This window comes from Talpa europaea (assembly GCF_964194135.1).
Source record: "Talpa europaea genome assembly, chromosome: 12".
Classification (NCBI taxonomy): Eukaryota; Metazoa; Chordata; class Mammalia; order Eulipotyphla; family Talpidae; genus Talpa; species Talpa europaea.
The window spans coordinates 6282020-6420252 of NC_140079.1; the positions used below are offsets into that span (position 1 = coordinate 6282020).

Below are 138233 nucleotides of genomic sequence, written 5' to 3' on the forward strand. Positions count from 1 at the left end.
CGCCGCCCCGCCCCAGTTCCGATGGCAGGAAGCCGGGAACGACTAGGAGCTAGTGTGTGTGTGTCGGGAGGGGGGTGTTAGGCGGGGCTGGGGGGTATTTCTCCAATCCAGTAGGTGCCGAACAAGATTTTTGCAGGGAATGAATGAAAACTAGCGTCACGTCCGCGCCTGCGCGCGGCGGGGGCGGGGGCGGGGCGGGGGCGGGGCCGGGCGGGAGCCGGCGGCGGCGCGCGCAGGCGTTACTGGTCGCTCCGGGTCACGTGGGCGCGCATGCGCAGCGCCTCGGAGCTCGCTCGCTCACACAAAGCCCAGACGCGGAGAAAATGGCGGCAGGGGTCGAAGCGGCGGCCGAGGTGGCGGCGACGGAGCCCAAAATGGAGGAGGAGAGCGGCGCGCCCGGCGTGCCGAGCGGCAACGGGGCTCCGGGGCCCAAGGGGTGAGTCCTTCACGGCGTCCCGTCCCCAGCGGGCGCATTCGCTGCGGCCGGCGGCGCCCCGTTAGGTCCGCGGGGCCTTCCCCCGGCGCGGCCTCGGCCGGGCCTTCCCGCGGGGCCTGCGCGGCGCGGGTGGCCCGGCCGTGCCGGGGGTCGCCGTCGGCCCCGGGGGCGCCCCAGCGGTCGCGCGCTTCTCCGAGGCCGCGGGCCTCAGCCTCCCTGGCCCCCAGGGCTGGGGCCGACCCCGACGAAGAGGCCGCAGGCCCGGCCTCCGCGCGAGGCGACGGCGCGGGCCCCGGAGCCGCCGAGCCGAGCCCCGCTCGCCGGGCGGGTGACCTTGGGCGCGTGGTTTCGCTTCCTCCTGCCCCCGCCCGGGGTCCCCGTTTCCCGAGCCGGGCGGGCGGGGGAGGGGAGCCAGTGCGCGCGCAGGCTCCGGCGCGCGGCCGGCGGGGCAAACTGTAGCCAGGGCGGGTAGGAGCCGGCGAGGGCGCGAGGCGGCCCGGGAAGGGGGGGGCCCGCGGCGCGCCCCCCCGCCCCCGCCCCCGCCCCCGCCCCCGCCCTGCGGGGAGCGCCGCGGTCGGAACCGCCTCTCGCCCCACGCTCGGGCCCGGGCGCCAGTCCCAGGCCACCTCCCCAGGTGCGCAGTAGGTATTTGTGGAGAGATCGGATCTGCTGCTTAGTGCTCACCCGCGGAGACAGAGTAGGGGGGTTAAAATAAAAAAAGAAACATCTCTTCCGTGTTCCAAAGGAACGATTTTACTCAGTAAGGCGGGCTCACCCGCTTCCAAACTCCGTCACCTTTTCTAGCCCGGCCTTCAGGCCTTGGTGTTGAGTTTCCAAGCATTGTCTCCTGACCCTCGTGGAACCCACTCACCCTCATTACAGTCAACCTGCAAGAAAGATGCGGCTAGGGGAGGAGGAGGGGAAGGTTGGGCGCACAAATGATTACCCACAAATTATTAAAAATTGTGGCATGAAATTTACAATTGTAGCCATATTTCCGCATGTGGTTCAGTGCCATTAAGTGCATTCGCAGCGTTGTGCAACCCGTACCACTGTCCATATGCGGAATCACTCGTCCCGAACAAACTATTGCCTTTATTTTTTTTTTAAACTTTTTTTATGCTTTTTTTTTATAGAGGCATGTTTTATTTATTTATTTTATTTGTTAGTTTGTTTTGTTTATACATGCACTGGGTACAGTCAGAAGCATGGGAGGGTGAGAGAATTCACCAGAGCCAGAGCAGGGAGCAGAGCAGGCAGAAGGACTGAAGTACACTGCTGAGGGGAGCAGCGGGCGGCAGGAGAGGTCTGCGCGCCTTGTGGGACCCTCCTCCGGTGGCCGGGGAGCAGCCGGGGATCGAACCAGCGCCGCAGAGGCCGCGGGCAGCTTCGCAACCTAGCGCTCAACCACTGTGCCACCGGGGAGGCCACAAACTATTGCCTTTAAACAGTAACTCCCTATTCCGGTGTCCACCCACCGCCCCGCCCCCAGCCCCCTTGGTTACCTTTGTTATACGTTCTCTCTTATGAATTGGCTTTATTACAATTTTTTAATATGAATAATCAGAGTTTATGGGGATTAAAAGTGAAGGTAGTTAAGGCATTTTATGTTAATGAGCATTCCCTGAGTTACTAGCGATGTAAATTAGCTTAGGTGATTGCTGGTCCTCAGATGGAGAGAAAGGTACCCTGGAAATATTCCCAGCATTTGTCTATTGACCACTCTAGAAAGGAATGGCTATAGGATTACTGAGGCCTTTAAGATACATTTATTTCCTACATATTTTTTTCTTTCAAAGCAGTTATAGGATGGAGTGCAGCTAGAACCGTGTTGGGTGAGAAGTTGCATTACAGATTATATAGCATCTGGGGTATATGTTGCAAGTTTCACCTTTCCATCCCTGTCCATCTTCAAGTAACTTTGTGATTGATTTGAGAAGCTTTAAATGTGAACTGTTATTAGAAAGAACCTTAAGATTTTAAAAACAGCCAGTGTTGGAAAGAACCTCAGTGTCTAGGATTGCTTACTAGAGATGAGAGGAAGCTAACAACACTTATGTCTAGGTAGGACAGGTAGAAAACTTTGTTTTTGCATTATAAAGTTCTTGAAGTAAGCCTTTCAGAATAAAGCGGGAGTCCAGAAAGGCGGCCAACTACATTTTGTTACAATTATGCTGTGCTAGAAGAGAAGTTACAGATTTCCTTCCTTACCCAAAAGTAGTTTCCTATGACGTGGCTTGTAAGCCCAAATGGTGTAAAGAGAAGAAGCAATTGCTATTTTTTTTTTAAAGATTTATTTTTATTTATTTATACAAGCACTGGGTACAGTCAGAAGCGCGGGAGGGTGAGAGAGCGGGGGTCAGAGCAGGCAGAAGGACCGAAGTCCACTGCTGAGGGGAGCAGCGGGCGGCAGGAGAGATCTGTGCGCCATGTGGGACCCTCCTCTGGTGGCCGGGGAGCAGCCGGGGATTGAACCGGCGCTGCAGAGGCTGCAGGCAGCTTCGCAACCCAGCGCTCAACCGCTGCGCCACCGGGGAGGCCTGCAATTGCTATTTCTATGGAAATTTTTTTGAGCTTCACCTTATTCCTCCCAAAAATAGCCTTCCAAATATCATATAAAACCTAAAATAATATTTAACGTGGCAAAAGCAGGAATGATATGATAAATACACAGCCTGTATGAAGTAGTTCCTGGGAAAGGAGCTTGGCGGTGCTGCTTGCCCTGTTCCAGGTATAAGTTCGAGTCGCCTCTGTAAGGCTCACTGCGAAACAAACACTGAGTATTATTTTCACTTTTCACCTTTTGTAGTAAGAATGAAAATCCTCTTGGCGTTTCTTGCCATTAAAGAAAATAAGTACTAACAGGTCTTTTGTAAGTTGCCTAATGCATAATCTTGGGGGGTACATGTACCCAGTAGGGACAAGGAAGGATTCTCCCCCACCTAACTTGCTGGAGGCAAGGCAAGGTGGTGGGAGGCCGTTCTGGAGGAGATGGAGATGATTGGAGACAGGCAGAGAGGAAGATGTCTTAAAGACTGGGTTTTGATGTCTGTATGAAGAACTGAAGCGGCTTTATACTGGGGATCAGCTGGTGGGCAGTGAATTCCAGGCAGGGGAATTTGGATTTTTATCTTGAGCCTTTGAGGGATATAAGTGAAGCTGCTTCTGACCTTTGTCTCCACCAGGAGTGGAGTGTGCTGCAAACCACAAGCAGTGAACCAGCAAGCTTGGATGAGGACACAGATAAGAAAGTTTGTTTTGTAGTGCCTTTTCTCCTGGGTGTTTGAGGAGGATCTTTATTTTTTATTTTTATTTTTTTTTTTGAGGATCTTTATTTTGATGAGAAATTGATTCCCTCTAAATTCAGTCTTAACTCAGTGTATATTTAGTTGGGGGGGGGGAGAGGATTTTTTTTTTTTAATGTTGCACTATATATTTAAAGTCAGTGACTTAGCTTACTTTTTCCTCCAGGTTAATTTTATGAGCAAATCAGAAGGTGGAAAATTTGTATTTATCATAGAGGTAATGCAAAGTGTTGACTCTAGCTTTAAAACCAGAAATTTTTTTTTTAAAGGTTTATTTGTTTATTTATACAAGCACTGGGTACAGTCAGAAGAGTGGGAGGGTGAGAGAATTCACCAGAACAGGCAGAAGGACCAAAAACACTGCTGAGGGGAGAAGTGGGCGCAGCAGGAGAGGTCTGCGCGCCATGTGGGACTCTCGCCAGTGGCCTGGGATCGAACTGGCGCTGCAGAGGCTGCGGGCAGCCCAGCGCTCAACCGCTGCGCCACCGGGGAGGCCCCACGAAAAGATTTTTCTAAAAACAACTGGTAAAACTCAGGTTAAGGAATCTTGACTCCAAGGTCCTTGATGCTGCCACAGTAGTGTCTTGATAATCAACCTCATGAAAAAGTTATAAGAATTGTTTTATTTAAGCCAGATTTTCTGCTTTGCAATTGTTTGTGGTACTTGATTATATTTTTATTTTTTTTTTATAGAGGCATGTTTTATTTATTTATTTATTTGTTTGTTCGTTTGTTTTGTTTATACATGCTCTGGGTACAGTCAGAAGCGCGGGAGGGTGAGAGAATTCACCAGAGCCAGAGCAGGGAGCAGAGCAGGCAGAAGGACCGAAGCACACTGCTGAGGGGAGCAGCGGGCGGCAGGAGAGGTCTGCGCACCATGTGGGACCCTCCTCCGGTGGCCGGGGAGCAGCCGGGAATCGAACCGGCGCCACAGAGGCAGCGGGCAGCCTCGCAACCCAGAGCTCAACCGCTGCGCCACCGGGGAGGCCCCCTTGATTATATTTTTAAAAGATATTTACGCATACAAGAACTGGGGTACCGGCCACAGGTGCGGGGGGTGGGGTGTGTGTGTGTGATAGGATTCATCACAGACAGAGCGGGGAACAGAACAGGCAGACTGACTAAAATACACTGCTGAGGAGAACTGCAGGCGAGACAGGAGAGATCTGCTGCGCCATGTGGGCAGCTCCCTGGTGTAGTCCAGGGATTCAACTTGTGTTGCTGAGGCTGCCGATAGCTTTATAGTGCTGTGTCTAACCCCTTGTGCCACCACGGAGGCCCTGTTTGCTGTACTTTAATACGTGATTGTATACTTCGTAAAAAGAATTTTTGAGACATGTCAGAATGCATTAAGAATTAGAAAGGGGAGGGGCTCTGGATTATTTGAATGAATTCTGCCAGCTCTTTTGATTTTACTTTGCTCTTTGCTTATATTTAGGCAGAGAGATACTAGTCCACAAATAGATTGCTTGTTTTTTTTCTCAGATGGACTCTCTCAGTATCATGTTTTATGGTCAAGAGTTAAAGACTTAGTCTTGGTGGGTTTGGCTTTAAGCTCTAATCACTAGGAGTGAAATCAAGTAAATTCCTTTCCCTCAAGAAAATATTGGTACAAAAATATATCATTGCCACAGTTATTGTGTGCCAAGACTTCCCTTTAACTTTCTAAGTGTGGATAGAAACTTTTATTTATTTTTAAAAATTTTTTTCTACTTTTTAAAAAAAAAAAAAGATCTATTTATTTATTTATTTATTTATTTAAACAAGCACTGGGTACAGTCAGAAGCGCGGGAGGGTGAGAGAATTCACCAGAGCCAGAGCGGAGAAGAGAACAGGCAGACTGACGATGTACACTGCTGAGGGGAGCAGCCGGGCGGCAGGAGAGGTCTGTGCGCCATGTGGGACCCTGGCCAGCAGCCGGGGATCAAACCGGCGCTCCAAAGGCTGCGGGCAGCTTCACAGCCCAGCGCTCAACCTCTGCACCACCGGGGAGGCCCTGGATAGAAACTTATTGATGAAGGAACTGAGGCCTAGCAAAGGGGTGGTAATATTGGGGTTCAGACCTAGATGAGTAACACTACTTCTTAGCCACTGAGGTATGGTGCTTTACATTTACCAAGCAGCTTTTAGGCTGTTGAGTCTATACAGTATCACTGAGCTGCAGTACACAGCTGGTTTTGCTGGTAAAGAATCAGAGATAGTGCTCTCCACAGCTTACGTGCCTTAGAGCAGCTCAGACTTGAAAGGGTTTCCTGAAGATTCCCTTTACTTAAGGATGGTTCTCAAGGTTTTTGGGTTTGCCATTTCAAATTTGTGTGGCACGAGCATGGAGGCATATGAGGATAGGGATTCATCATCACACAATGAAGGTAGCAGTCCTTTGTGCAGTAAGCACGCAGTCTTTTTGTTATGTGTGATCTTTACAGTGTAATTCCAGAGTGGTGGAGCAGTGACACCATAAAATTATCAGAACACAGACATAAACCCAAAGCGATATTAAAAATAATCTTAGTTTAATGATGTGGAAGATATTTAACATCCCATTCCGGGTCATTTCATCGTAACACAGAGGGAGAGCAGAGGGAGGGAGGATACTCCTGGCCAGGGCCACTCTGAAATTTGAACGTTCTCCCCTTGTCTCTCTGGGTTTTCAGAAAAGGTGGATTTATTGAAATAGACTGCTAAAAGAAGCAGCCGGCAAGACAGGAAAGTTCTGCTGCCTATCTGGGTTTTCTCTAGGTACTCTCTGGTTTCCTCTCATATCCCAGAGATGTGCACACACTTCAGTGTATGGATATGCCACCGTTTTATTACCTGTTAGTAGACTTTTATTTTTTTAAGATTTGTTTTATTATACAACAGCTGGGGTGCAGGCCAGAGGTGTGGGGGGGGGGGCGGGGACACGGTGAGAGGATTCACCAGAGACAGAGTGGGGAGCAGAACAGGCAGATTGAAATACACTGCTCAGGGGAACAGTGGACAGACAGGAGAGATGCTGCGCTATGTGGGTCAGCTCCCTGGCCGGGGATTCGAACACTGCATTGGCTGCCGATAGCTTCATAGCAGTGCTGAGACTTAATCCCTTGCTCCACCAGGGAGGCCCTTGTTACAAATATTTTAGAGCTAGAGAAAAATAGTCTTCTAATTTTATCTTGAAGATAAATGAGAAAATTGCACTCGACATTTTAAAAATGAACTTTTTAAAAGACTACTCTTGAACTATGACATCGTCTATACTTTGTGTTTTAGTGGCTTTGAGAGTTCTTTATAATTCTGTTATAGGATTGACTGTAGTCACTAGATTTATGAAATGGTCAAATTTTTAAAAAGATTGGAAGTGATGTGGTAGCTCTAATTCCTTATACTTTGAGGACACTTCTCAGAGAGAGGAATTTGGGTACAGTGGTGCTTTGCCCACACTTTGGGCATAATCCTTGAGTTGCTTTCTTGATGGTGAGACCCGTGATGGTCATTAAACCCAGCCAAATACCGCAGGCTCTCTGATTATATTGGGTATCTTATTCTTACCTGTAATAATAATGGGGGGGCTGTGTGTGGACTAGACACTTTATTGTCAGCTTTGGCTGTAATTAATTATTTATACATTTTGTAACCAGTAGGTGAGCTAAGCGGTTTGAAAACACAGACTGGAACCATTACTATGTCGTGGACCCTGTGTCACTGGTTTTTAGTGTAAATAAAAATATTTGAGTTTCGAAAGAAAGTACCTGTAGAGCTCAGAAACGAATGTTAACACATGGAGGCACCTAATATGTAGGAAAAGAGTATTAGGAAAGAGCATGCCAGGAAGCATTTGCCTGCCTTTGCCAAAAACGGGATTTTTATTTTGGGTGCTCTTTTGCCTCCCACGCTAGCTCAGACTTGGATTTACGTGGCTTTAAAGAAGTAGGGTTGTGTAGAGAATTTTTTTTTTCCTTTCAAAATAGATCTTTTGTTGTGGTAAATATAAAATTTGCCACTTTAACCACTCTAAGTATACAATTTAGTGGCATTAGTTAAGTGTTGTGCATTATACCACTGTCCATTTCCAGACATTTTTTTTTTTAATCCCAAACAAAAACGTCCTCATTAAACAAAACTCTCCATTCCCACCTCACCCCAGCCCCTGTAACCTTTTAACTCCTCTGTCTGGAATGTTTCACTTACCGTAAGATTTTCAAAATTCATCTGTGTTGCAGTGTGTGTCAGTGCTGCTTTCCTTTTTATGATGCAATACTGTTCCGTGGATGCACACTGTATTTTGTCCCTGTCACCTGGTGGTGACCTCTTGCAGGTTGTTGCCACCTTTTGGCTCTTGGGTGTGATGCTGCTGTTGGTGTTCAAGTTCCTGGGTCCTTGTATTTAGTGTTTTTTGTGTATATGCCTTGGTCACGTATAATTAGTATATGTTTTAACATTTTTAGTAACTTCCAAACTGTTTTCTGTAGAGGCCGTACCATTTTATATTCCCACTTTAAAAAAGACATTTTCCCCCCCCATAATAAAAAACACTTTCATTTGTGAAGCCAAAATTGGTTGGACCTATGTGCACCACCTCATATCTCTCCCATAAAATCTTGTAAATCTTCCCTTTTTTCTTGTTTTGGCTTGGATGGAATAAAAACACCTTGGTGCAGGGAATTGGCATCTCCCAGCTCTATTACAGACCCAGAGGAATATGCAGAGATCTAGGAGAGCTTACTTTGGGGATAGTTTCTTGGATATGTGGGTCTTAAGGTGTCACTTATTCAACTTTTTCAGCCCTGTGAAGCACTTAAGTGTGAATGTCCTAATGAAATAGTGTTAGTTTGTGTGGTATGTAATTGTGTGTGGAATTAATCTGGCATAATAAACCTGGTTAATCAAATATTTTTCACATTGTGCTAACATGGGGACCTTTTTTCTCCCTCCTTTTTTTGTATTCAGCGAAGGAGAGCGGCCTACTCAGAATGAGAAGAGGAAGGAGAAAAACATAAAAAGAGGAGGCAATCGCTTTGAGCCATATGCCAATCCAACTAAAAGATACAGAGCCTTCATTACAAATATACCTTTTGATGTGAAGTGGCAGTCACTTAAAGACCTGGTTAAAGAAAAAGGTAATGGTACTGGTGTTTGAGTAGGGTAAGAAGGTTGCTGTGTCATCTTTCTGTGGCTAATTCCTTGGTTATTTTTTTGTCAGTGGAAGCTGTTCTGGGTAGAGCATGTGTTCTGTCCAGGCTTGAGAGTTAAGTCCCTCTACCCAGCCCAATTTTTTTTTTTTTTTTGTGGTCATGCACCTGTGTGTCAGACAGGGTGGTTTGTACGGTCCCTTGCCCTCCGAATGATTTTACTGGCTTAATATGGTTTATAGGGCTTTGCTTAAGCTTGAGGGGAGCCTCTTTGTGTCAAGGAAATTTTTTGAATTCTTCATTTTAGGTGGGAGAGGTTTTTTTTTTAGGTTTTTTTTTTTTTTTTTTTTTTTTTAAACTGGTGGGAAGGTTGTTTGTTTAAATTTTGTGGATGTCTTCTGGGACCAAATTTGGTAGGTAGAACTTGTGTTGCTCAGATTATAAATTAGAAAACATCAAACTGTTAGACTTTTCCACCCCTGGGAAAAAAGAGTAGATTGGCAATTGAGCTCAAAAGAAACCATCTGCTGTGTAATGCAGTGCCTCAGGAGCACGTCAGTCACAGCTCTGGTGTCTAAATTGTGGCTAGGGGAAGCAACTGAAGCTCTGCTGCCACCAGGAGGTCTAAGGAGGTTGGTTGCCCCCCGGTCCTGTGCCTGTCCCCTCCTCATACACTGCCCCTTTCCCCACCACCCCATGTGCATCTTCTTTCTCCACACTCTTCTGCTGCTTTTGTCTTTTCCTGATTCTTGGCCCTGCTGGTGGCACTCAGGGCTAAAGAGATTGATTGCTCTGCCCTGTTTAAACTATCGACAGAGAACAATTTGTCTTAATGCCTTGAGGTCTCCCATCACCCCACACCCACAGGAAACCTAGAATCAAATTACCCTTAAATGGAATCTTTTTGAAGGACTGAGAGGTATTGGTTTTCTGGAGCATTCATAATGAAAAGAGATTTGAGCTTGATTTGTCAAATGATTAACACTTCAGTGACAGATGCCACTTGGATAGGCCATTCTGGTATGTGTACTGGTGCTCCCAGCATTGGGTTTTGAAATTTTGAATGGCCCACTGCCATCATTGTCCCATCACTTAATCCAACCATGACGTGCCAGATGACTGGGCACCTTGAACCTCTCTGTGCAGTTATGTATGCTGCTCCCATGTAGTATTTCCAAACGTTTGGTGTGAGATTTGTCTTCTGCCTTGATCAGCCAAATCATTCCTACCAATGTTCCTAGGGCAAAAGTGAAGTTTCTTTTTGTCTGAAGGGCGTGTCATGTGGCATCCCAGATGCAGTGTTCTTGGTTTTTGGGACTGCTGCTTCAATACAAGCTTAGCATTTCTGTACAGTCCAGTTGGGTCTCATTTGAATTAGCTTTTGGGATAACCCCCAAATTTGTGTTCTCGTGATTTGGTTGAACCGCTGAATTGATACTTACATTGCCAATAAGGTATAGTAGTTCCAAGAACCAGGAATGTGGCTTTGAAAATGCAATTGTTAGAATTTTGTAAGAGATTGCTGGCCAAATTATTTTTTCATTTTTAGGAGTGTGTGAACCAGTTTTGGGACATGATGGATAAAGTAGGTGACATTTTTACTGCTTTACCATTCAGTACTTCAGTTTTGGAAGCCTTAAAGCTGGTAGCAACAGCCGCCGCCGCCATGACGTTTCTGGATGTAGAAGCAGTTCACCTCAATTTCCTATTTTGCGCTGCATTAAGTGTGGCGCCAGCCTGTTGGTTTACTTAGATACTTCCAAACTGGTTCTCATATTCCCCTGGCATACTGCTATGAATGCCCTGGCTCAGCCCTCTCCGTGTATTTTTGGTGGTGTAATTTAGAATTACAGGTGTGCAGTAAATCACTTATTTTTAAGAAATTCTAAAATGTTCTTGTTTAGAGCTCCCCTGTACAGGTTAAATTAATACTCTGCTCAATTAAATTACTTGCCATATTGGACTGTGGGTAAAGAGAATTTGTAAGAGAATGGTAATCTTTTTTTTATGGTAATGTTTATCTCAGTATGTGAAATCTAAAAAAAAAAATTACTGCGTTTACATATGATTCCTTAAGAAATGTCTTTTTCATGTTGAGGTTTTAAAAATATGTTTTATTCTTGTCTTGGTACACCCAAATTATGCTTAAATGGTTATTTGGAATCTGGAATATTTATTTGAAATCTGTTGCAAATTAAGTTGTACATTTCTGAAGACTTGTTATTGCATAGAAAAAAACTGTAGATAAGAGACAGTTACACCCTAAGAGTGTTTGTTTCAAAATATCTCAGGACCAGACAAAGCACAGAGTTTTGGGTTGTCCTGATCCAGCCACTCTTCAGTTGGTCCACATTTCAAGAGTATCCTGAGTAGTCGTGGTGTTTCAGGAAAATAGTAGAATAAGAGCAGAATTAGTTTTCCTCAACTTAAAATTCTGAAAAAATGTTCTGTTACTGCAGCATTGTCTAATCACCACATCTCAGAATTGGAGTAGCTTTTACCAGTGCTTTCCTAAGGATGGTCATGTCTGAGCTTGTCTTGTGTCCTGCATCCCACCCCACCCATTAATTTCTGGTCTCCTTTCCCCGCAAGCCCCCTTTGGGCAGCAACATGCATATTTTTCCATCATTAATTTTGGCACCTTACTGAATTTTTGGAAATCCTATTAATGCATGTATTTTGTGAATCTGGTTACTTAAACCTTTTCCCCGGATTTGCTTGGTGCCCAGCTCTTTGGCACTATTGTGAAATCAGCATTGTTGATATTAAAGAGGTAATATATTGAGAACTTTATTTTGTTCTAAGCCAGGCAGTTTTTTGCTTATACTCTACTCCCCCACATCCTGTCAGTTTCTGGGCTTTAACAACAGGTTTCCCACGTCCTTCCTTTTGACCGTGCTTATTTTTTAAATGGAGATACTACATGGTTGCTGGGAACTCTGAAGAGTTCAAATGAAAAAGAAATTGAGAGCCAGATTTGAAAGTGATTTAACAGTCCTCACAACTTCCTAATTGTCATCACTTGACACATAATTGGTATACAAATCTTAAAAGTGTTTGACCATAAGGGTTGGGTGGGAAAATTAAGATTTTGAGAACAAAGGGTGGTCTGGGGGATTTTAAACTTTTAAATAGTGTTGCACTAAATTACTGGCAAGTCCTGTGTGGATGAAGAAAGTGTGGCATTGGCCAGCTGCTGCTCCTGGCCTAACCAGGGCGCTGGCTGTTTTGTGGCAGGACTGTGCTGCACCAGCAGTGAGCAAACACTGGAGCACAGTTTGAGGAAGAAAGGAAGGTCAGTGATGTAGTTTACTCTCAATCAATCCCAGTTTAGCAGCAGTCAGTTTAACTTGTGTGAGCAAAGATTTCTTTAATCATTTAATCCTTCTGTTTTTATTTAATGCATCACTTTAAGTAACTTTCAGATTCCAGCTGACAGAAAACCAAGGCCCAGAGGGCAAGTGTAGTCCTATAGAAAATCTCCCTTGGCTCTTAGACATAATCTACATGTGGGTCTGAGGAGCAGAACTTCATTTTCTGTTTAAGTAAAAACCCCTACCCAGTCTATTTGTCTGCCCCTTTTTTTCTTGTAGATTTCAAACCTGCATTTTAGAAAAGGTTGTTATTTGAAAATGGTGGGTACTTAAGTTGAAACACCCCAAGAATGCAGCCTAACCTGGCTTTTATTTGGTGAATTTGGTCTAGTTGAGAGAGGTAGTACTCTCCTGGTTCCTGCCATGGAAATGGAGCAAGAATGAGATAATTTTTTAACTTGTCTGCAAGTCAAGCAGTCACTATTATAGACTGATTATTTTGCCTTATTACAAGTAGTCTATATATTGAAGAAAAACTTTCCAAATTAAAAGATGCATTTTTTTCATGTGCCCCTCCATTAAAGTGGAAATTTACTACTAAGAGGTAAAAAATGTTTGATGATATGCCTTGCTTTTGAGCCCCCTCCACTCCCAAACCCATTTTTAAGTATTTAGGTCTTTTCACATATGAAGCTCTCTCCACCTAAGCTTTAGCCCTTCCTACCCGGCCCCCCCCCCCTTCAGATTTCGGCATTAAATAAGAACACACAAAGAAGCAGATGCTCTTGGTAGGATTAAAAATGTGTGCAGGAGTGTTAAAAATACCTCCAAGGGACTGCCTCCATTCTTTTTGGTTGCTCATCTACTTATCCTGGTGATGTGCTTTATTCTTGAGGCAGTTTTTAAAATAATTCACCTAAATGTTAGTCAAAAATGATTTCTTGGAGCATTTTAAAATACAGGTAGGTGATAACATTTAGTGTTAGATTTTTCAGTCTTGGCTTTCATTTAGCTGTTTTGATGTTTGAAAGCTGCTGGATAATTTGTCTGGGCCTCAGCTTGGGATTCCATGGATTCACTCCACCTTCAGGAAGGGAGAGGAGGGGCAGTATTTTTGAATACCTATGAGTTCCATTTCTGTGAGGCTCTTGCTAATGCCAATTTATCTCTGCCTCCAGTCCTGTGTGATAGGCTCTAGTTGATTTGGCCTTTTAAACCACATCATTGAATGTGACCAGATTATGCATAGTTAGCAAGGTTTGCCTTCAAATTCTGGATATTTGCACTGACTATACTAAACAGGTCTCTGCTGTAATATTGTAGAATTAAAGGAAAGGCGGTCTTTGAAGCCTTCATTATTGTCTTCCTGTAGGGAAATATGAGTTAGCAACCATTGTAGTTCCTGTAACAGTGATTTGTACTGCAAGTCATAATGTCCATGCTGTCTCTCCTAAGGTAGAGACTGGAATTTTAAGAATTCACTGGAATTTTAAGAATTTGTGAGGTGCCATGGGTATTATTGATGATGCTTGGGAACAGCACTTATTCAAGCTAGAGCCACAGTGAGTGCGTACCTATGGCTTACCTCATAGGATGGAGGGGTTTTTTATTGTAATTTTTTATTCTTGCTAAATAACCATACCATTTAGGGGGGAACAAAGGAAATGTTTTAAGCAAACTTATGGTACAAAGGATTGAAGTTGGATGTGTGTGCCATCACTAGAATGTTAAGTGGGAAAAGTCCTAATTTCTAAACCTGGCTTTTTGTTAAAATGGTTATGACCATGGAAAAAAATTTGGTTTGGACTTGCTTGGTTTCTGAGTTGCAACAATACCTTGGAAAAGGGTCTTTATGGACATTCATTAGAAACTTAAAATTTGCAACAGTATTTGAATTCTGATAACATGGTTATATCTGTCTTGAGTTAGATATTGTGATTTTATTTTTTAAGGTCTGTTAGGCGGTAGTCATAGCTGGTAGGAAATAAATGTGGGCTTCTTTTCACTGTCTTGACATTACTTGACATTTTCATCAAAGTGGAGACACGGGCTATTGGTCCTCAAATGGCTGCTGCTGTTGAAACAAATGGCTTTTAATATGGCTTCAGGAATGTCCGTAACTTTTTTCAACTTGATTTATTTCTGTAAGGGGAAAATAAAGCCAACGTGGACATGGTCCCGTGAATCATTTATCAGTTTGCCCCTGAGAAGTACATACTCTAAAAGTTAACTATACCAGTCACTACTCTTCTTCTTTCATTTCTTTGCACGAATTCTCTGTCCTGCCTCTTGTGCAAAATGTTGGTTTCGTTCTGTAACATTTGAGGGGAGGACAGTGGAGGTGAGGCGATACTTACGCTGTGAACACTTGCCTTCTTGCTTTCAGCTGCTGTGCATAAAAATATATAGGTCTAACAAATAGACCTTTAAAATGTTATTTTTATTTGAATTTTATTTTACATTTCAGTCTTATACTAATTTTTAAATTCCCTAAATAATTTTAATATTCTTTGAATAAAGGAGTAGAGTAGGTAGGACTTGTTGAGGCATTAAGAGGGTTATTTTCACCCTTGTGCTGCAAACCAGACTTGAAAATTGCATTGGAGAAGGCTTTACCATCTTGAAAACATCTTTCAATAAGAAAAAATTCCTGAGAACAAAAGTCCTTTCTTGACTTTGGAGCCGCTGCTTAGAGATCGTTTTCTCCAAGTTAACATGTTAAACTTCTCTGTTTTCTGTGTGCCATCTTCAAGTTCAGCAGCCATTTTGGTGGTGGTTTTCTGGATGGGCTCCAATATCTGGTCATGGTGGTCATGAGTTGGCAATCCAAACCTTGAGGAAAAGCTGCAGAATCCTTTGAAATTTTGTTTTTATCCCCTTTGTCTGGTTAGAATTAAGTGAATTTAACTGTTTAGCCAAAAACTGAGCTCTAAATTTGTGTTTATCTGTTTTTTTAATGGGGAAGTTGAGAAAGCAGCAAGAATATGGATTTATAATTCACTGAAGAGAATCCAGGTGCTGCTCTGGATTTGTGATGTCTACTCAAAGATTCTACTTCTAACACTTGAGGCACCTAGTGCTGTGCGCAAGACCACCTAGAGAATTTGTGGGACCCAAATTGCAAAATGAAAACTCGGGGGCCCCTTGTTAAAATCATTATTCAGCATTTCAAGACAGTTGGAGTGGAAGCGTAAACGGAGTGTTGGGGCCTCCGGGCTGCAGTACAGCATGCATACCCAGATAAGTCGGTCCTACTGTGTGTGCACTTTGAGTATATGTACACATCCTTGTATTTAGCTTCTGAGCCAAGGTCAGTGACTTTGCCATTTGTGTGCTGTTAACCTGCTTTCATCAGGAAGAGTGTATGTGTAAAACTGTTTTCCTCCCTTCCCCCAAAAGTGAACCACGCAGACTCCTTTCCTATAGATTTGGATTGCCTCTAGTCATGAGTGAGTATTCCAGGCAGGGAAACTGATACGGAAATCTGTGGAAATAGCTTTTGTTTGTGGTGGGAGGAAAATCAAGGACATATTGTTAACAAGTTTCACCTTCTTTTACTGCACACCTGTAATGCCTAGTCTGGTGGTTTAGAGAACATGGAGTGTTTCTGGGCTTTCTTATAAGGCAGAGGCTCCATACAAGGTTGCTGATGATTGTTCTAAATTCCCATTGTTTTCTTGGCTTTTCTCCCTTGGTTTATGTGTCGTCTGGAAACTGATTTGTAGTTGGTGAGGTAACATACGTGGAGCTCTTAATGGACGCTGAAGGAAAGTCAAGGGTAAGTGTCTGAGAGAATTTCTTCTGTGGATTTACTACATGAAAAATGTAACTGTATGGTGGCGTGGAATCGAATGAAATCAGGAAGGCAGTGAGTGCTCACGTTACAGTAGCTATGTTTGATTTTGCCAAACATTTGAGTGGGGTGGGAGGGGATCTGCAAACGGGAGTCCCGCTTTTCCAAATGGCTGGCCAAAGAGCTTTTTGGTATTCTGTTTGGATGCCCATTTTGGGTAACTGGGGACCAATAGCAGCATTGTCTCTTTGTTAACAGAGGAATTGGCTGTGTGTGAATTATGCATGGAATTTCAGTGGTGGTATATTAATGTAAAACGTGTGTTTTTGTCTAGAAAATGTTACTCTTGGTTGTTTGCTGAATTTGAAAGTTGTGTGAACCAAAGATTCTGAAAAGTTGCCTTTGTGCCAGTAAATTGTAAAACAAATATTTAAAACCTGAATGTTTAAAATTGGCCTAGTTTAAAGAGAAAATTAACTACTTTCTGTCGTGCAATAGAATGGCTGAGAATAATCAAAAGGATGAGCTTAACTACGGAAGGGATGGATTTAGGAGACTAGTATGATAAGGAATTGATTGATTATAGAGGAAAGCAGATCTAAAGTTTGTGTGATTTCTTGGAGAACCTGAATTTAGGTCTGCTTATTATAACTTAGCAACTTTAGTGCAGTGGTAATGTGTGGGCATAGGGAAATACTAAGGAGCCCAGCTCTTTATAAAGGAGGGCTAGGAAAGATACTTCTGTCAGCCTCCCCTTAGACAAGGGTTGATTAAAAAAAAATTAACTTTGTTACATAAATCATTTTTAATTTTTAGTTGTCATTGATATTTACTATTTTTTTTTTCTTTTTCCTCCCCTTTTCCTTGCTCTTCTGACTGGTCTGTGACGACTTCCAAAGGGATGTGCGTAAGTATTGTTTAGTGACTTATTGGCATTTGGGTCGTCTAAGTTTTAGGACTGGTTTCATACATTTCCTTTTGCCTCTTCATAGTGTCGTTGAATTCAAGATGGAAGAAAGCATGAAAAAAGCTGCAGAAGTTCTAAACAAGCATAGTCTGAGTGGAAGACCACTGAAAGTCAAAGAAGTAAGCTCTTAAAACACTGGATGCCAATTATAATTGTTGAATTGTCCCTGCTTGGAGTTAGGGAAAGACGGCAGTAGTCCCGGGCTGCATTTTACGGAGCTGGCTAACCTGGTTTTCGTGAAGAGGGACATTTGCAGGCTTCAGCAGTCACTCTTGGGAACTCAGGTGTAGTGGTGGAGCATATCCTGATGAGTGGTGGCTGCCTCCCTGACACCTTCCGTCTGCCTTTCCTCAGAGATGAAGTCATGGTAGGGTCTAAGGTCCCTGTGTTGAAGGTGATGCACGAAAGGGCAAAGAGGCAGTAATAGTCTCAACACCAGTGCTTCACATACCTGTCCAGACTTTACATGCCTGAGCCTCACATGCCTGAATAACTAAAAGGGTGGTGGTCTATGGCTGTTGTTTGTTTTTGTTTTTAACTTTTGGAGAAATCATCCGAGGGGTTTACAGAAATTAAAAAATTAGTAAGATTAACTATACCAAGCCCATGAAGGTCTTATTTCAGCCTGGAAATTATACATATTAAGTGTTGTGCGCGGGGCGCGCCCCCCTCCCCCTTGCTATTTTTCAGTTGAGAGCTAATTTTTACACTCGTCCTCTTTCGTTTGGCTCAAATCTTCCCAGACTGGTGTTTAGCTCGTTGGATTTTGTTACAGATTTCAAGACATGTTTTCCAAACAATCGCTCAGTCTCTGAATTTTGGGGAATATTTCTTAGCGAGGAGGCAAGGTTTTAGTCATGGTTGGGGCAGTTAAATGCAATGCTTCTGTGCTTGTTTTAGGATCCTGATGGTGAACATGCCAGGAGAGCGATGCAAAAGGTGATGGCTACGACTGGTGGGATGGGTATGGGACCAGGTGGCCCAGGAATGATTAATATCCCACCCAGTATCCTAAATAATCCTAACATCCCAAATGAGATTATCCATGCATTACAGGCTGGAAGACTTGGAAGCACAGTATTTGTAGCAAATGTAAGTAAATGGAAACATTTTGATTTTGTCAATACATGTCAATATAGTTTTTACAATTTGGAAAGAAAAACTGAAAGAGGGTTATTCTTGACCTGTTTTTTCAAACCAACCTTGGAATTGGGCTTTGTCCCCTAATAACTATTTGGGTCATAAGTTACAAGTTTGATAGAGATCTCAAGGCCATGTTTGCTGAGTTTTGCTGATGTTTACAAAAGTGGCACCTAAGTCTGTACTCTGCGGGGAGTTTTTAGGTTAAGGTGAGAAAGTATGTGAACTGAGGTTTATCTCCAACACTCTCCTCGTGTGCTTAGGATGACTAGAAACACTTTGTCTTTTTGCTGCAAAGGTAGATGTATTTAAAAGAAGGTGGGTTGGGAAGGATGGCAGTACACCTTAGCTTGGGAAACAAATTATTTAATTGCTTTCTTTGTACAACCTTTTTTTTTTTTAATGTTAAAATAAACATTGGTTTGAAAGATAAGAGGTCACCGATTTTTGAGACACTTTCTGATGCTGTTTCCAACTGAAGCATGTCATGTTCATGTAAAAAAAAAAGTTTTTCTAAAGATAATTACATTGAGATTTTCCTCCCCTTTCTCTAGCTGGATTATAAAGTTGGCTGGAAGAAACTGAAGGAAGTTTTTAGTATGGCTGGTGTGGTGGTCCGTGCAGACATTCTTGAGGATAAAGATGGAAAAAGTCGTGGAATAGGCACTGTTACTTTTGAGCAGTCTATTGAAGCTGTGCAAGCTATATGTATCCTTTCACTGGAAGCCCATTCTTGATGACCACTTTGGCCTCAATGTTGTATTAGTAGTGTGTGTGGGGAAGAGTAAATCTTGTGATTAGTGTTTCTTCATTGACCAAAGGGAACACATTCTAAGGGATTTGAAAGTTCACCTGTGCCCATGGGTGGTCTTCGCCAGTGTTCTCTTCTTGGAGGAATTTGGTGTAAAGAGGGAAGTGCAAGGAAGTTACCATTGCAGAGAAGCACAGTTGTTACTTCACATAATTCCATAAAGGGCTGTCTCTCCGTGAGTAGACATCATTTTGGAAGAAGCACCTTTCTCTGATCCTAGGTTGCCTGCCCTAGAGTTACATCTTGTGGTTGCACCGGAGAGTGCTGCACATGACCATACTGAGTAAATGCAGACAGAACTGTCACTGCCTTCACCAGAAATTTTTTTACTTCAGAAGGTGGTAGGACACCTGGCTCCCTGGGCATGCACAGAAAGCTGTTGTCAATGCTAAGGGATGGTTTGTGAGAAGGGTTACATGAATGAAGCTCTGCACCTAAGGAGTGAGCTGAATTACCTTTTTCCCTGAGTTTGATTTTATTGTTTCTTTTATACTTTAGAAACATATGACTTGAAAGTACAAGGAATACATTAAAATTGCTTATAAATTCACCTAAAGGAACTGTTGCAGTTTGAATTGTTTTTCCCGCTTGTGCATGTTTTTAGAAATGCAAGAAATAGCCTTAATTGTAATATCAGCTATGTTTAATGGCCAACTGCTATTTGATAGACCAATGCATGTGAAAATGGTAAGTTGATGGGATCTTTCTCCACAGCGTACTCAAGTAAGTAGTAAAAACATGAGATTAAGAGTGTACACACACAAACCACTCTAAGTTAGGTGAGGTACAGTGTGTTGAGCAAATTTATGAGAGAATAATACTTTGCTCATGCAACTCTTCACATATTTTTTCTTTTGTACAGTTGGCTGTTGTTGGCATTGTACTAGAGTATCCTCCTTGAGCAAGTGGATACTTGTACCATATGGCCCAGAAGTTTCACTTTCAAAGAATGTTATATTCATGTATGGATTTCAAACTATTGTAGTATGTTTAGTTAGCATCGTATCTTTTGTGAATATAATTTTTTGATTCAGACAGCCTTTAAAGTTCTGTTCAGGCACTTCAGTCAGTGTAAAACATGAGTCTTACTGTAACTGTCAGGTTAATAGTCAACACAGGTGTGACTGAAGGTAGCCTAGTTAGGATTCAGATGGGGGCGGGGGGCACTATTAAGCATTTTTCTTTAAACATTTAATTTTTTTAAAATGGTGGTGTCATAAGACTCAGAGTTTAAAGGCGTGTAAAAACCATTCTTGCCGAGGTCCCTTCTGAGAATATGCATGAATGTATGTTTTTATCTTTACCCCTTTACACAAAGGCAGCAGGCACTCTTCTATGTAGCCTTTTCTGTTATTCCATGGCCCTGATGTTTCATAATTTATTTAACTAGTCCTTGGCTCATGGGCATTGCTTCCATTTTTGCTGTTGTAAGAAGTGCTGCAGCAAATACTGAGACTGTTCACTTTCCTTTGCAGGATGAGAGGGCCTTACCTAAGGGAGATTTTTTCCCTCCTGAGCGTCCACAACAACTTCCCCGTAAGTATTTCAACAGAAAGCAACAAAACTACAATTACACTTGAGCTTTGGGCCACGTTTTTCTGCAGTTCTCTTGACTGTTTTTGAGGAAAGGGTTCAAAAAGATTTGTGGCCCCCCCCCTTTTTTGGGGGGGTGGACAAAATGGCAAAATGGGTAGAGAGACTTACAACTTAGTAGGAATTATTAGGTTTACTTTCTGGTAAGGCAGGCTGCTGAGGATAAGGTTTGCTTATTCCTGGGGAAGGAAGAACCAGAAGTTGCAAAGGAAATTAAAGTACCATGTGGCCCCTAAATTTCACTCCTAGGTATACTTCAAGGGAACTTAAAAAACTTAGTTTTACACAGAAATGTGTACACAGGTGTCGGAGTGGCATGATTTAATTGATGAATTGATGAGTAGAATGGGGTAATTCATATGGTGGAATATGCAGCCATGAAAAAAATGAAGTGTTGATATATACTTTAGCCACGAATAAAGCTTGATTTATTTATTGGAAAGGTCCAGAGTAGCAAATAAATAAATAAATGAGTGGTTGCCAGGGACTGGGCAGAGGGGTAAATGAAGGTGACCCCTGCTGGGGATGGCGATTCTTTTGGGGGTGATGAAAATGTTCTGGGATTGAATAATGGTGATGGTTGCATAAGTGAACATACTAAAAATCACTGAACCATACACATTAAATGGGTGAATTTTGTGGTATGTGAAGTACAACCACCAAAAATTTTGAGGCAATGGTTATTTGCAATATCGAAATAGGGAACACTAGTTGTTTGGCTGCCATGTTGGTGCAAATTACACATGCTAGTGAAATCTTAAAGCCCTTCATCTGATGTCAGCCCTTAAGTAGGAGTGTTGCCATCATGTTGGCATGCAGGTGGGGCCAGTAGGTAGTAGAGTGACTGTGCTAAGCTGTGGGTGGGGACTGGGGGCTGCTTGTGCTGTGCTAGGGAGGATTCCTCACCCCAGAGGCATTCCTGGGGGATGGCTGGAGGGAGGTACCTGCTTAGAGGAGGGCCAGGGAGTCTGTAGTTTGGAGGAGTGCCAAGCTCAGAATTCTTAACTCTTGAGCACCCTTGAAATTATGGATTATAGAAACATAGTGCATGTTTTGAGGAGAGGTTGATGGCTTTATGAATAGGAGATAACTTTTCTGTTGAAAGTTAACATTAGAGGACTACAATTTCCTTTCATAATTATTGTCATCACTGGACAGTGATCACCCAGAATCCAGGCTGTGTAGTAGCTCTTGTTTTCTGTGCTTAGAGGAGTTGAGGGAGGGCTCCTTGGCAGCCTTGGCCAACACACACTGGGCCCCAGGGATCCCATTATTGAGGCACAGTTTGTAGGTTGCCTTTGAAGTCCTCTTCAGTGCCTTGGGGAGTTAGTAACCTTGGCGATCTTTTGATGCTGTTTTTTTAATGCAATTTAAAAACAGGGTGTTAATCAGATTAAATAACCTGGGAATTTGTGTTGTAAGTTTTTTAAAAATCTAAGCTGGTTTTGCTTTAAGTCTCAGATCATTATCACCCCGAACACTGCAAGTATCTTACACTGCCAGGCCTTGTTGGCTATTTTAAGAGCTGTCCGTATTTTTGCCTCCTTGTTTGTGTTTGTGGAGCGTGGGATTGAGAGTGGATTCATGGCTTAGGAGGCATTTTAGGTAGAAGATAGGTTCTTTCTTTTTAAGATTTATTTATTTATGCATACAAGAGCTGGGGTACAGGCCAGAGGTATGGGGTGTGTGTGAGAGGATTCACCAGAGACAGAGTGGGGAACAGAACAGGCAGATTGACGGAAGTACACTGCTGAGGGGAGCAGCGGGTGAGCCAGGAGAGGTCTGCTGTGTCATGTGGGTAGCTCCCTGGCTGTTCCGGGATTGAACTCGTGCTGCAGAGGCTGCAGGCAGCTTTATAGGTTGCGTCTTAACCCCTTGCACTGCCAGGGAGGCCCGAAGATAAGTTCTTTACACAAGCTTCATTGCTATTAAAATCACCTGCATCAGAGTCAGAATAATGTATGCCTAGTTAATTGGATGGTTTGTGGGGGCGCCCCCCCCCCCCCCCCCGAGAAAGGTCTTTTAGGTAACTAGATTGGGAAGTGGGAGCTGGGCATGTTTATGTTGCTTGCCACCTCATGTCTTGAGTTGCCTTTTCTGATAAGAAATTTCAGTTTCTGATTAAGGTGGTAAGTCCACAGATCTTAATATGTGGATTCATAGTTCTTCTCTACAACTTCCCACTGGACTGATTTTTAATTGCCCTTGTTTTATACATACCACAAACTCCAATCTGTATTTGCATATGAAAGGCTACACCTTAAAAGAGGAAACCCTAGAATGTGTCAATGTCGAATTATAAGTTAGACCTTAGGTTTGCTAGTAGGGTGGTTGGGTGGCATGGAGTTACAGCAACCACACAGTAAACAAAAACTCTTTTTGCCTTTGAGGAACAATTTTTTAAGTGGAATAAATCTATACTTTTGATTTTTCTCCTTTGTTTCTAGATGGACTTGGTGGTATTGGGATGGGGTTAGGACCAGGAGGACAACCTATTGATGCCAATCATCTGAATAAAGGCATTGGCATGGGAAACTTGGGACCTGCAGGTGAGAATTATCGTGTACCTTAATTGGGGGTTTCTGAGGAAATTAAAGTTACTTATTACTAAAGTTTATTGCTGGGATAATGGACATTGAATAGTTAAAATGGAATAAGAATTTACCTGAGACTAAAACTCCTCCTTACTCAATTCAGATTCATTTTTATAAAGGGAGTCTTGTATTTACTGAGTTGAATCCATTTTTCTTAAACCTTTGCATTTTATCCTGGCATGACCTTCTGAGCTGAGATAGTTAAGCTATTTGATAAAAGGAGGCAAGCCAGAGAGTTGGTCTTGCTCAAGGTCACATCAGTTAGTGACAGAAACTATAGGTCTCCTGACTCTGGGACCACGGCACTCTCACAGCCTGCTATCCAGGGTCTCTGCGTCCCACACCTAGGGTGACGCTGCTTCTAGAGGTGGGTGGTGTTGGATGCAAAAAAAGGCATGAGGGCCTCATTGCGTGACCACATAGCTGTCAGAGGTCACAAGGACAGTGATGAAGTGTTGTCCTTGTTTAAGAAGACAAAAAATAGCTAATGAATAAAATCTTTGACATGTAAAACAATCTTGAAACTTAACTGTCCAGCATTCTCATTCCTGTGCAATGAGAATTTTACATACTATTAAAAAATACTTAAGTTTTATGACCTCAGACCTGGGTCTTTATTTCTAGAAGTCCTTTGAATTACAACATAGATTCCTGTCTAGCCTACAGCTATCAGTTGTGCATATCCCTTGTCTCCCTCCCAGAATAATTTCTGGTACTGACAATGTCCTGGGTCGTTAGATCAAATGACTCTACCAGTCTGACCACCACACCCCTGACACTGAAGAGGGGAGGCTGTGGTTAGGGGCTGGGGGCCTCAGTGTTTTTAGGAATTGCTTTTTCTTTGGAGAATTTTACCTTTAAGAGGACTTTTAAGTCTACTTCTGTTCCCCAAAATAGTTTACAAAGTGTATGTTCTCAGTCTGACCCTGATGATTATATTTCTCATTTTTAAAAATGACTTGATCGTTTAATACAACTGTGACCCTACAGAATTTTGAGTCACATGTTGATTTTGTTAAAGGCTTAAATAAGTTTTCTTGGAATGTGATCATTTGATAGTAGAAATGCATAGTCCCCCCACTTTTTTTTTCCTCGACAATTAAAACTATTTGTATTTAGGAGTATTTTGTCATTCATTTGCTGGTTTAGAATTTTGTGTGCTTTTTAAGTTCTAATGTTATTTATTGCTTTGACATAATTTTAGTTTGCATTGACTTTTTCTTTTTAAGGAATGGGAATGGAAGGCATAGGATTTGGAATAAATAAAATGGGAGGTAAGAACTTTAAAATGAAGTACAAATAAAGTCACTTTTAGGTGTGGTTTTCTTTTTTCTTCTTTCTTTTCTCTTAAGCCCTGCATGGATTCTCACTTTGGTTTCTAGAAAGTTTGAGTGTAGTAATTACTTTTACTTTTCAGTTCTTCCAGTGAGTGTCTTGGCTTTTGGTTCTGGCTTTCTCACTAACTAACTCTGTGACCTTGGGCAATTCACTCCATCTCTCTGGGCCTCTCTTTTGCTTGTATATTCATTGAGGGGGGTTGGCTCAGATCACCTTTTTGATGATGGTGATAGTTAAGCAGGGGAACTAGCATTTTTTTCCAAAAGCCCTTATACTTACTCAGTTTCTGGGGGAAAATTCCCAATGTGAAATGTGAAAATACTTCTTTCCCTCGTCAACCCAAGCATTCTTACTGGGTGGGATGGTGCCAGTAAAACTACAATTAGAACGTCTCTCTTTCAGGCATGGAGGGGCCTTTTGGTGGTGGCATGGAAAATATGGGTCGATTTGGATCTGGGATGAACATGGGCAGAATAAATGGTAAGGTTCCTGTTTCCTTTCTGCTTCACCTACCTTTTGCAGGCCGTTGACTCTTGCTTGACCTTTAGGCAGCAGACCAATTTTACTAAAAGATTCCCCCTTCCGCTTTTCTGCTGAATCAGATTGTCTTTGAATTGTATTTCAGAAGTTAGATTTATAGTCATTGTGTATTCTCTTTGTCACTAAGTTCTTGGGATGTCCTATAGTTGAATCTCCCCAATATTTGTCCTGTAAAAATCAACATATAGATACCTGTGTTGTGTTTTTCACACTCAAATATAGTATCCAACTTTAAAGGATTAAAGTTTCTTGGGAGTTTTTGATCAAGTTCATGTCTGCCCAGTGCTGGATTGGATGAAGTCTTGATCTGCTCTGTGAGCAGAGGCATTACTTCAGCCTTTACATAAATGCAATTTTTTTCTGTCCTCTCATTCATTTCCTGCAGCCCTCTCAATCTCTTAAATTGAATAGTACAATAAAAATATGTAATTTCATTTAGTCCTTTTAAGACCCACGTAACATGTAGGTGCTGTTGTCCCCATTTCATGGAAATGGAGGCACAGAGAGTGCCTTGCCTAAGGTCACATGGCTAGTACTAGTGATATATGGAGCCAGTCTCGCTCACTCCAGAGCCTGGCTCTTAATCATGCTGCATCCCACCTTTTAGAACTGCCTCCATCATGGGCTTTAGCCCACCCTCACCCTACCCTCTAGCAGGGCTGTCGAGTTTGCCAGGGAGAAACCTGCACTTTTTGTGAAATCCTGTGTGTATTGGTTGACTACTTTGAACTTCACCCATGGGACTGCTGCTGCTTTTGTACACCTAATTCCTGAAATGGGTTTGGGTTTAAGTCATTTCTTTTGCTGGTCCATGGTGGTGTATTATGTCAAGATAGTATAGAACAGATAAGCTCCTTAACTATCGGGTTGTTGGAAAAGTCACGACACATTTTTTTTCTATGTTTTTCAAAGAAAAAATACATCATGACTTTTCTGACAGTCCAAGCAAGAGAAGAGACACAAACTGTCAAACTGGAAGATGCTGTTAACAAGTAAACCGCTCTTCCCCAGGTGTAGGAATGCGAGGGCGCAGTTGCCTGTTTCACCTTCTTCATGGGGTGCCCTATTCTAGCTGTGGCAAAAATATGTATGGGTCCTCAACATTTGTAACAGCACATGCCTGTTTCCAGTGTGCTTTCAGACCGACCTATACCACTAGCTTGTGTATGAGGTAGTTAAAAAGTGAGAGTTGGAGACTTCTGGTTTGATACATGTTTGCACAGATTAGTCACTAGAAAGGTAATTTGGGTAGTGGTTCTGAGGAGTGGAGTGATGTGATTTGGAAGTTGATGGAAGTGGGTGGGGCTGTACTGAGTCACATGACAGAGTCTTTAGTAACCTGACAAAGTGCTACAGTTAGGAATCTGCAAAGATTCACATTGCTGCTCCCTGTGAAGGCCACAGTGGAGGATGTGTTCTGACACTGTGTTCTTAGATGTTCTCAAAACTCAGATACTCAGTCTTCCCGCTGAATCCTCTGTGGTAAGAGAACAGGGACTTCCTATCCTTGATCTCGGTTGTGAGAGCCCTTGGATGCTGGGTCCAAGGAAGGGCCCTGAGGTGGCCTCATCGTCTACTGCTGTGCTGGTCCGCGGCAATATATACGCATACAACTTACGTATTTTTTTATCATGGTAGTTAGTGGTTTACATCATTGTATTTTGTAAGTATAGGGAAACATCCCCCCGCCTCCCTCTTAGGTGTTGTTGCCTTAATGTACGCACCACCAAAGCACCATAGGCTACCACCACAGTCCAGGGAAGGTTTAAATCAATGGGGGAGGGGGGGTTAATAAAGATGTTTCAAATTTGGTCGATAATGATAACATCCAATATGGATGCAGGTCCTGACAATATTATATTGATTAGAAATAAGTCAAATTCAGGGCCAGTCTTAACCAATATGGACAAATCTTGATGAAGTAGATACTTTTTTTTTTTTTTTTGGTGGGACCCTCGCCGGCGGCCGGGGAATGAACCGGCGCTGTAGAGGCTGCGGGCAGCCTCGCAGCCCAGCGCTCAACCGCTGTGCCACCAGGGGAGGCCCACTTTTTCTTTTTCCCCCAAAGGAAAAGATCATGAAATGTGGAACAATTATTTGGACTGTTTTGACAATGAAAGTGTCCCACTGCCTCCCCCTGAGTTTATACGGGATCTCCTGAATTTAGGACCTGCTGACAGCAGTTGGGAAGATGAGTTCTGAGGCCTTTGCCAACACATTTAATCTACGCATATGACTTCTCATCTAAAGGGGTGATGCTGCCACCTTCATGGTCTATGATACAGAGGAAGAGACTGCCTCAGAGCTTCATCGTTGTCTACTTAGAAGAACCAGATATGCACACATTAGGCATGTTTTTGGTAGATAACATGCCACCAACCTTTGGGATTCATTTGAGTTGATTCAAACTATATAAAATGTAGAATATAAAACCTACCATTTCCAAAATCTGTTGCATTTCTTTATTTGTGCCAGCCTGCTTGCACGTCTAGTAAAACTTACAACTTTAGTGAAAGTATAGGGACTTGAGCTGCATATAACCGTCTGAGTTTGTGTAATAAAGTTAGCACTTGTTTAGCTGATATTTCTTTTTTTATTTTAAGTCAAAGTTTAGATTCTTAGCAAAGCAGCTTACTTTTTACAAGGTTGAATAGCAGAACTTCCTTGATTTTTTTTTTTTTTTTTTTTGCTTATAATTCCCCCCTTCAGTCTTGGCTGCCAAATCAGACAGAAAGCACAAGCACACCTTTACTTGCATCTTAAGTGGGAAGCTTGGCAGCAGACAGTAAATTGTACCTGATTTTTCTAAGGAGTGAGAGAAAAACTGGATTCTTCAAGGCTCTGTCAGTGTAGGATATAAAGGGCTGCGCATTTTAAGTTTTGTGTGAGTTGAACATATAGGGACGGGAGGGGCCTGTGAGAGGTCGTGGACAGCTTTCTCACTCAGGTGCCAGGGCCGGTGGGACTTGTCCCCAAAGTTGCTAAGACTTTATATTTAAAAGACATGATAGGGTCTCCCCGGTGGCGCAGCAGTGTATTTCATCGGTCTGCCTGTTCTGTTCCCCGCTCTGGCTCTGGTGAATTCTCTCACCCTCCTGCGCTTCTGACTGTACCCACCGCTTGTATAAATAAATAAAAAATAAATCTTTAAAAAAAAAAAAAGACATGATAAAAAATAACACATATTCCTGCTGTCAGCATAGAAATGAAGACGGTAAAATCCCATTGTGTAGAGGAAACCCACTCCAGTTGTCAGAAGAGAAGCCCCATTGCAGCTACTTCCTGTGTGTGAGAGTCTGGGCTTTTGCATTGGATTTAGGTTCTGACCTTGGCCTCACCCTGTTATAGGCATGTGACCTTGGTCAAGTTACTGAGTCATTTGAGCCTCAGTTTCTCTGTGAAAGGCAGTTGTGGTGGTGGGTATCACAGGTGTGTGTGGGCTGGTCGTGAGGGTTCCATGAAATTATAGCACATGTAAGCCCTCAGCATGGTGGGTCTTTGGGAAGTGCCTCATAGATGGAACCTGCTGCTGCATCTACATAAGCAGATTTTCCTGCTGTGGCTCAGCATGCGCTGCTGCCCTCTCCATGCAGGTTGCTGCAGTAGCAGTGGTCGTGCCCATTGCGTGGTTGTCATGTCAGTTGTGAATTAGTCCTTCTCACTGGACTAAAGGGAGGATGTTTTCAGGGATTCACTAGAGGTGGCCATCTTTTTTAAGGAGTAAGGATGAATGTTGGTTTCTAAACATGCTGACTTGGTGGTGGCTGTTGTGTGTCTGTAGTTTTTGTTTTGTTTTTAATGTCTAAAACATAATGGTATTCCTGGAAAGGCCTAGGGTAATATTTTTTTCCACAGAGATGGAGCGTGGCATGGGTGGAGGATTTGAGAGAGACTTTGCCAGAAACGAGATGGGAATGTCTCGAAGCTTTGGAGAGCCCCTTGGCAGAGGAATGGGTAAGAAGGCCCCATGGGCCCCATATGTGCAGGTTCACCCCCCAGGAGTGTAGGGTCATCCTGATATGGAGGCTCTTTCTTAGACAGAGTTGGCTGTTTTTCCTTACGCTTTTAAAAAGTTGTACGTTTTCTCAACCTAGATAAGACCTTTGGTCCTTGAATTTTTTTATTGGTGTTAATAGCACTATTTTTCTTCTCGTTTTTTCAGGTGGCTTCTCTTTTTAATGTTGGTATAAGGTGTTTGCTTGCTGTGGGAATTAAAACTGCTGCTGCTGCATTTACATAACACTGACTCAAGTCATGCTGGAGTTTTTTCAAGGCCATGTTAAGTGGGGGTGTGAGTCTTTATTTAGCCCAGGGTGTTAGGGTGTTCTAGATAAAAAGGATGGCATGGTGTGCTTGTCGATGAAGCCTTTGAAAGAGATCTTGGTGAACTAGACAAGTTTTCTAACATTGGAAGGCCTTGTGTATTTGACTTGTCTGAAGGTAGAGAAATTAACAGCGGTTTTGGTTTGGTTAGATTGCTAAGCAGCTACTTCTTTTCCGTTGATGTCTTCTCCTGCTTTGGGTTTAGATGCTTTTGAGATTGTCAGCCTAATTCTTCCTCATTAGTATGGCACAAAGGTAATGTCTATTCCCGGACCTTAGTTTGTTTTTCTCAAATGGGATTTAGAACATGACTTACTTCTGCCTCCCAACTTAACCTGCTGTTTATCCTGTGTGGATCCAAGTCCACAAGGTGACAGCGTCAAAGACCCTGTTTCTATGGGACATCTTGGGCTGGGTTGTGAGAATTTTCAGTTTTTTATGTTTAGTTTTTATAAGCTAAAGAATTCATGAAGGCTCTAGAAAGATTGGCTATTCAGCTCATCAGTGAGACATGATTCTTAATTTTACAAATTATCTTCAAGACTTTCAACTTTGTCTTTCATGAAAATCAGGAACTTCTAGAAACTGTTTCTCTCAGACTCTGTAGTTAGGTGTAGAGACTTACTTTTCTAATCATGGTTACTTGGTTAACTTGAATGATTTTCTTGCATCTTACTAGACAGGAAGTGAAGATTTACTTCCCCTCCTCCCCCCATACTTACTTAATAAGACTATAGCTTGATACCAGATTATTCCAAACTTTGGAATTTGGGGTGGGAGGGATTATGAATTCATAATCTGTGTGAGTAGGTCAGTTAGTAAGTTTTATATTGCCTTAACAAGCTTTGATTTTGTGTCTTGAAATGGTAGTGTTTTTTAAAAAATATTTTAAAATTTATTGTGATTGGACTACACATACCAGTTTATAGGCATCTGGTTGAGAACAAGATGAGACGTGGCTTTGCTCTGGCCTTTACTCCTTTCCTGCTTTGATGAGTTGCACCTTTGTGATGAGATTGTTGGCCTTACCCTGGTTCCTGCCGTGGCACAAGTGGTGGATCTGGTGAAGTTCCTTGATGTGGCGACAAGAAACTTCCTGTTCCTGTTCTGACCAAAATAGAAGCCATGGCATCTGCAGGCCTTGCTGTCTCCTGAGACTTGGCACCTTCTTTCTTGCTTTGTTTTTTTTTTTTTTTTTTTTTTTTAAAGATTTTATTTATTTATTCATACGAGCTTGGGTGTAGGCCAGAGCTTTGGGAGGGTGAATGGACTCACCAGGAGCAGAATAGATGGTTCTGCTGAAATACACTGCTGAGGGGAGCAGTGGGCAAGACTGAAGAGGTCTGCTGGGCCATGTGGGTCAGCTCCCTGGCCGGGTTCGAACTCGTGATGCAGTGGCTGCGGATTGCTTCATAGTGCTGAGACTTAACACCTTGTACCACCAGGGAGGCCCTTTGACACCTTCTTTCTGGTTAAGGCTATGTGTCCTGAGGTCTCCCAGAATGACCATGGACAAACACAGAAGACTTTGTTAGACTCTCTGGTGTACTACTTTATAATCAGACACAAGTTACTTAAAAGGTCTTTGTACCAAATGAAAGGTTCAGTTTGGGTTTTCACACCTGCTGCCTCCATTTGTTTTTCAGATTCAGTTCTTAATTTCTCTTTCGTTCACTTGACAGTTGAAATCATGCTGCTTTCTATAGTGATTCCTTACTCAGTGTCCCTTTGTGCACTTCTTTGTAAACAACTCCTTGTTGTTTTCAACAGGGTGCTGTGGGGATGTAGATAGAGATGTGGTCCTTGACCTTGGAAGGACAGTTAGGCAGCTGTGGAGATAATGCGTGGCTCAGGATAGCAGAGACCAATATATAGAAGTTGCCTAGTCGGGGAGCTAGTGGACTTGTTGATTCCTGGGGCCCTCAGAGCAGTCCCGCTAGCACCACAGAGAGGTAATGTTTTATCTGTTACAATTGAAAAAAAAAATCCTCCCTCTGGATGGCAGATGGAAGTGTCCTGCTGAGAGAATAATGAATCTGAGCATGAGAAGATCATGCAAGAGACGTGGTTTAAGCTGGATAGGGACTGCGCCTGAGGATGTTCGGTCTAGGTACAGGGTGTATTGGTGGAGGCAAGTGACTGCTGCTGTTGGGTGCAGAGGCTTGGAGGAGATGAGGCTCTGTCTACCCAGGACAGGAAGAAAAGATTCATTTCAGAGTCAGCACTGCGAGGCCTGTGATTGTTCATGAAAAGAATCTGGCTTTTCTCTTCAAACCAGTGGTGTACCGGCTGTGAAGACTTGAAGGGAATCGTTTGACCCATGTGCCGTTTTAGAGACGTGAACCTAGACTCTGGCATGCTGAGCAAAACTGTAGGCATCACGGAAAAATAAACCCTGTACTTACTTGGCTTGCAGGCTAGACAGTCTTGTTTCTAGGTGTGCTTTCCCACCTCCTTCCTCTAGCAGGTATCAGCGCTCAGAGCAGCTGTGGGACAGATTCTAGCCTTCGTAGCTGTGGTCATAGGAGATGGGCACTATGACTCTGATTGTTGTCCATGTTTCTGGCCATATTTCAGGACGAGAGGGGGTGGCTTTCTTCTACATAATGGAATACCAAAATGAACTTCTAAGAGCAAGCACTAACCATAGCATTAGACAAACTTTAAAGAGGAACCTTTGGCAAGCAAGCAGCAGTGTTTTCCATTTTGGACCGCAGAGATGCTGAGTTCTTATTCCTGAGGCTTTGTGACTCAGTCAAGCCCCGCTCCTTCTGGGCAGGACTGGTGGGCTCAATTTGCTGATGTGCCTTTCTGTTCATCAGGCCATATTTCTAGCACTCCATTTGATTTTGCTGAATATTAGGGTTTATAGGGTGTAAGTGTAGCTATAACTTCTGCTGGGGGATAAATGCAAGGTATTGCTTGGATCTGGGTGGGTGAGTGCAGTCTTGATACTGAGGGTCTGAGCCAGCTTCAGAAAATTGCTGCCAGCCTAATTTTTGTTGTGACTTAGAGTTCAGCTGAGAGGTGCACACTGCTTCCTAGCGCTCTGTTGGGGCGTTCCCAGATGACCCCCGAAACTGGGCCTCAGACTCTGGAGCTTCATGGGATCCTGGCATCGTGAACATCATCAAGGACTCTTAACCATTTTTTTCTAATAAAGTGATCTTGTCTATGTGTATATTTTTCAGCCCTTCCCCCTCCACTCCCCCCTCCCTTTAAAAAAATAATCAGTAGTATTCCTACTCTGGAATCTGTATTAAACACATTTCTATTACCATAGAGAAATTTGGCTAATTTTTTTTTCTTCCTGATTTCCTTAGAAATCCTAAGTAATGCACTGAAGAGAGGAGAGATCATTGCAAAGCAGGGAGGAGGTAGGAAACACTTAGTTTTGATGTTCTGATTTTTAGAATAGGCTGTTATTACTGGGGATAGTAGAGTGTAGTGATGAAAATCCTGGGTACTGGGGTGGGAACCAGCTCTACCTCTTCTAGCTGTTTGATGTTTGGCAAGTTACTGAACCTCTCTATTCATACTGTAACATTTGGGATATAATAGTACCCACCCAATGGGACTGTCATAAAGAATAAATGGTTAAAAAAAAATTTAAAAAAAAAGAATAAATGGTTAATACATATAAAAAAGAGTACTTGCCTAAGTGCTGTGTGCTAGCCATTGTCATTATAATGTCCACTTAATCTGGGGGCTCTTGTTTTTGATACTATAAAATTGCAAATTCCTGAAAGTAAATATTTTTATCTGATTATAAAAAATAGCATATAGTCTTTCATATGGCATGCTTTTTGAAATATGCACATGTTCATAAAGAAATTAAAAATAAAAAAATTAAAAATAGCATGAAGTATCTGAAATCTTGCTGCCTAGGGATGAATGCCTTAAACTTTTTGGTACATGTCCTTCCACTAATACACATTTTTGGAAGTGGATACATAAGACCAAAGAGCTTTAGCTCAGCTGTTTTTCCATAGTTCTGAGGCATTTCCTTGGTAACGTCATTTATTGATCATTGCTATGGTGGGCTGATTCTAGAACTCCATGTGGGCATGCTGCTGTGGCATCTGGGGGCGGGGGGGGGGCTGCAGCCACCTTTCTGATGATGCTTGGGCATGCTCCCTAGCCTAAGTCTGTTCCCTTTTTTGTTTCTGAGAAATTTCTTAACTGAAAATCTAATGTCAATTTGTGTTTACATTTTGCCACTCGGTGTGCTGTTAACTCAGCTAAGGAAACAGGCATGGAGAATGAAGTGACTTGTTGAGGTCATGACATTGGTCAACTAGAGAGTCAGCCATAGAAATTGAGTTTTCTCTTGTATTTGCATCTTGGATGGGGCTGCTTGGATTAGTAATGAGCTGGCTGAGGGCTCAGTTGCAGCCCTTTTCAGAAGCAGCTGGACAGCAGTGGTGATGGTGAAGCTTTAGTAAGGGGACCCTTGAGCACTGTGTGTGGAGCAGTTGAGTGCAGTGATCTGGGTGAAACCACACCTTCCTTCACCAGTTGTAAGCAGCACAGATTCCCTATCCACTGCTGACTTACTGGCGCGTCCAGCTGAACTGTGGCAGCGAGAGCCTAGCCCTGGGCCTCTTCCTGAATCCACTCTGCAATGCCATCGACTTTTTTTTTTTTACAGAGACAGCAAACTTTAATACAAGTCGGTTGGCAGTCTCATTGACAGAGTAAAGTGACCTGGAAGTGACCGTCTGTGTTCCTTTATACACAGAGGATCTGTTGTGTTTGTTTTCTTTACCTTCTTGATTACATGGCTATATAATAGCGTCTCTCTGCTCTGGGGGCATTAAGGAGAAATGCAGCCAGATTTGCCCACCAGCAGGGCATCTTAGAGGAACAGTTGGGAGAAGATTTTAAATCGTCACCATATAATCCCTGTAACCCATTAAACTAGGTGACCCTCTGAGCCTGGGGCTTCTGTGCCTCTTCCCTTGAGTATTTCTTCATGTATGGTGGTGGGAAACAGCTGTCTTCTCAGGCAGAAGCTGACAAAAAGAAGTGCTAGCACTTTGAAGTAACTTTGTTGACGCAAGTCCTCCAGGATAGTTCTTCCCTTTTTTAAAAATTTCAGTTGTGCCATAGAATTAGGAAGAATGATATACTCACTAGTACACAATTTTAGTGATTGCCAATGTTTTAAGGGATGTCTAATGGTTAATTATTGTGGGGCGTAATTCCTGATCTGTGTTTGAGCTTGTGAAGTGCCCAGTTCTCCGCACCCAGGTCACTCCTGGCATGGTGTGCGCACAGATGCGCATCTCCCTGACATCTGCCTGTGTTTTGTGGCCCTGTTTCAGGTGGAGGCGGAGGCAGTGTCCCCGGGATCGAGAGGATGGGCCCCGGCATTGACCGCATTGGGGGTGCCGGCATGGAGCGCATGGGCGCAGGCCTGGGCCACGGCATGGATCGTGTGGGCTCCGAGATCGAGCGCATGGGCCTGGTCATGGACCGTATGGGCTCAGTTGAGCGCATGGGCTCCGGCATTGAGCGCATGGGCCCACTGGGCCTTGACCACATGGCCTCCAGCATCGAGCGCATGGGCCAGACCATGGAGCGCATCGGCTCTGGCGTGGAGCGCATGGGTGCCGGCATGGGCTTTGGCCTTGAGCGCATGGCCGCACCCATTGACCGAGTGGGCCAGACCATTGAGCGCATGGGCTCAGGTGTGGAGCGTATGGGCCCTGCCATCGAGCGTATGGGCCTGAGCATGGAGCGCATGGTGCCCGCAGGCATGGGGGCTGGCCTGGAGCGCATGGGCCCTGTGATGGATCGCATGGCCACTGGCCTGGAGCGCATGGGCGCCAACAACCTGGAGCGTATGGGCCTGGAGCGCATGGGCGCCAACAGTCTGGAGCGTATGGGCCTGGAGCGCATGGGCGCCAACAGCCTGGAGCGCATGGGCCCTGCCATGGGCCCAGCCCTGGGCGCTGGCATTGAGCGTATGGGCCTGGCCATGGGTGGCGGCGGCGGTGCCAGCTTTGATCGTGCCATCGAGATGGAACGTGGCAATTTTGGAGGAAGCTTCGCAGGTTCCTTTGGTGGAGCCGGTGGCCATGCTCCTGGGGTGGCCAGGAAGGCCTGCCAGATATTTGTGAGAAATGTAAGTGACTCTTCAGGAGCTTCAATAATCTTGCACACAAGGGAGGAGGGAGTCAGGAGGTCAGAGGGGCTGATGGTGAAGTCAGAAGTGGTGCCCTCAGACAGGTGGCATGCACTGAGTAGCATGCAGAACTACCTTCTCTTGGCCCCTAGACTTTGGTGCTGGGGAGGCTGAGGAAGGAGTGTTGAGAGCTACCCTGCACCTTGGTATGAGAATTCAGAAGGAAAGCAGCTGTATCTGAATAATCTTTACCAAATCGGTTGTCTTTCGCTGCTGTCTCGTCGTTCTATGGACACTTGCATACTACAGTTTAGATACTGAGAAGTGATTTGGCTAAGCTTAGAACCTCATTCTTGACAGACCTGTTTTGTTCTCTCTGCTGTCTCAGTTTGAAGATCAGCCAGTTTCTTTGTGTAATAAATCCTTTGTAATAAAAGTCACCCCTCAGGTGATTGTGACGTTCATGCATTGGGATTCGGTTGAGTCACTAATTGGTCTCTCCTTTCCCTCCCCCCCCCAGCTCCCATTTGATTTTACATGGAAGATGCTAAAAGACAAATTCAACGAATGTGGTAAGTGTTTGAGACTTTCTAGGTGCTTCCATGTGTTGTGGCTGCAGAATGTTAGCTTATTAGTGATGTGGTTGAGTTGTGCAGCAAAGCTTCCATTGTAGTCCTCCAGCCACTTTCCATCCACAGTAGATGGACTCTGAGAGCAGATGGGACTTGCCATTTTTCTGCCATGCAAATATTCAAGCAGTTTGTTGAGTTTCCTGTTGTGTGTCGGACACTTCTCTCTTTTCATTTCATCCTTTTTCTCTCCTTTTAGGGTTTTAAAAAAAAGCAGTAGTTTGTCCCCATTTTACAGATAAATCAGGGAAAGCTACATTCCCAGGGTCAAATGGCTTTTAAGTGACAGTTATATAAACACAGCAGATCCTTGAAGAATGAATGCTTTATTATGTTGATTTGGGGTGGGGAGTCCTGGATGACATAGTATGAAATGGTCTTCTTTGGGGACCTGGTTTTGCTTGAATTCTCAGTGTCCAAATTCAGGATAAGGTACAGCGTGGATTCTGTTATGCAGCAGCTTGTGGGGCTGAGGGCCTCTGATTTCCTGACGCCCAGCAACCATGCTGGAAGACTCATTTTGCAACAGACAGGATGTTGTTTCCTTTCCCTGCCCTCCAATTGACCACAAAGCTCTCATTCCCCCATGATTACTGTTCTTTGTAACCATGTCAAGCCTCACCTGAGGTCCGGGTGGCTTTGCTGGGTCAGGCAAGTGTTTTCTCATTTCCTATTTCAGTGGTGGCTTAGATTTCACCACTGCTGTACTTCTCCTGCTTCTTCTGGGGTGAGCTGCTGAGCCATAGCCTGCTTTCTTGCCTCGTTTTTTTTCCCTTTTCCCCTACTCCTTGATTTTCACATTGCAGCTAAGTATTCTGAAAAGCCAGATCGGATCATGCCACTCTTCCTGCACAGGTGCCTGGAGGTGCTCCTCTGCTGACGAAGTCCAGACTCACAAGCCTCTGTCCAACTTGGTCCCTCTTTTAGCTACCCCCTGCTCCTGAGTCGCAGGGGGTGTTTCCCAGAAGCTCTCTGTTGGTAGCTATTCCTGGCAGTAGTGTTTTCTTTCGGTCAGCTTCTACTTAGACGGTCAGCTTCTACTTAGACGGTCAGCTTCTACTTAGACAGCTTCAGAACTTTCCTGTGAGAAGCCCTCCGGGCTATTGCCCCTCCCTCAGGCGGAGTTAATGACTAGAAATATGGGCCCATGACACACAGTCTTGACCTTGACACTGAAGTAGAGGCCTTTGTTTCTATGACTTTCCCCTGTAGACTTGTGTCCATAGTGCTTGACACATACCCGGATGCTTAATAGGTGCTTGAATATGTGTTGCCTGCTTGCTCATTATTATACAGCTTCTGTTTGGAGAACAGGAACATACATTGTATTGGCAGTGGCCTTGTCATTGGGTGGCGTGGTGTATTGAAAATGAAGCCTCTGAATTTACCTGTGAAGTTTGCTTTACACAACTCCTTTTTACCCTTTCAAGTGTAAAGGTATGCATTTGAAGTGATCATGGGCCATGGTCACCGTGTTGTCCTGCTGGCAGAAGAATGGCAATGTGGCTGGGTGTAGTGGCTGGGCTCCTCCTGTGGGGTTTCGAGCATTCGTGCTCTAGGCGCGAGGGCCTCTTTCCCTTTTGACTCTGTCAACCAAAATCCAACAGGTGATCTGGACTGAGTGGAGCCCAGACTGAGGCTGAGCTCTGGCTTTGCCTGATGAGTTGTGGTCTCTTCTTCCCTCCCTGTGCCAGGCCACGTGCTGTATGCCGACATCAAGATGGAGAATGGGAAGTCCAAGGGGTGCGGTGTGGTTAAGTTTGAGTCGCCAGAGGTGGCTGAGCGAGCCTGCCGGATGATGAATGGGATGAAGCTGAGTGGCCGAGAGATTGATGTTCGAATCGATAGAAATGCTTAAGCAGTTGCCTTTTTTAAACATCGATACCAGACCTCTGAATTTGTATTTTTTCTTGTTAACCATTTTAATTTGTTGGCTGGATGTATAAAGATGTTTAAAAAATTCAGTTGCTTTTTGGGGTAATTTGAATTACTTTTTTAATGACTGGGGGTTCCATTTGACTGTTTGCATTGAGATTGCAATGTGCGCAATTTTTTTTGTAGTTGTGGCATCTTGTTGACATCAAATATGACTTTGATAATAAATACCAGTTCCTGAAAACTGCTTGTTTTTGTGTTTGTGTTGTGTGGGGCAACCATGTGAAGTTTGGGGGAGCTAGAGTCTCTGTTTCATTTTCTACCTTTGGAGCTGTGACCATCAGCAATGTCACTCCCAGTCTTGACCGTGGAACCTGGGGGTGAGAGGACATGGGCCCTGGCTACTTTTAGGAAAGCTCTTCTATGGAAGCAGAATCTGACTGGACTTGAATTTTCCTCAGTGCTGGTCATGGAGCACATGGCTCTTCAGAGCGCTCTTGAAAGCCAGCCAGTCTCTCTCTTGTGCAGTTTGTTGTGAAAGGGCACAGACTGTATCAGGCTCCTTTCCAGTTTAGCTTTTGTCTTACTCTGCTCTGGCTACCCTAACAGAAACACCATAAGCTGGGCGGTGTATAAACGGTAAACATTTATTTCTTAGCAGTTCTGGAGGCTGGCAAGTCCGAGGTGCCAGTGGATTTACTATAGTGAGGGCCTGCTCCTGGCTTACAGATGGCACCTTCTGGCTGTGTCCTCCATGGTGGACGTGGGGAGGAAGTTTTCCCAGGCCTCTAAGGGCACTAATTCCATTCACGAGGGCTCCATCCTTGTGACCAAATCACCCCAAAGGCCCCATCTCTAAATACCATCCCCATTATACATTACGTTTTTTGACAAAGGAACTGGGGGGAGGGGGCACATTCAGTCCACAGCAGCTTTTCTTTGCTAACAGACCAAGCAGAGTGCAAGTTTCTGAGCATATCAATGTCAGAGGTTCCCACTGAACTTGATATTAGGCTCTGTCAGAACTGCATGGTTCCTCCCCCACCTCCATCACCTCAGCTCATATGATCTCATACATAGGTTCACTTGGACTAGACAGGGATTTATATTTTGTGCTGCTGCTTGTCCCGTGGGTGTGGAGGGTTGCTGCGTGTGGGATGTCCTGTCTCGCCTGACCTGGCTGGCAGCTGACTTGGGGTCCAATCTCAGAGAATCCATTCGCTTTGAAGCTTCAAAAAGTACCTGTTCCCTCCTACTTTACTGATTCCCTGCCACACTTTCCTTCTTCCTTACCTTTGTCCCTGAGGCGTGAGGCTGGGGGGAGGGGGGTGAGTCTGGGCAGCCCCATAGATACCCCTCAAGTGTCTGGTCAAGAATCCTGTTTCAGTGTGTGTGCTAATCGGGGGGAAAAGAAGAGACAAGAAGCAGGGATTGTGTCAAAGAGGAACTTTATGTGTCCATATATGTGGTCAGAACTGGATAATTCTGTGACTGCCAAGCTGGAATCCAAAGTTCTGTGTAAGTGGGTGGCTGGGCTGGTGGGTTGTCAAGGTCCCCAGGCCTGCAGGCCTTATTATCATTGTCCCCTGGGGAATGGTTGACTCTCCTGAGGATCTGCTGAGGAAAGATGACTTCCGGTGACCTCCCCATAAGCAGGGTGTGAGCAGCCTCTGGGGGAGTGGGGTGCGGCTTATCCCTATCCAGAGTTTTGTGGTCCCTCCTAACCCACCCAGGGCAATCTACATACCCCAGAAGCCAACGTCATCATACACCTCCGTTTCCCTGGTGGAGAGCACAGTTGCATTAGCAAGGGTGACCATGTTCCATTGGCTCCCCTTTTCTTCCCTACCTCACCACCCCCGCCCCACCATGAGGGTCAGCACTCACAGGGGCAGTAGAGCCATTCTGGGCACATAGCCATCTGGAAGAGACAGCAGGGATGGGTGAGCTCTCTCCGCGGTGGCCCAGTTCCCCAGGGATGACCAGGCTGGCCTCACTTACACTTGCCCTTGGTGTCCCGGCACAGCATCTCCTGCTCATTGGTGAACTCGATCACCTCCAGGATCTCCCCACGCCGAATCCCAAGGTACTTGCCACCCCCACGTCGGGTCTTGGCGTTGGGGTCGATCATCATCTTTGTCTTAATCACGATCTCCCCCTCAAACTGGGGAGTGAGATGTTAGAACTTTTGCTTGTACTCCCCTCCCCCCCCCACCCCCCGGCTTCTTCCCAGTGGACTCTTAGTGCCTCAGTTAACTGGGCAGCGCCCGCTCTCCCTGGCCTCTCTTTGTGTCCACACCTTGAACTTCTTCCGGAACTCCCTCTCCGCTTTCTCAGCCTTTCTGATCTGCTTCTGGGTCTTTTGGTCTGTAGGTGTCAACTGCTGTTGTTGGGAGGCCTTCTCCTTCCTAAGTCTCACAGGAATTGGGTGTTTGTGAGTGAGAGGTCCACCCAGAGCTTGGCCCCGCCCACCTCACACTCTGTCCTGTGGTACCTGAGCTCTCGATCTTGTGACTTCCTAGTGGGTTGCCAGGTGGATGACACTTCATCTGAGGGGAGTTAGAACACTGAGTTAGGACGTGCTGTCACTCAGCCTCTCAACCTGGTGGCTTACTCATGTGGGAGCCTTGCCTCTGTCCCTTCTCTGCACCTAGACCCCCTGCAAACTCGCAGCCCTGCCCACCCCGGGCCACCTTCCTCATGCTTTCACCTGTGTGGCCTAGTAGCTTGCCTTTATCTTTACTCCTGCCACCCTCTGAAGGATGCATGAACTCTATTGAGTTGAGTTAACTTCAGCCCTCACAACTGTCTTGATGCCAGGCGATACCTTTGTTCCCAACTTGGCTAATGCTGAAATAAAGCAACCTAGTCAAGGTCACCCAGCTGGCAGTATTTGTAGGTTTTTGAGACTGTGTCTTGTCTGCCTCCTAGAGCAGGTTGGGTTCTGGGAGTTGAAATGAGATTTGGGTCAAAAAATAGCAGCATTTCCTTGAGGCACATGGAGTCTGCTCTGAGAAAGGACTAATAGGGTGGGCTTCTTGACTGGCTGAACTGATGAGCTGGACTCTGGCTGACTTTTTGGTATAGGTCCAGTCTACATATGGGTATGAGCCAAGAAAGCTGCTGGCCGGAGTTTGGACCCCCCCAAGTGGACTCTGAACACTGCAGCCCGCAGCCCATGGAGGGGTGTTTATGTGTTACATCTCCACCCTTTCAGAAGCTGGGCTTAATCTCTAGCCTTTGCTACAGTCTACCTAGAACATTCCATCCACAGTCTCCTGCCTCCGAGTCGTCCCGCTGGGAGCAGTCCTGACTCCAGGACCCCCATCTCCCCCCCCCCGCCCCCGCCCCAGGAACCTAACACACTCAGCAACTAAGAGGACATCTGGCACCACCCCGCAGCTCGGACTACTTGTGGCCGTGCTTCCGGGTGTGGGACCCAAGTGTCCTCAGAGCCTGTCCTCCCCCACCAGCCAGCTCAGATCCTAGCTCTCCTCCAGGAAGACTCCCCCAGCTGCAAGGGAAAGTTCTGGACTGGGGCGGCCATTGCTAAATGTGGCAGAGTGGGAAGGACGAGCCCTGCGTCCTTCAGGGGAAACAGATTTGAAAAGAGCCAAGAAGCAGCCTTTCAAGCAAGGGACGGTGTATACTACCTGTGAGACTCGCACAGCGTCTCAGGAAGGAAGAGATCTGAGGAGGTCTGGTTTTTGATCAGCATCATCTAGAATGACTGGTATAGAATGGACTGGAGAAGATGAGCCACAGGGCCTCAGGAGAAAGAAGCAGGAGGTAAATCTGTGCTAACAGACCTGTTGCAAGTCACTCCTGGAGCAAGCCCAGGGGAAGCAGAGGGGCCTGGGAAGGAGTGATAGCCAGAGGCAAGCGAGCAGCAGACCTAGGCACTAGTGGAGAGGGAGGGAGGCAAGTGCTGACATGTCCAGGACACCTGTGATGACGTGTTCACCTGTCAGGCTCTTCCCAAGGAGAGGGCAGGGGTGCATGCTGGCAGCAGAGTGCCTGGCTCCCTTGTATTGACTCTGAACTGGGCCATGTTATTTCATGGGCCCTCGAGCTTCCGTGTCTGTAAAGGAGGTTAATGTGGCCTTGGAGGGTGGGGGATGTGCAGAGCCACATGCATGTAAAGTGTTTTCATGGCAGCCATCTTTTCACGTCAGCTTGGTGGAGGAATTAATCCTGGAGCTGGGCTGAAGGGGCAGGACTGCTAGGTCGTCCTGTTCTCAGAGCAGAGACTGGGACAAAAGGAGTGCAGATTGCGTCCTGGACAGCAGGGCAGGGCGGAGAGGGCTTGGACAGCAGACACCACCGTGCGCCACCACGCCTTGTTGCCAGCCTGTGCTGCTCTTGAGTTCTGACATGCCCGTGGTGAGCCCTGACCCCTTGTCTCCCGCTCGGGGGTGACTGCATCCTGCGTCCAGGCAGTCGACTTAAAACTGGGCACTCCTCGATGTCTGGAGCCCTGTCACAAGCCACCACTAAATCCTTTCCTGCTTTTCACCTGACGTCCACAACCTCTCTCCACACTCCTGCCCTGGCCCCACCATACTGGTGGCATCTGGGATGCCCTTCCTCACACTGTTCCCCTCACCAGGAGCTGGTATGACCTTTCTGAAAGGCCTGCCACCCTTCTCTCCCCTCCCCTGCAGCTGTCAGGGAGAGGGGTTGCTGCTTAGCCTCAGCATCAGCACGGCAGAAAATGCCTTTGCAAGGAATGCTTCTCAGATGCCCAGGCAGGGAGGCCGGCTCACAGCCCAGCCCTGCCACCAACAAACCTCTGCTCTTGGGGCTGGGTCTGGAGTCCTCCGTGGGCTCCACGTCATCGTACAGCTCATAGATCTCATCCGGGTTCCTGCAGGGATACCGGAAATGAGGGCCTCTTTCAGCCCCATGACCTGCCCTTGTCCACCATTATTCCCCATACTCACTCAGGGGCGTCTTCGGGCTGTCTGGCCTGGGAGAGAGTCCCGGCCGCAGAGCGGGTTCTCCTCAGGGCTGTGGAGGAAGAGAGTAGGAGGGAGGCAGGCACAAGGGAGCTTCTGTCCCCTGCGTTCTGCCTGTGCCGCCTTGACCCACCTGAGGCTGCTGGACGCCATAGGCTCTGGAAGTCCACGGGTCCTGGGGGCAGCGGGGGCTTGGCTGGGGCGGGCCCCAGGCTGCTGACTGGAGGCAGAGGTCGCCGCCGGGGCGTGCGGCCAGGCGTGAGGCCCGGCTTCGACCCGCTTCTGCGAGTGAGCATGCCTGCCCTCTGGCACCCGGCTCCGAGCCCCAGGCTGAGTGGGAGCCTGGCGCGGGGGCCCGCGGTGGCCGAGGGCAGGGAGCTTTCAGAAGCGGAGCCGGGGAGTGGGGGCTTTCTAGGGAGGTCATTGAAGAACTCGGCCTGAGGGTGCCTCTTGGGCAAAGAATTGGGCTCAACCTGGCACTTGGACTGTGGAGACTTCCTAGGGCACACACTGAACTCGGGCTCCGAGGATGTCCTGGGGAGGCCACCCAGCTTGGGCTGGGGGCGCTGCTTGGAGAGCGCTTTGAATTCAGGCTGCTGCAGCTTCTTGGGAAACAAGCTGACTTCGGGCTCCGAGCATGTCCTGGTAAGGTCACCAGGCTTGGGCTTTGGGGGGTTCTGGGGGGGGTCACCCAGCTGAAGTTGTGGGATCTTTCTGGGAAATGCACCGAAGTCAGACTGTGGGGATTGGGGGTGGGGTTCACTTAACTCGCACTTCCAGGAGGGCATCTGAGGGGCCTCACTGAACTCAGACTGTGGCAGGTACTTAGGGTGGCCACCGACCTGAGTCAGTGGGGGCCTTCTGAGGTTCGAGTTGAACTCTGGCTGCCGGGGCTTCTTGGGAAGGGCACTGTCAACAGGCTTCAGGGGGTGGGGTTGGGGCTCTCTGGACTCAGGCTTCCCAGGGGGCGTTTTCGGGACCTCACTGAACTCTGGCTGTGGCAGGGACTTCTTAGGGAGGCCACCGATCTGTGATTGTGAGGGCTTTATGGGGGGCACACAAAACTCAGGAGGTGGGGGCTTCTTGGGAGAGGTACTGAACTCTGGCTGCAAGGACTTCAGGGTGGCCTCACTGGGCTCAGGCTGTTGGAACTTCCTGGAGGATGCACTGAATTTGGGTTCGGCAGGCAGCTTGGAGGGGTTGCTGAGCTCTGGCTTCCCGGGCTTCCAGGCAAGTGTACTGGGCTCTGGCTGCGAGACCTTCTGCGGGACCTCACTGGCCTCAGGCTGTGAGGGCTTCCTGGGGAATAGGGTGGCCTCTAACTGTGGGAACTTGTTAGAGAGTTCACCGAACTCAGGTTTGGGGGGCTTTGGAGGCAGATGGGTGAACTCAGGCTGCTGCGGCTTCCTGGGCACTACACTGAACTCAGGTTGTGGGGGCTTCTTGAGTTTGTTGAATTCAGGCTTTGGGGATTTTTGGGGGAGTTCGCTTTTCTCAGGCTGAGAGGCCTGAAATTTTGCTTGAAGGCTCCGGAAGTCCTGATGGCTCCCCTAGGGAACACAGAGCCAGTCAGGCAGGGGCCTGGGCACAGAGGGTCACGGGGGCACAGGGACATGGTCACAGACACACCCCCACCTGGCTCCCAATTTGCTGGCCTTGTTCACCCGCCCTCTGTCCCCAGTCCTTCTCTGTTGGCTGTTCTATCCCCACCTTCCCCCAGTCCCTCGCGCCTCTAAACTGCACCCAACCTCACTGGGACAACCCCTCCCCCCATCAGGACAGGAGCCCCTGGTGCTCCCACAGCTCTCCCCTCAGTTGAAGATGCTTCCCTAGTATCATTGGACCCTGCCTTCTTTCAGCTCCCCATGTTCCCAATTCACTTGTGTTCTAATTTCAGAATATTTCTCGAATTCCACTACTTATTGCGTGCACCACTGTCATCTGTGTGGTAACTGTCCCCCCATCCCTGATCAGTCCCCAGAACAGCAGACAGACAGCTGTGAACACTAAGTGGGTCTGCGACCTGCTGCTCATAATCCTGCAGGTTCATTCCCCGCAGTAAGAGCCGTAGACCTGAGGGCCCTGTCTGTGGCAGGGCCCTGGCGGCCCCTCCCCGTCATCCCCTGGGCCGGCCACCTCTCCCCTGCCCTCTCCTCCAGGCCTTCTGAGCAGTGACCGTTCTCCTGTCCACCCCTTGCGTGGGACCCTGCCCTCACCGCACCACCTCTGCGCCCCTGCCCCCGGCCTCTGCTCCAGTACTTCCTTAGTGAACATTAAAGAACATTCCCAGTACGCTGCCCCTCGCCGACCTGCCGCTGTGCAGCATACTGGTTGTCTGTGTTGTTTTTCAGGTTTTGCTTCGCTGCTTTATTACTATTTTTTCCAATCTCTCTAATTCCAGCCCCCAAGTCCTGTGGACATCAGTGCCACAAGGAAAGCAGCCTGGCCTGCTCCCTGCTGTTCTCCCAGGGCCTGGCACAAGTAGGTGCTCACAAATCTTCTAACGAAGGAAATCTAGGGCAAAGGTGCAGGCATATGCCCAGCCACATCCAGTCTGACTGTAGATGGGCAGAAACCCCAGTGCTGTGCCCCCTCAGTCACAGACCCCTGGCTGCCGGCGGCCAGAAGTGGACAGGCACGCGTGTCGCTTGCCACAGCCAGCCGGTCGCAGACAGGCAGAAACGCAGGACCTTTGCCCTGTCTGTGCTGCACTTCCCCTCCAAAGAAGGCGTAGGAGGCTCTCTGCACCTGCGGCCTGAAGTACTCTGAAAGACCTTCCTGGGTGGGTCTGAACAAGGGCTTCTCGGTGACCCACTGGGCCAGCGAAGTCTGCATCAGCAGGTCACCTCTGGATGACGGGGTCTTCATGGTGGGGGGCGCAGTAGATACGTGACCCACTTTAACACCCCAAAGGAAACCCTTGCATTCATCCTGACCCCTGTTTCCAGGCTGCTGTTCATGCTGGCTGGGGGCAGGGGAGTCATTCTGGGCAGCCCACGGGGCTGCTCATGGTCACAGCCTCAGCTGGGCCCCAAGACCCTTGGGTCTGGGCTGCCCTGGGGAGTGTGCTGACCGCTTCCTTTCTCTTGGCCTTTGACACTGCCATTCCCTCCCCTGCCCCAACAGGATCCACCTGGTTCGCCTCTGTCCCCTCAGAAAATGTCGTCTAGTCTCACCCCTTGTCTCCAGCCCGTGAGGGGCTCTCCGGGGGCCTGGGCACTCACCATGGCTGCAGGCAAGAGATGGGCCAAGGGCAAGTGGGACCAGAGCCGGGGCTGCTGCCTTCAGGAAGTGATTGTGGCTTCTGACCCCATCAGGGTGGGGAGGACAGAGGAGGAAGGAAAGGGGGCGGGGATGACCCCAGCCTGGCCCCAGATCCTGTCAGACACTCTGTTGCTGTCCTCGCTACCGTGTCCCTGGCGCCCGCGTGGGCATCGGCACATTCCCTGTTCTCGCCTCCGCTGCCCCCTCACTCCTGCTGTGTGCCCGGGGTGTGCGGACCTTAGGTTTCCAGGGAGGCGCAGACAGACCTCCGCCTCAGGAGCAGGCCAAGGCCAACTCCAGCCAGGGCTTGCACGGGAGGGGGTTGTTGCGAGCGTGGGGCTTTCAGTGGGCCAGGGCCAGGGCCAGGGCCAGGGCCCGCTCCGGCTGGAGTCAGGGCTGCGTGCGCTGGGGGAGGGTCTGCCGCCCTTTCTTGTTGCCACATCTGCCTTCCCCATTTCAACATTTTCCTGCTCTGAGCAGGACTTCTGTTACTGGGGCCTCTGGGCAGACGGCCCTGCTGGGATGGGGGGGATTTGGGGGGTTTGGGGGGATTTGGGTGGTTTTCAGGGCCTGACCTGAATAGGGAGAGGTTCCCAGCGGACAGAGCTGGGAACGTGGGGACGGCTGGGTCAGGAACCGCTAGACGCGGTGTGAGGCCCGAGCAGATATGGGTGACCACGGGGCTTGGTCCCCAGGGCGTTAGTGACCTTCAGCGCATCTGCACAAGGGGGAGAACACACTGGGGGAGTCAAGTGCCCTGATTTCTGTCTGGCCACAAGCTGGCATTGCCTGAGGAGTTTATAGAAAGAACCTCCTGGAGATTCTGATTTAGTTATTCTGGGGTGTGGCCTGAGCTGGAGGCGGGCAGTGGTTTAGCTAGTGAGGGATGATTCTGACGCAGTTCAGTGGAAACACTGGTGCCCAAGGAGTCACCCCGACACCCAGTTCAAGTACAGGTTGGGCCTCAGGTGAGAGGTGGAGCTGCAGGTTCCCAACACCCTAGGTGATGCCCACGTTGCTGCTGTCGCCACCCTTGGAGCAGTGGGAAGCAGGTGGTCGTTGCAAAGGCGACGCTTTTTTAAGCCCACAGGAGGATCCAGGTAGGGCAGGGAAGGAGGCTCCTTTGACTTGACGCTGCCTTCTTAACGGGGCAAGGGCCAGGCATGGCTGCCTGTCCGCCTGCTGTGTGCCCCGGCGTGAGGGCCTGCAGCCTTGCCCGCACGTGCCTGCCCTGCAGGGACGGATGTGCACTGGGCCATGTTCCCTCCAAATAGGAATCCCAGGAGGCCAAGGTTGATGAGATCGGGGCCCCCTCTGAGTGTCCCGGACCAGCCACTGCAGGCCTGCTACAGAGCCGCCCCTTGCAGCGTTTGGTGAGTGAGGGAAGAGTGAATGACAGAACAAGGGATACTGGCGGGAGCAAACAGGCACGCCGGCCCAGGTGCGCTGGAGGACAGTGACAGCTCAGGCACCCCGGGCTCCTGGGCAGGCCCCCTGTAAGGACAGCCTGGTGGGAACTCAGCTTGGAGGGCCTCATCTGGGCCGAGCCCTGTGGTGCCAGCGCCGGGGTCAGGGTGCATGTCCTCCCAGGCCCCGGAGCGTGGGGAGCCTTCCCTGTGGCTCCGGGCTGAGAAGTGTGTGGGCAGCGGGAGCGGGGTGGATGGGTGTTCGTTAGGGCAAGCGCCTGGAACTTTTTGGGCCAGGGAGGGGAGCTAGGCCTGGGAATCTGAGTGCCAGCGTTCTAATGCACAGGGGGAGCTGAGGCTGGCACGTCGGGTCCCTGCCCAAGAGCTGGACAGTGCACTTGGCTGCCTGAGCCTGGGCGGCTGCCTCTAGTCATCAGGCTCAACCACAAGTGGGCCTACCTCTCAGGTGGGGAGGACCGCGCATGTGGGCAGTGGATCCAGGGGCCCCCAGGAGCACAGTCAGGAGCCTGGGATGGGGGTGTTTGGGTGGAAGGGCAGAGCAGGACTGGGGGACATGTTCCTGGGAGCCTTCAAACCCCCCCCCCCCCGCCCCATAAAGGTAACTGCAGGTGGAGTTGGTGTTGGGCTCCGGGACGAGGTTGGCGGCACTGCTAACCTAAGCCGCCTGGAACGGCTCAGCGGGTTCTGGCCAGACCTGCTGGGATGGGGTGGCCTGCAGGCATGACTGGGCCCATCATTTTTATTCTGTCTTCAGACGGATACTCCTTGGCGCCCTCTGCTGGGCAGGGGTCCTGAGGACTCCGCTTTCAGACACCTTTAGAGTTGAGGTGAAGAGGGAGGACCCTCTTTGGGGCTACAGCTTGGCTAGGAGGAGCCAGGGGCTGCAGGAGCCCAGGATGAACAGGAGTAGTAAGGCTTTCCAGGGGAGCAGAGACGGTTGGACCCGAGTGGAGAGGGAGTGAGGTAGCAGGGAGTTTTTAGAGTGGGCGAGGCGCCCAGGCCAGGTCATGGGCCTCAAGGTGAAGTTGCAGCTTGCTCCAGAGGGGGCGGGGGTGGAGACCGCCTCCATCTACAGAGGACCCTGGTGGGGGTGGGGGTGGGAGTATCTGCGCCAAGGTGTTGGTTCTGGGGCTTTCTGGAAAGGTCCTGACAGACCGGGATGTGGCATTGGTTGGATTTGGGGACGGCTGAATGAGAGGCTTGACTGGAGCATACCTAGGGCCCGGGGATCCTGGTACACTGGAGATGAGTCGGGGACTTTGCGGACAGTGAACACACAGTCCTGCCCTGAAGATGCAGGGAAGGCTGGGGCTAGGACCAGATTTTGAAGAGCATCTGGAGGCCCGGGGAGTTCTGGAAAAGGAGCTTCTGGAGGCCTTGCTGCTTGCGTTTTCTCATCAGTAGTAACCGTCCAGGGTGAAGAGAATGAGTGCACTACCTGGAACCGGGCCGGCTTGGTTCCGGCTCAGTCAGCTTCCTGTGCTAGCCCCACCATCTCCATCTGCAAAATGGGCCCTCCCTCACCACCGCCCAGGCAGCCAAGGGATGCGGATCCCTCAGCACACATTTTTCAAGCCCCGTCCTCTTCCCAGCTTCTCTTAACCCTCACGAGGACTCCAAGGTGCGAATCACTCTGACATCCGTCATGAGGAGAGTGAGTTGCTGGGAGGTAGCATTTTCCCTGGGGTGACAGCTGTCGTTAACAAGGCTTCCAACTAAGAAAGGGGGAGCCTGGGAGGGTCCTGATGGGCCTCGTGGCCCCCAGCTAGCACCTCAGGGGTGCCTGGAAAGGCTGTAGAAGAACAGACACCTGTCCTGAAGCACCTGAGCTGCGCTGCAATCCCATCAAGGACACAGCAGCCTCGAAGTCCCTGGCAACAGGGCAGGCAGGTAGGTGGAGCCTCAAAGGGTGCCTGGATGCCCCTCCCAAGAAAAGCTGAAGGGCCTTCAGAGCCTGGCACTATATTTAATATTCAGCGTCAAGGTGGCCCAGCAAGCAGGCACCAGGTGTGCTACGGCAAGCAGGTGTCAGAGCTGCCATCCCAGCTCATCTACTGGACAGATGGCTCCCACGCTGAGGATCCTGGAGTGCCCAGCTCAGCCTGAGGCCAGAGTGCTGGGGATGAAGAGTCTGGGTAGAGGCGAGGACAGTAAGGGGGCAGGGACGTGGGAGGGCACTGAGGATAAAAAGGTGACGGGACACAGAAAATGAGGAGCAGGTAGAGAGACACAGTGGTGTGGACAAGGGGGATCCTTGAGCTCTTGCTCCCAGGATGTCTTGCCCAGGAAGATGAGGAACATGGCGAGTCTGGTCCTGGGAGCAGGTGGAAGGTTCAAGATGGGCCTCCCCACAGAAGGCTGTGAGGAGCCACTGAAGCCAAGTACTAGGTAGAGAAGGGGCAGACTGGGGAGAGGACAGGAAGGGCTACTTCAGGTGTAGAGGCCTGGGCTAGGGAACCATGAACTGTGAGAGGGAGCAAACGCAGGAGGTGAACCCAGTCCCTGCAGGGGCTGCGGGCCGGGACAGCAGTGGCACCGGATCTGGAAAGTGACCAGGAGTCTGTGTGGCTAGAGGGAGGGGCTCAGACCCCTCTGGAGGCTGGCCTTCGCCATGCTCCTCAGGCCTGGGGCGGGGGAGAAGAGGAAGCAGGCAGCGGAAGATGACAGTCCAGAGGACAGAGGATGACCATGACAAGGCCGGACCCCAAGCACCTGGAGTGCTCCATCCTGGAGACCCTGTACCCCAGAACCAGCCTCCCTGCCTAGCCTGATTCTGGGGCTGTTTAAACAAAGTTGGAAACTTGCATCCCATCCGGTTCCTGGGAGTGGCAGAGCCGTGGGCACTGGATGGGGTGGTACTGAGCTGGAGAGCTGGGTCTCAGCGAAACGAGTTGGAAGAGGTGGAGGGGGCCACGGGTGGGCCTCTAGGGGAAGCATGTACCCGCCCAGTGGGAGCGCCCCAGGACTGCTAGGCGGGCCCACTGCGGATCAGGGGCAAGGGACCCAGACACAGCACAGGCTGGCTCACTGCGCCTCCTTTATTGTCCCCTCAGCCCCTCCATCTCAGGCTCCCTAAAATTACAAAACTCCCCCAAGCCCACCCCCAAAGCGGAGGGGTTCAGAGCGGCGAAAAAACCGGATACTCCCTCTCTGACAGCAGCGGTGACACCTTGGGTGCAAGAAGGGCGGGGTCTGGGTGGGGCGGAGCAGGGAGCACCTGAGCCTCAGGGTCCCCGCCCTCCCCACCAGGTCGCTCCCGGCCTCAGGCCTTACCCGCCGGGGCGTCGGGGCACAGCTGCCCGGGCGCCGAGGCCACGGGGGCGCGAGCGCCGGGGCGGTGGTCCTCCAGGTGCAGGGTCATGGCGGACCGCGAGGCCGTGGAGAAGGCGCACTGCATGCAAGAGTAGCGGCCCCGCGTGTGCTCCCACACGATGCGGCTCGGGGCCGCGTGCCCTGCGGGCAGGCGGGAGCCCGTCAGTCCCGGGCCCCAGCCCGGAGGACCTGGCCGCGGCCGCGGGCGGAGGAGAGTGGGGGCCTTTCCCCGCCTCCCCATCGGCTCCCACGCGTCTGCCGTGGCTGGCTGCCTTGCACCTGGGCGTGCTCTCTCCTTGAACTGGGGGCACTTATTTGCACCCCCCTCCCATCCCGGACCCACCGCAGAGCAAAGGATTCGGGAAACGGGCGCGAGTTTCACACAGAAACGCCGGCGCAGATAAAGGCGCAGGTGCCAGTAATTTTAAAGGCAAAATCCTGTATTTCGGGGGTGGCATTTCTGACCACCTGGAAAGGGGCAGGTGCTCTGCCTCCCGGCATCCCCTGGGCCGACAGGGGCGCAGGAAATTCCCTCCACCCCTCCCTGGTGATCACCTGCACGCACCTGAGGGCGCGTCGGAGCCGCCCTGGGGTCTTCGGGGGCTGCCGCCAGCACCTGCGGCCAGAGGGAGGGCGAGGGTGAGGAGCGGCCGGGAGCGCCCCCGCCCTCCGGCCGGCCCGGCCGCGCACTCACCTTGGCTCTTCTTCCAGATGGCCGCGCTGGAGGCGGGCGGCCCGGGCGCCGCGGCCAAGAAGGGGCGCAGGCGCGGGGGGCTGAGGCCAAAGGGCGCGGGGCTCAAGTAGGGCAGAAAAGGCCCGGCGGGGGCGGGCGCGGGGGTCGTGAAGGGCTCGAGCAGCGGGAACGGCAGGCCCGGCGCCGACGCGGGGTCGGGCTCCGCGGGGCGCTCGGGCGCGGGCGGCTCCCTGTCGAGGGCCGGGGGCGGCGGCGGCGGGGCCGGGCTCTGGGCGTGCTCCGCGCACACGTGCAGGTGCTTGAAGAGCGAGCGGTGCGTGCGGAAGCGCAGGAGGCAGTTCTCGCACCTGCGGGCGGGCACGGGGCGGGGTGGGGGGGCTGGCTCTCCGGCGACGGGGCGGCCCGTCCCACGCCACCGGGGGACCCGCCCCGCCCCGGAGGGGAGGGGTTTGCCTTCGGCGCCCCCACCCCGTCGTGGCCGCGCCCCTTCCGGGGCTCTAGGAAAACGAAAACGTCTCAATTTTGACTGAGGCGGTCAGCGCTCGTCGTGGCAGGTAATGGGGGGCTGGCCTCCGAGCCCGCCCGCCCCGCATGCCCCCGGAGCTCCGCCCCCGGGCCCCGGGCCCCCTCCGGGCACAGGCGTCTCCGGGCGGTGGGGCAGGGGTCGCCCGAGGCCACGCCCACTTCCAGACCCGAGGCCCTGCCCGGCGAGGAGCACGGGCGCGAGCGGTCAGGGGCTCACTTGAAGTAGCGGTTGGGCTTGTAGTGCAGCCGGCTGTGCGCCACCAGCTCCTGCATGCTGGGGAAGACCTCGGCGCAGCTCAGGGCCGAACAGCGGAAGAGCTTGCCTGCGGGGCGGACAGGGGACAGAGGAGTGCCGTGGGGTGGCCGGGGCTGGCTCCCGGCTCTGCCGGCGCCCGCGCTCGCTCGGGGCCCACCTCCTACCCGGGCCCTACCTTCCAGAGACTGTGTGGGTGGGCAGTGGGTGCGAAGATGCTGTGCCAGGTCGCGAACGCTGGGGAAACTGAGGCAGCAGCCAGGGCTGGAGCAGGGTATTTGCTTCCCTGCAGGATGCACAGAGCAGGGGGTTACCTCTCTCGTCCTCACCCACAGGGCCCTGTCCAGGGCTCTGCCCCCCACCGGCCTGAGCTGCTAGCAGACAGGCTGAGCCCGCCCGGCTCGCTGCGGTGGTTACAGTCCGGCATACACTTGGCGCGCAGCAGATGGCAATTCCCTCTAGATGGGCCTCAAGCCTGCGGATAATCTGTGCTGCTCACTCCTCCTGTTCAGAGCCTAAGGCTCCCCCGAAGGCCCGTCACAGGTCACCTGGTGGTGGGCGTCGTCTGGGAGGCCGCAGGTCCTCACTGGTCCCGGAGACCGTGCCGGCCGGGCCAAAGCTGGCGCCCGGGCCAGGCTGCCCGTTGTCTGGCGCCGGGGAGGCATCCTGTTGCGTCGCGCCAGGCCCCCCAAGGTCCCACCCTGGGGGCGTGGGTGCCCGGTCCGGGCCTGGCTCCTCCCCCATGGCATAGGACGCGGCCGCAGCAGCCTCAACCGGGGGCAGCACCTCCGTGTGGGTCTCAGTGGAGCTGGACTCTGCGGTGGTCGGTATGTCGGGGCCGGGCCCCGAGGGGTCCCCCTCCTGGTGGAAGAGGCAGGGGGGACCTCTCAGTGTGCCTGGGGATCCCTTCCACGAAGACAGGGCCCAGCCTCCCCCAGCAGCGGGTGCCCAGGCGCCGCCATCCGAAGGAGTCACCCTAAGGGGGGCAGCCTGGGCGGGCACGGCCCTCGCCCCCCGTGTCCTGGCCTCTGGGAAGAGCTGGGGGTGTCCCAAGCGCACAACCGATTACCCGCCCGAGGCCTCCCCAGCCCCCCGATGGGGAGGTGGGGGGCCGCCTGCGCAGCGGGGCGCGGCCTGGGGGTGGGCGGGCAGTGAGTGACGGAGAGGCGCTGGAAAGAGCGCGGGCAGCCAGGGGCTGAGGGCTCGGAGGTGCTCCAGGGAGCGGCTGCGGGCGGCGACAGACACACGCGCGGCCGCCCCCATGCGCGCCCCCCGGCGCCCCACCGGAGCCGAGCTCGGCGCGGGGAGCCCGGATGTCCAGTGCTCAGGGGCCTATCCCGAGCCCGGTGGGCGGGGCCCAGCGAAGACAGGCCCGGAAGTGCGGGGTGGGGCGCCCGCCGAGTGACAGCCAGGGACGGGCGAGTGCCCGGATGTGGGGGCGGGGTCGGCCGGGGGGTGTGCGCGCCACGGGCCGCTCCCCGCCAGTCCCCGGTGGCTCGCCGCACCCGCGCCCACGGCGTCGCGCTCACCATCCTCGGCCCGGCTCGGTCTTTTGTTTCTGCGGCTCCGGTGGCTCCGATTGAGGTTACAGGGAGTTTCAAGGCGGCCGCAGGCTCGCGCTCATGTCGGCGCCATTTTCCGCCTCCTGAGTCTCGCGAGAGCGGGGGCGGGGTCTCGCCGAGCTCCTGGGGGCGGGGTCTCGCCGAGCTCCTGGGGGCGGGGTCTCGCCGAGCTCCTGGGGGCGGGGTCTCGCCGAGCTCCTGGGGGCGGGGTCTCGCCGAGCTCCTGGGGGCGGGGCCTGCGGCCGGGCGCCGTCGGGGCGCTCGCGCGTCCCCCGGGCCGTTTGCAGCGACGCCCGCTCGCGGAGACCCGGGGCGGAGGGGGCCTCTCTGCGGGGTCCTCGTTGCCAAGTGGGCATCTCTGCGCTCGCCCATCCTGTCACCAGCCCTGTGAAGCCGGTAACAGCGGTTCCCTTGTTTCGAAGGGTCCTGCTGCTGGGGCCGCCTCCTGGGAGGGAGGTTGCCCGCGGGGGTCGGAGCTGCCCGCGCCCCTGGGCCGCAGCTGCAGCGGGGCCTGTGGAATAGCCGGGGCGGGCGGAGCTCCCTGCCCGTCCTCACGCTGATGAGGCGGGTGTAGCCCGGGATGGAGAGGTGGGCCCCCAGCAGGGCCCTGCCCCGCCCTGAGTGTACCGCAGCGCCCAGAGGCCAGTGGGACAGGGAAAAAAAAATCCTTGCCCTCAGGGGCCACTCACATTTAAAAATCGGGAAACAGACAATACATTAACAATGGCAGACAACAAATATGAGTCGTATTAAGTACGACAAACAATAAAAAAAAAAAAAGAAGTGATGGATCAGGGAAGTCTCTTTGATGAGGTTACTTCTGAGCTGTCACCTGATGGCCAAGGAAGGAGGGGCTGGACACTCTGGGAAGAGCCACTGTCCAGGCAAGTGTCTCCGGTGTGGAGCCACAGGCTTGTCCTTTTCAAGGTTTGGGGAGGACACCAGGGCACTACTGGAGCAGAATAGAGGTGGGAAGTCAGAAGGTGAACATGCACAGGGAAGGTTATGCAGATCTTTGCACTGTGGAAGGTTCTGTGATTTGTTTTAAGCACTGATAGATTTTCAGCAGATCAACATATGCTTTTTGATTCTGGAGGTGGTTTGTTTCCAGAATAAACTATGGGGAGTGGGAAAGTAAGTCTTGGATCTCAGATCCATTCTTTGTCCACTCATGAGGCATTGAGTTCCAGACTCCTCCATGAGAACCAGCAGTCCCTCTCGTGCGTGTCCATCCAGAGACCATGAAACCATCAACTCAAAAGAATTTGCAGTGTCTGTTGCAGCACCATTTACAACAGCTAGAACATGAAAGCAACATAAGTACCCTGACAGAAGACTGGATCAGGAAGGTGTGGTAGAGACCTTCTTGGTGGTGCAGGGGGTTAAACTTCAGCACTATGAAGCGATCTGCAGCTACTGCAGCACAAGTTCGAACCCCGGCAAGGGAGGTGACCCACATGGCACAGCAGACCTCTCCTGTCTCCCTGCTGCTCCCCTCAGCAGTGTATTTCAGTGGATCTGCCTGTTCTGCTCCCCACTCTTTCAGGTGAACCCTCTCACCACCCAGACCTCTGGCCTGTACCCCAGTTCTTGTATGCATAAATAAATCTTTAAAAAAAAAGGTGTGGTAGATCCATACAACAGAATATTATTCAGCCATAAAGAAAGGTGGAACCTTCCCATTTACCGCAAAATGGAAGGAGTTCAGGGCCTCCCTGAAGGCGCAAGGGGTTAAGATGCAACCTATGAAGCAATCCACAGCCTCTGCAGCACGAGTTCAATCCCCAGCCGGCCAGGGAGCTACCCACATGGTGCAGCAGACCTCTCCTGACTCACCCGCTGCTCCCCTCAGCAGTGTACTTCGGTAAATCTGTCTGTTCTGTTCCTCACTCTGGTGAATCCTTTCACTCCCCCACACCTGTGGCCTGTACCCCAGCTCTTGTATGCATAAATAAATAAATCTTTTTAAAAAATGGAAGGAGTTCAGGGAATAATGTGCAGTGAAGCGAGTCAGAATAACAAAAGACAAATAATCACAAGGCAGATGATCCCACAAAGCACAATAATTTATTGAAACTAGCAGATATTGATAAAGGAAATGAGACTTCTGAGGTCAAGAAGAAGGGGGGCGGAGGAAGGGCGACAAGGGATAGAAAGGATGATGATGGGGGGAAAAATGATTAAAAAACCCAAAGATGGCTTTGAGGCTGCATTGAGGCGTGTGCACGCGCACATGAGTATGCAGGGGCGAGTGGTGCAACCCAGGGAAGGGTGGGTGAGGTCTCAGGAAGGACAGGAACATAAGGAGGCTGTGGGAGGGGACGGCTTTAAGAAATGTTATAAAAGTCAACAGGATGTGGAGCTGCCATGTGGGCAGGACCGAAGTGACTGAGGTTTGCAGTCTGAGGATACCTTGGCCGAGATGGGAGGTGCTGTTAGAGCGTGTCAAACCCGCTGCCTCCTCCATCCAGCGCACCACATTAACCTCACCTAACTGTCCTGCCCAGAAGCCCTACTTCCTGCAAACGGGGTGGTGCCGGCATGTCAGTGGGGCCAGAGGGTCATACTCCAAAGCTGCGAGAGTGGCGGGGGGCAGCTTGCATGGTGACGTCAAGGGCAGAGAAGGGAGAGAGAGCCCCCATTCCTCCACTGTGGCCCACACACGCCCAGCTGGGAGACTGATGATGCTAAGCCCGTCCTCACCCTGTTTCGGGAGAGGCACCGGTGGTTTTCGAAAAATCGAAAATGGAAGCAATCAGGAACATTCAAGGGACAGGTTCGAGGCTTTTGTGTAAAGACTGACAAATAACAAGGCTGTTGGGACTCAGCTGCAGCCTTGGGATTTTTGCCCAGCCACACCCAGCTCCCCAAGGTGGGTCAGAGCATGAGGGAGAAGGTGCACCCCTGCAGTACATTCCGCAGGCGTCTGCGATCCCCCACACTCTATTTGCTGGGTGCCTCTGCCTGGAGTCACGGCTGAGCCCGCACCTCGTGTTTGCCATCAAGATCTGCTGAGACTGACCCTTGTACTTCCTGCCCCTCCAGCAATGCCCACTCTCTCTGCACCCCCAAACTTCCCCACTACCCCAGCCGGTGTTGCTTCTCTGACCCTGTCCAGCTGTCTTCCCGAGACTGGCTGCTCTTTGAGGGGCCAGGAGCAGAGGCAGGACCATTTGGAAAGTCAGGAGCCTCAGATTCAGCCTGTGCAGACTCCCGGTTACAGGGGGCTTTGACGGGCTCAGACCCCAGCACTGGCTGGGAGACCGCTGGGGGGGTGAGGAGCTAGACTGAGCCTCTATACCTGTGGCAGAACCGGCAGAGAGTCGGGGCCCTGAATATCGGAACCAGTCCTGATTCCAGGTGAGAGGGGCTAAGAAGATACAGACATGGGCTGGGGGCAGGGGCCGGGGGTGACCCAGGATGGACTGTGGGGCATCATGTGGGACCTGCCTCCTTCCTCAGGGTCCAGCTGGGTGCCAGGGGCGTTGGGGGCCACAGATTCAAAGCTGACAGGAACCACTGGGCCATCTTCCACAGGAGCTGGTCCTGGCTGGCCAGCTGCAGCTCTGGGAGAGGCTCGGGCGCCGTGGGGTCTCGGTCTCGGGCAAGAGGCTGAATGTCTCTGAGCCTCCATTTTGCACCTGCAACACGGATGCTTCTGCTCCTCCCTCACAAGGTGGGAGAGGTGGGCCTTCCAGTTGGCATTCAGGAAGTCATTCATGCTTTCGCCTGTCAAGCTTTTATTGCCTCAGTGTTGCGAGGAGGGAAGTCATACTTGTTAAGCCCCATCCCCCAACTGTGTCTGCACTTTCCCCACAGGATGGCCTCTTTCAGCATTTGCAAGGTAGCTGGGAGGTAGGTTCTGCTGTTAGCCCGCCTGGCACAGGAGGAGACAGGGACGCGGGCAGAGAGTGTGACGGGGAGGCCGGCATCTCCGGACGGCTGCAGTGCTGACGCCAGACCCAGGACATGGGCCGGCTGGACTGGAAGCCGCAGGATGGAGCCGTTTGGACAACCGGGCCAAGGAAAATGAGACCAGCAGCAGGCCTGCCCTGGTGGCGGCAGGCAGGTGGGCGGCAGGCCTCCAGGTGCCCCTTCTCAGATCTTCTCCACATAGTTCCCCGGGAAGAGGCCTTCCTGGCCATGCAGCCGGCCTTTCCACCAGCCCGAGGGATCTGTGGGAGAGAAGCAAGCGTGAGGCGCTGCCAGCTCCGCGTCTGCTTTACTCGTTTCCACTGGCCGGGCGCAGGGCGGAGACCGGGAGTTGACGGGTGGAGGGAGGGAGGGGCGGGCGCATGGGTTTCCTTGCCACCGACTTGCACTGCCCACTTCTAGACCACTGCGGTCCTCCTGCCTCATCCACCCCTGCAGGCCCTTCCCGCCATCGCCGTGGTGGGGCCAGGAATGACTTCAGCAGAAGGTGCTGGGCTCCGCTCTTAGCCCTGGGCTTGACAGCGAGATAGACACGGCCGCGGGATCGGGTGTGATACTGTGAAGCCCCCAGGATGGCTTAGGAGGTGACCCTCTACCCAAGGGCTCTAGTCTGTGCAGCCGCTGGCGTGAGGAGGGGCTCTCTGGCAGGGGCTGGAGCCGGTCAGCTCGTTCGCCCACAGGAGGGTACAGGGTATTGGTGGTTCTGACGCCTCCCGCCTCTGCCCTGGCGCACGCACCTTCCAGGAGGATCTCGATGACCTCGTTCACATTGAAGCTGAGCTCGTCCACATCCTGGCCCACATACTGGTACAGGGCCCGGCACCGTGGGCCATGTGCTCGCGGCTGGGGCTTGGGTCGGCCAGCAGGGGGCACGGGGCGCTGCCCCATACTGCGCTTCCTCTGCAAGCTGCGGACACAGGGGGCCTGTCACAGCCCCAGGCACCCTCCCACACCCTCCCACACCCTCCCACGCGCGGGCTGCCCTCCCAACCACCTACCCAGCTACACCCTGGTCAGGCACATTGAGGAATTCTGTGTTGTGCTCCGAGGGGGGCCGTGCCCGGTGGCGTCTGCTGGCCCCCAAGGCTGAGGATGGAGGGCCCTGTGGAGGCCGGTGGGAAACCCCTCCAGATGTGATCTCCATAGGCAGGGGACCCCTCTTGACAGAAAGGGGCACTCCGTTTCGGTCCAGGCCTGTGGCAGAAATAAGGATGGCAACCCTCAGGGTGTTAATATGAGGGCTGGGGAGAATTTGCTCTAAGCTCTGGTCTGGAGGAAGAAGCAGCCCCTCTCTCAAGCCTGCACGGTGAAGACTGAGCCAGAGGGAGGGACCTGGGAACTTTGGGAACCTGGAGGGCCTTTGGGGAAGGAAGGTCTTCTGCAGGTGGGTTCTTGGAGGCGGGTTGTGAAGGCTGAATAGGAGCTCGAGTGAGCTTGGCATTTGGGAGACAGGAAGACCAAACAGCCCAAGCAAAGGCGAGGAGGAAAGAACAAATTTCATAAGTTGGCAAAATAAGATAAAGTTTACATGATGGGGGTGTAAGTGGAGGAGAGAGGGGTCCGTGGTTAGTTGGGGTCAGCTTTTGAAGGGCTCTGAATACCAAACTGTGCTTAGTTTCTGCTGTGTGGGAGCCAGAGCACCATGGCGAGTTCAGCACAGAGAAGAGGGTGTGGTCGACCTGGAAGAGGAGCCCCCCCATGGCTCCTGGTTCAGGGGTACAATCAAGTGTTTACTCCCCTGCTTCCCACTCTGCTGTGCCCCTGGGGCGAGCACTGGCTGCATATTCCCCCCACCCACCCCGGCTCCCCTGCTCCGGGGTGGGAGGGACAATAATGCCGTGTTGCATGAGCAGCCTTTGCTTTGGGCTTCTGGACACCGTGGCACTGTCTGGGGAGGACAGAAGCCATCTGTGGTCTTAGAAACCTTTTCACCCGGTTTCTCCTCTGTCAGTAAACCCGTTGTCACGCCCTGAGCCTGAGTGGTGTCTTGCCATTGTGAGCGCAGGAGTGAGGGCCCTAACCCGGGAGCCCCCTCAACTTTGCTTGGTGTCAAGCTTTGCCCGTCAGATCCTGTTGACGGAGGTCCCGAGCAGGTCACGGGGCGGAGGGGCGGGGGAGATACTGAGTGGGAAATCTCACCTCTGGGGGCCGTGGGGGCTGCCCGGCACGGGGCCTGGGTCGATCTTCGAGGTTTTCCCTGGGCCACCCCCTTCCGAGTCGGTTCTGGAAGGATGTGGGGGTTTGAGGGATGGCTCCCCCTCCCACAAGCCCAGTCCACGTTGTGCTTCTGGGGGGCTTCCTCGCCCCATGCCCCAGGCTCTCTGCCTGTCCCACCAGCACCGCCCCCAGGTAATAGCTCATCAGCTCCCCCAGTAATTGCTCCTGGCCGGCCCCAGGGCTCCCTCACCTTCATCAGCCGGTGCTGACCCCCTGGACATCTCGCGCCCACCCGCTGGTCACTTCACTAGCCCCGGCGACGCCGCGAGGGCTCGTCTACTGTGTCTCTAGAGCCGCCCCTCCACGGCCCGCGCCACTCCCGGACCCTCTCCCGCCCGCCACCCGGATGGGCCCGCGCCCCCCCCCCCCCGCGACCCCAGCCCCGCTCTTCCCGGAGAGCCTTCGGCCCGGCCCCTACTTCTGCGCGGACTCACTGGAGCTCTTGGGCAGCCCGTCACCCACGCTGACCGTGAGGGTGCGGCCGCTGGCCTTGAGCACGGCCACCTCGCCAGAGCCGCGGGCGAAAGCCACACTGCGGGTGCCACCTCCGCCCCAGCCCTCCTTCTTCACCCGGAACTGTAGTCTGTGGGAGAGGGGGAGCTGTGAGGCGTACCCCAGGGGTTCACCACCCCATCCCTTCCTGGCCAGGCGGGGGAAGTCGGGACAGAGCACGGTCTGGTCGACGGGGGCGGGGAGAAGGGGCGCTGGGCCCAGCCCGGCCGGGGGTGGCGGTGCAGGTGGGATGCACGCACGTGTCACTGAAGGTGAGGGGCAGGGGCCTCCGGACCGACTCCTCGAAGCGCTTGCACAAGAGGCTGACGAACTCGGTCTTGAAGACGCTCTCCAGCAAGCTGTCGGCCGCGTCTTCTTGGAGGATGAAGAAGTCGTCCTGCCGCGTGCTGGGGGTGGGGTGGGGGGGTGTGAGGGCGGTGGCAGGAACAAGGGTGGCGCCGCAGGGGAGGGTGACACAGGCCAGAGGACGGCGCGGTGGCGCTGAGCTGGTGGCGCCAGAGGGCCAGGCAAGGGGAGGGCCAGATGCTACTGGCCAACCTGAGTGTGGGCGCGGGAGGTGACAGGCAGGGCGGAGAGGGCTACAGGTAGAGCAGCAGGTAGGTGGTCAGGGTGCCTTGGGGCGACCAGGATGAGGGCAGCAGAGGATGGGGGGCCGTGACTGTGGGCAGGTGGGGGCCTGGCCTCACCTGAGGGACACACCCCGCAGGGCCTGGATCTCCACTTTCTTCTTCAGGATCTCACGCACCTGGCCCTTTTCGGGTCCCTTCTTCACCTTCTCCCGCCCGATCACATACACACATTTGGGGGTCAGGATCAAGTCCCTCTTGATGGACTGTGAGGACACAGAACCAGAGGTTGGTGGCAGTAACCTGGGCATGGCAGCTTGGCCCCACGGAGTCAACCCCAGGCAAGGGGTAGTGCTGGCAGGTTAGGCGCAGGACAGGTTATGTGAGGGTGTCCCTCCACGCGCAGGTGTGTCGGTGGTTACATTACATAAAAAATAGGAATGTAAAAAACAGGAAGGGTATACCAGCTAGGGAGGGGTGTCCGGGCCAGTGAGCAGGTGCAAGCTAGGTGAGTAGCTACTGGATGTGCGTGCCCAGGCCAGGTGAGAGTACACCTGTGCACAGGTATATCTGGGTCACGGATCTACCTAGACCGGGTGAGGGTGTCCCTAATGGATAAGTGTGTCCGGATAAGTGAGATGACCCTGTGGGCAGGGCTCCCAGGTGAGGTGTGTAATTTTGCACAGGTGTGTCCGGCCAGGTAAAGATGTATCTGATGGATATGTGTGTCTGACATATTTGATGGACTGATGTGTCCATGCCTGTTGGGTATATACTTATGGACAGTCGTGTCTGGGCCAGGTGATGGTGTACTGTTGGGGGTGCCAGCCTGGGACCAGGTTCCCAGCTGTGCCCACCTACTGGCACCTCACCTTGAAGCGCCGGTCATACTTGGTAACCGAGTCGGCGAAGTCCACCCGCTCCCTCTTGCCCAGGAACTGACGCAGCTCGGGCCGCTCCTCCAGGCCCAGGTAGTCCCCGACAAAGTTCCGATTGATGCTGTTCCGCCTCCGCTCCTTTTTGTTAAGCAGGATGTTGGAAGCTGTGGGGACAGGGGTTGGGGTCTGAGGTCATGGCCTGGCTCTTCCAGGTTCTGGAATCCTCACCTTGAGGCCCCATGTACAGCTTCTCACCTTCCTCCCGCATCTCCTCGTACTTCCGGACCGCCACGTGGCGCCGCCAGGCCTTCTGGATGGTGCGCGCGAAGCCGTCGAACTTGCGCTCTCGCATCTCCTCCAGAAGGAAGAGCTGGGGCAGAGGGCGGGCAGTGGGTCGGGGCTCCTCAGGGCTCGCAGCCTCGGTTCTCCCAAACCCACCGCATGCAAGCTCATGCACTGGGGTCAGACACTTTTCTCTAAATGCCTGTGCCCAGGGGCCCTCCCACTAGGGGTCACACGCGCCTGCGTTCAATTCTAACTGTGCGTTTTTCTTGCTGAATTAGATCCCAGCTCTGCCCCCGGCTAGCTGTGTGGTCTTGCCGGGAGCAGCTCGGCACGGTGTTTCTCACACTGGTGGGTAAGCCTGGTGCGCCACCCTGGCGTGCAGATTTCAGAGCCGGTGGGGGGTGACCCCGTGGGCATCTTAGTCGACAAAGTGCCATCAATATGAAATCCGCTGTGAGGGGCGACTGGCTGTGCACAGTCTGCGAGGCGGTGTGGGGACCCTAGAGAGGAGGCTTTTGCAGAAAGCAGAGAAAAGGCTTTTGAGCTTTAAGTGTCTCGAGCCAGAGGGCACTTAGCAAATAAGCTATCTTGGAGCAAGTTAGGGTGGAAATGCCGTGAAGGATATTAATCATATGGAATATAACTTACTGAGGAGAGGAGCCCTGGGAATGGAAATATGATAAACACAGAGTGAGCGAAGCCATGGCGTGCCGGGCAAAGATGAAAACAACCAACCAGAATAGGACGAACAACAAACTGGGAAACACCCCGTCTCCTACGCGTGCAGTGATAAAGCCTGTCCATCCGGGAAGGTGCAAATTATTATGAAAATAAGATTGAGCTTTATTTAGGAAAAAACCAGGCTCCCTGCAAAGACTAAAATATTTCTGCAGGTAACTGGTTCAAATGCACTTTCAAAAACACCTTCAAGGACTTTTAAAACCCTCCACTGGGGCGTGGAGGGTTTATAACTTCATGAAAGCTGGGGCGTCTTCTCACCAGAAAGGAGAAAGCCAGCAATGCCGTCTCAGGGAGTGGGGTGCGTCCTGTTCACCCCTCAGGCCGCAGTCTGTGGTCTGTCCAGGCATGTCCAACACCTCGTCTAGTGTGTCTGGGGGTACGGAAGTGCAGGCTGTGGCTTGCCAGGGAGATGACAGGCAGCTTGCAGAACTGGGAGGGGGTCAGTGAACCAGGCCCCCAGCCCCTTAGCTATTCAGGGCAGATGGAACAAGTGCCTCCGGCTTCCCTATTTCCGCCTGGAGGTGAGGCCCTGTTTTCACTCTGGGAAGGGAATCTTTGGGTGTAATGAGCTTAAATGCATTTCATGCTGCAGAGGGCAGGGATGGGTGTGCATAAGGGTGTGCACACAGGCCCCACATCTGGGGTTATCCTGGTAAGAACTGGGTTGAGTAGTGTGGCCCCTATTCATATCCACCCTGATCTGTGAATGTGCCTACTCTGTAGACAGGGTGCTCGCAGATGAAATCAAGCTAAAGGGAGGTCACCCTGGATTAGGGTGGACTCTACTTTTACTAAGACTGATGTCTTTATTTATTTATTTTAGATTTTATTTATACAAGCACTGGGTACAGTTAGAAGCGTGGGAGGGTGAGAGAATGCACCAGAAACAGAGTGGGGAACAGAACAGGCAGACTGACAAAATACACTGCTGAGGGGAGCAGCGGGCGGCAGGAGAGGTCTGTGCGCCACGTGGGACCCTTGCTGGTGGCTGGGGATCAAACCAGCACTGCAGAGGCTGCGGGCAGCTTCACAACCCAGTGCTCAACCCCTGTGCCACCAGGGGAGGCCCATAAGACTGATGTCTTGATCAGCAAGCGAGCATGGACCCAGTTGCAGAGGGGGTCACGTGACGACGGAGGACGCATGGGAGTTAAGGCTTGCTCCTTGCTCGAGATCTCCAGAAGCTGCAGGAGGCAGAGAAGGACTCTCCCTCGGAGCCTTCAGCGGGGGTACGGCCCCCTGAGCTGTGCTTTTGGATTTTTAGCCTCCAGAAATACGTGAAAAAAAATTCTGCTGTGTTAAGTCGTCTGGTTTGTGGTGCTTTGGAAGACCGATGCACCTGCGATTGTGTCAGCTCAATGGGGGTATAAAATGTTGGGGGGCATGTCTGAGTGCACGTTTATAAGGAAAATTCCAAATCAGAATGATCTCAACACAAGCGGGTTTTGGTTGAGAAAGGTCCCAATTCCATTACAATAATTTAATCCCTTGATTTCTTGGGTTTTTTTACACACAGCACAGGCAAGCTGTTGCTGTGTTTTCTCTCTTTTCATTTTACTAAAATTATTTTCATCACAATTGTTTTTTCCTGTGTAAATTTTCAGGGTATCTTTGTCTTTATAAAAATGTCCTTTGTGTTATTATTTCAGATATTTCACCTCAAACTGTGAAGATGGGAATTTCGGTTACAATTGGATTTCACTTTCTGTGGCCATAGCCAGTGCTAGTTTTATTTGGTTTATTTTTTTTCCTCAGTGTCAATTTTTATATCTTCGAAAGTCAAATTGCACGATTTGCCAGTAATCGGCAAGATGGATTCTTTCTTTTTCTCACTCCCTCTCATTCTCTTATTTTTCTTGCTCTTCCTCGCCTTCCTTCTAGTTACTAATTCGATTGTTCCAGGTGCGGTTTTAACCATGGACAACTGTGGCTTGGGAGAAATTTCTATCAGTCATAACATCTACTTAGAATGTGGTTTCTAGACGCCTGCTTATCCCTCCGAGTAAAGTGCATCCACCGGGAAAAGCTTTAGGGAGGTAGACGCAGACAAATTTGGAGGGACAGAAACCTCCAAGCCATAGCTATGAAATCTCTAGGGCCCACGCCTCAGGGTATGTTTCTGGTTTGGTGCAAGAACACACACTTGCAAGTTCCACCAACATCAAGAGAACCGCATCAACAACCTCCCTGGCATCTTCAAAAGCTCCCAGAGGTGCCATGAGAGCAGCTGGTGAGGCACCTGGTGTACCCAGCTCCACCCCCTCGCCCCCCCTCCCCCGCGGCCCTCCCCACCCCTGCAGGTTGGTGAGCTGGGGATTCCCCTGGGGAACCTGGCTTCCCTGGGGAGTCTGTGAAGCAGCTTTCTGCTCCTCCTCAAGTAGCAGCAGATGGCCAGCTGGCCCTAGTGGATTTCCTGCTCTCGATTTTTGTCCTTGTCATTGTGGCTTAAAAAAACAATCACCCCAGATTTACTGAGATGTAACTGACAAAATATCGCACGGCTTGAGATGCACGATGTGCTCATTTGAGACACGTGTTTGGTGAAATAACTACCCGAGCGTCAGCTGACGCCTCCACCGCAGCACGGAATCGCTGTCTCTTTCTTGTGGTGGGAACCCTGAAGGGTGCTCGCGTAGCTGCTTGCCAGCATGTAACTCAGCATTGCTCGCCCCCCCCCTTCTGTCCCCAGGTCCCCAGCACTTGCTTGTCATCTTTGCTCTGTTTTCCCCTGGAAGCAGAGGCCGTGGGAGGGGGTGCTTCCAGCCTCCCGAAGCCCAAGGGCTGCTGAGGGACCCTGGGAAGCTTGTTGACAGTCTCAGGGTGTGGAATGAGGTTTGTTTGACAGGCTGGGCCGGGGCAGGCCTTGGAACAAGAGAATTTGGCCTGAGTCACAGGCTCAGGGACTCAAGGTATCCGTAAGTGAAGGAATGAAGCGAGAAAAGAAAGGAATGGAGGAAAGAAGGCAGGAACCAGGGACAAGACGGTGTCCTGGATAAGCTGTGAGTGCTTCTCCCTTGCAAGAGGCTTGTCCTCACAAGCTCACACGCCTCTCCGCCTCCTTCCTGTCCCCCGCGAACTCTCCAGTTAACCTGGTTGTTCTGAGCACCTCCCTCAAGGCAGGCACTGGGTAGGGACTGGGTTTTGTCTGACCATCGCCTAGTCCTGCAGGGCGGCTGTGACCCTCCCTGCTTTCCAAGTGGGGAAACTGAGGCCTGGAGGGGTGAGGAGATGTACCTGTGGTCACAGTGGGCTGGGAGCAGGACCTGTGTCCCCGCGGGCAGCTGATGTGGGGTCCGTGTGTCTGTCTTGCACTTACCGACTCAGGGTTCTTGACGAAGACCTTGCTGCTCCCCATCTGGTACTGGTCCGGTTCCATGTTCACCGCCCGGAGCAGGTGCTGGACCCCTTGGCGCTCGTCGCCACGCCAGTGCGGCCACGTCTCGGGGGTCAGGATGGCATACCTGGAGGCAGAGGGCAGGTGGGAGTGCTGCAGTGGATGCCCATGGGCAGCGGTTCTACAGGGCACGGAGGGGGACAGGGCGCTTCACCTTTGCAAGAACTTGGAGAACTGACGGCGGTAGGCGAACCCCGCGCGGCGCACCCTGATGTTCTCCTTCAGGCCCAGGTACTCGACCTGGTGCTTGACCCTGGGGAGAAGGAAGCCTGAGTCCCCTGGGGGACTCGTTAGTTCTGGGGAGGCTGGTTGCTGCTGAGGGGGACTGGAAAAGCAGACCTGGAAGCTGTGGGTCTGGAGTCGTGCTGCAGGCAGTTTGGGGGTGGGGCTGGAGGTCTGGGAGGGGGTTCCTTGCCACCCTAGAGATCAGCTGGGGGCCAGGTCCAGGGCCACTTCTTTGAGCGGGGAATGAGGGGAACTGTGCTAGTCCCTGGGTCACCCCACAGTCAGCCCGGGGTCATCCTAGGGTCTGGGGGTTCTTGGCCAGTGATAGGTGTAACCCTAGAACCCTGAGGGCTTTGTGCTGGTCCTCAGAGTCAGCCTGGGCTGGTCCTGGGATAGGTGATGTGATCCGGGGAGGCTCTGGAAGGGGGGTCAGTCTAGGGGCAGGCAGCATGGGCTGGCCAGACCAGGGAGGGGGTCACCTGCTCTCCTCCCAGTCTCGGGGCTTCTTGGTCTCGTTGGGCTTGATGCAGCGGATATAGTGGGGCGTGCATTTCTTCAGCGTGGCCACCAAGTCATTGGCTTGTTTCTGAGTTGAAGGAGAAGCAGAGGTGGGGGTTGACCTATGGGACCCACTGACCCCTCTCTCCTCTCGCTCGAGAGAGACAGGCACGCCAGGAGAGGGGAGGCCGGCACCTGACGGCCCATGGAGTTCAGGGGTCCCTGCTCCCGCCACGTGGAGTTTCTAGAGTGCGTCCCCTGAGCTCTTAAACCTGAGACTAGCAGCTCTCACATCTGCCAGACTCGCCACTTAGCCTAGCACAGAGGAGGTGCTTAGCCAGTGTTTGTTGGTAGAGTAACAGATCACACGCCCAGAACATTCTGCCCGTCCTCGGGGACAGGCACTTGGGAAGCAGAGAACTGTGTGGTTGAGACACCAGCCAATTTAGCCCCTTGGGGGTGGGAGAGCGCCTGGGAAGGAAACCATTCCCGGGGGGAAGGGGGTGGGCAGGAGAGACCTGGTGAGGGTCCGTGTCCCCGCCTAGCAGGTGCGACCGCTCCACAGGTGTCACGCGTCCTGCGCTTGCCGGTGGACTTTGTTTAAACTCTTTGGTACGTGTATGCGCCACAGTGAAAAGCAATGACCAACATTATTTTTAGGATGATGGCTCATGTCTGGAGTTAGGGAGTGGCCAGGGGCCTCAACGAATCTAAATCTAATTCAAGCCCCCAGGCCTGGAGCTGGAGGCAGACCCTCTGCTGAACAGAGCGTGCCAGAGACCCCGGGGCGGGGAAAGACACCCCCGCGCTGTCCACACCCAGCTCCTCCGGCCCGGGCCCACCTTGATCTTGGAGCCCGCGGTGCTGGGGCGGCCCTTCTTGTCCCCATCCAGCTTCTCGGGGAAGAGCATGTGGAGGAAGACCCTGCATGGTGATAAAAGGGGTCAGAGTGGTGCAGACGCGGGGTGCCCTCTCCCGGGGCGGGCTGCCTTGGCGTCCAAGACCAGAGGGCACGCCGGGCAGTACGCTTCTCCCTGAGCGCGGGAGTGCGGGGTGAGGCGCAGCGCGCCGGCTTGGTCCTTCGGCGCCATGATTCATTTGCTCCGTGACGTCTTCCTCCGTGGGCACGCGCCCCTTGGGCAGCGAGTGCAACAGAATGGAGTTGAGTGAAGCAGCAAAGGAGATCTAGAGAGGCAGCCCGCAGGCGGGAGGGGCATCCCCGTGGGCTGGCATGGGTGTGCGAAGAAATACAGACGAGGATGCCCGCAGCGGCAGCCCTGTTTGTGCCAGACAGAGAGAGCCCCAGCCTAAGTGCCCATCGGCAGGGGGCTGGCTTCGTGCACTTTGGTACATTCGCAAATCCCTCCCTCATCTCCTCAAGGAGAGGGATGGCGGAAAGTTCTAGAACGAGGTGGTGGCCCAATATTGTGCATGTACTAAATGCCATTGGGTTTTACAATTTTAAATGGTTAAAAGGTAGATTTTGTATTAGGTGGATTTGATCACCATTAAAAGAAAGTTTGAAAAAATGAACAGCGTCCTCTCTGCTCTTGGCTGTTTTCCCTCACACTGTCCGGGGTTCTCAGACTTCACCGGGATCGCCCAGAGCTCGAGGGAACACAAAGGGCTGCGCCCCACCTGCCCAGTTTCTCATTCTCAGGCCGGGGCTGGAGGCCAATAATTTCTCACAAATCCTCAGGCCTGGAGAGCAGCTGGGCCACCCACAACAACTGGCTGGCCTGCTGTCCTCAGGGGGCGCCCGAGGCCGGGGAAGGAGGCCGGTCTGAGCGGGTGTGCCGTGAGCGCTAAAACACACAGCGGATTTCCAAGAGCAAATGGACGGATCGAGGGAGAAAGTGTATAACTTTCCATGGATCATTTTTTAATTTTGATTGCATGGTGCGGTGATGCTGTGGGTCTGGTGAGTTAAATAGAACATTTTAACGTTGATCTGTGTCTCTTCTTCTGTCTCAAGTGGACGTCCTAGGAGATTACACAAAGGGTGAGGGTCGAGGGCAGTTTGCCGCGAGGAATCTTTTCAGGTGATGCAGTTTTTCCAAACTGGGTGGAGGGGCTGGCTGTGCGCGCTGTGTGCGTTCACTGAATATCACGTATTCTACAGGTGCATTTGACGGTGTGTAGCTTAGACGCACACAGGTATATCCCCAAGCTGTGCGATTTATAAATGTAAATTATGCCTAAGGCTGTTTTAAAATAATTACATACGTGACTTGAAGTCTCTAGAACATGCGCTAGATCGGTGCTCAGCCCTGGCTCAATGGTTCTCAAATGCTCCTCTGTGCTGGGGGGTGGGGGTGGAGGGTGGGGGTGTGCTGGGGGGTGGGATGTAGAGTGGGGGTGTGCTGGGGGCGGGCTGGGGGTGGGGGGTGGGGTGGGCTCTGGTCCATAGGTCTGGAGCGGAGTCTGAGATTCCGCCTCTAGCCAGCTCAGAGGACTCGGGTTGCTGGTCCTGCAGCCACACTGCAACCCTTGAAGGGCTGTTGATCCACGGCTGTCCCCAGATGTTATATTCTCTTTGCCTTTTTCTCTAGCTCAGTGTCTGTCTCCCTACCTGACTCAACTCAAGGAAAGCGTGGCATTCTCGGACCTGGTCAGCCCCACAAGCTTAAACAGTGCCCAGTACACAGCAGAGCTGGGATGAGATTCTCAGGTTTCAAAAGCCACAGACGACCCATTCCACAGCCTGGCTGGGGAGGCGGAGCCATCGTGTTAATGCAGAGAAATGTGGAAGAGCCTTTTTGCAGTCCCAGGGCTGCAGGCCCCCTGGGTGTTTGGCTATGTGGAGGGGGCCTGGGAAGGCACAGGGCCTGCTCCTGGGGTGGCCTGCTTCTCCCCTCAGATCTTAGGCTCCTGCCCAATCAGAGCCAGCCAGTGCAAACTCTGTCCTGCTCTCACAGCCACCCCCACAGAGTCCTTGGCATGATGGGAGCTCTGGGGAAAGTGGGGTAATCCCTGGGCCTCCCTCCCTCCCGCGAGGGGCTCCGTGGGGGCTCGGGCCTGGGGCCACTCACTGCTCACTGGACTGCATCAGTTCTATGAGGTCGGAGAAGAGGACATCCCTGTTGCGCTCACAGAAGCCATTGACGTCATAGGATACCTGGAGGAAGGTGGCAAAGGGGGAGTGAGGCACAGATGGAGGGGCCCGGGGCCGGGGTCCTGGGGGTCTGTTCTGGTGTGAGAGGACTGGGGGTTAGCTGGGGTTGGGACTAGGGGGAGGGGACCACACCATAACAGTCCCTGGGGTCTGACTTCAAGCTGAGGTTGGTGGGCGGAGGCTGCAGCCCGGGTGAGGGGAGGAGCAGAGACAGCTGCAGAGCAGATCTGGGGAGACTGTGGCCTGCCAGTCTGGGGTCTGCTACTTAATCTGGAGGCAGAAGGTCTGACTCAGTATTTCCGCCAGGGGCAATCAGAGCACTGGGGGGCTGGAAGAGTCACAGGCCGGTGGGGGGGGGGGCTGCAGCCAGGTTTGTGGGCTGCATCTGCCATCTGAGGTGGGGGCTGTCCAGAGTCCTGGCTGGGGGGTCTTCTGGGCTGAGGGAACATGGGGGCTCCAGTGCAATTTTGGGATTTGTGGGCTATATGGCAAAGCAGGGACCCCGAGGGTGTGAGCTGCCCCAGCGAGGTGGGTGGAGAGTGTAGCCCCCTGCGAGCTGGAGGGGCTGAGGGGGCTCAGAGGCCTTGGACAGGGGCTTGCAGGGGTTCTGGCCCATTTCAGTCGGTGGCGGTTTGCAGTACCAGGCTGTGATCTTGGGGCTGCGTCACAGGACAGGGTGAGTCAGGCTCACAGCTCAGGTTGGGGTTTGGGCCAGCCTAATTTTGGAATAGAAGGAGTTTCTGTTCTATTAGGGGGAGCTGTGGCCTTGATCAGGGGCTGGTGGGTTTCCGCAGCCTCTGCTGAAGGAACATGGGGGGAGGCTAAGGCAAGTGGGGAGGCTCCTGGTGGGGGGGTTTGCAGCCTCTGGTCCAGAGAGGGATGGGACAGGCCTGCAGCACCGGCTGAGGTGTCTGTGAGCTCCTTCCAGTTTGGGGGTTGGGAGGCTGTAGCAGGGAGGCCCTGGGGTCTGCGGGAGGTGCTTCTGGGGACCTAGGGGTAGGTACGCACCTTGCCAGCGTAGTGGTGGATGATGAAGCCAGAGCTCCAGCTGTTGAAGTGCTCGTGGGTGCCCACAGCCGCCTGCAGCTTCTGCAGCAGCGTCTGGTCAGCCCCGCCGCCCGTGGCGTGCATGGTGGCGCACACGTCATCCAGCACGCTCATGATGCCCGGGGGGTTCTGCAGGAGCAGGACAGGTGGGGGAGACGGCTTGATGCAACCCAGCCGTGCCCTATACCCCCCCCTACTCCCCCAGAGCTGTCAAGAGGGCAGGGCGGTGGATGTTCCTAATACAAGATCAAAAGATGGTAGTGGTGGGGGGCTGCCATGGAAGCTCAGTTGGGTGCAGGATTGCGTGAGGGACCCCATAAATTCTTGCTTCTTTCCCTTTCCTAGACAGAGATCGCCCGGCGGGGGACGTGTCGGCATTGACTCTCCTGTCCCTGAGCAGCACTACCTGGGGAATGTTTGTTGAGTGAATAAATGAAAGGTGATCATTGGGGCAGCGTGAATGGATCGGGCTGACCAGATACTTCCGTTGTGCTCCATCTGGCCAGGTGGGAGCATGAGGGTAGCGAAGGGCCAGTGGGGGCTCTGGCCTGCTCCAGGCCCAGGGAAGCCCCCTCCCCCCTGCCCCAGCGCCGGTCTGGCCCTTACCAGCTTGTTTTCTATGAGATCACAGACAATTTTGTTGTTGAAGAACTGGATGGGGGTCCAGCGGATGCCTTCCTGCACGTACTCCTCCTGGGGGAGGGAGGGGCAGGGGTGGACACAGGTGTCCGGGCAAAGGCATGTGAGCTTCTAGAATGCACACTCCACAGGGCGGGGGCAAGAGGGAGGGCTGCGTCCCCGCTCTATCCGCTGCCCTGCTCCTGTCCCAGCGCATCACTTAGGAGGTAACAGAACCCATCCCCTGTGGGGGGCAGCCTGGAAGTGCGGGGTAGGGGGGCAGCCTGGAAGTGCGGGGTAGGGGGGCAGCCTGGAAGTGCAACTCCCAGAGTCCAGGAGTCCACACTACAGAGAGGGGGGAGCTGGCGGGTAAGTACCCCAGGCCCTCGCTCCTCCTTGGTGGGTCACCTCCAAAGTTTGCTCTCTGAGGTTCCCCCAGGGCCTAGTAGAATTGGGCCCAAGTTAGCCACAGTGTAACCTGCTTCTCCCACACCCTATTCCTGCTCTTCTTAGATCCCTTGCTTCTCCATTCCTCTCCTGATATTTGGCCTGAATTCTTCCCTCAGGCTTTTGCTGGAGGGGCTGGAAAAACTCAGCAGGGAGCTGTGTCCATCTGTTCACAGCTGTGTCCTTAGCTTTGCAAACAGTGCCTGGCAACAGCAGGTGCTCGATAAATAGCCATTGAATGAACGAACAAGGTGGCTACGTCCCGTCCTGGTCCACGCTGCAGAGGCAGCTAAGCTCTTTGGAAGGCGCTCCCCCGGGGGGCCCGAAGACGCCGCAGAGAGAGGTGTGCACAGACGGGCTGGGGCGACCCTGGCTGCTCAGCCACCCCCACGGTCCTGCTGCCCCCGCGCCCAGGTTGCCCTGCCTGCGGCCCGAGGCTGCCCCTGCCCACCTGCTCTGCTTTCAGGGTGAGTTCGATAAAGATCTGCTGCAGCTTCTCGTTGACAAAGTTGATGCAGAACTGCTCAAAGCCGTTTTTCTGCCGAGGGAGGGAGAGGAGAGGGAGCGTTCACGGGGGCTGCGCTGGGCCACCCCAGGGGCACAGAGAGGACAGGGTGTGGGCTGGGGCAGGGGCTGTACCTGGAAGATCTCAAAGCCATAGATGTCAAGAACCCCGATACTGTATTCATCCTGGGGCTTCTGCATGGCGCGGTTGATGGCCTGTGAGGCAGGTGGGGGCGCGAGGTGAGGACCGACCCGCCATGGGCCTCTCACGCACCCAGCCACCGTGGCAGCGTCTGTGCCCTCGCACCAGCTTCTCTCCTCCCCTCCCAGCTCCGGGCCGCCCTCCCAATCAGCCGCGCCTATGGGAAACCCGGGTGTTCCAGCATCTAGGTTCCTGCCCTTTGACCATACGGAAGTGCCCCTGCGCCTCTGTTTTCTCATCTTTAAAATGGGCTAATAATAGCGACTACCTTATAGGGACGTCTCTAATGAAATAAGGCCCCCGCTGAATGCCTCCCACTACCGGGAATTGGTGAGGATACGAGAGTCAAGTCGGACCCCCTTGGCTGTGCCCAGGCTGGGAACTGGTGTGGCCCAGGGGACGCCGAGCCGCTCCCCAGCCCCGGGCCACTCACCTCCACCAGGAAGTCAAATAGACGGGCATAGAGGCCCTTGGCCAGGGCATCCCGGGTATAGGCCGCCTGCTCCACATTGAGGGTCACGTCGATGGACTCGCTGCGGCCGCCCCAGCGGCTGTCCATCTTGCGGCTGGTCAGCTTCTCCTGCAGCCGCCCGCTGTCAATGCCCAGCAGGTAGGCGGGAAACGCCAGCACTGCGGTGGGAGAGAAGGGGGCGGTGGGTTGGGCTGTCGGGCCTTGGGGGGCGCTTCCCCTCTCTCCATCTGTCATCAGGGGTTGGCGCCTCGGGCTCCAACGAGGGGGGCCGCCCACACGGCCCCAGCGCACACTCACGGTCCGCATTCTCCACCCGGGCGTAGTTCCCGTCTTCGCGGAAGCTGATGTTTCCCAAGTGCAAGATCCCTGCCACGAGCTGCAGGACCAGCTGCTGGACGTTGGGCGGGATCCCGATGACCTGCATGGCGCTCTGCGGGTGCAGGGGAGTCAGAGCTGCGCCCGAGTCCCTTCCGGGCCACAGCACAGAGGCCGGCAGCCAGGCCGCCCGGCTCCATGGCGTGGCTCTTCCACCTGCTCGCCGCCTGACCCTGGCCAAGCGCCGGCATCTCTCTGATGTGTGCTGTGAGAGGGTCCCCGGGCTGGCAGGGGCTGGAGTGGCGGTGCTCACCAGTGTCTCCTGGAAGTCGCTCCTGTCGTCAGTGCCGTCTACCTTGTAGGTGTCCGACTGGTTGAGGTAGTAATAGTAGTCGGGGGTCATGAGCCCCAGGTTCTGCCGCTGCTCCTGAGATGCCCCTTCTAGCAGCTGGAGGGGAGCGACGCTCGTGCGTCTGGTGCTGGGATGGCCTAGCCCTCGACACCGGCCCTCCCACTCTCCCCCGTGGGCTCCAGGAGGTGGTCCCCCCGCCCCATGCCCAGGCCGCCCCGTCCTTGAACCTGGTAATAGATGTGGAAGTTCCTCTCGTTTTCGTTCTGCATGACCACGCGCGATTTCTCCAACAAGAAGTTGGAGATCTTGCCCCCATCTGGCTCCCCACCACGGCTGAACTGGATCTCAAAGTACTTGCCCTAAACAGGGAGAGTCCCGTCAGCTCCCCTAGGTCCCCTGGGCAAAGACTGGGGGTGGGTCTTAGGAATCTGGCTTCTTTTTCCCCAAGTGACCCATTTGCTTTTCTCTCCCCACAACCCCCTACTGGCTTGTCCTTTGCTTAAACCTGGTTTCCGCCGTCCCTCCTGACTCCAGTCCCGGGGTATCCATCCCATTTCATCGACCAGTTGCCCGGGGTTTCCACTACGGCAGAGGCCTCCACGTGTCTGGCCCGTACTGGTTCCAGCGTCCCTGGACGCCATCCCTGAGGCGGAGCAAGGGCTCCACAGGCCCCGTCTTTGCTCTCTGACACCCTCTGGGCTCTGCTCCGGCCAGAGGTTAGAGGGCAGCCCAGCCCCCTTCCTTCTCTCTGCCACCTCCACCCAATAACAACGCAAGCGCAGCACACGGCCAAGCACCTGTCATGTAGGACACGGCTTGTTCTGTTGTACAATAGCATCGTATGAAATTAAAGGTCACGGTATGTTTCCAGGGTCATCCATGTTTTTGTGTTTGTCAGTAGTTTGCAAATAAATACTGTGTAATTCCGCTTATATGAAGTCCTAGGACAGCAGAAACGAATCTGGTGTGAAAAAAGCCAGAGGTGTGGCAGCTTCTGGGTAGGGTGGGGACAGAACTTGAATAGGAAGGGGTGAGGGAACTCTCTGGAGTGAGGGCGAGGGATGGTTGTATCTGCTGACAGGGTGTGGGCTACCAGGCGTGTGTCCAAAAGCGGCAAATGCTCTTCTTCAGGGTTATGTGCTTCGTAGTGTGCAAGCTGCTCTGTCAAAGAGCTAGACAAGACCTGCAATTTCTATTGGACTATAATTAATGATCTTCTTGGTGAAGTATTTGGAGGGAAAGGTCTGGTGCCTGCAGCTTACTGTGCAGGATATCAGAAGAAAAAAATGGATGGATGGACAGACGGACGGACGGATGGATGGACAGTAAAGCAAGTATATAGAAAAATGTTGTGGTACATGGAGACAGGTGCTCACACTCATAGTCTTCCAATTTTTCTGTGCATTTGAAAGTTTTTGTAATAACCTGCTGGGGAATACTTAAAATATTATTATATAAAAAAATGAAAATATAATTTATAATATCTAGGGAAGAAATCTTATGGACACACAGATTGTATCAGGCCGCGGCCACACACAGGCCCATCGTGGGGGTCCGGGAGAGGGGTGTTAAAATCATCCCCCTTTGTGGATGAGAAAACAGAGGCGTCTCAGGAGCTGACGTGGTTTTGTCTAAGCCACACACCCATGTAGTCACAGAAGCAGCCCACAAATCCAGAGCTGCTTCCATTAGGCCCAGCACAGCACTTGACTCAAAGGAGCGCAAGAGCTATTTGCTGAAAGGAAAAAGGAAGGAGTAAGTTGTCTCTCACGTGACTAGGAACAGACTTAGCCTGGTGCAGCCGGGGGAGCACTTCAGAATGTCACCCAGCCATGGGGGCGCTATGGTTCTGCCAGGGGGGACTAGTTTTCAGAGGGGCCACAAGCAAGAAGTGCATCTCCCATGTTGGAGCAGGGAGGTGTTTCTTGTTTTCTTGTCTGTGTGGTGTATGGGGTGTGCACGGTGTGTGTGTATGTGTGTCGGGGGGGGTGTCTGTGGGGGTGTTCATGTGTGGTATATGGGGTGTGTGTGGTGTAGGGGGTATGTGTGTATGTCTGGTGTGTGTGTGTGGTGTGTGTGTGGTGTGTGCAGTGTGTCTGGTGTGCCGTGTGTGCGGGCGCGCAGGCCAGGGCTGGCGGGCCAAGGACACTCACGAAGCGGCTGGAGTTGTTGTTGCGCACGGTCTTGGCGTTTCCGAAGGCCTCCAGCAGCGGGTTGGACTGCAGGATGACGTCCTTCACGTTCTGGGGCAGAGGCGGGTGGCGGGAAGCGGTCAGGCTGAGGTGGGGGGCTGGCCCTGCTGTGGGGGAGATCCAGCCCGTCCCGTTCTTGCCTCACCTGGACCTTCTCGCCTCCTCCGGACACCTTGGAGATGTAGCCCATGATGTATTTGGCGGCCACCGTCTTCCCTGCCCCGCTCTCTCCACTGTGGGGGGATCAGCGGTCAGGGTGGAGGAAGTGCCTCTCCCAGTGCCTGACCTCGGGCCACTGTGTGTGGGGCACCTGCGGGCCAGGCACGGCAGGCACTGGGGACACAACAGCAAACATGACAGATAAGACTCCGCCCCCCACCCCCATTTGCAAGGGACGTGTGGACAAAACAGGATGAAAGGAGCAGATGGTGACAAGGGCAGTGGACAAGGCGGGCGGGGCGGAGCGGAATGGCAGGGCTGCGTTTGGGGCCAGACTTCTGAGCAGACCTCCCCAGAGGAGGCGGTGCTGGAGAGGGCCCGGGCAGGGCTGCCGGGCCCACCTCACCTGATGATGACGCACTGGTTCTCACAGTCGATGAGCATGTTCCGGTACATGTTATCCGTGAGGGCGTAGATGTGGGGGGGGTTCTCGTATTGGGCCTGGTGGGGAGGTGGGGTTTCAGTCTGGGGCCAGGGGCTGGGGGTCCTGGGGTGGCCTCCCTGTTTCACCCGGCCTCACCGCGCCCTGGTAGAGGTCGATCTCACGGTCAGTGAAGTAGGGCATCTGCTTGAAGGGGTTTACGGAGATGAGCACAGAGCCGATGTAGGTCTGGGGGCGGTTGTTAAGGGCCAAGTGGTGTCTTGCTTGGCTTTGTCCCTCAAAGGCCCCAGCCCCCTTATCTTGCTCCCCAGGGAACCTCTTAGAGCCCCACAAAGAGGTGGATGCTCAGATGTGACCACGGTCTTAATAGGAGGGGACAATGGGACATTCTGTGGCTGACCTACCCCAGGGCAGAGGGCGCCGGGCTGCAGCCTCCCCAACCGGCCTCCTGTCGCCCTGCTGTTCCCCTGACCTGACCTACTTCTGGGCGCCCGTCCCTCCCCCATCCCTCTGCCCCTTCCCTGTGCAGCCCTCGCCTCCGCCCGCTAGCGGGTACGAAGATGTAGTCGTCCATGAAGCGCTTGCGGAGGTTGCTCACGATGGCGTCCTCGGTGATCTGCGGCAGCAGCACCATGTCGTCCACGCCGCTCTGCTTCACGTTGTGGCTCTGCCAGTGGAAGCGCTCCTTGCTGCCCTGGGGAGTGGACAGGGGGTGTGAGCCCCCAGGAGACAGCGGGCCGCAGCCTCGCGCCCCCACCCGCTCACCATCCTCGCCAGCTGCTGATTGCGCCCCTCAGCCATCTTCACCCTCCGTCCTCATCTCGGGGCACCAGGGGAGGCCGGGAAGGTGAAATCCAAGCTCTGTGGCCCCAGGGAGGGGGCCAGACCCTCACCCTCTACTTGAGTCTCCCATTCCTCCATCAGGTGCCCCTGCCATGGGGGCCCCGATGCCAGCCCCAGCGTGTGCTTGGGCTCAGGGGGAGGGGAGGGCACCAGGGCAGGCTTGACGGAGCACCCACTTGCTCTGCCCCACTTCGCTCTCAGGCTCCCTGGTCCCCACTCCCGACCCCTCTCCTGCCCCCACGTGGCAACAGTCCCGGCCTCTGCAGCATCTGACCCCCGTCCACCCCTCCACCTGCAGACGGCCTCCGTGCTCCACTCCCTTCCTCCTCCCTCGGGCCGCGCAGCCCCGCGTCCCTGAGAAGCTCTTAGTCACCGTGTGGCTGTGGCCTTGCTCCCCACCCCGCAGCCTCGCCCACCTGCCACAGTCAGAGCCTTCTCTGTGCCCCTTGCCAGTTCCAGCACCTTCCAAGGCTCCCACCTGCCCTTCTCATTTCCTTTCTCGTAAGATGTCACCTCCCTGAGTGCCCCCAAAGGAGACTCAGACACAGGATTGCCCCCAAAGCCCTTTGGCTTCCCCAAAGCTCCAGGATATTTTCTCCTATTAGCCCAACTGAAAGCATCCAGTGCCTTTCACGAACATGGCTCTCCCAGCCCCCGTGTGCCCCACACCTCGCTGTGGGAGGGTGGGCAGGCAGGGGGGACAGCTGCCTGGGCTCTCTGGTCTGGCGCTCTCTGGCTCACACAAGCCGGCCCTCCCCGAGGAGGCCCCTTAGCATCCTTTCTCCGCCTTAGCAGGAAGGGCCCGACCAGTGAGCAAGAGACGAATGCAAAGAGGCCCCCCAGCTTCAGAGGAAACCCCAGAGCAAGGATTCTAGAAATTGAAGCTGAGTCTTCAAAGAGGACCAGTGTCTGCCAGGCGGGTGCCAGGGCTTGGAGATGGGCCCGCTGGGCAGGAGAGAGTCAGGCAGGGGTCATGGCAGCAGGGTCAGAGCAGGCAGCTGCACTTCCTGAGCAGACGAGGTCAGAGGCAGAGCAGAGACGCCGCCTGGCTCCCCAGGGCTGAGGTGACTCCGTGTGCGTGCGTGGGCGGGCGACAGAAAGGAGGTGGCTGGTGCTCGTCCTTGGCTGAGGGTTACAAGGACGCACTTGGGCAGGGGGACGATGGCCAGAGTGGACGTTTACCAAGGCCCCACATGGGCCCGACGATGGCTGCGAGGCACCGTATCGCCAGTCCTCGCGGCAGCTCAGTGGAGTGTAAGTTAGCGGGGAAACTGAGGCTCAAGAGGGGCAGCCACTTGACAGTAGGCGAGGGACACAGCCAGGTGATTTCCAAAGTGTGGGATGTGGGACTGGGTCCATCTGATGGCAAACAGCGGGCCCTTAACTCTCCACACAGGGGTGCCTGGGGCTGGGGGTGCTTGGGGTGCACTGGAAAACCAGCAAGCGTTTGGATGAAAAGAGAGGGGACTGCCTGGGCAAAGGGGCAGAGGTGCGGCATGTGGGAAGAGCAAGCGGTGGGGAGAATGTGGGGAGCTAGGGCTTGAACCCCTCAAATAATGAGTCTGGTCTCGTCTCTGACAGCATGTTTGCATTTCCCCACCATTCCACAGAGACGCCTCGCGCCCCCGGGTATCCATGCTGCAGAGCTTCAGAGGCTTCCTGTTGTTCACCACCGGTGTTCTGGAATATCCCACCTTAGCCTCCTCTCCCCAGGCTCCAGCCCCCAGGGCAGGGGCTCCCCTGGCTGAACAAGGCATGAATGAGTGCAGGAAAGAGGAAATGTGTGAGTGAAGGCGTGGGGGGCAGTGCCCAGGGGTCTGACTGTCAGTGGCTCGCAGAGCCTGCAGGCGGCGCCTGCCCTTGGGGACACTGCCCCGAAGCGCTGTGCTTCGGGTTGTCATAAGGATGGGACGCAGCAGGCATTTCAGGGCCCGCCTGCCCCCACTCCATCCCAGCTGGTGCTCAAGGAGCCTGCTCATAATCACCGGCACAGAGAACCAGGTTCTACTTTATGCACAAAGGAAAATCTATGGGGCCTCCCTGGTTGTGCAAGGGGTTAAGTCTCAGCACTGCGAAGCTGTCCACAGCCTCTGCAGCACGAATTGGATCCCCAGCAGGCCAGGGAGCTGACCCACAGGGTGCAGCAGACCTCTCCTGTTGCGCCTGCAGCTCCCCTCAGCAGTGGATTTCACTGGATCTGTTTGTTCTTCTCCCCATTCTGTCTCTGGTGAATCCTTTCACCCAACCCAACCCCCCTGCACTTTTGGCCTACACCCCAGCTCTTGTATGCATAAATAAATCTTTTAAAAATTTAAATTTTTTTTATTTTTTAAAGATTTATTTTTTTTTATACAAGAACCGGGGTACACGCCAGATGCACGGGAAGGTGAAAGGATTCATCAGAGACAGAGCGGGGAACAGAACAGGCAGAATAAAAAAATACACTGCTGAGGGGAGCAGCGGGCGAGACAGGAGAGGTCTGCTCGCCATGTGGGATTCTCACTGGCCGGCTGGGATCAAACCCGTGCTGCAGAGGCTGCGGCGAGCTTCACAGTGCGGTGTTCAACTGCCTGCACCAACAGGGAGGCCCTTAATTTTTTTTTAAAGATTTATTTATTTATATAAGACCTGGGGTACAAGCCAGAGGCGCAGGAGGGTGAGAGGATTCACCAGGGACAGAGCAGGGAACAGAACAGGCAGACCGACGAAGTACACTGCTGAGGGGAGCAGCAGCCGAGACAGGAGAGGTCTGCCACGCCACGTGGGTATCTCTGCGGCTAGTCGGGATCAAACCCACGCTGCAGAGGCTGTGGACAGCTTCACAGCGCTGCGCTCAACCGCCTGCACCACCAGGGAGGCCCCAATTTTTTTTTTTAAAGGGAAAATCTGTGCCCTTTGGCATCACTGATACACGTTGTGTTTTCCGGCTGTATCAGGGAGATTTTTGTTTTATTTTGATTTGACTAAGAGCTCTTTAGCGTTTTGGAGCTTGCACTGCTCTTGCTGTTAAATGACTAGGCACCTACTTGGCATAGCCTTCCTGTGGGGGGTGGTGGTGAGCTCACAGGGACGTGTCTGCATGTGTGTGGTGTGTGCATGCATGTGTGCACACATGTGGCGTGTGTGTGGTCAGGTGAACCACCTGGAGGCCTGGGCTTCTGTGGGCTGCTGGCCTGAGCCCACCATCTTCAAGCACACATCAGAGTGTGAGCATCATTTCAGCGTATTAAGGGTCCTGCTAGATGTTTGTTACAAGAAGGGGATGCTGGGGTGACACACTCGGATACCTGGGGTGCAGCAGGGAGGGCGGGAGGGTTGTGGGAAGAGAACAAGGTGGGCTGGAGAGACAGCCGGCTTAGCTCAGAGGCTGGAGGAAGCCTGGACCTGGGCCGCAGGTGGGAAGGGCTAGGTGGGGTGTGGAGCCTGGACAGAAACCCGAGCTACTAGGGGGGGCGCCTGAACTTGGCAGCCCCATGGCCCACGGACAGTGCTGGGGACGCAGGCACAGAAGTCAGGCTGGATGGTCAGGAGGCAGGGACTGGTCATGAGCAGGCCTCTCGGGCTGTCTAGTCAGGAAGGGGAAGAGAGAGAGAGGCTGAGTGGAGAAGTGGGGGCCGTGTTTCCTGTTTTCAAGACAGGGAACCAAGTGTAGTGATGAGAAGAGACACTGAAACTCGGGAGTGAAGTGGCATCACAAGTGGGCCCCCAGGGGCCCCCAGCGGCCGGGGTGGGGTGGCGTGGGGTGGGGGTGTGCTCTTCCTGAGCCGGCGTGGGGGTGGGGGTGGACAGGAAGTGGATTCTTCCTCTGAAGAGCTGGAGGGCTGCAGCCTTGGAAGGCAGGGATGGCAGCTGGCAGCAGGGACAGCAGCTAAGGCCATGGGCACGCACTCCGCCAGCCTCCGGTCTCGGCTCTGCCTGGGAACCACCTTATTCAGTCCTCTCAGCACTGGTTGAGGTTTGTGCCGCGATTAGTCTCACTTCGAGAAAACTGTGGCACAGAGAGGTTAGGTGTCCTTCCCAAGGCCACACAGCAGGGAGGGAGGGTCCAGGGAGGACTCCGGCGCTAGGTCATCTGCAGAGGAGCGGGCGCAAGACTGGTCTGTGCAGGGCTTGCACTGGCACTGACCAGGCTCCACGCTCCGGGCTCCTCAGGCTGAGCTGAGACTTGAGGCCTCTTCCTCTGAGGTGAGAGGCCCCAAAGTGGCTGTATCTGGCCGACTCTCCTGACCCCGAGGACTCAGTTCCTCTTCCTGTGCCTCATCCACTTCCCCTTCCAGCTGAGTCGCCTCTGCCTCTCTCGTCTCTGTCCCACCTCAGGCCCCCAGGCCCCAGACCCACTCCCAGCTTTGGGGTCACCGAAACGTGGGCTGCCTGACGACAAGGGAGAGAGGGTTTAACTCCAGTGGGTGCGGCGTGTGGGAGGACAGTCAAGAATTTTGGGCTGGGGGTGTGTGTCGGGCGTGGCTTGGTTGTTGACTGACTCTACAATCCTGGGGAAGCTTTAGTTTCCCCAACTGCAAAATGAATTCCATAGGCATTTCCTCCAAGGGCTCACTGACAGGGGTAAATGAGCCGGCGCTGAGCAGAGACGCGCTGGGCGGCCCCCGGGGAATGGCAGCCTGAGAGTAGCAGTGGAGTGGGTCAACATACGCTTGTTGAATGGACACATCCGGTTGGGATGAGGCGGCTCACTGCTCTGTGTCATGAGTATCCCTCTCTGTGGCCCCCCCCACTCTCCATAGATCAAGTTGAAACTGTTTGTTCCTAAGTCCCTTCCTTTTGGGTGAGGGTGCACCAAAGAGTTTGTGGTGTCATGGGACCACAGCCGGGTATGACTCAACCTACCCCGCTCTTGTGAAAGGCAGTGCTCAGCGCAGGGGGCAGGTAGCTCCTGACTTCAGCTCTTCAAAGAGGCTCCCCTGACCTGAGGCACAGGGCGTGGAGGGTGGGGCTTCCCTGGTGCTGGAGGCAGAAGGGGCTAGAAGGGGCTGTTCACCACCAAGGTGATGACTCCTGGGGGGCTAAGCTTTGGAGCCCTGAAGTCAAAACACTGCGCCCCTACTGAGCACGGCAGGAGATGGAGCCCAGACCCAGAACCTACTCTTGGGGAGCTCCGTGCACCCTGAGTGGGTGAAGTGAGTTGTCCAAGGGAGATTGTGGGCCAGCAAAGACACTGCTAAGAAGCGGTACGGTAATCAGTGAGGGCTTCCTGTAGGAGGCAGGCCTTGAACTTCTCAGACAGAGGCCATAGAGCCCTGGGTCAGGAAGCCCTTGGGTGCGCAAGGGACACCAGGATTCTAGTTTCTTTGGAACTGAGAGCCCAGGTCCAAATGAGGCAGGAGGAATGGGTAGCCTGGGGTACGTGGGTGGCCCCCCACCCTGTAGGAGGAGAGGGAAGTTAGAGATCAAGGTAGATGTTGAAAGAGTGACCTTAGGAGTTAGTGAGTTGAGATCCTCTGCCACTCTGGGGATGTGCAGCTCACTCCATCTCCCGCCTCAGTTTCGGCTTCTAGAACATGGGAGTACCGAGGGTGGCAGCCCCACGGACAGGCCAGCGGTGCACACGGAGTGCAGGGCCAGGAGGAAGCGCCGGGTGAGGGAATTTTTGCAATTTGCCAATAGCTCTGGCTCCCTGCTCCTGGCTGCGGCTAGCAGAGCCCGAGACTGGCGAGAGCAGCGAAACAGCCACTTCCTTCCTCGCCCGGTCCTGTGGTTGCCAGCTTGGAGGAGAGCGGAGCTGCTGCTGCAGCGACCCCCCACCCTGGGCCCCCTGGGCCTGCCCTGCCTGCCCCCTGGTGTGCCCCTGGAGCCTGTGTCCTGCCCTTCCCACTCAAAGAGGTTGCTGGGGCTACACCCTGCACCCCTAGCCTGTGCAGACAAAAATTGTCAATGCACGGCTCCCTGCAACTCCCGCTTCATTAAGGGTGGGGCGCTCGGTTGCCTTTTGCTGTGTCAAGTCCTGCTCCTCTGTTTAGTCACTGGGTGCTGTCGGTCCTCCCTCCTGCGCCCCAGGCAGGGCCGTGCTGGGGAGCAGTGGCCCTGGCTGGCACGGAGCCTGCCCAAGCCTGTGACTTTGCCCTTCTCCGCTCGTTGGGCCCCCTGAAGCCCGGAGAAGACTGTCCGTGCCTGACACCTTGTTCTTCTCTGGCCCCCACCCCCAGCCAGCTGCGGGCCTCGCGGCGTCTCCCTCTGGCCCTGTCCGCGCCAGCCTCTCCTGTCCCCTCCGTGGCTGCTGCCTGAGCCCAGGGGCCACATCACGTTCTCCCCGCTTCATGTTGAGCTTTCAAAACACCATCACCCACGGAGAACGACCAGCTGCTGCCTTCACCCTTACACCCCCCCGAGTCAAACAGAAACTGCTGCTGCCCCAGTGCCCGCAGCGCAGGCCAATGTCCAACAGAAAGAGCCATCGCCACCCCCTCCACCTCGCCCGGCTCCAGCCGCAGCGGCCGTCGCAACCCGCCTCCCTCGACAGCCACGCCGCACCGTGACGCCACCAACAGCCACGCACGCCCAGTAGCCACTGATGCCACCCCCACGACCCCTTTCAGCAGACACCGCACGCCCGCTGTTCCTGGGCGCCAGTGCCAAGCCCTCGAAGGAAGGGCCCAGAGCAGGCGAACACCGCCGGGGCCGCCCGCCCTCGCGGGCCACACTTCAGCTGACGCTCCAGCCACCCGCCGCCAAGGGGCACCGCCGCCAGCTCACCCCGGGGCCACGCTCGTGACCAGGGGCGCCAGCAGCCCAGCGACCACTCAGCGGCGACCCCTCTGCAGCCACCACAGCTGTCACCCCAACCATCACCCGCGGGGGCGGCTGTTCTGAGAGTGGGCTCTGCTGGCCCCCAGCCCTCCTGACGCCCGGCTCCCCCGGGGGGTGTCAGCACCCCGAGACAAAGTGTTGGCCTCCCGGAGGGCCGCCTCTCGCGTCTTCCTCTGTGCTCCGGTGGGAGTCTCTCCCTTTCCCCAGAGGCCGGGTGCCGCCGGCCCCCCCCCCCCCCCCCGACGCCGGCCGGCATGTCACGGAGCCGCCCGGGGAGGGGCTGCTTCTCCGCCGCGGCAGGGCGCCTCCTGTGTGCTCGGCCCATCGGAGCCCCGAGTCCCCCTGGCTCGGCTCCGTGGCGGGGCTCCCCCAGCCCACACCCGGAGCCCCGTGGGATGGTCAGTCTGCGCGTCACCAGCGGGGCCCGCGGCCACAGGCACTCAATTTGGCGTGAGCTTTCTAGAAAAAGAGCCCTTCTCCCTCGGCGGGACACACGCCCGCCTCCTGCTTCGCGCACCTGCCTCCACCCGGGTCAGCGGCCACGGCCCCGGCCCGGCCCAGCGGTTGTCCCTGACCCCGCCACACGCACTCATTGATAGAGGAAAAACGAAAGCTTGCAGACCGCGGCGCTGAGGCCACGGGCGCCCCCTTAATGTGCGTGCTGCGATGCTGCCAGGTTGAGGCTCCCGGGCGGTGACAGCTCCCCAGGCCTGTCACCAGCCCCAGCCCCCAGCACGGCGGTCGGGACACCTCTGGGGCCTGGCCTGGAAGGGGCCACGGTGGTGGGCAGGCATCTGTGGTGGTCACGGCCAGACCACCCGTCCCTGGCACAGGCACACTGTCCCCCCACTCGACGCAGCCCCCTCTGCGGGGGCCCAGGGCGGCCAGGACCCTCTTGGAAATCCCAAGTCCAGTAAGTCCCGGAAGAGCAGGCTCTCTCCTGACCAGCTTCCAGATGTGACAGTTGTGGGAACTGAGGTCGCGACAGGGGAAGTGACTTAGCCAAGGCCACACGGGAGGATGAGGACCAAGCTTGACTGGAACCCGGGTCCCCTGAGCCCCAGGAAGGGGGGGTGCTCATGTCACCACAGAAAGTGACTCCTCAGGGCGCCTGCTCCATCCTGGCGCCCCCACCTGGCATCCTATCCCCGCCCAGTGGGAGTTTGGTTCAGCTCCTGGTGGAGACACCTGGGGCACCTGCGCAGCACCCAGGGACCCTCAGAGGCTCCGCCGTGCCCCTCCCCCGTGCCCCACTTCCTGATGGTGGGCTCAGGGCAGCGCCTCCTGGCTGCTGCTCCCCGTCCCTGCCCCTCAGAGCCCACCGGGGGAGGACTTACCATGGTGGGGGCTGTCGCCTGGACCCTGGAGGGTCCAAATGGGTCGTGGTGGAGTTGCAGGCTCACGGGGCTCTGGGGGGCGGCTTGGACATGGCCCGCTCGACTCGCACTGGACTCCCAGCCCTGTAGTTCCTCTTGCAATAGCCCCTCTCACTTCCTTTGCGGGAGGGGCTGTTTGCTACTGGGTGGGGAGAGAAGCCGGCCGGGGGCGGAGAGAGCCTCCAGCAGCTGGGACTCCCCGTAGCCCGCGGCTCGGGGCCGAGCCCAGCGAGAGTCCAGGGGTGGACGGGGCCGCTTGTCCCCGGGGCCTCCTCTCCATCCCCCGGGAGGGGCTGCGGCCTACGCAGGAGGTCAGATGCTGGGGGCGGGCGTCCCCTTCCGGGCAGCCCTGGGACGCTCCGGCGGGAGGCAGGTGTCTTGCAAGTGCTCTGGGCACCCCGGTCCTCCGCGGCTGCCCTGCTGGTCCTTCCTCCTGAGCCGCCCTGGGGCTGTGTGCGCGGTGGGGGCAGCGGCATGTCAGAGGGTGCCCGGAGCCACGTGCACCTGGGGGCTCCCGGACACTGGAGACAGGTGTGGATGTAACAGCCTCGCCTCTGCCACCTCTGGGGTCTCCCCATTTTCAATGGGGCCACGGGCCCTCCCATGAACACCCAGAATCCAGTGTCAGCCTGTGCCCCCACACTTGGGAGACCAGGGGGCCACGTGCTAGTGGCCCTACAATTGAGTAAATGCCAATTCCGGGGTTGCCACACCCCACCCTACCCCACCCTACCCCACCCCACCCCACCCCACCCCACCCCACGAGGAACTTCAGGAAAGGGGCGGGAGGGCGTGTCCTGCCACGCCCCAAGTCCAGGCCCAGCACAGGCTCGCTCTTCTGTGGGCGGCGCCCCTAGCGGCCACATCGGGACCGGCTCACTTCTCCCCGAAATTCCTGCTCAGGTTTGCTCCACTGAGGGGCTGGCGGCAAACCTCCATCTCACAGGCCGAGTGAGTGCCGAGCAGGACGGCCTCCCCTCCACCCCGCCGGGGGCAGGCATCGGGGGAGGCTTCTGGGAGGAGGTGATTTCATGCTGAGACCGAAGGCTGAGTTGGGGTGAACCAGGTGAAGCGGGGTGGGGAGGGGACACCCGGCCGAAGAAATAGCTCTTAGCAAAGGCACCGACATGGGAAAAGGTGGGAGACTGGGTGACTTCCAGGGATGCGGGTGCTGGAGCGGGCGGCCCGGAGTGGCGGCCAAGGTGGCAGTCACCGGGACCTGCGACTTTGAAGACCTCCGCGAGCTGTTTTTGTCCCCGAATCACTGGGCCCTCGCCTGTGGGGGCAGCCCCCGCACCCCCCCCCCCCCGGCCGCTGACATGACCGTGAGGGCCGTGGCCACTTCCCGTCTGAGGCCTCTGCTGAGCGGCCCCGGCCGCAGCGACAGCCGCACGCGGGATCTACACAAGACGACTTTATTGATGCAGGGCTTCCTGGCGAGCGGGGGCCCAGGCAGCGCCTGTAGCACCATGGTGGGGGCAGCCTGGACGGGGGGGTCCCCCGGGCCGGCAGGGTGGAGGCCGGGGTAGTTCTTCCCATCCCTGCCCCGCTCCTGCAGCGCTCCGGGCGGGCGGGGCGCCTCAGCGAGGTGTGCAGGCCTCTTTTTCCAAGGCAGCCGCAGGCCCCGCACCCCCAGCTCAGAGGAGAGGGACAGGGCAGTGCTGGGGTGACACAGCACCGGCAGACCCCCTCCCCACCCCCACTTGTCACAGTACATATTCCGATCAAAGGGGGTGGGCGTGCTGGAGGCTCCCTAGCGTGGGTGCAAGGGCGACAGGTGACCAGCTGTTCCCTCTTCCGAGCCCTCCGGGAAGGGGCTTCCCTCTGAACTGGCACAGGGGCCGAGCAGGTGCCCTGGGCGTCGCCAGCCCCTCTCTACCCCTCAGCCAGGGGTTCCCAATAAATAACTTCCGGCTCCGTCTCACCCTTCACGTTCAGGCCCCGTCCCCCGGGGCTCCTTCAGGACGGCGGCCCCTTCCCCAGCCTCCCCAGCCGGCGCCCCACTGAGGGGCCAGGTGCCGCGCCCCCTAGCGGCCCTGGCAGGTCTTGCAGCACATCTGGCGGAAGTAGGCTCGGCTGCAGAACTGGAACTTGAGCACCAGGGGACAGTAGGCGACCTTGTTCACATCCTTGCATTCTGGGGGGGCAAAGGGAAGGGAAAGCAGGTCTCAGCACTCCGTCCCCGCGGGGTGGGGCAGGGCGGGGCGGGGCGAGCGGCTGCCCGCACCGTGCTCCCTGGCTGCTCCCCGGCTGCCTCCCGGGATGCGCTGTCACTGGGTTTCCTCTGCGAGAGAGGATGCAGGGTCTGCGACCTGGCCGCAGTATCAAATAGCCAATAGTCTCCCCTTTCAACGCATTTGCTCGGGTCCTGTTTAACAGGCTGGACCCGAAGCTGCAGCGCAGTCACTCGTGCTCGGCCTTTTCGGTGTGTTTGTGTAGGGTGATGGACCGTGGTCCACGACAGCGGGTGGCCTGGCTCCCGTGTGGTGTCAGTGATGTACGGACGAGGCCTGGCGCTAACCAGGGACCCACATACATGATCTTACTGTGTTTCCCTAGTGCGCACCCCTTCAAGTGAGATACCACGCGCACCCCTTGCAGCTGAGCTACCAGAGGCACAGATGTGGAAGGTGAATCCAGTGCCTAGAGAAGGGAATCTATTGCTCTGTGAAAATAAACTTAGGTAGGAAAATAAAATGGGGATATTTAAAGCAGTGGGTGTCAGGTGGATAGCTGTGGCCGAAGGGGACACCTCTCTCTGTCTGGAGACATGTCAGGTGTCACCTCTGTGAGGGGGAGGCTACTGGCATCTGGCAGGGGAGCTCAGGGATGTGGCTGGACGTCCCAGGAGGTAGCCCTTGGGCCGAGGGGCCACAGGAGCAAAGCACTGCCAGTGCCTGAGACGGAGAGCCTGATTTAAAGGAAGACGACCAGCGGCTGCTACTACAAGTGGCAAGAAATAGAGTGCAGGCCGCAGAGGGGACGAGGGTGAAAGTCTGGGCTCACAGAAGGACCCAGTGCCTAAAATGCCAGCCAGGGAGGGTGTGGCGGAGCCCCGAGAAAGGCACTGAGCTGCCTGTGAAGCTCTGGGGCCAGCAGTCCGGACCCCGCGCTCTCCACGTATCCCCGGCCAGGGACCTCTTGGGGCCTCTGCTCTCCTAGGCCACCTACCTTCGGGGCCGTCCCCGGCGGGCGGGCTGTCACACTTGGCCTCGCACTGCTGCGTGGTGGGCGGCTGCGGCGTCTCAGTGCACTCCCGGGACGGCTGGCCGGTGTGGCTGGTGCAGCGAACGGTGCGCTGTTGCTGCCCGACACCGCACTGGGTGGAGCACTGTGGGGAGGCGTCGCTGAGCCCCGCCCCCCCACATCCCCCCACCCCACCAGCCCCCAAGGCGCCCCGCCTACCTCACCCCACTCGCCAGCCACCCAGCGGGCTGGGGGGCAGCGGCGCAGGTTGCAGCGCATGGTGGCCGGCGGTTTGGCCGCCGGGGGACAGTGTGCGTGCGGCAGCGTGGCGCGGTGGTCCGCACTCTTGCAGAGGACGACACGGTGGCGGAGGCCTGGCCCGCAGCTGGGGGTGCACTGTAGTTGGAGGGGGTGTTTCATGCTCAGTGGGGGTGCACACAGGGACTGGGGACGGTGCTGGCCCGTAAGAGCTAGGGAGGGGACAGCTAACTTTGGACAAGCGAGGGCAGCCGGCTGGGGCAGCAGGAGGGCACTGTGGCTGCAGAGAGGTGTTCCGGCGCGCACCCCACATGGCACCCTGGTCCCGCCTGGCTCTGCACAGATGGCAGGTGGGAAGAGGGAGCTGACCTCCGACCAGTCAAGGGTGGCCCACTCTGGAGGGCAGGTGGGCCCGTGGCAGGCCTCCAGAACGGGTGGGCGCGGCTGCGGGCATGCGCTGTCATCCAGGGCCTTCTCCTCCGCCGCCGACACGCGGCGCTGGCACACCACGGAGCGGCTGCGCACGCCGGCGTCACAGCTCCGGCTGCAGCGCGACCAGTTCCCTACAACCCAGCTGTGGAGGCGTCGGGGTCTGAGACAGCAGGGCGGGGCACCCGGCCCCGAGCACTAGCATACCCCGAGCACTAGCTCCCCAACACTGGGCTCCTCCAGAAAGCACCCCAAACTCCCCCACTTGTATCCACCCTGGAGCCAGCAGGTTCACCAGCCCATGGGAGATGATTATCTGGACCTGACCACAGAGCACCATCTTTCGGGCTCCAGAAGAGCCTCAATCCCACTTTGGGGAGGACTGTCGCCCCCAAGCTGCAGGCACTAGCCCCTCTGATCTCAGGAGCGACGGTCACCTGTCCCCGGCGGGCACTCACTCGGGTGGGCAGGGCTCCGTGTTGCAGGCACGCTGCCTCTTGGGCAGCTTGCTGTGGGCGCTGCAGTGGTGGGGGGCCACGGCCGAGCTGTCCAGCTGGTTTCGGCACTCGACGGCCTGCACCTGGCTGCCTGGCGTGGGGGAGAGGCCGGCTCAGTGCCGCCTGGCCCAGCGTCCGACTGGGTGACCGGCACCCGCTCCCCAGCCCCACCCGGGCCTCACCACCCGCACACTGGGCCGAGCACTTGGTCCAGAGTGCGTAGTGCCAGGAGTAGGGAGGCAGCGCATCCCGGGCGACGGGCGCGTTGAAGCGGTAGCGGAGGGCAGGCAGCTCTGTGTGGGCTAGCACCTGGGCGGGGGGCATCAGATGGAAGGTCGGCCGGCATCTCCAGTCGAGCCCGAGCCCCATGGGACCCTCGTGTCCTCCGATACCTTGCCCCCAGCCCCCCGTTACCATGACAACCAGAGACGCATTAATGGGTCCCAGGGCTTCTAGGCTCTGGGTCTGGTCTGGTCCCTGTCGCAGCTGAAAGGTGGTCCCAGCCAGGGGCAGGCGGTGGGGCTGGGGTGTCCCAGGCAGCCCCTCCAGCAGCAGAGATTCCTGGTCCCCCTTGAGGGCTGGGGGGACAGTGCTGGGGTCAGAAGCCAGCCCCACCGGCCCCAGTCCTCGCCCTCCCGGCCGCGCTCACCCAGGTGGCTGAGGGAGAGGTTCAGGTCCTGCAGGAAGATGTGGACGGAGCCCTTGGGGATCCAGACGACCTCCTCGTAGCCTGGGCGGTGAAGTCCGATGTCACGCATTTGCGCCAGCCCCCACGCCTGCCTGCCCCCCACCCGGGGCTCCTGCTGATGGCGGCTGACCACGCCCGTGCCCCCGGCCGGGGTGACAGATGGCAGTGCGGGGCTCAGATGCGACAGCTTGGAAGAGGGTGGCTGGGGTTTAAACCCAAGCCTTCCTGCCTCTGTACTACCCCAGTGGTCCGGGCTTGGCCAGAGACAGGCGCATCCGGAGGCCCCAGCCACGTGTGGCGTTTCAGTGCGCGGAGCGGGGCCCACCACTGACTACAGGGCCTGTGAACCATCACTGCCCGCCTGTGCTCCCCATAAGCCCTGGCTCACCTGCCTGGACCCCCATACTGTCCTCGGAACCTCCACCCTGGGCCTCACTGTATGTTTGTTGCTTAAGCCGAGCTTCTCCCTCTGCCAGATCCCTGCACCCCACCCATTCTAATGCACCCCTTATCCCCAGGGCAGGGGTGAGCGGCTCTGGGAAATCACAGGGTCAGAATCAGTCCTGAGGAGCCCCGGCCTCCATCTTCTGCTCACCTCTCTCTCCTAGAGCCACAGTCATTCACCCCAATTCCCCCTTGAAATCCTTAACTTCCTGTGTCTTGACATTGATCTTGATTCGAGGTTCAAAGCCCCCTCCTGACTCTAGATCACCCCTCTCTCACTGGACACTACCCCGCTGGACTCTGCCCAGGGGATAGGAGGGGCCCCACACTTTGTACTCCGCTTCTGGTGGCTGAGAGCTGGTTCTTTGGCAACCCTCTTGCCCCCCCAGCCATACCTCCCCCTTGGTAGGAATCCCTCCAATGTCCTCATGTTTCCCAGGCCCCGCCAACCCCCCTTCCTTGGGGTCTCTCTCCATCGGCCCAAGGCTGGTAAGCAGGTTCCAGTTCACCACCCCGGGGCTCTAGTGGCTGGCGCACCCCCGAGGCCCCCAGGCAGGGGGAGGGGCGAGACTTAGGTCCCCACTTCCTGGACGCTCAAGTTACCAAGGCTTAGGCGCCAGGCCCCGGTCAGTCCTGGCCCTTATCTGGGGCATCACTGCGCTCCAGGACTTTTTGGGGATCCCCAACACCCCACAGAGCCTCTGGGTCTGAGAAGCTATCTGGCTGCGGTGATAGGGTTGCCCTGCCCCATCCACCTGGACTAAGTGGGGTGTGGGAGGGAAACGGAGGTCTTACCGGCCCCGGGCAGGTCTGGGCCAAAGACCCCCTCGATGGTCTCGCAGGCGCTGCCGTCGCCCCCGCACACCCGACACTTGTCCTCACGCATGTCGGAGCCCAGGACACGGTCGCAGCCCACGTGCTGGGGGGGGGCGGGGTGTCAGCGGGGCCCCTCCCACCCCCTCCCCTGTCCCCGGAGGCCCCCCCACCTTGCACTCGCCGCTGACACAGATGTCCACCGTGTCCGGGCGGCAGGGCGTCCCGTCCACCACGGCCGCGGCCCTCTCCGTGTAGAAGTTGAAGCCTTCCGCTAGGCACGTGAGCGAGCAGGCCTTCACGCCCCCTGGAGGGGGCACGGCCTGTCAGATGGGGGCTGCCTGGGCTGCCTCGTCACTCCCTGGGGAGGGGAGGCCTAGAGGGGCAGGCCCCGGGCCCCTCCAGATGGACAGGCTGGGTGGAGGGGGGCCCGGCTGACCTGGGGAAGCCCAGCTGCCCGGGGCTACCCTTGGCCGTGCCACAGACTCCGGGGCCCCCACTCACCGCCTCGGTACGTCTTCCACGTGTAGAACTTTCCACGGAAGGGGACGCTGTCAAATTCAGAACACTGCATTTCCCGGAAGTCCTGGGAGCCGGGGGGACAGTCCTGGGCAGAGGGAGGCAGGCGGGTGGAGGGGGTCAGGGCAGAGACCCAGAGCAGGGCGGGTGAGTGGGTGGCCGGGAGGGCCGAGGATGTCCAGTGAGGTGGGGCGGGGGCCGAGGCCACCCAGGCAGTGGGGTGCAGGGGCAGGTGCTCTGAGGCGGGGCTGGGAGATGCATCCAAGGGCTGGAGTAAGCGCGGCCCGGCCTCTGGCTCAGACCACCTGTCCTCCTGAGAGTGAGGGCCCAGGGAAGAGCCAGGCAAACTTGGGGGACGGTGAGGGAGATGCAGGTGGAGTCCTGGAAGCAGGCACGCGCCCAGTGGGGGGCTGGGCAGGCCACACCCCCCTCAGCAGCTCTCCCTTTTTGGGAGCACCCCCTCCAGTAAGCCCAGTGCCAATCGGGCGTGTGCACAGACTCACGGACACCATGGGGAACCCCAACTTTAACAAAAAAGGGGGTCGGCAAAGGAGAAGTAGGGAGGAGGCGATGGGAGCGGTACTAGAGGAGCCGGGCGTGCCGGTGCCGGAGATGCGGGCAGTGGGGTGTGAGGGTCTGGGGCGGGAGGGTCACGGGGGGGGGGGCACAAGCACTGACTGGGGGGTCGCTGGGTTTGGTGGGGGGAGAGCGGCTGCGGAGGGAGAGCGCAGCACAGTGGCGGCAGCACGGGGCCCAGCTGTTATCTCAGGGTGGGGGCTGGGGCCTCGGAAAACAGGAGCCAGCCCCTTGGAGGGGTGGGGGTGGCCCCAGGGAGTCCTGGGCAGGGCTGGGGGGGGCGGGGGGGGCCGCCACAGGTGCAGGGAGCACGTGCAGACGAGGCTGCTGGAAGCGGCCCTGCTCCTCCCAGGCCGGGCCCAGCGCTGGGCGGGGCGGGCACCCACCTCGGTGCTGCAGGAGCGGTGCCGCCGCCTCTCGCCCAGGCAGTATTTGCCGCCGATGGTTGGCCTGGAAGGGGTGAGGGCACAGGTGAGCATGGGGGTATGGGGGCGCAGGCCGCCCCTCTCCCGGCCAGGGGCTGAGGGCTTACCTGGGGCTGTCGCAGTGGCGGCTGGAGGAGGAGACGCCGCCGCCGCAGGTCCGGCTGCAGTCGCCCCACGGGGTCCAGGGGCCCCACGCCCCGTCCACGCCCTCCGGCCGCGACCCAAAGGGGACGCACACCCGCTTGTAGCACCACTGTGGGAGGACAGAGGGGTGAGTCCGGTGCTGCAGTCTCCTGTCCCCCAGGTCTTCCTCCCTGCACCCCCACAGGTGGAAGCAGGAGGACAAAGGTGTGGGCTGAGACCTAGGCAAGGCCCGGGCCTGTCCAGGAGCCTGCACGCTGCCCACAGAGGGGCCTGGTCTAAGCAGGTCATGGCGCAGCTGAGACTCCCCGGGGCTGGCGCAGGGCGTGGCTGCAGCAGAGGCCAAGGCGGGGCCCCGGGCGTGATGCGGGCAGGCAAGCCTGGGGGGCCGGGCTCACGCTCACCCCCTTGTCGATGGTGTGCGTCTGGCACAGGGTGCCCTCGGCGGCCGGGATGCTGTTGGTGATGCACCGGTTGCTCTTGCTCAGACACCACAGCTCGCTGCAGACCTCCTGAGGACCAAGCACCGGCTCAGGCTCGCCCCACCTCCTGCCTGGGCAGCCTGGGGCAAGGCAGGACCCAGCAACCGGCCGGCCTCATGGGGCCCCGGCTCCCTTCACAGGTGTCACTGCCGGGCTGAGACCTCCTCTCGGCCTCTAGCTACGCTCTACCCCCCGGGATGCTTGGACACCGCAGCCCTCTTATCTGTACTTCACTGAGAAAACCAAGGTCGGCTCGTGAGGTCACTCCTGGAGGTGACACAGCTCCTAAGGGGCAGCGTGGATTTTAGTCCAGAACTTTGATGGCAGAGCCTGGGATCTAATCATTCTGAAATTCAGCCCTTGATGCCTCCTGAGATTCTAGAAGGAATCCTGGGATCCACCGAGGGATGGAGGATTCTGGGGTCCTCTGGGGGTAGGAGAGCAGCCCACGGAGGTGCAACAGTTCAGAAGAACCAGGCGGGGAAGATGGGTCAGGTCAAGGGCCCCACCTCTAATTTCTTCCAGCTGGTGGTTCTCCCCCGCCCCCCCCCCAAAAAAAAAACAAAAACAAAAACTGAGGACGCTCCCAAGGCCTTTAGGCTACAGGAGGTCGGGGCGGGAAAGGCGAGGCTGGGCCTGGGTGGGCTGGGCCTCACCTCACCTGCCACGGGAAAAATCAGCCCAGCCTCTTCCTAGCTGACCCCTGCTCGGGCTGTCCACGCCCGGGCGGCAGCTTCTACGGATAGCAGAAAGCGGGACGGGTCTTAGGGAGTCGTTCTGACCCGTTAGGCTCACGTCCATGTGCCCGGACAGGCTGCAAGGACGTGTTTCCGATGCGGCTGCATCTCGACCCTCCAGCATGCACCCTGCCCTACGCCCCGGCCCTTGCCTCTGAGAAGTGGAGCTTTCTGTTCCTTTTTATAATCACATGCAATTTCCTCTCCGAACCTAATCCTTCCAAGCTCTCAATGTTTGGAATTAAATTACGTAGTGATGGTAGGAACAGACTTTCCCGAGCTCAACCTCTGAGACACCCGCACACACAGGGGACGCTCGAGGTGTCTTCACACCTCTTCCCCGAGGGTGGGCGCTCAGACACCTTCGGGGTCCCCGCCGCTGCCCCGTCAGAGGGCTCTTAGCACAGCATCAGGCTGATTTTTTGGCTTCGCTTGGCTTATACCCAACATTGGTAAGAAGATCACATGCCCCAATCCCATTCTGACACCTCATAAAGAGCGGCCTGTTCCAGCCTGTTTTCCCTCCTCTCCACAAGGAGCTGCCATATGGACACACGTTCTGGGCCACGCAGGGGCACTTCAGTTCTGTCGCTGACGTGCAACACACTTCCCCTCTCTAGGCCTCAGTTTCCTCATCTACAAGGTGGGCCTTGCCTATGTCAAAAGGCTAGAGGCCCGTGACAGGGTAGACAGGAGAGGATTACAAAAACACCCTGTTAGAGGCTAACACCGGCCACAGCTACCCCGCCAGGCAGAAGGCCCGGCCCGTTACACATATTGACCAATTTCCACGCAGCTAACAATCCCCTCCTTTGCCAGGAGGGCGAGAAAGATGTTCCTTTGAAAAATAAAAGGAAGTGTCAGTTCAAACAGTCGATGCCGTCCAAGGTCTATACCCTGGCACTCCCTCTGCCCCACATGCCTTTATACAGGGAGAGCTGGGTTCAAATGCCAGCTCCTCCGGGTAGTCAAATTGTGATGCTAGAAGGGCACCCTCCCTGCGCCTCAGTCCGCGGGTCTTAAGAGGACTGTCCAGCATTCAAATGAGATAATGCAGGGCACGTGCTTGGCATACAGCGCGCTCAACGGCAGCCGCGCGCATCGTCGTGAAGACACCTGGGCCACAGCAGACACTCACAGGTAGCTTCTGGGTTCTTTAGAAATTCATCAGAAGGTGAATTTGGGGGTACGTGTAAGGAAGAGCGGTTGCTCCAGGGTTAGAGGAGTCTCCCTGGTTTGCATGGAGGGAAGTGAGGGCACCCTGGGCGGCTGTTTCCCTTGTCACGTTCAGGACGCTGGCCACGCCACACCAGGCAAACGGACCTCGCGTCTCGAGGGTGTGCCGGCCTGGGACTGGCGCTGGTTACCGGGGCCGAGGCTGTGAGACGGGGTAGTGTGTCTAGGGATTCACGGGAGGTGGCAGTGGAGGGGCTACCCCAGCTGAGCTGGTGGCCCCTGAAGCAGGAAGCTGAGAGGCCTTCAGCTTCCTAAAGGAGGGGAGCCGGGAGCGGGGCCCAGACTCGCTGCCCTGTGTGCGCATGAGGCTCTAGACACTGAGCCTAGGCCTTGCGGTCGGGGCTCTGGCTGGCCCTTTGCTGCATGGGGAAGAAGTCATCCCGGGGCACTCCTGATACCAAATCGGGACGGCTGGTTAAGAAGTGCCCACAAGGGGCCTGGGGATATAAGTTCTCCTGCAGCAAAAGGCCTCCCAGCCTCAGGCTTTCCTCAGCCCAACCCAGCTCCCGAGTCAAGGGTCTGGAGACCCAGGAGACCCCATCCTTACTCCAGCCTGACTGCCGGGACACGCGCGCACCCGAGCACCTCTGTCAGGCGCCCCCACTGGGGGCTCGGCCCCTTCCTGGCTCTCCCGCCTCCACTGCCGGGGTGGGGTGCCCGTGCGGCGTTTCCACCCCCTGGTGGTGTCGGCCCCTCCCCCCCCAGGAAGGAAAGCAGGAAGGCTCTCTCTACCCCGTATTTACACTGACGCGATTTGACTCCATGCTGGAAGCGGCACTGCTCATCCGCGTCGTAGGCCTGGCCAGGCGCCACTGTCGGGTACACGAAGTCCTGTCTGGGGGGCCGGTTGTTCAGGCAGAGCCCCAGGCCCGAGCTGTGGCCAGAGAAAAGCAGCTGTCACGCTGGGGGGCTGCAGGCCCAGGAGCCGGGGGACCCGGAACAGCACCGACTTCCCGGGCACCCCCTCCAACACCAACATGGGCCTCTGAGCAAACGGGGGGGGGGGCACGTCCTCACTCCAGGAAGCTGGTGATGTAGTCGCGGCTGCAGGACGACCACACGAACGGGTTGGTCTTCATGGTGATGTGGGCGGCCATGAGCTTCGCGGGGTCCTGGCCACGGGCGCCGCAGCTGTTCCCCACGCCATCGTGGTTCATGCCGAACCTGGGGAGACGAGGGTGGTTCTGCCGGTGCAGGGGGACCTGGCCGGAGCCTCCTGCCCGCCCCGGGGCCTGGCCTCACGTGTGTCCGATCTCGTGGGCGATGGTGAATGCGGTGGCCAGGCCGATGTCCTCATTGATGCTGCAGCTCCTCTCCCGCTCGCACATCCCACCCACGGGGGCCAGGCCTGGGGACGGGCGCGTGGTGTGGGCCAGGGGCTCAGGACTGCGGACACCGGCCCCGTGCCCCTGCCGGGTCTCCCCCAACCAGAGTTAGGCGACCCCCGGGCGTGAGTACCTAGAGTGCCACAGGGCTTGTTCTTGTAGATGCAGATGTCGTAGCTGCGAGGGGGGAGCGGGCAGTGAGGGGCTGCCCGCCTCCCTCAGCCCTGCTGACCCCATGGCCCATATCGGGGTCACCGAGGCTTACGCCCTGCCCCCCACTGAGTCAGTCGGGTGGCTGCAGGACGCTGGGGTTGCACGACTGACTGAGCGAACGTCAGTGCCTGATGGCCCACACCTCCCCTCTCCCTGTCTCGGGGTCCAGCAGCTCCTCCGTCACCCGGCTCCCTGCTAAGGGGGCAGGTGGCTGCACGGTCTCCCGGCCGAGAGGACTACCGCTTGGCCCGGGTGGCCCGTGGGGCGCTGTCCCTCCCCGCGCCAGAAGCCCGCCGGCCTCACCGTGTGATGAGCACCGCGGTGTCGTGGTCGGCCACGCCGTTCTCCGGGATGGCGTTGCCGTGGCCGCTGCGGTTCACGATGGACTTCTGCCACTTGCAGAAGCTGTCCAGGGACTTCCCGGCGTGATGGGTGATCTCCAGGGTGGGCTGAGGATGGGCAGGGGAGGGCATGGGTGCTGGGCACCCCGGGGAAGGCAGCCGAGTGTGGGGGAAGCGAGGCCCTGTACCTGGTCCTCTGTGAGCAGGATGAGGCGCGTCACGAGGATGTTGACGATGTTTCCCAGACTTGAGTCCTGGAACAGTTTGGCAACCTGACCTCCAAGAAACAAGAGAGAACGAGTCTTAAGAGGGGCCCAGAATGGGCCTCCCTGGTGGTGCAGGGGTTAAGACGCAGCCTGTGAAGCTACCTGCAGCCTCTGCAGCACAAGTTCCATCCCCGGCCAGGGAGCTACCCACGTGGCACAGCAGACCTCTCCTGTCTCCCCGCTGCTCCCCTCAGCAGTATATTTCAGTCAGTCTGCCTGTTCTGCTCCCTGCTCTGCCTCTGGTGAATCAGCTCACCTCCCTCACCTCTGGCCTTTGCCCCCGTTCTTGTATGCATAAATAGATGAATCTTGAAAAAAAAGGGGGGGAGCCCAGAAGACAAAAAAACGAGACGACAACAGCTTACTTTACCGAGTACCGTGGGGTGCTGGGCCTCACGCAAAGGCCGTGTGTTTACTGCTCAAGGGCGGGGCGCGTGATTGTGCCCATTTCAGACGAGCAAACTGAGGCACAGGCCGGCAGGGACTGCTGGCCTGCCACACGCGTGCTCCGACGCCCCACTGGCCGGCTGGCTCACCCCCCCGCCCTGTACCCTCTGGGTGCCTCAAGCATCTGCCCTGCGGTGGCCTGAGGGTGAGCATGTCTGGCTTTCTTGACAGCTACTTGAAGGTACCAATTTGAGCGTCACCACAGGAAGGTGGACTGAGGGGGCAGGACGCTCTGGAGGCGGTGGCCAGTGGGACTGAGCGGGCCCCGGTGATCCTGTAGCTCTGGGCCATCATCCTTCGATGTGGAAACCACAGCAACCCCAGCAGGTTTCAGCCAACTCTGGAAGCCCCAGGGGGCCTCGGTGCTGGGCGCTGCGCCAGGTAGGGGGAGGCACTTACAATGTTCATGATGGCCAGCACGTACTGCTCCACGTCGCGCCGCCCGTGGTAGGACACCATCATCTTGTCGGCCACCACCAGGGTCTCCACATAGCGCTCCCGGCTGACCGAGCGCTTCAGGCCCGGCTGGCTGCGCTCTGTCTCGTTGGCCAGGGGCCTGGCAGGGGGCGGCTTCAGGGTGCGCAGCCACCACGGCCGCCCTTTCCAGGGTTTCTCGTCTGGGTAAACAGTGTCTGGTCACCCTGCTGGCGGCGTGCAGCGCCTGTCTGGCGGCCACCCCGGCTACGGTCTGTGGACCACCTTGCTGTCCGCTGCCGGGGGTCCTGGCCATGTGACGTGTGGCTCTGCCAGACGGGGAGGCCTGACAGCTGCCCAGGGTCCCCCTCCAGCCAGCCCGACCGCACAGCTCCCTGACCACCCCACCGCCTGAGCGAATCTGTATGCATTTGCCTCCCTGCCCGGACAGGCGCTGGGGTGACTTCCTGGCCGCTCGCTGACTCCAACTTTCTGGACGGTGCCTGCCCGCCCTCCAGTCTGACCGTCCCACTGACCCATCTTTGTGTCTGTACAAGTGACTGGTGTGAGTCCTGCTCCCCAACTCTCGGAGCAGGCAGCCCGCGCACGGGCCTTTGTGCGGCCCCCACAGGCAGCGCGGCTTTCTGCCCGGAGGTCGTCCCGGGATCACGCGCCCTCTGCCCCCTCCTCCCCCGCCCCCGTGGCTGACCCTGCAAGTCCGGCTGCAGACCTGACCTGGCGTGGGCGAGCTCTTCGCTGCCCAGCATGTCCACTGTGTGACTGTGTCTTCTACGGTCACCCGCTGCTTAGAGGTATGCCCAGAAGGTCATCCGGAGGGAGGAGGGTCCTCACCAGACACCCGCCTGGCCGTCCACGGCCCACCCCACTCGCCACCAGGCCTCCTGACTGTGGCCACGGCTGGGCTGCCCTGCTGCCTCTGCCTGACTGCTGCCGTCCTCAGGCCTGCCGATCTCTGCCTCAAGGATGACGCGTAGCCCCGTGCCCACCCCGGCGGGCGGGTGTACCTCTCACTCCACAGGCTGTGTCCAGGTGGGGGTGGCGCAGGGAGGAACGCTTGTACACCACGTGGGGGCCACTCTCCTCTGGACCCCGAGCTCCCTTGGGCCCACCTTGCAGGGGCTCGATCAAGTATTCTTCTTCATCTGCCACAATCAGGCCATGCTGGGGGTTGGGAAGGGCACACTGGCTTGGATCAGATCCCAGGACCCCCGGGACCCGTCTCTATGATTCCTCCATTCCTCCATCTTCTGGATTTATGTTGCTGCTACTTCTCTAAATCTTGAGACGGACATTCGCTCATTAACTTTCAGCTTGAGCCAAGGCAATACATTTTCCTCCAAGCACTGCGCTAGCTGCATCCCAAACGTACTGATTTGCTTAGAATACTTAACCCATTTCTGCTATGATTCCTGACCTATTTTAACAAGTTTTTGGCTCCTGCAGTTGTGAGCACCTCCCCAGCCCCACTCACCAGGCCCCCACAGGTGCTGATGGCCACACGGGAGCTGCTGGCCTGGCCCTGTAGGTGGCCGGCGTAGAGGCAGTGGGGCCGGGCGGCCCTCTGCCAGGCCAGGCCCTCCCGAGTCCAGTACTCCACAGAGACGTGCCCTGCCAGGAGGCGGGGGCTGCGGGTGAGGTTCAGCAGGAAGTGGGTGCTGGGTGCCGCCACCTTATAGAACAGGCGGGCCTCTGCGGTGGATCCTGTGCCCCGCCGCTGCCTCCGGGTGGTGGGGGGCGCAAAGGCCAGCAGTGCCCCGTTGTGGTCCACTCGGGTAGGGAAGGCGACCTCATAGCTCTCCAGACTGGCCAGGAACTCCTCTGTGGGCGGCACGGTCTGTGCTGGCCTGGGCACCCCCTCTGCCTCCCAGCCGCTGGGCTGCAGGCCAGGCCACGCTGGTCCCGGCACCAATGCACAGGCCACTGGCTTTAAGACCCGCTTCACTCGCCCAGGGACTTCCTCCCAGTGACCACAGCCCCAGCCCCGCTGACCCATCTTATTTGGGGACCCAACCGGCTTCCCCAGCTCCTCACTCCCTCCCCAACACTGACCCGGAACCAGCCCTACCTTGAGACCGGAAGGCATGTGTGGCCTCGAACGCGAGGCCCAGCCCCAGGGTGAGGGCCCAGCGGAGGATCTGGCAGGCGGGAGCCATAGAGGCCACGTGTCCACATGTCTCTCCCAGCCCCGGCTGCTGGCAGCCCCCGCAGCGCCGCCTCCCCTGTTCACAGCCCGGGCAGCATCACCAGGCTCCTGGGAGGGGGAGCTGGTCAGGTGGGGCCTGGTCCCGCTGCCCGACAGTCAAGCCGAGGCCCTGCCAGGCTGACGGGCCCTGCAGCCCCGCGCTCCCGACTCGAGGATGCCCGATGCCTCTCCTCACTCACAGCCTCTGCCCCTGCCACCCCCCACCCCTATGCTCTTGGGACACGAGGACCTTCTCTGTGAGCACCCAGTGTGCCACTGGCTAGGGCATGTTCACTACGTTCCCCTTTATTTCTGCAATGACCCGGAGAGGTCATGTTCACGCGTCTCCTTGCACAGGTGAGAACTGGATGCGGACACCACGGGAGTGGCCTAAAGTCATGAAGTGAGAGCGCGGTGCCAGGCCCGCACGCTGGGCGCTCAGCACTGCGAGGCACGGAGTGGGGCGGCCCCCCAAGCGCAGGTGGCCGCAGAGGGAGGTGCATGTGGGGAGGCTGGATAGGATGAGCTCTTGGGAGGCACAGAGGGGGGCTCCAAAGCAGAGGTCCATGGGTGAGAAGAAAGCAATCGCTTGAAGACACAGGAGAAGAATAGCGGGGGGAAGCCCAGGACCCCAAGACCAACATGGGGGTCCGGGGGGTCAGCCAGGGGGCTTGCAGGGGCCACATGCACAGGCTGGTTGGTCAGGATGAATTTCCAAGCCAGGCTAAGCCAGGTGGGTGCCCCAGCTGTCACCCCACCATCCCCGGCCTCCACCTCCTACCCTGGGCGGCACTGTTCACCCTCCCCACCCCCCGGGCGGGACACCTCGGTCCTGCGGCCTCTCCCTCACACCTCCAGCAGGGCCCTGTCCTACGTCCTCTCTTCTAGGGTGCTCCCACCTTGAAGCGCCAGGACTACCTGGCAGCGCTGTGGCGGCCGCCTCTGCCCCAGACAAGCCTGCCGCAGACACCGCTTCGGGCCACGCCGTGTGCCAGGCCCTCCACCCTCCAGCTTAGCCCTCCTCCCCCTCCACGCAGTTCCCCCCTTAATCACACACTGTCTTGTTTTCTTTGCGGCCGGGCCAAGTCTGAGAGTTGATCCCCAAACAGGGCAGTTCAGCTCCTGGGGGATGGAGCCAGGTTTCAACAAGATGCCGACTTAGAAGCCAACATTCCCTGCTTCTTCAAGCCAACATTCCCCACTTTTCCTTGGACCCCTCCAGCGACGGGGAGCTTACTCCTTGACACTCTACGACCCGGCCGCTCCCTTCAGCTGCGCTGCTGTCTAACCCTGGTTATTTTCCTTTTCACCTTTTGGGGGCTTCAATCAGTGCCACCCCGTGCGGATCCTTCCTGCCTGCCGGGGCCTCGGGGTTTCGGCTGCCTCTTCTCGGGAGCCTGGGCAGGGAGGGGGCGGTGAGGACTGGGCTGGTCCTCGGCACCGGGCAGCTTCTGGTGTGCAGGCTCCAGGGGAAATCCTGCCCTTCTCCCCACTGTCCCTGGCCAACCTCTTCTTGGATTTCATCCTCACTCCATTCCTAATCACCTCCTCCAAACTCGCTTCTCCCCACCACCTCACCTTGCTTCCTCTCCCCGAATCCATCCTCAGAGGCCTAAGCTAGCTCCGGGTCAAAGCCTTTCCTGGTTGGGCTCCCCAACCCTGCTTTCTGCTGTTCCCCCCCCCATGTACTCACCACTCTTCTCTGAGGCTGGGTCCCTCCTCCAAGGACCTCACACCCTCTGGCAGTTAGGACTGGCCTAGGGGGTTGGGGACAAGGAGAGGGAAGTCACCTGTGCACCGAATGGCGGGTGGGCAGAGAGAGGTCTGCAGAGGGCACCCAGGCCTGGGCCGGGGCAAGGCAGGGGGACGTGCCCAGCCTCTGTGGAGGTGGTAGGTGTGACCTGCCCAGGGCTCTGGGGGGACCATGAAGAGGTAGGCGGATCTGGGGTAGATGAGGCTGGGGGTGTCACGGGGGGCTCCAGCTGGGAAGGGTCCAGGCCTGGCTGGAGGCGGGGATATCAGCTGGAGTCTATACTCCGCTGGAAGTTGGTTCAGGACCGTGACCGGGTGTATGTGAGCGTGTGACTGTATGCATGTGAACGTAGGTGTTTTTCATGTGTGATCCTGTGTGCGTACCCTACCCAGGCCCGGCCATTCCCGGGCAGCCTCTCTGGCCCGGCGGGAGGCGGCCAGTGTGGGGGAGGGCACCCACGGGGTGGAGGAAATGCCCTCGGAAACCGGCTCCCTCCCACCCCCTGAGATCCTGGGGGGACCCCGCTCCACACGCGGACCACCCAAGGCCTCCTCCCTCCGCCCAGGCAGCCCCGGGCACTGCACATCTGGCCGGGCAGGGCAGGCAGGGCAGACCCTAGGAGTGCAGACAAAGGACCCCCCCAGGCAGCAGGAGGAAGGGGCCAGCACCCCACCCCGTCCTCCAACAGGCAGATTGCTAAAGGCCCTGGAGGGCCCCAAGGGCTGGAGGCCCCCACAGCAGCCCCGCTGACTGCTCGGGACTGGACTGGGCTGCCGCTCCCGTTACCAGACAGACAGACACACACACAGAGGCAGCGGGGGAGGGGCGACCACACCTGTGAAGATGGGGACCCCCTGCTGGACCCACCACTGGACCCCGCACACCCACAAAGGGAGCTCCGCACACGCACCGGTGCGCACACCAGACACGCGCACGAGACGCGAGTGCACACGCGCGGACAGCCGGACGCGGCCGGGCCTGCGGGCGCAGCCACGGCGCAGCCACGGGCACAGCCACGGCGCAGCCACGGCGCAGCCACGGGCACACTCCCCCGCACGCGCACACCCGGCCGGCGGGGGCTTTCAGAGTCCCCGAACCTGACACACGCCCTGGAGCACTTACACACGTTGCACACTCGCCCCTCGGAGACACACCCGGAGACAAAGCTGCCCGGCCCGCGGGAGCCCCGCGCCCGGCCCGGCCCCGGCCCGCGATCGCGCCCGGCGGCCCCGGCTGCGGGCGGCGCGGCCCCCGCGGGGACCCCGGCGCCCCCGGAAACGCGGCCCCGCCCGCGCCGCCGCGCCCGCCCTACCTGCGGCCGCCCGCGGCCTCCTCTGCGGTCCCCGCCGTCTGGCCGCGCAGGAAGGGCGGGAGCGGGCGGCGTGGCCGGGGGAGGGGGCGCGGGAGGCACTTCCTGAGCCGCCTGCCAGGGTTATAAAAAACCCCCAAACCGCGCGCGGCCAGAAACCCCGCCCGGCCCGTCGCCGCCCGGCCAGGGCCGCGGGCTGGCCCCGCGCCAGGACCTGCGAGCGCGGCCCGCCCCGACCGGCGCCCCCGGGGGGCTGGGGGGGCGCGGGGGCGGGGAGGGGCGGGGCCGGCGTGGGGGAGGGAGCGTTAAGGGGGGCGAGGGGAAAGGAGGAAAGAGGAGTGGGGTGCAGGGGGGAGGGGCGACTTGACCGGAAAAGGGGGAAAGGGTGAGGCTGGGGGGGGAGGGGGAGAAGCCAGCGGGCTGGGGCGGGGGGGGGGGGCAGCCCCCTCCCCGCCGCATGGGCAGCATCCACAACAGCTGGTATTTATTGAGGGCTCGTCGCTCAACAGACATTTATTGGGCGCCTCCCGTGTGCCCGGCGTCGTGCCCGGGAGGCTGAATTAGCCCCAAGCGCCCCCGCCCTGCGAGAGCGTCCCTGGGGAGTCTGACCTGTCCTGGGCCCCGACCAACGCCCCATTCGCAGGAGAAAACACTGAGGTCTGCGGGGAGGGTTCAAAGCTCCTCGGGAGGGGAGACCCTGCGGATTCTGGCCGCCCCCGGTGGGTGCTGAGAGGTGGTGCTGGCACACGTGGGGTGACCTGGACGGTAGGGACGGGCTGAGATTCCAGCCCAGCGCGCCCAGCTGCCCTGCAGGCCTCTGGGGGCTCCAGAACTGGGCAGGCTGGTGACCCCGGACCTGCAATTGTAGGCGTTTTCCTGACCCCAAGGAGCAAGGCAGACCCTCGGCCCTCACGGAGTCTGTTTCCCCGTCCGCGGGCTGGGTGGGGGCGGATACTAACAGCTTCCCAGGGTCACTGGGCAGGGAGGTCATTCCACAGCAATCACCACTTTTGTTTCTCCTGAACTGGGGATGGCAAGCCGGGGCTCACGCATATAGCAGGTAGTTTATAAACCCCAGGCTCCTGCAGCCGTCCCCGCCTCGCCTTTCCTACCCTCTCTCCCAGGGCCTCTTGAGCTCCCGTTTGAGGAACAGCCTAAGTAAACAGCTCTGCCTCTGCCAGCCGTGCCTCCGTCACCCGTGGGCTCCTGGGGAGCCTGCGGAGAGCTGCCTTCTCGGCATCCAAGAGCTGGCTCCTCTGACTTCTCAGGTTGCCCGTGTGCTGCTGCTCCCACCATCAGCGGCCCAGTCCTCAGTCTAGTCCTGGGTGGCAGACAGCACTGGGCACGTCAGGGCTGCTTTGAGCCAGGTGCTCCCAGGCGCTGCCACTTAGTAGCTGTAAAACCACAACTGTGGTACCAAAGAACGTGGTTCTTTTGCATCCACCCCCCTCCTTAGTGCCATGCGACAGCCCCACACGTCCCTGCGGATCTCCGTGTCCCTCTCACCGTGGCCTGTGGCTTCACCCCCGGTCACTTGCCATCTCATCTCCTGCTTCAGAGGAGGGATTTGATGTAACCAGCCCTCAGGCAATAAGTTACTGACCTGGAGCCCTGGGAAGCAGACATTTGCCTCTCCCGTAGCATGCGAAGCTGAGTTTCCATCTTAGGCAACAGGGAGAGGCCTCTTTCAGGGACCAAGCCTCTAGGTGGAGGAGGGTAGTGGCCCCAGGGCCTTTGATTCAGCCCTGAGCAAGCTGTTCCTGAAGCCCACTGCACGGTTTTTCTTCATGCACTCTGTACTGGCCAGTCTTGAGCCAGGCACTGATCTAGGCATTGGAGACACAGCAGGAATAACAGTAATCCTCACCCTCCAGAGGTCACTGTTCTGCCTCTGGGCTTTCATAGCGCCTGTTCCCTCTGCACTGATCCCCCCTGAAATTCCCATGGCTGGCTTCCTCCCAATCTCCAAGTCCCCAGCATCACCCCCCAGTGAGGGCTACTCTCTCTCCTCTCCCATTCTCTGGATTATGTGACTCCTAGCGTGAGTCACCGCCTGACACACTCCATGGAATACCTGCTTTTGTTGATTCTGTCTCCCTCGCTAGAACGTCGGGTCTGAGGGAGGGGGCTTTCGCCGGTGTGGTCCCCAGCAGTGCCTGTAGCCTAGAGCAGCGGGGTGGGGGGCACACAGTGGGGGGGGGTCAGCACTGAATAATAGGGAGGGGACAAACAGCTCCCTGGGCAGCATGGACATTCTGGTTTGAATGCTGACAAGGCAGCAGGGGTGAGGGCATTCTACGAAGAGGGCACAGTAAGTGTAAAAGCGACTATGACCAGCACATTCTCTTTTTATTTAACCCAGCTTGGATTTAAGACAATTTTTTTGGTAACTTGCGCCGAAGTTTAGAGTCCAAGCATTTAAGGGGTGCTGGAGGGGTGCAGTACTCAGTACTGCCACGGGAGGGCGCAGCGGACCCTCACTATTGGCCTGGGCTGTGGGAGTGGGTGCTGGAAGGATGTTAATAAGGATGGCCCGAAGGAACGCTTGTTTTTGAGGCCTGTCCATCCTCACAGCAGCCCTCTGAGGCACGCCCCATTATGTACCCATTCCCCACTGAGGAGACTGAGGCACAGAGGGGGTGAGTAAGTTGCTCAGGCTCGCTCAGCTAGGAGGGGCAGCACCACAACAGAACATTCAAGATAAAAGTCAGGGTTATCTGACCACCTGGAGGGAAGGCAGTGAGCTGTGAAGCAGAAGAACCCTCCGCACCCGCTGAGTGGGAGGGGATCCCTGAGAGATCCTGGGGTTGCTGTGCCAAGGAAGGGGACCCCTTTCCTGGGGGCTGGAACCCCTATCTCTAGGCCCAGTCAGATGTTTTCCCCAGCAGATCTGGTGTCCCCTTAAATGCTGGGAGAGGTTGTGCTGCTCACGGTCACGTGACCTGGTCTCCTTCCCTCTTGCAGTCAGTCAGTCAGGGAGGACTTCCCAGAGGAAGTCATGGAGGTCTGCGCATGAGTAGGAGTTGAGCAGTTGAAGAGGCAGGGAGAGTCAGGCGGAGGCCACTGGGCAGAGGCCTGGAGGTGGAGCGGGAAGGGCATGTGCTCAGCTCCCTCTGGGACGCCTGTGCCTGGAGTGAATATTTATTCAAACTGCAGCAGCTGCGTCAAAGACAAATGCTCTGAGCTCACGGATATGTGATAGAATTGGGGTTACAGGCCTGGGGGTAGGGTGGGCAACATGGGGAGGTGTGGGTCTAACTTTCAGTTATAAAATTAAGCAAGTCGGGGCTCCAGGCGCCGTCTGTGATCACGGCTGGCAAAGCTGTGTTGTGTACAAGGCAGCTACCGAGAAAAGCGCTCTGGTGTTCTCGCCACAAAAAAGAAGTGGTCAGCAGGCCACGGGGAGGTGTTAACTCCCTGCAAGGAGGTGATCATCTCACAATACGTCGGTGTGTCCAATCAACACGGTCGTGCACCTAACCTTGCCGGTGTTCTATGTCAAGGAGCTCTCGGTAAAGCTGAAAAGAAAAACAGAACAGAAGAAAAAAACACTGCGGAACTGGGGGGCAGATGCAACATCACCCTCCTACCGTCCCCCCTGGAGACCCCCCCTCCCACGTCACCCCGCCGCTGCAGCACCCACAGGGGCCCCTCCCCTGCTGTCGGCTGGCCCCACTTTCCCCTCTGCTGCTGGGGCAGCCACGACTCAGCCTGCCCCCTCTGTCACCCCTAAAACAAGTGACCAGTGATTTTCTTGGGGCCAAGCACTTTGAGGTTTAATGTAAATTTCAAATGTGCCCCCACCATGGCCTGTGTGAAAAGCAGGAAATGCGGCTCTGGGAGAATGTGAGGCCTGGGAGGGAGGCGGGGTCTGGTCAGAGGGCAGGAGCTGGAGGGGGAGAGGGCGGGTGGTAGCAAGGGCCCTGCCAGGGCACGGCCATCCCTGGTCTCTGGCGGAAGGCGGCCTGCAGGGCCCCTCCCCAGCTGCAGTCCCTCTGGGCGCTCCTAGTACCCATTTAGCCGGGGCCTGGGGTGCGCAGAGTTCCAGAGTCTGTGCCACGGGTGTGGCCAAGTGTGAGGATCCAGGGGGGAGAAGGGCCGGCTGCATTTCTCTCCGAGCGTTTCACAGGCTCCAGTGCCTTGTATGGCTTTCCAGAACTTATTTGTTTCCTGGACATTTTTTTCCCCTCTCAAGCATTTTTGGGGTGCGCGGGGTTTCTGGAACAGATAAAAGGAACACCGCCTCACACAGAGGGGAAACTTGAGTGGTGGAATTTCGGGCCAGAGCCGCCTGGCCAAGCATCAAAGCTTCCCCCCCTCCCCTTCCCGGGACCTGGGCACGGAGCGAGGCTGGGGTCCCGCTCTGGCGCGGCCTGTGGGGCTGCGGATTCTGGCGGCCCAGTTAGGAAGGCGGGACGAGGCGCCGGGGTCAGCCCAGGCAGGCCTGGGGGCCGGGCTGGTAGGAGTGACCGGCTAATGGGGACAGAGACTCAGGCTTCTCGAGCTGGATGACACCTCTTGACCTCCGGGGGTTCTCAAAGTGGGAGTGTCTTCTGGGAAGTCTGTGGAGTCCCCTGGGACGAAGCCCGGAGTTAGCTCAGGAGAGAAACATCTGAGCCCTCCAGGCCCCTGGTCCAGGGTCACAGTGGGAGGCCAAAGGCTGGTCCTGCTCTTCCGAGAGTAAACACAGGGCGCTGGCTGGCTTCGCCCGCCCTCCTGCCGCCAGACCACCGGCCGGCCCCTTCTGAGGCGGCTCCCCAGCCCCTACTGAGGCGGCTCCGGCCGCCCCCCCACCCGCCCCCGGCCTTTCATCGTCCACCTCCTCTGGCCACTCCCAGCAGCTCTGGCTTGGGGGCCCAGGGCTCGGTCACTCCAGGCCCTGTCCCTGGCATGTTGCTGATGGGACAGCCCAGCCCGCCTGAGGTCATCGTCGCCATCGCCGTGGTTACTGCAGGCCAGACCGGGCGCTGGGGCAGCCGGGACCTTGGGCCCTCGCCTGCCACCCCCCTGGCCTCCCGCCCCCCTTAGGGGACCTCAGTGTTTCTCTTGTCCCGGGACAAGTCCTCCCCTTAGTGCCTTGCCCTGGTGCCAAATGGCAGATTTGGGGTGTCGGAGCGGAGTGGGGGGCACAGCGTGGGTGAAAGCCGGGAGTGTGTTAGAAGAAGCAGAGGCCGGAGACGTTTAGATTCTACGAGGGGGACGAGAGGACTCAGGACAGGCTGGTGTTTTGCTTTCAGTTGTGGTAACGGGAGAGTCGCGTCCTAACGGGCCTGCAGCAGCCGGGGTGGTGGTAATCCCAAGTGGTGGGGACCGTCTCCAGGCCTTCATCTTCTCAGTCTGGACTCTGTCCCCTGAAATACTAGCTCCCCCTCCTGCCCCCTGCCCCTGAGAGCCCCCTTTCTCCTTTCGGCCTCGGTGAATTCGAGTCCTCTGAAGACCCTAAGTGGAATCATGCGCTGCGGGTCCTTTCGCATCTGGTTTCTTCACGTCACATATTTTCAGGTTTTAGCCGCACGGTGGCACGGAGCAGAATTCTACTTTTTCAAAGCCTGCCCGGTCTGTGTCGGGCGCTGACCACATCCTGTTTGCCTCTTTGTTGGTGGACAGTGGGTTGACCCCACCTCGCTGGCTGTTGTGAGCAATGCTCCTGTGCACAGTTGCGTGCAAACACCTGCCCCAGTTCCTGCTTTCAATTCTTTGGGGGACATACCTGGGATGGCTGGAGTGTCTGGGTCATAGGGGGGACCCTAAGTCAAATGTTTCTGAAGAGCCACTAACCTGTCTCCCACAGCAGCCATACCACCTCACAGCCCCGCCGCCAGGCACAGGATTCTGAGAGCTCCACATCCTCATGGGCACCTGTTATTTTCAATTCCTTTTCTAAGCATCCCAGTAGATGCGACACGTATCTCACTGTGGCTTTGAGCTGCGTTTCCCTATGACTAGCCGTGTCACACATTTTTGTGTGTGTGCACCGGCCATTTGCGTATCTTCTTTGGAGAAATGGCTGCTTCTTTGCCCAGCTCTGAAACAGGCTAATCATTTGCTTGCTCTTTGTTCTATATTCTAGATCTATAACATTTTCTCCTTTTCTCTCACTTGTCTTTTTGCTCTCTTGAGAGTGTCCTTGGATGGACACAAGTTCTTCAATTTGATGAAGCACAACTCATCTATTTTGTCTTTTGCTGTCTCTGCTTTTTTGTCCTATCCATGAAATCATTGCCAAATTCAGTGTCATAAATCTCTTGCCTGATGTTTTCTTCTAAGAGTTTTGTAGTTTGAGAGTTTGGTCTTTGATCACATGATAGGTTCTTGAGCAAGAAAAGTGTCTTGAGACCAGGTCATGGGGAAACAGACTGGGGCTTCAGCCAACCACAGCATGAGTCATATCCGAATCCCAGTCATATTAATAGAAATAGCTCGTGGACAGCCAAGGAGGTGATGGCAATATCAGTTGGCCTCTAGAGAAAGACCTGGGTGTTGGTGAGAGATGGATTTGGTTGGCTTGTTGGCAGCCTGTGCATTCACAGACAGGGTAGCCAGGGAACGGGCCCGGGGCCATCAGAAATGGAGGAGGCAGAGGTGGGAGAAAGAGGCAAGGGAGCAAGCTGGGCATAAGGGTCCCCAGGGGGGCTAGGCGTGTCGAGCAGGAGAAAGTGTGCCTCAAGATCCACTGCTCGCATGACCCATTAACAAGAAGGGTGAGGGGGGAAGCTGGCCTCGCCATTTCTGGTTCTCAGCCAGTCAAGGGAACAGGGCTCAGTGGAGACGGACGGAGGTAAACGAGAGAGTGAATGGGAGGAAAGACATGGATCTGGAGAGCTTGGAGGGCCCCTTTCCCATTCAGGCCAGAGGTGCAGGGGCTGAGAGGACTCACCAGAGACAGAGTGGGGAGCAGAACAGGCAGATTGACTGAAATCCACTGCTGAGGGGAGCAGCGGGGAGACAGGAGAGGTCTGCTGTGCCATGTGGGTAGCTCCCTGGCCAGGGATCAAACTCGTGCTGCAGAGGCTGCAGACAGGTTCATAGTGCGGTGCTTAACTCCTTGCGCCACCAGGGAGGCCCCGAGACTTGTGACTTTGAGTCTAACCATCCTAGTGGACGTGAGGCAATACCTCCTCGTGATCTTAATTCGCATTTCCCTAATGGCCAGTGCTGTTGAGCCTTTCACTGCCACTATCTGTCTGTCTTCTCTGGAGAAATGTCTCTTCAGACCCTTTGCCCATCTGAACGCTGGTGGATCTGCTTGGGATGGAGACCTGGTCCCTCCTCAGCAGACCTCCCCGACCCCTGCCTGTGTGTCCCTCGCCCCAGCTGCACCCCTGTGCCCACACTCAGCGCTCTCTTCCGGTCCTCACACTTGGAGAACTAAGAAGACCCCCCAGGACCCTTCCCAAAACAGGTCTGTCCAGGGTGGCCTTGCTGAACCTACTTTAATGAAGAAGTGACTGGCAGCGGCTGTGAGGACACGCATTTTCTCAACATTGAAAAGACTTTCAAACACAGAACAATGGTTAGAATTCCCCCTGGCTCGCCAGCGCCGGGGCTCTGGGAACACGCCGCTGTAGTTGCTTTGCCTCCAATCCATTCCGCCCCCGCCCAGCCACCCACCCATTCATGTTATTTTTTTTAATGTAGTCATCACTGTCCATCACCCCCACACACCGCTACTTAGAGCTTACTATTTTATATTTGCTACTAGGGTAGGGGGGATTTGTCTACTAGAAGCAGACATGTCTTCTGTGTATATCCCTGAATTGCAAGACCTGTGGGCACTTGTGTACCCAGCTTCACCCGCCACCTTTCCAGAAGTGGAAGCCGATCACTGGAATCATCTGCCCTGCTAAGTATCTATTTATTTTTTTTAAGATTTATTTATTTATGCATACAAGAGCTGGGGTACAGGCCAGAGGTGGGGTGTGTGTGTGTGAGAGGATTCACCAGAGACAGAGCGGGGAGCAGAACAGGCGTATGTACTGAAATCCACTGCTGAGGGGAGCAGCGGGGAGACAGGAGAGGTCTGCCGCGCCATGTGGGTAGCTCCCTGGCCAAGGATCAAACTCGCGCTGCAGTGGCTGCAGACAGCTTCATAGGTTGCGTCTTAACCCCTTGCACCGCCTGTTTAGATACCCAAGAACATTTAGCCATCTCCCTGGCAAATAGAACCAAACAAACTTCCTGTTTTTTCTTCTAGAAATAGCTGTGGTCATGTTCCACTGCCAACCTCAAACACACACCTCTTTCCCCTGTTGACGGGCATTCACTCTTGCTGAGCTTTGTGTGGGGGCGGGGGGAGGGCAGGGAAGGGATTTGCAGGAGATGAAGGATTTCTTTTTTTTTTTTTTTTTTTTTTTAAATAGAGGCATGTTTTTATTTATTTATTTGTTTGTTTTGTTTACACATGCACTGGGTACAGTCAGAAGCGCGGGAGGGTGAGAGATTTCACCAGAGCCAGAGCGGGGAACAGAGCAGGCAGAAGGACCGAAGGACACTGCTGAGGGGAGCAGCGGGCGGCAGGAGAGGTCTGCGCGCCATGCGGGACCCTCCTCCTGTGGCCGGGGAGCAGCCGGGGATTGAACCGGCGCCGCAGAGGCTGCGGGCAGCTTCGCAACCCAGCGCTCAACCGCTGCGCCACCGGGGAGGCCCAGATGAAGGATTTCTAAGGCTGTTGGGGAAGAGTCAGCGAGGGGAAGGAGGGACACCGAGGAGGAAGCCCCCTCGCCCCCTCCCGCCGTGGGCAGAGCCCCTCCAGCCCAGCCCCTGCAGCGCCCTCTGCTTCAGGCCTCCTCTGACCACCGGCCTCCAGCTCCGAGCTCAAAGCCACCTCCCAGGAGTCTCCTCTCAGCGTCTTTATGGCAACTTCCTCACTCCGTCGTCATCTTTGTCTCTTCCCGCGTCCTCACAGTCCCCTGGGTGCCCTGGAGTGGCGTTTCCAGAGGGCAGGCCCGTGATCACGCCTTCACCCTGCACTCCCTGCGCCAGGGCTAGAGCAGGCAAGAGTTCAACACGCATTCGCGAGGAATAGGTGGTTCTAGGTGCTGGGGTCCTGGGCCTAGTGGGGGTGTCTGGGCCATCTCCACGAGGTCTCTGAACAGCCAGAGGTGGGGCGGGGGCCCCCGCTGGGGCTCCTCTCCAAATAAACTCTGGCTTCAGGCCGAGCTCTGCTGCATGGCCGGCTGCTTCTGGCTCCCAGCAGCTGGGGTTCTGGGCTCAACGTTACTCAAAGCCCCTCCGGCCCTCCGCACGGGACTCGCTCTGGTCCCTCTTTCTCTGCTGCTTTGATGGGGGGGGGCACAGGAGCACCTGAGTTGGAGAACAAGACCACTGCGCCCCCCGCGCTTAGAGATCGTGTGCGGGTGTTAGGGGGGAAAAGGCTGTCCTAAAGCTAATCCCATACAGGCTTTGTGGACTCCACCCCCACCCCAGGCCAAAGCCAAAGACACTGGGAACTCCAAATCCTGTCACCACCCAAGGGAAGGTGGCTGGGACCTGAGGGTGGGGTTCAGCAGCCAGGTTGGTATAAAGCCAGACACGTGGGTTTTGGGGGGGGGTCCCCCATTTTGGCTCCCCACCAGCTCGCAGCATCCGGCCAGCTCGGAGAGTGACTTTGGGTTTCCAGGTCGGCGGATCGGGTAGGACGCATGAAAGACTTTATTTCCCTATTTTGTCCCTGAGTTGTACATTTCCTTATTTCCTTTTCTCTTGTAAATAAACCTTGTATTAACCTTTTGTGTGTGTCTGTCGTGGAGTATTCATAAGTCCCTTTCAAGCGCGCGGGTGAGGACCCACAGCCAGGAACCCGTTCAATATCGGGGCTGCTCTATAACACGGGCACGATGGGCACCAGCCCCACCGCAACCCACCACCCAGACGGGACTCCGCTCTGCGCCAGCCGACGGTACACAGAGGTGCCAGCGAATGGGCAAGGCTGGCAGGGGCAGGGCCTGAGAGGGGAAGAGCAGTCGAGGGGCAGAAGAAACCCAGGGAGTCTGGGCACTTGGAAGTGCCCAGGCTCCTCCACGCTTGTGCTTGGAAGCTGTGATAAGGGGTGGGGGCGGGGTGGGGCGGGGAGGTCCGTGGGGTTGGGTCCCCCCTTGGAGAATTGGGCCAGGCCTGGGAGCAACCCCCTAGTGGACGTGGTCTCCAAAGGGACCGGTTGGGAGCGGGGAGGTGGGGGTTTTCTAACAAAGTCTGAACAAAATATCTCCTGCCTCGGGGTGATTGTGTGCACCACGCCTGGGAGATGGAGGTGTGCTGGGGCCCAGGAGCAGGTTTTGGGGTATGATCAGAGCCTGAGCGGATCTCAGGGGCGTAAGGGGGCCCGGGAGGCAAAGGTGGAGGGGGCGGTGAGGGGAGGTTGTGTTCATTTGTGCCTTGCCTTGTGTGGTGTTGAGGTGATCAGGCCTGGAAGCTGGAGGAGGCCCGGGGCGTCCGCTGGGGCGTGGGCCTGCGAGGTGGGGCGCGGCCGTGGGGACTAGGAAGGCCGCCCTCCACAGGCTGCATCAGCTGGCTATGAGCTGCTCGACTGCAGCTGCTGTGGGGATGTGGGGGCCTGAGGGGTCTGGGGAGCTGCAAGGGGGCTTGTGTGGAAGGACCTTAGGCCACACTGACCTCTGCCCTGACCTTCCCCCGCCGGGAGAGGCTCCGGGCCACCGATGTCCTCCAGCAGCGCCACCAGCCTGACTATGAGGAGGCGAGTGCATGTGCCTCAGGGGTGCAGACCAAGCCAGAGGCTTGGAGCCTTGAGAAAGTGAGAGCTGGGGGGCAGCTGAGGAGGGCAGGTGAGAGGGTGTGTCTGCAGACCCCGGGTCTTACTGCTGGCAGCGGGGTGTGTCCTTGAGCATGTGTCTGTGTTACCTGTTGGGTGGTCTGTGGGTGCGCCAGCGCAGTGGTCAGGAAGCCTGTGGAGGCTGAGTCTGGCTTCGCCTCTTAGGCCTTGGTCCTAGGGCCAGTCGCACCTTCTCTGCTGGCTCTTTTCATGGTGTGTCTGGCAGGTGTCTCCTGAGCGCCCGCTGTGGGCCAGGTGCTGCCCAGGCCCGCTCTGGTGGGCCAGGCTGACGATAAAGATGAGGAAATTGTCAGGTGGTGGGAAGGGCTGTGGTGTTCATGTGGGGACGATGCAGTTTCAGATGGGGAGACCGCCCCGAGAAGGTGACGTCTGGGGACATTTGGGGAAGGGGTGGAAGGCGGTGACAAGTGAGCTGTGCAGTGCGGGGGTGGGGGTGCTGAGGGGTCACGGTACTTTGGGCAGAGAGAAGCAGCTGTGCCAAGGCCCTGAGGCAGGGATTCACTGGTGTGTTCAGGGAACAGCAAGGAGACCATGTGGCTGGAAGCCCAGGAGACTAGAGCAAAATGAGTAAAGGAGATCGTGGCAGGAGATGAGGGCAGGGAAGTGGGGGGACAAGCCATGCAGGGTCTTGTGGGCCTGGGTGGGAGGGGACTTAGGCGTTTTCCCTGGGGAGGTGTTGAAGCAGCTCTCTCAGGCTGCTGTGCACGTGATAATATCGTCTACACCGCGGACTTGTGAGAACTAACATGTGGCACAGTGTCTGGCATGTGCCAAGCGTGCAGCAAGCTCTGGGCTATCCTGGTGTGGCACACATGTGTGTTGCGGGTCTGGCTGAGCTGCAGCTGAGCAGGGTGACTATTAGAGAGTTTGTTGTTGCTGAAGAACCTCCCTAAAGCTATTTAAAAAGCCCTGCCAGGGTGACTGCTTCTGGCTGGGGCAGGCTCTTGTATAACAGATGTTATCCAGATGTCAGCTGGGGTCACTCAAGCTGCCTCAGAGATTTGGCGCCTGCCTCACTCCCATGACCTGCTGGAAGCCCAGGGCCCTTCCCGAAATGTCTGCGAATTCCTAGGGCCTGTGTTCTCATGGCTGCTTCTTGGCCCGAGTTCTGCCTGCTGAGCCCTCCTTCTCACCCACCTTCCCGCAGCCACCCCTTTGGGGGGACGACCCTGTTTTCTTGGTTTCTTCCAGACCACCCAGGGCCGTGTTTGCCTACGTACCTGATTGCGGCTCAGATGACTTTACCATCGAGCTTCCGAGTTTCCCCGTCACAAATTCCAGCACCCCAGGCAATATTTGCACACTTCTTGCACAACACAGCACAGTTTGATGGGCTTAGAATTAGCAGGGCCGCTGTGCAAACAGGACACTGCAGGGGGGCTCCAAGGAGGAGCCGCAGGCGCCTTTGATGTCAGTCTGGCTTGAAGACTTGGAGGCAGAAGGCAGAAGGCGAGGCCAGATCAGAGGCTGGTGCAGCCCGGACAGCGAGGCCTACGGTGAGCCTTGAGGCAGCCGCATCGTGAGAGGCCACAACTCCCCGGGAAGCTCTGAGACACCAGAAACATTTGCAGCGAGCCAGACCCTGGCGAGCAAGGCCAGCACTGCTGCGGCGGCCTCTGCTGCCGTCTTTTGGCAGTTGTAATAACCACTCACCGCCTGGTCAGGGCGTGCATGGGCAGGCTCAGAGGGCCAAGCTGTAATAACAGAACCTGCATGGGGCGGGGGGAGAGGAGCCTCTTGGGCCAAGACACCCGGGACTAACCCAGAACCGGTCTAGTTCCAAGACAAGGGAGCAGGGTGTGTCAGCAGTTTGGGACTCGAAGCCGGGGCCATGCTCTCGCTTCCCGCCGGCCTGCTGGGATGTGGGCTGGTTGCGTCCCATGGTAAAGGCTTGCTTGGCTCTGCATAATCATAACGTGGACTCTGGTGGCCACCTGGAGAGAAACTAGACCCCTGGAGTGTTCACTTGTCCGATGTCTTTTAACCTTTTCTGGGTCACAGATTCGCGTGGGAGCCTCGCCCAATCTAGAGACCGTCTCGGACCCACTGTCCCGGGAATGGAGCAAACGGGAGCGGTGGGGGAAGGCGGGGCCTCACCCACAGGCTGACAACTGCAGGCCACGGCTCAAAAGTAGACACACGGGGAGAAACAACAGCAAAATGTGTTTACACGGGGCGTGAGCAAAGGGCAGCTGGGAGGGGGCTGTAGCCTGTGCGGTCTGTCTGCCCCAGGCGGTGCCTGTGCGGTGCAGACCCGAGCCCAAGCAGGAGCCCGCGCTTGGGCTCCTGAGGCTCGGTGAGGCAAGTCTGACCCACTACGTGGAGGAAGGGGCTGGCTGGGGGTCTGTGGTGGAGAGAGGGGGAGCCGGGGAGGTGAGCCGCAGGGCCCATAGGAGGGTCAGCGGCCTGGGGTGCGTTTGAGACACGGAGGCCTTGGGAGGCACTGGAGAGGTGTGGTAACACCCCGACAGGGCCAGGGCCCAGGGGCTGTCTCTGGTTTGTGGGAAAATCTCACCAGCCAGGATCAGGTGGGCTCAGGGCGCTCGAGGGATGGAGTCTGGTGATGTCTGCCTGCCCAGTGCTGGGTGCCCAGCTAGGGGGCAGGAACCTTCTTTCTGATTTCCTGCCCAGAGGGTGGAGGCCTGCCCAGCGCTAGTGCTCCAGGTGAGGGTGAGGCAGTGGAGCCTCACCTGCCCGGGTGTTCTGTGACGCATTTGTCCATGGCGTCCACTCTCAGAGGCAGGCCTCAGGGATGGAGCTGGGTGAGTTGGAGCTAGATCCTGACTCCACACTGAGGGGTCTATGGGGAACTGAAGGGCATCTCCCCAGTACGGCCCCCATGGACAAAGAACGTGGACCCCATGGGAACAGCAGGGGACCCTCCAGCTGGGCTTTCGTGGACCCCGTCACCTTTGGCCTCAGACTGGCAGACACCCTCAGCCAAAATGGAGAACCCACCCCTGGCCGGGTGGGCTGGCGGAGGTGGGGTGTGGGGGGCATGTCAGGTTGGGAACAGAGTTAGGTTGGGAACAGAGTCCCGGGGCACTGAGTCTGTAGTGGGAGGGCGAGGGGGCCTGCAGAGTTGACTCCGTCTCCCCCCCCACCCGTGTGAATAGCATGTCTGCGGGAGGAGACACAGGTGTGGAGACACATAGTTGCACGCCTGCCTGCGTGCGCACCTCTGGATGATGCTGACAGACACAGCACGGTACCCAGCAGAGGAGTGTACTTATTGAGCACCTACTGTTTGCCAGTTGCCTTTCAAGCCCACCATGTGCGCGGCTTGAATCACTGACTGGGCCGATTGTCTCCACTTCACGGAGGAGGAGGAGGTGAGGCCTGCCCTGGCAGGGGTGGGGACAGATCCGATGCGCGCAACTGGGTCTGTCTGGAGGTGGGGCACGGAGAGGGTCATTCCCTCCCACCAGAGGCAGACACAGACACGACACAGATGCATCAGTCAGTGACACGGAGGAGGCAGTGAGGAGGATGAACACTGGGGAGGACAAGGAGAGAAGGTGAGTGGGGAGGGAGCCATGATGGCATCTGGGCTAAGAAAATTCCAGGCAGAGGGAGCAGCTGGAGCAAAGGCCCTGGGGCAGGGCGGGGCCTGGTGTCCTGGAGTAATAGCAAGAGGCCTGTGCCCTGGAGCAGAGGGAGTGGGGAGAGGGCGGCAGGCAGGACAGGGAGGTGAAGGGGGCATGCCATACAGGGCCTTGGGGGCTGAGAATCGCCCGCCCCCCACCATGAGGCAGCAGGGCCATGGGTGGAGAAACAGCTGGACCTGAGGCTGGTGGTCACGTGCGCCCTCTGGTGGCAGCGCTAGGGACTGGTGAGGACAGGCGGGCAGGCGCGGGTGCCAGGAGCTCAGGTCCTGCCGGCAGTCAGCCCTGGCCAGATCCCTCCCGTCACCTCCTGGCTGCCTTGACGTTGGGCCTTTACCTTCTCTCTGTGCTCCTCATCTGTAAAATGGGGTAACAATAGGATCTGCTTCACAAGTTTGCCGGGGGAGTAAAGGAGGTTATTATATGTAAAATGCTTAAAGTAGTGCTGGATATTAATGTCCACTTGGGTAATAATAATAATAATAATAATAATAATAATGCTCTACTTTTATGGGACCACTTTGTGTTTATTTAAACAATGAATCATTATGGGAAATTTTGTGTTTATTTAAACAGCAAATCATTACAAACCATGAAACAGTATTTCTCATTGACAAGTGTAAATAAATATTCATACGTGAACTGTTGTGCTGAATTTCAACGCCATGTTTAAAATGGAAAATTATTCTTTTATTTTTATCTTATTCTTCAATTTTATTGAAGTATGATTGACAAATTGTAAGCCAGGAAGTGTATTAAACTTTCTTTTAAAATGGTTCCTTGTTTTAATGCTAAACAACGGATCAAGAAAATAAAACGAAATCAACAAGCAACTGTAAACCAGAGACACACTGTGGGGAGCAGAGGAAGGGTTAGGCTCAAAATAAGGGGGGTGCAGTTGTACGGGGAATAGAACCAAGATGAAAATGCATACATCGTGCAAAAATGAAAAGTGATGTAAAAAACAGATAAAATAAAAAAATTTTAAAAAAGAGAAGCAAACGGCACATCCCTGCTGACGCTGCCTCCCAGCTTGCGCTGCCTGCAGCTATTTCAGGTTTATTAAAATTCACTGGTTCCTGGACAATTTTCACATCAAATATTATATGAAACAATGAGGTTTCGCTGCTTTCTTTTTTGGACATTGTCAATATGTGTTTTACCTCGTGGCTGTTGCTGAAGATGCGTGAACTTTCGGGGGAGCGGGGAGCTGCCCGCGCCCCCACCCCGGGCCGCGACCTGGTCCCCGCGCCGGAGCGGAAACGCGGGGGCTGCAGTTCCAGGAGCGACCAGCAGGCGCCGCTGTCCCGGGTCCAGGCCCTGAGCGCGGGGCCTGGCCTCGCCCCGCCCGGAGCCGTCCACCTGCCCCAGCGCGTCCACCTGCCCCAGCGCGTCCACCTGCCCCAGCGCGTCCACCCCGCGCCGCACGCGGGGCTTCCCACAGGCCGCTCTGGCCGCGCCCCTCACCCCTCCAGGCCCATCGCCGCGTGCTGAGCCCCCCCCCCCCCGCCCTGCTGTCCACCCGGCCGCGCTCCCGGGCGGTCACTCAGGGGCCGCAGCCCCGTCCTCTGGCGGGGGGCCCGCGGGGCGCACGTCCGGGCGAGGGGCTCGAGACCCCGCAGAGCTGGAGCAGGAGTGTCCTCAGGTGGAAGGAGAGGGGCCCCTTTCCTTCCCCCGGTCTTTCTAGAGGGGCCTGGGGGGTAGGCGCGAGCTCGGGCCGTCCAGACACCCCTCCCCACCGCTGGGCCCCCGGGACCGGCAGGAGGCCCCCCCAACCCCCCCGCGCCCCTCTGCGCCCCTCTGCGCCACGGCGACCTGGGCCGGCCACGGCACCTGCTCCCGGCAGGCACCAGGTGGGGACAGCCCAGCGGGCGAGTGCGGGCGCAGGCTGGGGGCTGGGGTGTCACCGTGGCGGAAGGGGGTGTCTCCCTGCACCGGGGAGCTGGAGGCCCGGGGCTGATGTGGCTCACGCAAGACTCACCGGGGAAGCGGAGGTGAGCCCGGGGCAGGTGGAGGCGCCGCCGCGCCGCCATCTTGCGGGGCGTGGGGTCCTCAGGACCCCCCCGCCCAGCACCACCTCCCCCGCCCGACTCAGCCTGTCTCTGCTCCCTTTCCAGACGCCCCTTCTCTCTTGGGGGCGTCTCTGAGCCCGCCACTCTCTATCTGTGCCCAGCTCTGCCTCCCAGGCCCTCTCTCTCTGGGGTGCTGACTCTTCGGGATTTTCTCTGTGTCACCCTAATACACGTCACTTTTTGTCCCTCTGTGTCATTGTCAGTGGGAATGTCCAGGAGGGGGTGATGGAGTGAGGACAGGTTTCCATACCCCGGGGCACCTCCTGGCCCTCTGCTCCCCTGAGCTTTGAGCGTCAGCTTCAAGCCCAGCATTGACCTCCATTTTGGGGGGCCCTTCTGCAGTCACCTTCTCCTTAAAGCCCTTCTTTCCCCCCAGCCCACCTTTTCCCCAAAGCCTCCCTCTCCCCAAGCACCTTTTCACCCCGTCTCCCCACCACCCGCCTCCTCTCTCTCTCCTCCGTCTCTATGTCACCCGGCTTCTGACACCCCCGCATCCTCTGGGGTCACCCCTGCTGACGTCCAGCCGCTGTCACCCTGTCCGCGAATGGCCTGAGCAAGGCGGGTTCTGAGGTCGTCCACAGAGGCCCAAGCAGCGCTGGCTCTTAAGGGTCACCACCCCGTTCCTATGGGTGTGTGCGGTGGCAGGTGCTCTGGGCCTGGGGCGCTGGCTGTTAGGGGGCTTCTGGTTTTGTGGGGGGCTGGCTGTGTCGCTGTGGAATCCAGCCGCGTCCGGGATCTGGTGGCTGGCAGGTGGGTGAGTGCCGCTGCCAGGCGAGTTCTCTGGGTGCGTGTTCTTGGGGGTCATCTGTTGTGGGGTCTCCTGGGGGGACCCAGCTATTGTGGAGGTTTGGAGGTGTCAGGCTTGGTGTGAGGCGCCAGGGCTGCGGTGGATGGGACGCGCGCGGCCAGGCAGCTCGTGCTTCCGGAGCTCAGCCGCTGGCCCGGGGCGCCCCGCGTGGGCGCTGGCTGTGGGTGGGGGCCTGGGCACTGGCGCTCTCTGCCTCCCTCCCTCCCTCCGCTCTGCCCTCCCCCGCTCGGCTCTTTCTCCTTGCCCTCTCTGTCCTCTTGGCTCTCCATCCCCGCCTGTCTTTTGCTGTGTCTCCATCACCACTTCACTCGAGCGGTGCCCCTACCACCTGGCTGCCGCGGGTGTCGTGGCCCCGGGCCCTGCTCAGATGTGAGGTGGGACCCCCGCCCCCCGCCCATGGTGACACGGGCAGTGGCAATCTCTGGTCCACTTGGGGCAAAAGGGCTGGACGTGTGTGTGTCTCAGAGACGCCTCCCCACCCCACCGCCTGGCCAGGCCTTGTCATCTGAATTTCCAGTCTGAGCTGGAAGGGCTTGGGTGGGCGCAGGGACACTCCCGGGGACACGGGACGGGCTGCAGGTATTGAGAGAGGGGCCAGCAGTTGTGAGGACACTGGAGTGAAAGAACGTTCCAGGCAGAGGGAACAGCCAGTGCAAGGGGCCTGGGGCAGGACCAGGGCTGGCATGTGGGAGGCCCTGGTGGCTGGGGCAGAGCAAGGGGTAGAGGGAGGAGGTGAGGGCAGGGAGGTGACCGAGCAGGTCAGGCGGGGCTCTGTGGGCCTCGGGGCAGACTTGGGCTTTACCCTGAGGGAGGCAGGACCACTGGGGCTGGACTTATGTGGGGCCCCGCAGACAGCAGCCCCTGTCCAAGACATGGCCACCACCATGGTGCACCCCACTTTTTAAAAAACTTTTTATTGTGGTAGAAGATGCATGATGCACACACTGCCGTCTCCTCGTTTTCCGTGCACAGCTCGGCGGCCTGCAGCTCCGTCACGCTGTGATGCCGCCGACCCCACGGTACATAGACGCTACTCCCCCCCTGCTCCCCGGCCTGGGCCCCCACCACCCGCTCCTGTCTCTGTGGACGTGACCCCCTCGGGACCTCCCTCACATGACCCATGCGGTGCTTGCGTTTCTGTCTCTGGCCTGTTTCACTCGACGTGGCGTCCTCAGACTTGGGCGGCGTCCTGGTCCTCGCGGGAGAGGCGCGGGGCTCTGGCGGGGATGTCCCATGTGGCCGGGGCCAAGCGCCAGCGCTCACATCTGGCTCTATGCGGGAGCCACGGCATCGATGCGCGGCCAGATGTGTGCCGCCGACTCCAGAGCACCGAGAGCAGAACCCCGTGTGGCTGGGCGGAGTCCTCAGGGCGAGCAGTAGGCTCTGCTCCAAGATGAGTGACAGGGAAGCCACGTCCTGGGTCTGCTCGGAGGCCCCTGCCGCTCTCCTGTTCTGGCGGCTCTGGCTCGTGCTGCCGTGGCCGTCGGGGCGCAAGTGTCTCTGGAGACCCTGCTCCGTTCTCCGGGGTCTCTGCCAGGACTGGAGCAGCCGCAGCATTTTGTGCCCCCGCCGTGCGCCGGGGTCCAGCCGCGTCCTCACCAGCCCCGTTTGTTTCCTGCTCCTTGGGCGGCAGCGCCCCAGGGTGGAGGCAAAGCTCGTGAACCTGCGGGGCTTTCCCTAGAGAGGACGCTCGTCCTCACGGGCCCTCGGCCGCCGGCGTCCAGCGGGATCGAGGTCCAGCCCAGCCCTTTGCTCATTTCTGAATCGGGGTCTTGAGGTTCCGTTCTTTCGACGTTCTGGGTGCCGACCCTTCCAGGCATGTGATCTGCAATATTCTGTCCCGCTCGGCGGGTTTCTTTGACTTTGTGGAAAGTGTCTTTTGACCTGAACAGGCGAGGCCGGGCCCTCGTGGGGCCTACCCCACGGATCTGGTGCGGCGACGGTAGCCAGTGTCCTGCCACGTCACCCCTGGGTGCGCGTCTCTATAAATCAGGCTGGACTTAAAGAGGGCCCTTCCCCGAAGGCAGGGTTTCTTCACAACACACTCTTGGCGTCTGGGGCTCACTGGCCCTCTGTCCGGCGGGCCGTCCTGTGCGTTGTGGGTGTTGGGCAGTGTCCCTGGCCTCTGAAAACTGGGCAGCAGTACCGGCTCCCCTTGTCGTGACGCCAACTGCCTGCAGACATTGACGAGCGCCCCCTGGATTTAGAATCACTGTCCTTAAGCTATAGATGGGTGGGAGCAGCCTGGGGGGGGGTGTTGGTTTGGGGGGGGTCCTGCTGCAGGGGCGTCAGGAGCTCTGGAGCTGCCTCCGTCTCCTCGCCCGCAGAGTGGAAGTCTGGGGTGGCGCCCACTCATCCAACAAGTACTTATCCAGCACCTACTTCGTGCCAGGCCTGGGGTGGCAGTTCACTAGGGAGAGGAAACCTGGGTCCCGGTGTCTTGGGGTAAAGAGCTGCTGTCAATTAAATACACGCGTGACCGGGAAGGGTCTGTGGTCACGAAGGCTGAGAAGCAGAAACACTTGGTGTTCAGTGAGCGCACAGGAGGGCCTGGGAGGTCAGGGAGGTCTTTGTGGGGAAGTTGCAATTAAAGTATGAGGAGGGGGAAATAGAAGAGGGGAGAGGAGCTTCCGGGGAGCAGGGCCGCCTGTGTAAAGGCCCCGGGGTGAGTGCTGGTCTTGGCCGGGAGGCCAGAGCTGGCGACACGTGTTGGGGCAGGGCCCGGGAGGAGGGGCGGGCAGGGTGTTCTTGATAATCAGTTGAGGATTTTAATTTGGAAAGTGGCATCATCTGATTTGTGTGGTGAAAAGATCACCCTGCCAGATAGCCTGTGAAGTGCTCAGCGCAGGCAGGGCTGGGTGCCCAGAAAGGGCGCAGATGACGCTAGTGGGTGTCCAGGCTCCCACGGCAGTCCCAGGGCCCAGCCCCCGCCCCTTCTCCCCCGGGTCACCAGGGACGCAGCTCTGGCCCCTCTTGGGAACCAGGGCTGTTCCCGGGCTTGGGCGGGGCTGGGAAAGGGAGCGGGCTCTGCTTTGGGTGCAGTTTTGGGGGGAGGGGCACGAGGCCGGGAGGGATGGCGGCCGGGCCGGAAGTGGCTTCTGTCAGTGGATACCTGGCTCGTTCCCAGGAGCGAGACTGAGGCCCCGGGCTCCATGGGCACCAAGTCCTGAGCCCGGGAGCGGCCCTGGCTTCAAGGCGCCTTTGGGATCTGCCCTCTCACGAGCCCTCGGCTGAACAGCCGCGGCCGGGCCCTCGTGGGGCCTACCCCGAGAGAGAGCAGAGAGAGCACCTCTGGGGGGACCTCAGGGTTCGAGGGGCTGGGCTCTGGGGTCCAGCTTTCAAACTTACCTTGGGACCCTGGGCAGGAGGACCCTGCCCTTCTCTGAGACTCTGTAGCAAAAGAGGGAAACCTGCCTCCCAGGGAAGCTGCAAGAATTCAACATTGTTCATGTTCATTCACTCAACAAATAGTCAACCAGTGGTTATTAAGCGCCTACTGTGTGCCAGGTGCTGTTGCAGGCACTGGGGCACAGGGAGTTGTCCCACACTCAGGGGCTGGCATTCTGGTAGCAGAGACCGACACCAAGCACATCAGCCAGAGATTAAAAAGGGAGGGAGTGATAAATGCCCTGACCTGGGTAAAGGAAGGTGGATAAGAAGAGAAGGTGGGTCGGGGCGGGCATGGGTGGCACCAGGGGCCTGTTCAGCCCAGGGGTCAGGACAAGTCCTGCTGAGTTGCTGAGGCCTAAAGGAGGTGAGGAAGAGGCCACGTGAGCATCTGGGAGAACAGCATTCCAGGAGGAGGGAACAGCACGTGCAAAGGCCCTGGGGCAGGACGGAGCTGATGTTGAGGGAATAGAGTGGAGCCTGTGAGGACTGGCCACCTGCTCGGCGACAGGGGAGCTCAGGCGTCTGGAGCGCCCTGGGAGGGAGATGGGTCTGGCTTGGGCAGGACATGGGCCACCTCTGAGCTTCCTTCCCTCTGAGTGGTGACTGGGCCAGCTGTTCCTGTCTCTTCCTGGGGATGCCCCTCGGGGCTGGGGAGGGCAGTCTGTCAGGGCATGGTGGGTCTGAGGTACTGTCATTTGGGGGTTGTTCTGGTTTGGTCTGGAGAAGGGCGAGGTGGGATGCAAGGGACCCCTCTAGCCAGGGATCAAGCTCTTGCTTCATGGCCTGGAATGAATTTTATTCTGCAAAGGAATTTTTGGAGGTGAATTTCCGTGAAGCTAACACTCAGCGCAACCTGGTCCTGTCACTGGGCTGGACGCCGTGCACCCCAGGGACCTGTCTGAGGTACATGGAGTTCAAGAATGGGACCCCTGAGCCTGTGCCCAGTTCACAGCTGGAAAGACCGACACCGGAGGAGACCAGTGTCTCGTGTCATGCGGTGTCCTTGGCACAGCACGAAGGGGTCCCCTGCCTCCACTCTCTTCCTGCCCCCCAGCGGGCTCCAGCTGGGCTGGGCACAGAGGTACCAACGGCTTCCGTCCCTGGGTGGGAGCCCAGAGGCAGGGTGGGCCACAGTCCCAGGGTCGCTTGCATTTTCCCTTTGAAATCTGAGTCCCGCAGAGGGTTCTCGGTTTTAGAGCTCGGTTTCACTGGGGCTTTCATGACGCAGAGGTTCGCTCAGAGCGAGAGTGCAGGGGGATCCCTGGGCCCCAGGAGAGTGTGGTCTCCCAGGCCTCTGCCTCCCTTCCGAGGAATGGGCTGGGCCGCCCAGCGCAGGCGTGGGAACCTCCCTCCGTCCCACCCTCCCTGGACAGCGTTCTGAGTCAGAGAGCCAGGGCGCATCCTGGCAGGAGGGCAGCAGGAGGGGCGGAGGAGTCGGAGGGATGGACAGAGAGAGCAGTGTCCGACCCCCCTGTGAAGGGCGCTTTCTCACACCCCCTGTGAAGGGCGACTCATCACCTTTGGAGTTACCGCTGCTGTGCGGGTGAGCTGGAATTCTTAGAAAATTCTTTCAGATGCTGGCCTCAACTTGCACCTCCACCCCTCTCTGTGGTCTTCACTCGACTTTCTGGGGCTGCATCAGAATACACCCGCTTCTCCAACCGTCTCAAGCCTCCTATATTTATCGAGGGCCTGTTGTTCTGGAGATCTGTGGACATGGGAACACACCCCCAGAGTGAGCACCCTAGGGATGGTGGCATCCAAAGTACGCGGAAGCTGGGCTCCTGGTCTAGGCGAGAGGGTCCATCTGGGAGGCTTCCTGTAAGAGGCAACATCTAGGTTGAGTTGTGAAGGACGAGTGGAGATTTCACAGGGAAGCGGGAAGGGAAGAGGGATATATTTCAGGCAGAAGGAACAGGATGTGGAGGTCAGAGAACAGCTTTCAGGACATGAAAGAGAGTCTCAGTGGTTTGAATGGTGAGTCTGAGAAGGGGTGGGGGCTGCTAAGGCCACGAAGGGCCTAGCTGGATGCCTGGAGCAGGGACCCGGGTGGGAGGGAAGTAACACCTTTATTCCTCAAACAGGATATGAGTCCAACCTTGATTCACGTTTACACCTCCACCTTCTAGGTGCACAAGTTTCTATCTCACCACATCTCTGCTGTGTTAGGTTTTATCATTTTAAGAAATCTTTGCCCATTTCAGCCAGAAAAACGGAAAAATGAAAACAAATGAATATTTCCCTTGTAAGGGATGGGTGTGAACAGTTTCTCCAGATGTGCAGTGGCCGCACAGCTGCTCCTTGCTGCCTGTGAGTGCTGAGCCCACGCCCCCCGGAGAGCTCCGCTCGCCTCTCCTCTCGCTCTCCGCGGCTCCTGGTGAAGGGAAGGCGGCCGGCTTCCCTCTGGCCGTGTGGGTGGGGAATTTGGGGGGCCATCTACCCTCCTTGATTCATAATTTTTTCTCACCTTTTTTTTTTTTCCTGTCCTTTCAAAGATTTGAATTTCTTTCTTCTGTTGTGGCTGAGTTCCCAAGTGACTATAGCTTTTGGGTTCTAAGAACAGGCTTGCTGAGCCCCAGGAAAGTGTTTGTGTGAGACTAACCCCCTCAGCCGGTCACACGGCTATTTTCCAAGCATCTGCATTTGAACCCATTTGACGGGCGGGCAGGTGTTATATCACCAGCCCAGGATCCCATGGCTGGAATTAGCTAATTCTCTCAGTTCCACGCAGTTAACTCCTTTCCTGACAGTAATTAGACTTTACTGTGGGGGAAGAAGGCTGACCAATTCTCCATACCCGTTGTCCCACCTTGCCCAGTCAGGCATAGAAACCGTGTTTCTCATCAGGGGGCAGATAGGGAATCTAGCTAAGCACCAACCTTGTCCATCAGGGAAGGAAAAAAAAATATCAGGAAGGAGAGAAGACCTCTTTCTGGGAAGTCTACAAGGAGCCTCAAGGCTCAGCTCCTGATTGAGATCTCTGCCCTGGCCTTCTGAAACCTGGGCTCCAGGTTATTCATCTCTGCATTAAAAACCTATGTGGGGCCTCCCTGGTGGTGCAAGGAGTTAAGCACCGCACTGTGAAGCAATCCGCAGCCTCTGCAGCATGAGTTTGATCCCTGCCGGCCAGGGAGCAACTTACATGGCACAGCAGACCTCTCCTGTCTCGCCCACTGCTCCCCTCAGCAGTGGATTTCAGTCAGTCTGCCTGTTCTGCTTCCCACTCTGTCTCTGGTGAGTCCTCTCACCCCCTGCATCTCTGGCCTGTACCCCAGTTCTTGTATGCATACATAAATAAATCTTTAAAAAAAAAACCTATGTGGCCTTGGCAAGTCGCTTCTCAGATCTGGGGCTTGTTGCTAGTAGTCAGCCCATCTTTTCAGTTATCTTAGCGACTACATTTGCATACCTGAGCTCTAACTAACTGTCTTAATGTCTATCTGTTTTTGTGTCATAATCTCCTGTTGCTATATGCCGATTAATCCATCCTTTCTCTTTTTGATAATCATTGTAAAACTCTTTTTAAAAAATGATTTATTTATTTATGCATACAAGAACTGGGGTACAGGCCAGAGGTGCGGGGGGTGAGAGGTTTCACCAGAGACAGAGCGGGGAATAGAACAGGCTGATTGACTTAAATCCACTGCTGAGGGGAGCAGCGGGTGAGACAGGAGAGGTCTGCTGCGCCCTGTGGGTAGCTCCCTGGCTGGGGATCAAACTCGTGCTACAGAGGCTGCGGGTAGCTTCACTGTGCTGTGCTTAACCCCCTGCCCCACCAGGGAGGCCCCTGTAAAACTCTTTTAAGATTGCATTAATGTCCTGTTTCCTCAGAGGTAAATTCTTCCACTTGGGGAGTTTGTGGGGCCATCAAGAAGTGGTTGTGAATTCATTATCTGCTCAGGATATTTCTCCCTGGTCAGAGTCTTTTGAGAGTGTGTGCTTTTACCTCATTTAGGGCAGCGATACCTTTGTCATCAGACACCTCATTTTTGGTCCGCAGTTCACATTTTCCTGTCATTTCTAAGTGTTTGGGGGGGTAAGGGGCGGTCTCAGTGTATAGCTGGTCCACCATCTTGAATGGAAGTTCAGTGTCATCATCTGCAAATTGATCGGGTTGTGTTGGGCGGTCTCAGGCTTCTCGGAGATATTTTCAACACAGATACCCACAGGGTTCCTGGCAGTAGACGTCTACTGGGAGGGGGTCCTAACGCTGACATCACCAAAATAAAAACGGGCTCGTGGATTACTTACTGTCGCCTAGCTCCTAAGACACCTGATCCCATTCATTCTTGACAACCTCATTTTCTGGATGAGGCAAAAGAGGTGCCCCGGACACATTTAGCTGGAAGGGAGATTTGAACCCAGTGAAAGCAGGCCGCAGCCCCAGCCCCATCCGCCCACTGCATCACGCTGGCTGCGTGGCTGCTCGTCCCAGCCCTGCCCCTTGTTGGCGGTGCTGTTTCTGTGTCCTTTTTCCCTGTGGACACTGACCACCCTTCGGAGGTGCTAAAAGAGCTGAAAACTGTGTCCTCAGTACAAGTGGGGACACCTGGGAAGGTTTGATTTGGTGTGGGCTCTGGCTCTGTCACACCTGGCATCTGACTGTGCTGCCTCAGGCAGGTGACTTGACCCCTCAGAACTTCCATTTCCTGTCTGTGAAATGGGGATAATAGTCACATTTTCCTCTCTGAGTGGTGGCGAGTGCAGAGGAGATCCTGCCTGTGCCTCAGCGCAGTAGTTGCTCAATAAACACCGCTGCGTCCCTTGGGCAGAGCAGAGTGCAGTGAAGGTGGGGGTGTGAGCCCTGATCTGTCACATCCCGAAAGTCTTTAAGGGGGATGTGGGAGGAGAGGTTTTTCATGGACACACAGGAGTCACGGGGAGAGCTCCGGTGAGGTGGATTTCAGCCCCACCCAGGAAACTTGTGGCCTTGACAGTGCATGGACTCCCCATCACTCAAGGGAACCCAGCAGGACTTCGACTGCCGCTGGCTAGAAAGACTGTGAAGGCAGACAGGACTGCAGCTGGCCTGGGCCATCTCTGAGGGACCCCCCTTTCCTGTTTGCCCGCCCCCCCCCCGGCCTGTTCACAGGGAGCACCCCCATCTCTTCACTCTCCACCAGCCCGTCTTCTGTGACCACAGGAAGGCCCAGCCCAGCGCTGGCTGTGTCTTCTCTAAATAAACTCGGGCAGCTGAGCTATCTGCTGCCCCATCTCCTCTGGGTTCCTGTGGAGGGGTGGGGGGCGGCGGTTAGGGGGAGCTCGGGCCAGGCCACAGAGCAGAGGGACTCTTACTGGCTGGTGTGAGCGCCCCCGTCCCTTCTCCTCCTGCTGCCAGCTGATGCCCGGCCTCCCTCCTGGGGCCTGTGGCTCTGACTTCTCGCAGGTGCCTCCATCCAGTCCCGCCGGCCCCTGAGTTGGAAGGCCTGATGCGTTTGCATGCCTCCCGGACCTGGCCCCCAGAGTCAGGGTGATGCCTTCCAGAAGCTTCCCAGGGCCCCGGTGTGCACCTTTGACCCCCAAGTGGGTGCAGTCAATTCTGGGCTCCATTCACATCCTGGAAGTTGGGATGTGGTGAGGGCCCCGGCGTGGGCCAGGGGGCGTCGGGAGAGTAATGTGGCTGCAGGGACAGGACCCCGAGGGTCTGTCTGGGCTTGTCCGCCTGGGGCTGAGGTATCCTGGGCGGTGAAAGGCCCAGGTCAGCCCTTTGGGAGGGCAGGGGGCCCATTCGGGCTGATCGCGCCCCCCTCCGGGTCCCCGCCTTTTGAACATGACTTCACCTGCTCGCTCATTCATTCACTTGCGTTTCACTCATTTCATTTATTCAAACATCCGTGCATTCGTCGGTTCATTCCGAAAATCTCTCACGCGGTGTTGTTCCTTCTCCTTTATTCCCTGACCCGGGCTGGAGATGGGGGTGAACGGAGCAGCACGTGAGCCCTGTTTTCCGGAGACTAGGACACGCCTGCACGAGCACCGGGGGAGGGCTTCCAGCTGAGAGCAAGCAGGGTTTTAACAAGGCTCCTCTGGGGAAATGGTGGATTTGGGGGTACCGGGTTAGAGGCCAGTGGGGCTCAGGTGGGCTATGAGACGTCTGCTCTGGGGCCAGAAACGTGGAGAGGAGGGGAAAGGTGGGCGCAGTGCGCGGGGGGCTGGGGCTGGGCGTGGAGGGGGGCGCCAGGGCTGTCGCCGGCGGCCGTGGGGTCAGAGTTGGTGGCGACGCTTTGCTCTGGGCGCCGCTGAGGCCCGCTGGCCGGTGGCCTCCTGGGTCTCGGTTTCCTTTGGGGAGAGCGGGGAGACGCTCCGGACCAGGCGGCAGCCTCAGGGGTCTGCGGGGGCCTGGGTGACGGGCAGGTGGGCCCGTGGAGGGAGACACAGATGAGGGAGAGGATTTGTGGGGAGGCGCCCGGAGGGCTGAGGGGCGCGTGGCGCGGAGGCCGCATGCCTGGGCTCAGCACGAAGATGGGGGCTCAGTCAAGACACAACATTATTATTATTCATTTTTTAATTGTGGTAAAATACGCGCAGCGTAGCACTGACCACCTGAACCGCTTCTGCATGTACAGCTCAGCGTGGCAGGAGGCGGGGAAATTTCCCCACCCCTCGGGCTCTTCCTGGCCCGGGTGAGTAATCGAATGACACAGGCGCTTCTAGACGTAGATTCCAAGGCCAGAGAACACGGGCCGTCGGTCCTGAGCTAAGGCGTGGGGTGATGGAGAAAGAAGGGGTCTCAGGAGACAGGGAGAGGGTGGTTTACGAGGCCCAGGCCGGGTGTTCCTGAAGTGGGATGTGCTCCCCGCTGCGTGGACACGTTGTTCGGAGACGGAGGTGATTTCTGGTAATAACCCCAATACCGGGTAACGCCCTCGGCCCTCCTGCTTCCAGGTAGTTCAGGGAGTGGTGAAGGTTTCTTGTCTGACTTCAACTTGAAATAATCTGCCAGAGTGACGCATCTTGGGGAGCCCTGTGCCGAACGTCTTGGGGAGCCCTGTCCTGAGCGTCTTGGGGAGGCTTATGAAAAAGTGACACCCAAGCATCACACGGTTGTGTGACCGTCGCCGCTGGTCGTCACCATAACTCTCTTCACCTTGTAAAACTGAAACTCTGTCCCCATCAAAGACTAACCACCCCCCCACCCCACCCCCCACCGTCCCAGCTCCTGCCGTCTGCTCTGTGTCTCTCCGGCTCTGGTCGCCGGCCTGCGTCCCGTGGTGCTCTCGTGACGGGCTCACGTCACCGAGCGGCTGTCGCGCTGGCTCCCGTCTTCTCAAGGATGAACAACCCCATGTGCACGTGGGGGCCGATCGCCCTCCACCAGCGGACACGCCAGTCGCGTCCCCTCCCGGCTGTCGTGACCCGTCTGCTGTGAACACGGAGACGGGTTACTGTGCCGATGTCTTGCTGACCCCCCACTGTCTGTTCCCGTGGGTCTCTGCCCAGAAGTGGACTCACCGGCTCCGGGGCTTGTGAATGTTCCCTCCGACCCTGCGGGCTGCCCTCTCCCTTGGGGTGGTGTCTGGCGATGCCCCCGATTTAAATACTTTCATGCAGGCCCATCGTCTGTTTTTGCTTCTGTTTTCTGTAGGTGACTCTTCCAGCACGTGAAGGGGGAGTGGGTGGGCGCGGGAGTGGGCAGGAGATGGACCTGCAGCTGGACCCTTGGAGGGGCGGGCACGGATGCTTGCGTGGCCGGCGGGCAGCGAGGCCGGAGCACGCTGCACGCAGCGCCAGGAGCTGGCTGGGGGGGTGGGCCGAGGGTGGGCAGGCAGGCAGGTGGGTGAGTAGGTGGGCGAGCGGAGGCGCTGATGAAAGTCTGGCTGGCCGGGTAGGGACAAAACTCCTGTCACTGGTCATGGAGACCTGGGGGACCAGGGGGACCTGGGGAACCATGGTGCGCTTGAGCCGCCGCTTCCTTTCTGGCCCCGGCTGGGCTGGGGTAGCTCCATGGACGCACCTTCTCTCCTCCTAGGCGCACCTTCCTACGGCGCTCTCTGGGCTCCAAGAATCTTACCCCGGAGCTCAGACCGAACTGAGCCCGCGGCCTGCCTGCTGACCTTCTCAGCGGTAAGAACGCCCTGGGAAGGAGCCTGGGTCCTCCTGGGGAGGGTCCAGCCGGCAGGCCAAGAACGTCTGAGCCCCTCCCGGCCAGTGGCCTCTCTCTGGGCGCCTCTTCTCCACCGGCCATCAAACCCCTCTCCGGCTCACCATCCTCTGCCTCCGCCTGGTCTCCAGCTCCGGCCTCCCCACCGGGCACCCCTCCCCTGCTGGCGGCGGTGGGGGCCCAGGATGAGTCAGAGGCCCTGTCAGCCCCCAGCCAGCCTCCAGCTCAAGCTGTCTTTCCTCTCCCCAGGCGCCCCGCAGCCATGGACGTGGACCTCTTGGGCCTGCCAGACGTACCTCTGGGTCGTGGCAAGACCCTGCGGGGCCTGCGGGGCCGGGGCCCGACGGTGCGTCGGCAGCGGGAGTTCATGCCCGAGGAGAAGAAGGACACGGTTTACTGGGAGAAGCGCAGGAAGAACAACGAGGCGGCCAAGAGGTCCCGGGAGAAGCGGCGGCTGAACGACGCGGCGCTGGAGGGCAGGCTGGCGGCGCTGCTGGAGGAGAACGCGCTGCTCAGGGCCGAGCTGCGCTCGCTCAAGCTCCGCTTCGGCCTCCTGCCGCCCGTGGGGGGGCCCCGGACGCTGCCCCTGCAGGCCCTGCTGTGGGAGGCCCCCTGGGCCGGAGACCCCCGCGCGAGGCCTGACCCGCTCTCGGCTCTGCCCGACCCCGCCAGCTGCCTTTTGAGACCATGTTCCCTGGACGCCGGGGTTCCCGGGTGCCGGGGCTGCCTGGTGGCGCACCGGTGGGCTGGCCTGGCCACCTCTCCCAGGTCACCCCAGCACCCTGTACCGCTCACCCCCAAGAGAATGGACGTGGCCTTGCAGGCTGCCCTCCCGGGCACCTTCTTCAGCTGTCACCTCCTGGATGGGCACGGCGGCCCTGGACCCGAGCTCAGGCCCTGTTGGGGCTTGTGGTCCCCCATGGCCGTGGGGTGTCGGGCCTCAGGCCCCTCGGATGTGCTGCTGACGCCCACTACTGAGCCCATGGTGTTGCCGTCCAGGGCGGCCTGCTCCACCCCAGGGACTGACCCGGAGGACCTGGTCCAGCCCTCTCTGCCCCACAAACTGCGCATTAAGTCTCGAGCCTCGGCCAGGGCACCTCGGGGCTGGGAGGGCGACCGGGGCCCCCTCTGAGCCTCCCCTGGCAGGGGTGTGCTGGGGCCTGACCGCGGGTTTGTCTGGGGGCAGGTGGCTGAGCCTTGACGTGTCTTTCAGAACTAGGCAAGGCAGGTGGGCCTAGGGGAGGGCCCGGCTGGGAGCAGGTGTCCACTTCTCCGCGTCCGGGCCGGCGCCTGGGAGAGGGGACAGGGCTGCCTCTGGCTCGTGCCGTGGTTCCGTCCCCCCTGGAGTCGGTGCTTGGGGTCGTCACTTTCCTTCCTTCCTTCCACCCACCCAGCCTCGTTTAATTGCTCGTTCCTGCGCTCATTTAGTCATCACTTATTCACTCATTTATTTATGATGCTCTTGTCCCTTCATCTGCCCTCTTGAGCTTTGGATCCTCCCTTAGTGACTCGTGCGCCCTCACCTTCCTGGCTTTGGGGTTCCTATTCTGGGGGTGGGCAGCATGACATATAAGGGTCATGCTGAAGGAGGAGGTAACCTCTCCAGATGTCTGAATCCTCATTTTGGGGGGTCCCTCTGGGGGTTTCCTTACCACCGCTTTGGGGATTAGATGTTCCCTGTCCAGATGGTTTTCTCTGTCTTGGGTCAGAGCCTTGAGTCCCCAGAACATGTCAGCGATATGGGGGTGGTGCCACGTTCCCTCCCCGGCTGCTCGCCATCTCTGAGGCCCCATCAGCCCCAGACATACTCACAAGTGGATGGAAAAAAGGATGACTCTGCAGAGAGGGCCCCCCAGGGACCCTGGGGTCCCAGATCCCACCAAAGCCCCCTCCCTCTTCACTTGCCCACCCAGGCCCCTCTTTTTATTTTTTAATTTCAGAGCTTTATTTAGACTTGGGATAAAAGACCCCCATTCCAATCACGGGTGGCCCCTTGGGGCAGTGCAGTCTTGGGGCACCAGATACCCAGGCTGGCTGGTCCCCTCGCCACACCTGGAGGCTGGGCTCGTTCTCCAACCACCTGGCTTTACCGTGGTCACAAGTGTGTCCTGGCCCAGCGCCTCCTGGCAACACAGGAGCCTTGTACGTCGCTGCCTGGCTCGCTTGCTCTGGTCCTGGGCCATGCTCAGCCAGCAGGAGGAGCAGGGAACAAAGCCCCAGCCAGACCTCTCCTCTGCTGGTTGCAGCAGCCATGGGGGCTTGGCTGGCCTCACCCCTCTGAGGACCTGTGCCACTACCCACCACAGTGCCATGCCTGCCCCCTCACTTTGGACTTGGTCACATACCAAGTCCTGGGGAAGCAGGAAGGAGGTCTGCATGGAGGAGGTGACTCTAGCCTATCCTGCTCCAGTCAGTGGCCACAGGCTTGAGGGGGTACCCTGGGGATGAGGAGGAGCCAACCCCAACACAAAGATGCCACCAGCTGCAGCTGACCCTGCACAGGGGCCCTTTAATGCAGCCCTGGCGCCGACTGGAGGAATTTTAAAAACTGTGAAGGGAGAGGGAAGGAGGAAGTGGGGGTGGCTGCATACATCCCGCTGCTGGGAGGTGGGGGTGGCTTGGTGCTTCCTCTCCGTGATGCCACGATGGTGTGTCCACAGCGTCAGAGGTGTCCCAGCTCACTTGTGCCCCGTGGGCGTGGCTGGGGTGCTAGCCACCCGAGGGTCACTCAGCCCTCTTAACCTTCCAGTGCTGGTTGGAAAAACTCACGTCTGCCTAAAGCAGAATGTCCACATCAGGAGGGACCCTGAGCCTCTGCTGCTGAGTGGCCCTGCGGTCTGAAGTTGGATGCCTCTGGGGTGGAAAACTCACTTCAAAACCCCATCACCGCTTCTTTCTAGAGCGAGACGCCACTTTTTATAAACTTCCATCACTGATCCTCTGCTTTCCACAGGACACCAGTCAGACCACCCGCCAGCCTCCCTCCCTCTGCTCGGAGGTGGCTGATGTGGTGGAAGGAACCTCTTGTTCCTCTTCTCTGAGTAGAGATCGCCACACCTACCTCAGATGGTTTGAAAAGATTAAATCTCCTTGATACTGTGCAGAGCTCTTCATCTTTAACAGGTGCTCACCAAATGTTAATTCCTTTATAGAAAAGTCTCACGTTCCCAGTCCCAGAGTAGTGCTGTCCTCTCATTCTTCAAGACCCTTTCCTGTTGCCCTGGCCTGGCTCTTATTGTTTGTTGTTAATGCTATTAATATATGAAGGCTCCTGGAACTGTGAATCATTTCTTCCTTCATCAAATACATGTTTTTCCCCAACAAATACTTTTGAGCTCCCACTGTGTGTCAAGCAGGAGCCGGGGAAACGTGCCCCAGACTGAGGGGTCTGCAAGAGGGAACTTGCACAGATGTTTAGGACATTCACCCAAGAGATGTCGGTTAATCTCCTGTGCCGGACTCTGAGAGCCCATGGGCTGCTGGAGCCTTCCAGGTGGCTGCTTGGGAGCTGCCGCTGTAAGAACTCGAGCACCACTTCCCAGCCTGGGGTATCCACGGGCCCCCTGGCTTATGTCCGTCACACTCGTGATTAACATGGGCACTGAATTTAGCACATTGTGCAACTACACATTTGTTTCTTTTTCCACCCATCCTTCAAGGCCAGTGCCTCCTTTTGGGCTATGAATGCATGAAATTCCTTTCCTGTTTTAGGGGTGTCTGGTCTACGTATAATGTACAATAAACACTGAATTTCTACCTGCTTGATTGGGGATTGCTGGGCAGAGATGAAAATTGAAGATGCTGATGAGGCCAATTTCTCTGTATTGTCTTCAAGGATTCACAAGCGCACCCTGGCAGAACCCTGTGCTCTCTGGACCCTTAATATTTGTTTTTGCTTTTTTTGAATCCTTAATATTTGAATTGTGGTCCACAGACCAGCTGCACCAGCATCGCCTGGGAGCTTGATAGAAATGCAGGCCCTCAGGCCCCTTGCAGAACTGCTTGAAGCAGAACCTCAACTTTAATGAGATCTCTCAGAGGTCCATATGCACATTAATGTTTGAGGAGTCCTGATCCAGGCCCCTGTATGGGACCAGAGAGTACATGTTTATGGCTTTATGGGAGAGATGGCTCTGTTGTGGTGATGTAAAAGTAGCCACAGACAACATGTGAACAAGTCCCCATAGTTGTGTTTCAATAAACCTTTATTTCCTGAAACAGGTGTGGCCAGATTCGCCTTGGGAGTCTGTTGGTGCTGTGTTTCCAGGTGTGGAATGGCAGATCCTTGGGGAGCCGGTCTTCAAACTTGATATTGCCAAAGTGTTCTGCAGAACAATATTTCCAGTTTATACCCATGTACTTGTAAAGGAAGTTTATGTTCTTCCAGCGCTTTGGTTTGGTTCTTTTTTTTTTTGGCCAATCTGATGGGTGCAAAATGTTTTTTTTTTTTTTTTTTTGCAAAATGGTTTTAATATACAGTCTTTCATCGAGCCTTTTTTCCAAAATCTTGGATTTCCTCTTCTATGAATTTCCTGTTCTGTCTGTGTATTTACCTTTTTCTCATTGATTTCTTAGAGCTCTTTATTCTGCATAGTCTTGATCATGTATGAACACCACAGACTTCTCATCTGACTTGTCTTTTCATGTTATTCCTGATGGGTTTTGTTGTATAAAAGCTGGAAAATCAGGGGCCTCCCCTGGAGGCGCAGCGGTTGAGCGCTGGGCTGTGAAGCTGTCCGCAGGCTCTGCAGCCGGTTTGATCCCTCCCTAGCTGCCGGC

At 56.1% G+C, this 138233-nt stretch overlaps 6 protein-coding genes across 8 annotated transcripts; 2 read left to right on the top strand and 4 right to left on the bottom strand.

Moving 5' to 3' along the window:
* Positions 1-309: 309 nt before the first annotated feature.
* On the top strand, positions 310-38081 carry HNRNPM (heterogeneous nuclear ribonucleoprotein M; the record flags this gene model as incomplete). Of its 3 annotated transcripts, XM_084249528.1 has the most annotated exons (17): positions 310-436; positions 8668-8837; positions 15889-15941; positions 16856-16863; positions 16949-17042; positions 17824-17862; positions 17980-18015; positions 18618-18771; positions 19512-19561; positions 20350-20410; positions 22915-23016; positions 24291-24335; positions 24802-24879; positions 32586-32639; positions 34590-35392; positions 35913-35964; positions 37716-38081. In XM_084249528.1, the coding sequence occupies 17 exons, from the start codon at positions 324-326 to the stop codon at positions 37877-37879; spliced, it is 2076 nt and encodes a 691-aa protein (XP_084105654.1). In that variant the 3' UTR covers positions 37880-38081. The 3 variants fall into 3 exon arrangements, with proteins under 3 accessions (XP_084105654.1, XP_084105653.1, XP_084105655.1); XM_084249527.1 differs by having other exon boundaries at positions 17824-18015; XM_084249529.1 differs by lacking the exons at positions 310-436; positions 8668-8837; positions 15889-15941; positions 16856-16863; positions 24291-24335 and having other exon boundaries at positions 16965-17042; positions 17824-18015.
* A 1554-nt stretch (positions 38082-39635) lies between these two features.
* Positions 39636-46289, bottom strand: PRAM1 (PML-RARA regulated adaptor molecule 1; the record flags this gene model as incomplete). Its single annotated transcript, XM_084248598.1, is given in 11 exon segments — positions 39636-39678; positions 39784-39817; positions 39898-40060; positions 40196-40304; positions 40391-40445; positions 42687-42763; positions 42840-44404; positions 46079-46110; positions 46113-46167; positions 46171-46219; positions 46264-46289. Coding segments are annotated over 11 exon segments (2208 nt in total).
* A 4275-nt stretch (positions 46290-50564) lies between these two features.
* Positions 50565-53592, bottom strand: ZNF414 (zinc finger protein 414; the record flags this gene model as incomplete). The annotated part of the gene is made up of 8 exons (XM_084248599.1): positions 50565-50737; positions 50819-50998; positions 51423-51473; positions 51552-51898; positions 52294-52399; positions 52508-52615; positions 52878-53305; positions 53399-53592. The coding sequence occupies 8 exons, from the start codon at positions 53590-53592 to the stop codon at positions 50664-50666; spliced, it is 1488 nt and encodes a 495-aa protein (XP_084104725.1). The 3' UTR covers positions 50565-50663.
* Positions 53593-57989: 4397 nt separating this feature from the next.
* MYO1F (myosin IF) lies at positions 57990-77807 on the bottom strand (the record flags this gene model as incomplete). Its single annotated transcript, XM_084248600.1, has 28 exons — positions 57990-58066; positions 58562-58731; positions 58823-59018; positions 59964-60047; positions 60476-60624; positions 60794-60940; positions 61241-61386; positions 61993-62162; positions 62254-62368; positions 66341-66485; positions 66573-66671; positions 67123-67229; positions 67984-68065; positions 70174-70259; positions 71265-71432; positions 71910-71996; positions 72820-72906; positions 73008-73088; positions 73508-73704; positions 73844-73976; positions 74175-74309; positions 74441-74572; positions 76367-76456; positions 76551-76638; positions 76971-77065; positions 77145-77234; positions 77563-77700; positions 77772-77807. 28 exons carry the CDS (start codon positions 77805-77807, stop codon positions 57990-57992), a joined length of 3330 nt encoding a protein of 1109 aa, XP_084104726.1.
* Positions 77808-88014: 10207 nt separating this feature from the next.
* Positions 88015-101598, bottom strand: ADAMTS10 (ADAM metallopeptidase with thrombospondin type 1 motif 10; the record flags this gene model as incomplete). Its single annotated transcript, XM_084250775.1, has 24 exons — positions 88015-88124; positions 89159-89318; positions 89393-89569; positions 89801-90005; positions 90319-90448; positions 90540-90666; positions 90772-90935; positions 91007-91087; positions 92285-92408; positions 92476-92609; positions 92807-92909; positions 93784-93847; positions 93930-94075; positions 94368-94475; positions 97151-97292; positions 97436-97582; positions 97661-97766; positions 97877-97920; positions 98260-98405; positions 98486-98569; positions 99410-99627; positions 100450-100606; positions 100917-101263; positions 101511-101598. The coding sequence occupies 24 exons, from the start codon at positions 101596-101598 to the stop codon at positions 88015-88017; spliced, it is 3312 nt and encodes a 1103-aa protein (XP_084106901.1).
* Positions 101599-133652: 32054 nt separating this feature from the next.
* NFILZ (NFIL3 like basic leucine zipper) lies at positions 133653-134586 on the top strand (the record flags this gene model as incomplete). The annotated part of the gene is made up of 1 exon (XM_084251072.1): positions 133653-134586. The coding sequence occupies exon 1, from the start codon at positions 133717-133719 to the stop codon at positions 134584-134586; it is 870 nt and encodes a 289-aa protein (XP_084107198.1). The 5' UTR covers positions 133653-133716.
* Positions 134587-138233: the final 3647 nt, after the last annotated feature.